Genomic DNA, 144,179 nt, shown 5'->3' on the forward strand with positions numbered 1-144,179 from the left:
ATTGGAATCTGGATTAATTCTCACATCTAACTAACAATGACCAATTCTCATGTAAGTAGTTTCCTCCCACCTTCCTTCCCCACCTCACCCTCTTCTCTATTGCCTGAATTAGTCATGCAGTCAGACTGATTTCTTGCCACCACAAGTAGGCAAAGTCTTTTAGCTGTAAAAAAGAGCAATTGAAATGACGGGGGCTGATTATGTTTTGGGGTTTTTTTCCCTACAGTTTACCTAGGCATATAAATATTTTAAGAATGCAGATGTATGGTAGGATTATTTTCAAGGTCATAGAAAGCAAAAGAAATCATGCAAGAAAATAAATACATAATAGGGATTACTCACATTAATTTGGACAGGTCTAGGAAGTCATCAAACCTCACTATTCCCCACTGATAAATATTTTGTAGTATACTTCATACTCATCTGTCATAGTAAAGTCAAAATATTATATCTATGAGCCACAATCATTTCTTAGTTACAACTTGTTTAACCTGGTATTAGTCAGAATTTGAGAACAATTACTTGCTGCAAATGTCCCTTAAATTTATATGAAACTAATATTTTCTCTTCTGTTTAGAGAATAAACATAAATCCTTCAAAGAGACACACATGGTAGACTGTCAGAAAAAGAAAATCACAGCATATATACAGCCTTTGCTCACATGATGAAAGCAAACTGGAAAAGCAAGTGCATAAATTAAAGCTCCTGTTCATATCAATCTCTATGCCTGGTATATAGCTCCCACCGCACAATACACATATATGCAGCTGTATTCTCTGTCTCTTTAACACCACTTTTCCCACAAAAGTAGGTTAGCACCTCCCAGTGGGTCTTCTGGGGTTGACCAAAACAGAGTGACATTTTCTACAATTGGCCGTATCCAAAGTCACATTGTTCTATTCTGTCCACAACTGGAAGTTGAGCATTTGGAAGACATCTTGCCATTAGGGCATAAACCCAGCTCAAATTTTGACAATGAAAGTGCTCACATATGAGTCAGGTTCTCAGAGCAGGGACACTCCCAAACCCTGCACTTTTGCTTGTTCTGAAAATAGGTTAACGAAATCTCTTAACAACTACCCAGTTACGTATTGCCTTTTTGTAATCGTGTGCAGATGTTCACTAGCTTGTTATTATTTATATTATCAGAGTGATTGGAAGTCCCAGGCAACACAAAGGGTCTCTCATAATAGACTACAAACTAACATGCATTATGAGTCAAAACCCCTGCTCTGAAAGACCTAAATTAGGATTTAAATGTTCTGATTCCTGAATGGAGAACATCACAAAACAAGGTTGTTGATGAAACTTTCACCCCAAAAGTCCACCTAGTCTCCAGTGGAGGGGAAAAAAATATGTGCTAAACCACTTACTAATCACCCTCTGAACTGCTCCAGTGAAGACTGGTATTTAAGGCAGACGAAAACGAGTGACACTTTACTTCAAATCATGACACTGCAATTTTTCCACTTTACCAGTTGATAAATAGCAAGTTCAGCTGTCCTCACATCAAGAGTGGGTGAAAGGAGAGGGAAGGCAACCTCATTAGCCATCTTGTTTTCTACTCCTTTCCTCATGAATTGAGGGTCAAAAGAGAATAGAATAACAAGTAATGGGAGGGAAGGTTCCTGTAGACTCACAGTGGTTAGAGACAATATTTTGAACCCAGATTTTTAGAGTGACATCTCAGCTTTGTAACAGAGCATCCTCCTAGAGCACATGGCATCCTTATAAATCAGTTCATGGCAATCTAAGTTATGCTCTGTTTAGAATGATAAATAATATCATAGAATCATAGAATCTTTGGGGTGGAAGGGACCTTTAAAGGTCATCTAGTCCAAACCCCTTGCAATGAGCAGGGACATCTTCAACTACATCAGGTTGCTCAGAGCCTCATCCAACCTGACCTTGAATGTTTCCAGGGATGGGGCATCTACCACCTCTCTAGGCAACCTGTGCCAGTGGTTCACCACCCTCATTGTGAAAAAAGGGGGAAGTGATGTGCATTATTTCAAACTACTGAGTATACTTGTATTGATTTTTGCTGGATAAAGTTAATTTTCTTCACATTAGCTTGCATAGGCCTATGTTTTGGTTTTGTGATTAAAACAGTGTTGATAACACAGGGGTGTTTTTGTTATTGCTGAGCAGTGCTTGCATAGCATCTGCTTCTCACGCTGCCCTGCCAGCGAGCAGGTTGGGAGTACACAAGAAGTTGGGAAGCAACACAGCCAGGACAGCTGACCCCAACTCACCAAAGGGGTATCCCAGACCATATGATATCATGTTCAGCAGTTAAAGCTGGAGGAAGAAGGAAAAAGAGGGAATATTTGGAGTTATGCCATTTGTCTTCCCAAGTAATCATTTCACATGATGGAGCCCTATTTTCCTGGAGATGACTGAACACCTTCCTGACGATGGGAAGTAATCAATAGATACTTGATTTTGCTTTGCTTGTGTGCACAGTTTTTGCTTTACGTGTTAAACTGCTTTTATCTCAACCACGAGTTTTCTCACTTTTACCATTCCAATTCTCTTCCTCATCCCACTGTGGGGGGAGTGAGTGAGCAGCTGTGTGGGGCTGAGCTGCCTACCAGTGTAAACCACAAAATACTTAACTACACTCTTGAGCTCAATTTTATATTGCCTTTTCCTCAGAAAACTATAAAAAAAACCCAGACAAACTAAACAAGCGCAGTAGGGGAAAACCTGATGGGGTCAAGAAAGCACTGTGTCTGAGGAAAGAATATCACAGTGGTTACAACAGTTTAAGAGATTTTTTTTTCTAAATGTTGAAAAAATTTTAATAATTTTTTTCTTCAGCAAGGTGAAGTGCAAAGTCCTACACCTGGGGAGGAACAACCCCAGGCACCAGTATATGCTGGGAGCCACCGGTGGAAAGCAGCTTGGCAGAAAATGACCCTGGTGTCCTGGCAGATACGAAGTTGAACACGAGCCAGCAATATGCCCTTGCTGCAAGGAAGGTCAATGTTATCCTGGGCTGCACTAGGCAAAGTACTGCCAGCAGGTCAAGGGCGGTGATCCTTCACTTCTACCCAGCACTGGTGAGGCCACACCTGGAGTACTGTGCCCAGTTCTGGGCTCCTCAGTACAACAGAGACATCGACATACTGGAGAGAGTCCAGCAAAGGGTCATGAAGATGATGAAGGGTCTGGAGCATCTCTCCTATGAGGAGAGGCTGAAAGAGATGTGACTGTTCAGCCTGCAGAAAAGAAGGCTCGGGATGATCTTATTCATGTGTATAAAGACCTCAAGGGAGGATTTAAAGAGGATGGAGCCTGAGCATCAGGAAACATGTTTTTTTACCGTGAGTGTAACCGAGCACTGGCATGGGTTTCCCAGGGAGGTTGTGAAGCCCCTGTCCTCAGAGATATTCAAAACCCAACTGGACACAGTCCTGGGCAGCCTGCTCTAGATGGCTCTGCTTAAGCAGGGAGTTGGACCAGAAAACCTCCAGAGGTCCCTTCCAACCTCATCCATTCTGTGCTTCTGTGAAAATAAGCAACTATACCAATATTTACAAGTGCATGCACATCTGTAACGTTTTTCATCTTTTCTTATTTCATATTTTATGAAGTAATTGTAAAGAATTAAATGGAGAAGAGACTTATTACACCACAATATACGACCAGCCTGTCATTTAGATACTTGACAACTGTTTCATTTTTGTTGACCATAAGTCAGAAGCACAAAAAGACCAAGATTCTCCATACTTAACTGTATTTCCCTGGGTAACTAAGTAAATTAGTTGTCTGGACTCCTGCTACAGGCAGTTCAGTTCATTCCACTCATTGTTAACTGTGGTTAAATGGGCACTTTTATGCAACAGAAACCTGATCTGCTACCAAAAGGGATGTTTCTACATCCGCTATGTTCCTGCATCCCTCCATGGAGACAGGCAGTCTGCTGGACCCTGACTCTGCTCATTCCAGCCGCTAAAAGACACAAGAAGGAGCAATGGGACGAATGGGGCATGAGGGGACACCTCCTTCAGCAGCAGCCCAGAGGTATCTTAGCTTAAAGTAAGCCTCTGACCATGACCTCGCTCTACTTCTTTCCATTGTCTGTAAAGGAATTTTTAAAAAATAACTCAGATGAGGCTATCTGCTAGAGAGAAATTAATCTCTTCTTCTGTAATTAAAGGCATTTCATATTAAATCTGATCAACTCAGCTGTGCCCCAGCCAGTGGCAAAACCCTACAATCTTCAGTGGTTCAAAATCAAGCCTTGTGTATCTGCATGCAATTCCCAGTGATGAAAATATATGCACAAAAGAAAGGTAGAATTTTATTTTTGTTACTCTGATCAGACACCTTCAGGTCAATTTTTGGTATTTTAAATTTACCAAGAATATGAATCAAAACACGTTACTGGGATCTACGCAGGGCTATATCCAAATAAAAGTGAATGTGAATGATAAATCTTCAGAAAGTACCTGCCTAAAAGCTCCACTTAAGCACAGAAAAATGCATTCATGCATGGCATGATAATAACAAAGAATGTGCTAATTATCAGGAATTATACTAAACATAAACATGCTGTCTTTGTGATAATAATGTGATTCACAAAAACTCTCCCAGAAGGAATGAAATCAAATTCCCTTCATTTTTAATACGGTAGTTTTTCATCTGTTCATTAATCTAATTGCTTCATTGTTTACAATTACATTTACATTAAAGATTTGCATATTTAACTCATTGGACATCTGTCTGTTGCTTTCAGTCTAGCTTGTCTGACATAATCGTATAAATGTTCCCATATGTCAATGACTTCATTCTAATAAACAGAAAAGGGATGAGGGTGCCAATGAATATTGCTAAGCTTCTTCCATAACTGAATCACCGTGGCACAAAAAATCAAATACTATAAAAAAGATTACTAGGAATCAGTCATGAGAAACAGCTGCTTAGTTCCCCAGACCAGATTAAAGCAACATAGCTAATGTTGGAACCTCTGGGGCTATGACTCAAAGGAGAAACAGGCTGTTTGTGAACATTCAGGCTACTTCTCAGTCTTTGCTTTCAGTGTTACACAGCAATACCCTGCCGTCCTACGGCTCCAAGCAATGACCTATTGACTGTTGTATATCCAGAAATCCTAGAGAAGTGCCAGCTGCACATGAGCAAATCTATTAGACATACACAGTCAGTCTAATGCAGAGGACACAGGAAACTATTAAGCATCACCAGGTTTCTAAAACTTTCCAGCTGAAGTTCATTCTTGTTCAAAGAGCGGGAAAAAAGTGAGCTTAAAACAATCCTACCAGAATTGTTAACATCACAGAATCACAGATCTGCCAGAAATATAAACATCTGCAGTCACGTATGTAAAGAAAGCTGCAGAAGCTATGCAATACTTTTTTGAATACTGAAATCACTGATTCATTACAATATTTGGCAATGTTCTCAAACTCTGTAAGTTGCTATGGACTTTGGTATCACCAGCTTACTCTAGCTTTTCTTTTTGAATGTTGATTTTGTAACAAACATGGCCATCAGAAACAGAGGCTAGACATGGGATCCATCTCACCTAACTTTAGACCTCTATACAGAAACATTATCATTATGGTTAAAAATATGCCATGGTCTTTGATGAACACACCAAGACGAGATGAATCACTTGGACCCTTTTAGGATTGATTGTTTCATACCATTGAGCAGAGAGTTATCTCATTGTCTTTCAGCTACTCAAAAATTTACAAATCTGAACTGAAGAGTAGGGCTCCCTCAACAGTCATTGAGGAAAGACAGGAATCTCCAGAAGGTGATCTCATCCTTATATGGACAACTAAGAAAGGAACAACGGCAGGCCATGGAATAAAGTCACATAATTTCTTAGCTGCATCATACCTCCTGAGAACATAGCAGCCTAGTGTGGGAACGTCATTTCATTATTATATATGAAGTCAGATCAAAAATCAAAGTATCCCACTACTTATATCAAAGGTGAGTAGGTTTGTCTCTTAAGGGTTTTCCTCTAAGCATAAAGAGGAGATAAATATAAATACACAGTTAATTTACATAAGCAATGAAAGAAAAGAAGCAGCAAGTTTTACTAGGTTGAGAAGAGTGGTTTCTTCTTTGAGACTTTTTTTTAACTATATTGGACCATAATCCATATACAACACTGTCAAGCAATCCATGGTAATAAAGTTCAAAAAGCGTTAACTCCACTGAAATGGATGTCCTGCATTTCAGTCCTATGGGTGCTATCAGATTCCTCCTCTAAAACTTCTCAGTTCTAGAAATGTATACTGAGCAGAAGCATCAACGCATCACAGCTTCCACAGGTAGGCCCAGGAGGCTCAGTACTTGTTCTTCCCTTCACACAAGAATCTGAGGCTGATCAGAGAGTCTCTGAGATGCCAAAGGGTCAAAAAATGGAAATAATATTCAAATGTATGTCTCTTGCTTAACTGATACAGGTTCATCCACAGTCCATATGTCTCTGTTCCTGGAGAAAATAACAGATGGATGGAAACAAGCTGCCTTGAATATAACTAGGAAAAAGATGTCTGACAGTGACACAAAAAAATAATTACTTCCTTATAGTACCTTGTGGCCACACCAGTCTCAGCCTCAGTCATGAACTCTAGTTTCCTATAAGCAAGGCAGCAGAAAACTGAGGACTCATACAGATTCTTCACTACTACACAACCTACAGAGCAACAAGGAATGTCTTTTGCTTCTGTGGCTCATCAAAGGAATTCAGTTACGTACAAGAAATCTGTGACACCTTGATTCATTCTGCAAACGCTGCCTTTGTGTTATGCTGCTTTGAGTCATTGAACCTCCAGTCGTGTGTGGCTACTGTATGAACAGCCCATTCAAGTTGCTAGAGTCAGCTTAATTAATGACAAAAGGAAGCACTGATACACTACCTTCATAGAGACAGCTTCCCTACCTCTCTGTTTGCTTCTGCCTCAAAGCCAAAGTAGAAACATTAAAGGCACTTAGAGTGCTAGGACCTGATAGACTGAGATGATTTAGCAGCTACCTAGATAACCTGCAGAAAAACTGCAAACAGAAGAATGCCTGCAGTTTGACTGCAGGACAGATTCTCAGTAATAGTTTGCCACATATTAATACAAACCCCAATTTTCAAATGCTTTGCTAGGAATACAAAGCCATTTAATTTGCAAAATCTTTCCCCAAAATGAAAAAAGAAGAGAGACTAGAACTGAGGTGCTGAAGTGGAAAGGCTGGAAGTGAAAGGAGGAGGGAATGACGCATTGTTCTGTAAGGCTGGTAACATTTCCCTCACAACAGGAATCCAAGCACACTTCCACCAATAGAAAATTAGGCCCCAGTTTTAAACCTATTTAATCTTTATTAATTATTAGCCTTTGTACTATTATTCTAGCAATGTAAACGTATGCTGAGTCATCTGCATGAGCATAAAAATAGCTGTCCTTATAAGTTTATACGGCTGGTTTCCTTTCTCCATTTAATTTAGCTGAGTTATGCCAGCAGACCATTTTAGACGTGTGACTGTGAAGAAGGTGGAAGCGAAGGAAAACCACCAAAAGAAAAAGTTTTCGGAGCACAATCTGTATTTGTTATATGAAGTTCTTCACCTCAACACCTCCTTGTTTGCCATCCAGGTTTTCAGCTGGCAGATTTGTTGCAGGTAGTCTTGGAGATACAGGGGTTGGAGAGTTATGAGTACAGACCTAACAGCTCAATTTGTTCCATGTAAATGAGTGTAGTCAGCAGGGGGATCTCCTCTGTCTAAATGACAACCTGCAGATTGACTTCCATGGTCACTTACTTCCAGCTGCTACAACAACATGTGCCTTGTCAATGGCAAGAAGACTAGTTTACACTTTTACCTTCATTTTTAAATGAATGGTTTGTTTCATTCAAAAAAGACTTTCCCATGATCATCCTGTTTTTCCCAGTTTTTCACATCAAGTTTCTTCATCATACATAGAAATACAGAAAAGTATGGCCTGCAGCCAAAATAATTTCCCACTCAAACATGAAAACACTAAAACATGAAAAGTCAGTGAGAAAGACATACAGTGACTCAGCAGGAAACATGTAAGACACAGATGAATCTGAGTCAGAGACGCGGAGAGTTTATTGACAGTATTGGCTGCTACTCATCTCTATGAAGAGATACGTCAAATGGCGGGTTCTGAAACATCCTGCTCTCAAACTAGAAATCTAAAATGAAGAACAACGTTTCATTCATAAGGCAATCTGCATAGATTTGAAAAGTGCAATGTTAGTTAAAGCAGGGATTAACACATAAAATACTCCAAAAGTGAGGACAGTGTGGAAACCTAAGAATGCAAGAATTGCCCTTCCAGCTACAAAAACAGGTTCATTTGATTCCAGCAGCGGCCACTAGCACCTGATTTATGGGAAAGAGCAAGGAGATGTAAGTATAGAGGGATCTTCTTTTAATAATATTTCCCCACAGTCATCAGTCCAGGGACATGCTGAGACAGAGTTTGTATCCACTTATGTAGACCATTATTTCTAAGAGTTACAGACTATCTTTCATCCATTTGACTAATAAGAAATGCCCATTTTTGCTTTTTTGTATGATGAGAAATTGTGCAAAGTCATTCTCTTACTCAACCTCTCTACAAAAGGTATTCAGAAAGCATGAAAATTAATGACTGGAAATGTCTTTTCCTCTTTTCACCACTCAATACAAATAAGTTAGTAAAGTTCAAAAGTTTCCCACCACATACGGACATATTTTCTCTTTCTTCCTTTTTTTTTTTTGCCATGTTATCATTTTTCCAATGAAGAGGTTCTAAAATGTACAGAGGAGGAAAGGGGAAAAAAAAAGAAAAAAAACAACCAAAGAAAATAGCACAAATCTTAAACATTATTCTATTTCATTCTAAGACAAAAAGGAACAAAGGAAAAAGTAACGCTGAAAAAAGAACCCTAAACCATTTAATCCACCTCTTGCTGGGTTTGCAAGATAATTCCAGTTGGAAACCTTAGTTAGACTATATTCCAACCTATGTGGTTTTATCATTTATCTGTCCAAAGTATATCTACTATATCTGCTATGCAAGCCACAAGCTATTCACACTGTGCTATTGGGGGGAGTGGGGGGGTGCGGGGTGGGCCCAGGAAAGGAAAATCTATCAACATCAAATTTGACACATAATGTGGGAATGACTTAATCTGTTTTTTACTGAAACCTCTCCCATTCTTTCATGCAATTTTGAGCTTTCCATTTAAGTGCTTGGCTAACTTTCTCCACGTTTACAGAGGTTGCTCTTTTTCTTAAAGTGGGACTGATGGGAAAATGCAGGGGTTTTTCTAAAATAACAACTGGAAATATGAGACAATTATTCCTTACTGGGTACATTTTCAACTGCTTTTTCTTTGTATAACAACTCTGAAACCACAAAATTAGAGGCAAAGCTTACTGGTCAACTCAATTTAATTATGTATTTTATGTGGCATCAATCAGTTGCTGTAATCATATTTCTTTTACCTTGTATTTCACTGCAGTCATTTCAGTACCACTCAGCTGTAAAAATAAAATACCTTAAGCTAATAAAAAAGCTTCTCTCTATGCAACATTTTTGTTACACAGGACTGGCTATGTCAGGACTAGGCTGACAACTTATGTGAGTAACAACGTGTGACACTGATCCAAAGTAGCCGAAGGAAAAATTATCATGAGGACCCTCAAACAGGGAAAGAAATATTAATGTCAGCTAAACAACTTTGTCTTATACAAACCCCCAAACAGGGAAAGAAATATTAATGTTAGCTAAAAAACTTCGTTTTTATGTTACAATCACATGGGCAACTTTTACTGACTAATAATTAATGCTGATAAAATTAATAGAGTACCAAATTAACGAAAGTGTGAGGAAATCTGGAAATAAACCATGTAATATTGACCAAACAATACAGTAAGTCACACTTTTCAAAAACTTCTGTGGAAAAACAACTGTGTGAAAAAGTGCCCTGGTTACACAAGAGAAAACTGGCGCCTGTGTGATGCTGGTTTACCGACATCTTGGAAACCAGACGTTCCTCAGCCAGAACTGCCATGTTGCAGGAGCAACACTTTGAGATAAAACCCACAGTCAGTGTGGCAGTGAAGGTGACCTCAGCTACAACACGATTTCTGATTACCAGATCACGTAACCACTCCTTTTCTATCAAATCCTTCATCATCACTCCACACACAGACCACCAACGTGCCAATGACCAACTGTTTAATGTCTTGTTTGCACTGTGTTCACTCTCATGCATTATTCATTGCAGGCTATTTAACACTGCTCTGAAGACAAAACCGCGTGTTTCTGGGTAATTTTTCATGGTTATTTATGGTAACTTAAATTATATCTGTTTCCTGAGTGTATAGAGCATTACGTGACGCTTCAAAGGCTAGCGCCCATTGACTTCCATCCAGCTGTGAGTCCTTAGCCCTTCTACAAATGTAACCATAAGATTTCAGCAATTTATTGGTCACCAGAAGATTACTTTTCCAGTGACATAGCACAGCCATGACAGAAACACAGGATTCTCCAGGGCTGCAGTCATACAGATAACTAATAAATCTTTCTTCTTGCAAATACTTACTAAGAGAAACCTTCCCCTATTTCAGTAACAATCTGTAGGTCCTGAGGGTTCCTGCAGATAAACCTAACTTATGTCCAAAGTAGGTGTATTGCATTAATGTTGCAAGGTTTTAGCACCAGGGGGGCTGCAGGGGTGGCTTCTGTGAGAAGATGCCAGAAGCTTCCACCATGTCTGACAGAGCCAGTTCCAGCCAGCTCCAAGATGGATGCACCACTAGCCAAAGATGAGCCAACAAACAAAGTCGGTAGCACCCCTGTGATAACACATTTAAGAAAGGGTAAGAAATGCTGCACAGCAGCATCTGGGAAAGAGAAGTGAGAAAATATGAGAAACAACTCTGCAGACACCAGTGAAGAAGGAAGGGGAGAAGGTGCTCCAGGTGCTGAAGCAGAGATTTGCTGTAGCCAGCGGTGAAGATCATGGTGATGCTGGTTGTTCCCCTGCAGCCCATAAAGGTCCATGGTGGAGCAGATCTCCACCTGCAGCCTGGGGAGGACCCCACACCAAAGCAGGTAGATGTGCCCTGAAGGAAGCTGCAGCTCAGAGAGAGCCCACACCAGTGCAGGCTCCTGACAGGAGCATGTGGAGAGGAGCCCCATGGCAGAGCACATTTTCTGGTGGGACTTGTGACCCCATGGGGGACCCACACTGGAGCATTCATTCCTGAAGGACTGTACCCTGTGGAAACAACCTATGCTGAAGCAGTTCTTGAAGAACTGCAGCCAGTGGGAAGGACCCACGTTGGAGAAGGTCATGAAGAACTGGAACATGGGTGGGACCTCACACTGGAGCAGGGGAAGAGTGTGAGGAGGAAGGAGTGATAGAGACAATGTGTGGTGAACTGAAGACAAACCCCATTTCCTGTCGCCCTGTGCTGCTCAGGGGAAGGCAGTAGAGAAGTCAGGAGTGAAGTTGAACCCAGGGAGAAGGAAGGGTCGGGGGGAAGGTGTTTGTATGTTTGTTCTTATTTCTCATTATCCTACTCTGTTTAACTGGCAATAGATTAAATTAATTTCCCCAAGCTGAGTCTGTTTTGCCCATGATGGTAACTAGTAAGTGATTGTCCTGTCCTTAAAACCTATGAGCTTTTCATCATATTTTCTCTCTCTGTCCTGTTGAAAGAGAGGGAGTGATAGAGTGGCTCGGTGGGTGCCTCCCAGCCAGCCAAGGTCAACCCACCACAGTAGGACAGGAAAGCATTGGAAGAGTAGGGGTATACAGCATGTGAAGTCCTACAGCTAGTGAATAAACCTTTATTTCTTGTGTCTTAGCCACAACAGCAGTGTCTCTTCAGTCTTCTTGTTGGTCCTGTCAGGACTCTTCCTACAACACCTTGGACTGTGAGTGATGAAGCATTGAGACATTATTTGAGTGTTATCTGGTACGGGTCAATCAGTACTGAACAAAATCTCCAGCAAAACATTAAAACATAACCTGAATCTAAAGGTGTCTCTTATTTATAAAAAACCACAAACCTAGGCCCCACATACACTGATCACTCTTTGTAAGTCTCCGAAGCCCAGGAAGGCAATTCTAATACCTGGAAAAACTCCAACTGAGGCATTTCTGTTTGTTCTTTATACTGCATTCTCACTCATTTATTGTCATGAAATGCTATATACTTTTTCATACATTATGTAGTAAATGCTGCATTTGAAAGAGGTAGCTGTCTGAAGTGATATAAAACTTAGTTATTGTAGAAGGCATTCGTTTCAGACAGAAAGAGCAAAAGGCAATGCCAGAGACATCTCCAGCCTACAGCTGGACCGACTTCAAAAACTGATTTTTTTGTCTAGCAATTCAGAATATTCATTGCTGAGGAGAAGAGTGAGGTTTTATAATTAAGCCTGTTCAGAGAATCTGCAGAACTGGATAGTTGCCATCTACATCAGAAAAATGCTGGAGTTCCTTAGAAGACGTTATGAAGTCAGAAGAAAGGACATGTAATGTTTATAACCCACATCATTAGATCTAAGTTGCATTGGTGGTAAAACCCTTAATTAAAGCAAATAACGATGACACTAATTCAGAAGGATCCGAAAATTGCAATTAAGAATCACTTCACAAATCACTCACAGGAAGAGCTGGAAGCCATTGTGCAGCAGGAAAACTATGATATAGTTGCCATCATAGAAATATGGTAGGATGACTCAGTACTCTCAGTAAGTTTGTAGATGACACCAAATTGTGCAGGACTGTTGACCTGCTTGAGGGCAGAAAGGCTCTAGAGAGGGAACTGGACAGGGTCAGTTGATGGGCCAAGGCCAACTGTATGAGATGCAACAAGGCCAAGTGCCAGGTCCTGCACTTGGGTCACAACAACCCCATGCAATGCTACAGGCTTGGGGAGGAGTGGCTGGAGACCTGCCCAGCAGAAAAGGACCTGGGGGTGTTGGTCAACAGCCAACTGAACATGAGCCAGCTTTGTGCCCAGATGGCCAAGAAGGCCAACAGCATCCCGGCCTGTATCAGCAATAGTGTGGCCAGCAGGAGTAGGGAAGTGATGGTGCCCCTGTACTCGGCACTGGTGAGGTCGCACCTCGAATACTGTGTTCAGTTTTGGGCCCTCTCTACAAGAAGGACATTGAATTGCTGAACTGTGTCCAAAGAAGAGCAACAAAGCTGGTGAAGGGTCTAGAGCACAAGTCTTATGAGGAGTAGCTGAGGAAACAGGATGATTTAGTCTGGAGAAAAGTAGGCTGAGGGGAGACCTTATCACTCTCTACAACTACCTGAAAAGAGGCTGTAGTGAGGTGGGTGCCAGTCTATTCTCCCAAGTAAGAAGCGATAGGACAAGAGGAAATGGCCTCAAGTTGCACCACAGGAGGTTTAGTTTGGATATTAGGAAAATTTTCTTCACAAAAAGGGTTGTCAAGCATTGGAACAGGCTGCCCAGGGAAATGGTAGAGTCACCATCCCTGGAGATATTTAAAAGACGTGTAGATGTGGCTCTTAGGGACATGGTTTAGTGGTGGACATGGCAGCGTTAGGTTAACAGTTGAACTCAATGATCTTAAAGGTTTTTTCCAACCTAAATGATTCCATGATTCTATGAAATAACTCACATACAGCACAGACTTATACTTGAAAAATGTTATAGTACTCGTAATATATTTTGTAAAGAACGTTGTCCTGGTTTCAGCCAGGGTAGAGACAAACATACAGTTATATAATCTCTGATTCAATTTTCTAATTAAAAACTTTTTCAGTATGTTTAACTGTCTGAGTAGTATCATGGACTCAAAACAGGACTATTTACATGACATAAAGTTTAAAACACCCATGCAGGACCAGTGCCCAAACACTTTGGGCATGACACAAAAATCTGAGGTAGATTGACAAAGATTAGCAGGATGATGAAGGACAAAGGATGGAATCAGTTTCAGATTTTGGAGATGACATTCTGATCTTCCCTTACCAGGTCTAGGGTAGGATTCAATGGCTTAAAGAGAGTTTTCCAGTGTCATGGACAATCCAAAACATCTGCACAGAGCTAGCAGCTATGTCACAGGACTTGCAGGAAAAATATAAAGCAGCAGCTGAAGTCCAGGAATGTACCCCTACCATCAAAAAGGACATTAAACCCATATGCTTAGGAAACTAAATCTTCCTCCAGCCTATATAATCAATTGACCTTACAAAGTGATCCAGTTTATCTTAAAAGGGACACCTACAGATCATCAGCTGAATGATCTTCTAAAACTGTTTGGCTGAATTCAGTCAATCGAACCCCACCCTGTTCCCTCTATTGATGTCCCTTTATCAGCATCTAAGGCACCTCGCGTGAATGTGGAAAATTCTGTTGAGACACAGAAGCTTAGGTGTCTATAGCCTCAACATGATTCCCATCTTGGGTTCTTGAAGATACAAATACTTGAATGACATATGCAAATATGTATAAGAATTTAAAATAGAAAGAACATATCCTGCCTGGAGCTCCATACAGATTACAAATGTACAGAAACATAGGAATAGACAGGATGGCCTCAGGCATTAAGTCCACTTTTCCACAGCTGTAGATGACAAGTCCTAAGTAAGAAATGTCCATTCCTTGCTGTTACATACACCAGAAACCATGACACATTTCCTATTTTCCATACCAAATGTGACACTATTAACACAAAAGACCAGAAGCACCAAAAAATAGCCCTTGACATATCAAAGGCTTAGACAATAATTAAAATTATCATCAGGTTGAGAATATACAAACATGTATGATCTGCAAAGTCAAAAATTATGTTATTCCCCAGGCAGCAGTTTGTCCTGGACATAGTAACTACCATATACAGAAAAATGAAACAGAGACAAAACAAAAGAGAACTGAATTTGTGGAGGGACTCAGGTAGGTGAAAGGTGCACAATGATTTTTTAGGGCCACAGGCCTTGGGCTGGCCAGCCTCTTCAGTTAGCCTACCTGGTTATGCAGTCTTCCAGGACTGAGGTAGACTCCACAAGAAAAAGTCCTTAGAATCTCAAGGAGTAGGTGTGAGTATTGATAAGACATTTATTTTAGCACCTAAACAGAAATTACAAACCAACTTTTCATGACCACAATGGAACAAATTGGCTTTGTTCATGTAAGAAAGGGACAAATACTCCTGATTTCAGTATCAGTTCAAGGTTTTGGATTTATTTGTCATTTACAGCATACTGTATAACAATAGTGATACGTGAAAGAAAGAAAATAAAAACCAAACCAAAATGAAAGGGAAGCAAATTCCCATAGGAAAGATTTTTTGATTCTCTGTACAAAAGGAAGATGCAGTGACTCTATTCCATCTGGAAAGCAACAAAAAGAAAATGGCTTTGAGTCAATGTTCTTCTTAACAGACACTTGAGGCTCATAAAGCTGAAAAGCAGAGGCTGCCAATAGCTGGAAAAAAACATATATTCTCAAACAAAATTATGACCTGATATATAAGACAAAGTTACATCATAAAGATACTTGGCCTCCTCACCAGGTGATTTTTTCCATGCTATGTCAGTTTAGCAATATTTAATATGACTTCTTTTCAGAACTACTTCTTCATAAAAATAGTATTATTTATACTGAAGAGCATTTTAAATTGACTTAAACAAGAGGCATATTGAAAATTTTAAAATTTTGAGGCATGCAAAAAAAGTATAATGTAATGACATTCTTTCTGGGCTTGAGAAAAAACATGAAGGGCCTTGCTTTCAGCTAATTCATTGGTCAGTTATCAATTTTACTACAGTTGAAATTAGTATTAAATAACTTAATCCAGATTTCCCTTAAGTGTCTGAGTCTCACTTTAGATGAGTCCCAATTGCCATTTTAGGTGTCTTAATTGAAAGTGTAGCCCAGCAAAATCACCATTTAGTAGCTGTTCAATCTGGAGGGACAGATTTTCTGACAGAAACTGTGCAGCTGGCCAAGTTTCTGATACCAGAGCTGACCTGATGCCTAGAATACTGCATCTTGGAATTCTCAGAAGAACTGTAGTCCTGACAGCTCTGAGGGGGTCAGCACCTATTTCACGCATAAACCAGACTAGGTGTTCCTCCAGTCCCAGGCCTGTTACTTTAGGAGATCAATTCCTGACACATGTTCAGAGCATATGCGGTGGATCAATCTCTCTGTAAAGGAGAATGAAGTGTCCCTCTTTCAATCATTAGTGGTTGCACAATGGTTAGTGCAATTACCAAAGATGCGGACGATGGGCATTTAAGTCCCCTCCTTGCTTGAGTGGATTAAAGATACTGTTCCTGCTTTCCAGGGGAATCCCTTCCCCACAGCTTTAGGATGTTCAGAATAATGTGTGTTCATAGCATAAAACAATGTCAGAGTGTAGGAAATTTGAGATAGTTTTGATAGCTCCATTCAAACTGGGACATTTTTCATGGATAAGAAAATGTTCTTCAAACCAGACAGGAGAAAGGAACATGGAAGAAAGTGCGAAAAAACTTCAGAGAAAGAACTGATAAACTGTGGATCTAATCTCTGATATTCTTTCGAGAGAAAGGACTGACATCTCTTCAGTTTTGTTACAAGGGCTCTACCTTTAAAGGAATTTCCGCGCAGTGACTCTGCTGCAGAGAAAGGTGGGAAAAGTTACAATTAACAACATTGCTATTTTCAACAGTTTCAACAATGTAGCATATATGATTTCCCAATCAGCATGTTGGCATTCTTGAAACATCCATAGGTACTTAGCTCTGCCTAACTGGGACACTACAGTATGTTTCCACTAGTACAATGAACATGCCAAAGCACTTGCTCTGGCTCTCCAGCAAGTTGGCATAGCATGGGTGCATCCAGGCTAGCAAACTCACCACCTTACAAAACAGATGCCAGTCAGGTAGCAGACACCTGGGCTCAGAATATACCTCTCTGAGCTTTGAAGTTACCCACACACCTCTATAGCAACTCATATAGGCCACACATAGCCTCATCTGCCCAACATGGTGGGTAACGTCAGACTCACAGATGCTCTCACATGGGCAGTTATGGGCACACTGTGTCTTAACATGCTGCCTCTGAATGTTCATATTCCCCAAGCTCCTACCACTTTTGTTATTTATATCCATATCAGACAGCCTTCCATGCTTTCTCAGGCTTGCCTTCTTGGTTGAGGCCAACAAAACTGTTAGTCAGCAGAGGCTCCACAATGCACAAATCTGGTTCTGAGGCTCTGCAGTGCACCAAAGAAAAGTGCTACTGAGGCCTAGACCTCCCTGCCAAGGTCGATGACAGCAACAAGGAGGGTCCTAGTCTGCTACACACTACCTCTTAAGAGAAGGGAGGTCTAAGGCCTGAAAGACCCATTGGCAAGACTACATTGTGCTACAAGTGGAATTACCAGCAATGGATGAAGAATTTCCCCACACGGAGGGCCACCTTTGAAACTCTTTGTGGAGAACTGTCCCTGGATATCCAGCCTGAGACCATCACAACCCATCAGCCTATCCCAATGGAGAGAAAGATTGTCATTCTTCCCTCTTTAGAGCCTCATTACCCCAGCTCTTGCCAAATACTGGGTAACCAAATTAGTTTCAGAAAGCTTCCGACATGCAGGAAGGTGTATGAGATTGATAAAACAATCAGCTACATCATCTACACATGCTACTTTGTAGCAGCAATGCTTGCTATTTACTCTGGCATTTATTTTGGCATAAGTAGTGGGACAAAGATGCATGGAACAAGTAATTCTTAAATTGGATGTCCTGAAAGACAGTATCACGGGAAAAATGAAATGTGACAGTCAAAAGGCTTAAAACAACTGAGGTTTCAGAATGGCAATTTGGTCATACTGAGACACAGGGCAGGCCAGCCAGGCCTGGCAAAAACCAAAAGAGATGATCCTGGACTGCCAACGTGTTATAGCAAAAGTTGAATAAAGTCTATGATATTAAATAATCCGTTGGTCTGTGACACTCTTAGATCACCTCACTGTCTACTTACATCATCTTCCTTCCCTACTGGAACTGCAAATGGTCTTCCAGAGACAATGTTGTACCATGCAGCTGTTTCTCTTTTGTGGGAACTTGTTGTGAACAAGCTCCATGTACAGGATATCAAACTATATACTTAATCTGGTAGAAGTCAAGCAATGAAAAATTTACAGGTCATTTTAAAGCGTTCCTCACAAACACGTTGCAGATAACAGGCATCTGCCTTTTTGTGTCACAATACATATTACTCTTCATGTTGACAGCGATAGATAAGTTCATTCTGCAGCATCTTATAATTCTGTGAAGAATTTGGAAGTGTCCACCTTCCTTTTCCCAACTTCAATTCACTAAAACACGGTGAAAACAGAAGGCTGACAAATCCCAACACACAGTCAAAAGGATTTCCTTTGCTACAGAGTAATTGCCAAATGTGCAAACCCATTAAATTACCTTCTCCTACAAAGATTGTTATCAGAGCTGCTCAGGAACATAACGACAACTTCCATTGTTCGGCTTTAATCAAGTTCTGTAAAGATGAGCTTTATAAAAGAATAATTAAGCCAAATATAGAAAGAATCTTAGTTGTTCTGGATAAATATACAACTGCATATGTGAAATTTTAAATTATTTTTAACTTTGACTTTTTTAAAATCTTAGGGAAGGAGGGAGATTTCACCTTATGAAAAATATTAAAAACAAACACTAGCAGACCTGTCAAACATCTCACACTCAGTTTAACGCTCAATCTTCTGGCTCCCTTCAGTTTGTGTTTTTGCAGCTTCACTACACTAGAGCCCCACATGTCAGATGTCACGTATCACCCTGATCTGGGATTTGTTGACTACTGGTTGGGCAAAATGGCTACTGGGCTGATAGAATGGCCGCAAAGCCAGGAGCACGATCCCACTGTGTGGTCCAGCAAAGCCAGGAGCACGATCCCACTGCGTGGCCCCTGGAGCAGCCACTCTACACTACCAGCCCTTCCCTGCGGCACCCCCAGCACACACACCATGGAGCACACCTACTCCAAATGCAGGCCTGCATCCCTTTTGTGATGCTACATGCACAGCAAGGATCTGGTGCTGTTGTCACTCACCCCCACTTGCAGGCACATATCCATCGTACAGGCAGACATCACTCTGACAAATTAATCCTCGGCATCTGAAGTCTGGTCACTTGAGAGAGATGTTTTAGATATTTTAGACACTGATCTCATAGCAAACAATGCCAAAGGAATGAGTGTCACTGCTAGTCTCAGGATGAACACCGATTTCTCATCTGTCCGGGTTTCCTTTTCTTGTCACCAGCTGGAGCTAGCTACCTAATGCTTACAGTCAATACCGCAAGGAAAAAAAAGTCTCTCTTCTTGCACCAGAAGCAATACGAAGCTCCCCTGTCTGCCTTCCCTTGGCTTTGATATATACTGATGTTTCCTCACAGTTATATGGGCAGAGTAATTAACCATTTGTATAGATTTGCCATGAGCCTTGCGGCTCCCTTTTACTTTATTTTACAATAATTTCTACAAAAATGACACTGTTAAAGAGCAGAATAAAATAATGTTAATAAAGTATCAATCATGTTCTATGTTCTATTCATTCATAACTAGAGAAATAAGTTCTTATAACCAGCAAGTAAAGAGCAAAAGTCCTGGGCTGGGTGCCAAGCTATGAAATTTTATGTCAAAGACCTTGCTTATCCTTTGGATTACGATTACTGTTGTAACCCATTCCTTCAAAATGCAGCTGGGAAGGTTACATCACTGGAATTAACCCTCGTTCTACAGAACTAAGAAATGTCCATTATGCCTGTCTCTGACCTTCTTTAAGTAGACACTTAAATAACCAGTATATAAAATCCAATCACAAAGCTGGAAATAAAGCCTCAACAGCAATTAAATGGAAATTTAGAGATCTATCGAACAAAAAACATATTAGTTATTTTTTTTATCAATGCTAAATCAAGCTATATAATCTTATAATAACCATGGATCTACCAAATGGGCCTACTTCACCAGTATTAAATACAATGGATTGTTTAATATTAACTGAATAATATATATAACATCTTTTAAATCTCTAAAATATAGAAACCTGTGACAAAATTTTCACTTCTAGCAACATCTTAAGAGATTTCTTCCTTCAACCATCTACCTTAGCAGTACAGCCCTGACCTCTAGTGGGCTGAGAGAAAAAAGTCATTGCAGGCAGGATAACATGCTGATTTGGTTTCATAAATTTCATTTAAAGCTGGAAAAAGTAGAAGTTCCAGCAAAGCCATACAATCAGCCAAGGACTAGCTATTTTATCAAACAAATGAAAATTCTTTACAGGCCAACAGCAGCACTGTGTTTGTCTTATGCCAACATCCATCTGATTGATGAAGTGTTTATGACACTCAGCAGATGAATGCTCATTCCCATTGGGAGCTCTGTATTTAGTAAACCCCATTATTAGTCTCTCAGCTATCTGCATAGTTTGGTTGACGTGTCTTTTTTTGGTGAACTTACCTTTGCCCAAGACATATCTATCATTTGATTCAGAAAAACAAATAAGTCAGGTTAGGTATAAGTACACTGCAATTTTTTTATAATGTAAAAATACCTGATTGCTGTGAAGACTTATGAACCCCTGTTACATTCAGTGGAAGTGTAACACTTCCATGATACACTCCAGACTTCAAAGATTAAGGATCTTAGGTTTCCTGTTATTTTTGTCCCACAGTGAAAATTAAATCCAGAGTTCTGAAAAGATGGATGCAATGATTTTCCAATGAAATATGGGAGGCTTCCATATGAAGACCAGAAAATATGCACGACACAACATTAAATTTAGCTGTCTTGATCCAGAAGGCCAAAGAAAGACACAAAGTGATGGGAATGAGGGCTGTCTCTTGCAAACTCCTGACACAGGGTAAATGATATATGGACAGTCTTAACAGGATAGCCACATCTGCTATGCTCCTCCCTATGTATCCTACAATCTCCAGCACAGAAGTGCTAATGAAAGCACTCATACAGTTGATTCTCTTAGTCACATTATGTACCTACATTAAACAATGTTGTTCTGATTTACCATGAACTAAGCAAAAGGGAATCAGACCAAACTTGACAGACAGAACATAACAAGGGCATCATTACTGGAATAAAAAATAATAAAAAAATAAAATGAAGGTACCTTTTCCAAAGACACACAAATGTGCTGTACTCTCACATCCTCTGTATGTGTTCAAAATGCAACTATGCAGATATGTTTTCCAGACTCTGAGCAAAGCAAGAGAAGACCAACAAATCTGTTGCTTATGAAGTCTGGAAAAGTCAGCCAAAGCAGCTCATCCAAAAATTAATTATGTAGCAATGGTACATTTCTTTGCTTATTTATTACAGAAGCAGGTGAATAAAAGATGCATTTTTTAATCTTTGGAGGAGAAGAAAACATCCTTTTTCTATCATTATTATAGATTCATTAACTCAATATCCACATTAACTGTTCATAATAGAAGTACGATATGTATTTTGCCAGATGAATAATAATTTGACAAAACTTTCTAGGGATTCCCAAGGCTGTCCTAACTTTTGTTATGTTGTGATTCTTGTATTCAGACATCATTGCCTTATTTAGAGGGTCTTGTTTTATTGTTCCAGTATGGAACATGGAAAATTCACTGTTTAGTAAAGCCAAGTTGACTGCTATGATCTGTTATGTTGTACTGCTATGATCTGTTATGTTGTACCAACTGGTACTGGACAAATTCTTTCCTCTGAAATATTCCAGAAGTGGTTTAAAGGTCCTCCCTTTATATGCTAGCACGCTACAGTCCATCACATAAGCTTGGCACCATAGACTCATACCTAAGTTTTTGGCTGTATCTATATTGCCCTAAGTTCTCCTCGAAGTGCCCTCAGTGCCAGACTCCTTCAACTACATGTTCCCTGGCTTTTGGAAAGAGAATGACAGCTATCTCAACTCCACATGCAAGCAAATGCAACCAGTGCATGACCTAGCATCATGCCAGAATCTTGCAAAACATCAATTATGAAAAGCATGCTTTGGCATTCTCTAGAATGCCATAGAACTGTTTCTATGTAAGCACTGGGCAGGAAAAAGACCATCCCAGAGTGGACTTTCTATATAGGTATAACCTGGACTGCATAGCCTCATCTGGCCCTAGCTAACCCTGACTGCCTGCCTCCAGATCATCAGGGAGCTGATCTACTCTGACCATTCTCCATCTCCCCAGTTCTCCCTTCCTTCTCCCTCCCTTTCTCAAAGAAACAGAATAACTGCATCCAAAAATCACTCCTAGCAACCTCAGCCTCTGACTTACTCTTGGTGGCCCACGATATTTCAGATTTATCATCAGTCTGCTATTAAATCTTCTTGATTTATTTGCTATCATGAGGAAGATGTCAGCTCCTAAATTCAATCTCCAATCTCCACATTTCTGTGTACAGAAATCCCAGCAAGTCTTTACCCATTCCATTTCCTATTGACCAGTTTGTTCTGTGCCCAGTAAGAGCTCTCAAGTTTGAGCAAGGGCTAAGCAATGAAAAAGGGATGGTAACTAGCCATTCTGGGCCAGGCTGCCCATTCTGTTCCTCCTTTGTGTCTGTGAGATGCTGGTAGGAGTGAGACAGTCTTTTATGTAGGACCATGAAGTAAAGTGTTAGAGGTGCAAATAAGTTCAGGGTAGAGCAAGATGGAGATGTTGAAGAAGTTGAAATGGTCTATGAAATAGAGGTTGTCTCCAGGTATCCCACACATCTGCGGTGTGAATGCCCTGTTACTGAGAGAGTGATCAAACATTGGAATGGGCTGCCCAGGGAGGTGCTGGAGTCACCATCACTGGAAGTGTTCAAAAAACGTGTAGACGTGGCACCTCAGGACATGGTTTAGTGGGCATGGTGGCATTGGGTTGATGGTTGGACTTGATGATCTTAAAGGTCTTTTCCAACCTTAATGATTCTGTGATTCTGTGATTCATTCTCCTTAGGCTTCATAATGTCCTGCAGTGTAGAAAAGGTAGTCCAGCTTTAGGTTGCCTCACTGTAACTGCCATCAAAAGAGAAAATTCGAAATAACACATGTGATTGGAACTGAGTAGTTTCAACTTCTTATATTTTTCTGATAGAAATCATAAATAATTTGCAATGATAAATCAATTTCTTTAGCTGTCAAACCAGAAACCCAACAAAGATACCTAAATCACTGAGTGTAAATCAGCATGTTTTTAAGGTGTCTCTGGCTGAGCATCCCAAAACTGAGGCACTAGACCTCTTGCAGAAAGACTCAGTTTGAGGTGGAGACACCTAATTTTAGGTGTCTACATGTGTTAATGCTCCCATAATCAGAGGAACTCATCAGTGCAGCCAAGAAGTCCAAGAGAGTGACTTGGTTGACCAGCCACAGGCTGACTAGAGACAGGGGTGTAGTACCATTTTAGACTCCATTAGGTAACCTCTCCAGCTGAAGAATACAAATTCTGTGTCATATTTGCCAGTCCTGAAAAAGTGATACCCCAGGGGCATCACAAAAGGAACAAGATACTCATCTTCAAGTAACTGAAGCTTACCCAAGGTACCTGCTTTAGAATGAGGTGAGTTGATTTCTAGGCTTTACTGAGTATAACAAATACCTGTGCACCTAGCCCTCTTATAGTTACTTTATGTGTCTTAATTATGTACTGAAACCTACCCCAAGTCACTTCAAAACATTTACTCCACAGTATTTCATGTTTTCTTGACCTCTACTGCCTGAAAATAAATGAAGGGGTTTCTCTGTAACTCTCTGTGTGTGCTTTCATGAAGCAAAAACAAATGTTCAGACAACAAATTGAACATGTATTGAATAAGAATGTTCATCTCTATTCGTCAACTGTAAAATTTTATTTAAACAGTCAAATTCGAAATATCTGCCTACAAAAGAATGGATGGTTGTACTTGACAAGGCGTGTCTGATCTTGCCGACCATATCCTGGGCTCCATCAAAAGAAACATGGACAGCAGGTCGAAGGAGGTGATTCTGCCCCTCTACTCCACTCTGGGGAGACCCCACCTGGAGTCCTGCATCCAGCTCTGGAGCCCTCAGCACAGGAAAGACATGGACCTGTTGGAGCAGGTCCAGAGGAGGGCCACAAAAATGATCCGAGGGATGGAACACCTCTCCTGTGAGGAGAGGCTGAGAGCGTTGGGGTTGTTCAGCCTGGAGAAGAGAAGGCTCTGGAGAGACCTTATTGTAGCCTTCCAGTACTTCAAGGGGGCTTATAAGAAAGATGAGGACAGACTTTTTGGCAGGGCCTGTTGTGACAGGACAAGGGCTAATGGTTTTAAACTAAAAGAGGGTAGATTTCGACTAGATCTAAGGAAGAAATTTTTCCCAATGGGACTGGTGAAACCCTGGCACAGGTTTTCCAGAGAGGTGGTAGATGCCCCATCCCTGGAAACATTCAAGGTCGGGGCGGACAGGGCTCTGAGTAACGTGATCTAGCTGAAGATGTCCCTGCTCATTGCAGGGCATTGAACTAGATGATGTTTAAAGGTCCCTTCCAATCCAAGCTATTCTATGATTCTATGACCTTAAAAATAAATAGAAGATGTGGGTCTTCAGCATGTCTGCAAGTCATTTAAGTCCTAAACATGGATGTACACACCCAGGATAGGAGATGTTAGCCACAGGGATTTATAATTGCCCACACAGAAAGTCAATGACATAACTGAGTTAAAATTCAGGAGTTCATGGCTCTTTGCCCTAAGTTTCATTCACATGCCCACAGTCAGTCTGACTTGAACAAAGAGCTTTCTACTCATAGCATACTGTCATTTCTTTTTTCATCTGTTCTCAAATGAGAAGGACTATACTTGAATCACTGTCTCAGCCTAAGCATATAAATCTGACTCAGATTCATATGCCTGCATGCCATTCAATTTTGAAACAGCATAGGAAAATAAAAAACAGCTTTGCAATTTTTTATTGGGACAAGTGTATCACTATGGCTACAGAGCTCTAGTACTCTGTTCCCATGAATGCATCAAAACACAGTAATCAAACAGATCTGCTTGTAGACAGGTAGGTATTATGAATGAAGATTTGTTATTGTTAAAGAATAATCCAATTTACATAGATTAACAATGCGACTGACTTTTCACCTACACAGAAATGTTTAAAACTTAGAAACACAGTTCCATTACACCACTTTGATCTGCTGTTTCTGGCTTGTATTTTTATTGTTCTACACAGTCAGCAAAGTGAAATATATATATTAAAATTTGGTTCCTGTCTAAGAAGTTTTGAAAATTAATTTTTTAGATCTAATAGTAGGTAACACAGATTCAGAGTTAGTTTTTAGCTGATCTTACTGTAGACAACTGAGATCACTGTTCATTGTAACCTATGTGTTTTATAAGCCACAACATCAAGAGGCATAGCAGGCTTCATAGCAGCTGCTGTTAATCCTTTATGCAAAATCCATTGCATAAAGACCTGAAGAGTCCAACCTCCTGTTCAAAGTAAGATCAGCTATGGGGGCAGACCAGGCTGCTTAGGGTTTTGTCCAGTGAGGACAACAGGTAGCCAAGAAAAGAAACTGAGAGAGCTTTGGCTCTGTCCCAAGAAGGTACCTGAGGTTGCATGTGCAGTAAAGTATCTTTCTAAGTGAATGGATTGGTTTTCCCTCAGCCTCAGAAAGGAGCAAAAGAGACATTGCAAATACTTCTATCATTGTTCATCCTCCAATAGAGCCTTGCAGCAGTATAATTATTCCCTGTTCCTTCCATGGGGCTGAGTATAGGATCAGATGATTTCAAAGCTTAATTCAGTGAAGAAACAATGCTGATAGAATTAAGAAGTATTTTCAAGTATTGTTCTGTTGGTATTACAGAACAAAACAAATTTTGCTAAGCCAAGGCAGAAAAGCCATACCATACTACAACTGAGAGGGATGAAGAAGGGATGAACCTTATGGGGAAGTCAGTTTCAATATGAGAGCTCAAATGCAGTGATCAACAAACCTGGATTATCTTTCCGGATTCAGCTAAACTCAAGTGGAGATCCGTGTAAGTGATGGATCTCCACTGCAGAGCCCTTAGTGTAATAAAGCAAATTGGCCCATAGAAGCATGGGGTATACAAAGCCTAATCTGTTCATCTCATCTGTTACACCAGACAATGTTCTTGACTCAAACAGAAGAAAATCACGTTCCTTACTGAGATCTAAAAGGGGGATGCTGCTATCAGAAAAGGAGCTTGGGAGACTAAGTTATGGACAGACAACAACTCTTGTTAGGTTAGATGACTAGAGCCTGAGAGCAACTGACAAGATCATAGAAGTTGCATTTGTTGGGGCCCATCTACAGAGGACTTCAGTGAACTCAAGGCTTAATTTAAAGACTGCATTAGTACGGACTTTTAAGAGTAAATAAGAATCAAAAGAAAGGAATAAATAGCCTGTTTCCATAGGGAACCAGTAAGGCTCCACAGGAATCTGTGATCGACCTATGCTGTTCAACACATTCAGAAACCATCTGGGTAAGTGGGTAAACAGCAAGGTGGCAAAATTCTATAATATCAAATTGTTCAGAGTAGTAAAGGTCAATTCACATCCGAAAGTGGCTAAGCAGTAAAATGGTAGGTGAAATTCAACATAAATAAAGGTCAGTTTAAACCCAAACTCACAGAGTCTGAGTCTGAAGGAGAAATCTACCCTGGCTTTTCAGAAGTTGAAGGTGCCAAAGATGGAAAGTCTAGAATGCCTGCTTTTTAAATTCATGCATTGCCCTGCATTTATCTGACTGATTTGAACTTATGCCTAAGAGGACAGTAGTATAGAAAATGGTGCGATCTTGCAGATGCGATGATAGTACAGAAAAGTTAATGCTAAAAGGACTTGCAGAAAAGGAAATGTAGAATGCCTGTTTTCCCCAAGGATTTCCCTTTATAGTGCAAAAACAGTAGAGGAAAATTAGAGGCAAACCTGGGCGCACAATAGACATGCATTGGAAATGACCCAGCTTGAAATACTATATTTGGGCTGTTCTCCGTTAACAGGTTCCTGAGAAAAGGAATACAAAAACTCCTATATGAGAAAATAGAGAGCTCTGTGAAAGCGCAGAAGGGATGGGGGGAAATGGTTTTAATTTATTGTTGGCATTCCTTGTTCTGAAGGAGAAAGCACACTCGTCGTTTGGTAGCAAGAACTTCAAATGAAATTTAGTCAGTAAACTGCAAGATGACTCACAGCATAATTTCTTGGACAGCATCTGTCTTCAAATGCTCTGCATGTGTAGGAGGAATGCTAATGAAGGAGTTTTAAAAGACTGCTTTTTAAATGACACATGCTGCACAAAGAAGAACATGAGAAGATGAACAAATTGAAAAATAGATGGAACAAACTGTAAGGCAGTATAGATGGACTACCAACACTGAGGACTGATTTTCCAGTTTTTTCACTGGAAAAGTCAGCAGGTTCCCAGATCAGTTCCGTACCTCCAGCTTTGTTGGAAGACCTGAGTTCAAAATCTTCAGGCTTTTCCATATGGATTGTAGAGTGCACAGAAATAACACAAAGGCAACTGGATTAAGTTAAGATCAAGAAAATACGTCTTGCTATAGGAAATCTAAGCCTAAGATTTCCAAAAGTATGAGTAACTGGGGAGTGCAGGCTTCGTCACGAAACCCACTGGAGACATTCAAGTGGGAGAAGACTATATAAGAGTCCGTATTTTAAAGTACCTCAGCCTGATGGTCAGAATTCCTCAGAATGGACGAGGGTAGTGAGGATGTTCACCTAGCACAATGAATGGCTAAATTACCAGGAAAGCATGTCCAGTGCTCCAAATTGAATCACTGAACTCAGAAAAAAAATCTCTAAATGTAAAGCCTCCTATTCTAGGCAAGTAAAACAAATGCTAGAAAAGTATTGCAGGATTTGTATCTCCATCACCAATCTTTCCTATCCCAAAACCACCATCACAAATCCTATAGTTTTTCCAGGAAGATAAGAACATGGATAGAACCTCCCAAGGGATACTTGCTACATATTTTTAATAGAATTATGAAGAAATTAACAGTTTTTATTTACACAGATGCTTTATAACTCTAGCTTTAATGATCTCAGATGTATTATTGTCATATACATGATTTTTAGCTAGTTAGCTCCAGTGACAAAGTATCTGTGGTGAAAAGACTAATTTTCAATAAAATACATATGACTATGATGCCAAGTCAAGCAGAAGAAGGTAGAATGACCATAACAGAACAGAAAATGGCAAGTGTTCAAAGCACCGTAATTACAATACTCTGTATCATTGTGTAAAAGTTGGCCATTTGTTCATCATTTATTCCATCTGCATACAATAAGGAATACATATTAGCTTGTTTCTGGTAAGGGCACAAAGAGGGCATAAAGAAACAATACGTTTAGAGAATATGTAAACAATCTTTGATCCTAAGAAATCTAGTTCCTCTTTAGAGAAGAAAGCATATTTCCAAATCCAACACTGAGTTGCCGTTGTAAACCAAATTTCACACTGAAGTGATAGCAATGTGCCGTTTCTCACCCACCACAGTGTTATGTCAGGCAAGGTGAAGTCCATGCACAAATAGGTAGATTGTGGCCAGATGTTCCAGCCTAGACATAGAACTTGGAGGCAGCACTGTAGGATGGTTGTAGGCCCGCCAGAGGCCAAGCATCACACAGGCTGCTGCCCAGATCTGAGAAGACATCTCTGCCTTGAATACAAGGTATTTTGGAGAGTCTTCAGACAGATGATGACTACGCATTATACCACTCCTGAGAGGTTAGATTTCCTCATTCCAGCCTGAACAGAAATGGGGAAAAAAGGCACTTAAAATGTGAGCCCTGGTGGCACAGGCTAAGAATATTGCTAAAGTGTCAATCTTTCATTTTCTGTAGCCAGAATGTGAATAGTTGAGAGTAAAACAACAATCTTTTGCACATAATGATAATATTTTTATGATAATGGACAGGAAAAAACTGGCATTGGTTTGTCCTGGTTTCAGCTAGGGTAGGGTTAATTTTCTGCATAGAAGCTAGTATGAGGCTATGTTTTGGATTTGGGATGAGAAAATGTTGACAAGGTGCTGATGTTTTGGGTTGTTGTGAGGCAGTCAAGGAACATCTGGCTTTTCGTGCTGGCCGGCCAGCGAGAAGGCTGGGGGTGCACAGGAAGCTGGGAGGGGACACAGCCAGGACAGCTGACCCAGGCTGGCCAAAGAGATATTCCATACCATATGACATCTTGCTCAGTATATAAAGCTGGGACGAAGGAGAAGGAAAGGGGGGATGTTCAGAGTGATGGCATCTGTCTTCCCAAGTAACTGTTATGCATGATGGAGCCCTGCTTTCCTGGAGATGGCTGAACACCTGCCTGTTCATGGGAAGTGGTGAATCAGTTCCTTGGTTTGCTTTGCTTGTGTGCACGGCTTTTCCTTTACCTATTAAACTGTCTTTATCTCAACCCACAAGTTTTCTCACTTTTACCATTCTGCTTCTCTGTGAAGCGGCTGTGTGGTGCTTAGTTTTTGGCTGGGGTTAAACCATGGTGAGCTATATTAACTAAGCCTTGGGATAGGAGGTCTTACGAAATGTGTAGCTCTCCTGCAGCTACGTGGGTTGCCTTTTCTCCACTGTGAATCCCTATGGGATTTCATGGCATTTGGTATGTTGGCGCCAAGCTGCTCTCAAAGGCAGCACCACACAAGCCAACCGAAGGCCTGCTCAGATGGGCATTGAGCAGTGACAGAATGTGCAGTCAACTCAGGGTTGGCATCATGGTCACCAACATAGTCAGTGGCAACAAGAACATGTTATCTTATTCTTAGGAGGAGCGGTTGAGGAAACTGGGATTGTTTAGTCTGGAGAAGAGGCGGCTGAGGGGAGACCTTATCGCTCTCTACAGCTACCTGAAAGGAGTTTGTGGTGAGGTGGGTGGTGGTCTGTTCTCCCAAGTAACCAGCAATAGAACGAGAGGAAATGGCCTCAAGTTGTGCCAGGGGAGGTTTAGATTGGATATTAGGACAAATTTCTTTACCAAAAGAGTGGTCAAACATTGGAATAGGCTGCCCAGAGAAGTGGTGGAGTCAACATCACTGGAAGTGTTCAAAAAACATGTAGACGTGGCACTTCAAGACACGGTTTAGTGGGCATGGTGGTGTTGGGTTGACAGTTGGACTTGATGATCTTAAAGGTCTTTTCCAACCTCAATGATTCTATGATTCTACGCTAGTGTGTAGGTCCCTCAAAGGGGATGATGATGCTGCTGGGCAGAAGGAGGTTGCCTGCCTATCCCAAGTGAATTGTAACAGAGTTCAGAAACACAGGAACTTTCTGCAGATTGCTGCTCTGGTGGTGAGTCAACATTCCAAACATTGCTCTAGGCATCAGATTAAGCTCAGATGAAATGAGATTTAATTTATGCCTGTATTTTGCCATGTTCAACTGTAACTAATTATATTAAAATAGAGAAAGTTACAGACTTAAGCAGAAATAAAAAAAATATAATTAATCCTCTCAAAACAAAGCCTAGGTAACAATTTAGCACCCTCACATTCCCAGTGTTCTTCAGTTCACAGAAAAAAGTGACCAAAAACGGCTTTCACAATGATGATTATGTACTGATAACTTTTATAGTTACTGGATAATGTGAAGCAGATGGCATACAGCACAGAACAATAGAAAAATTTAGGTTGAAAGGTAGTCCAAAAGCCTGCTCAAAGGTGGACTTGCTTCAAAGTTGGATCAAATGCAGCTGCAGAACTGCTGTGTCATGCATTTATTAGGTGCCTGGACAAGTTCAGGAAGAACTGCCATCTGCTTCTGGACCAGGATGGGATCCTGGTCCTCTCTTCTGTGGTGTTCAGGAACAATGTGGGCTCCTGACAAACCATTAAAGTAGCTTTTCACATGCTGAAATTAGGTGCCCATCATATTTATCCCCACATCTGAAGAGCACTGATCCCATCAGAGGTTTTTATTTTATGTTCTGAGAACCTCTGAGAAACTCTAGGCATCATCAGCAATTATGACTTCCAACATTTTGGCTATGCTCTGAGAGGAGACACAGAAGGGGTAAGAAGGATCCAGTGCTGAAACCAAAACAGCATTGGCAATAACAAGATAGAGTATGTAGTTGGTCCTACAGGAAGCACTCCAGCATCATTCTTTGCCCAGAGCTCCCTGGGGCTCCCCGTGTCTAAATTTCAATTCATCCCTTGTTAGGACGTCAGCACTGCAAGGTTAACAAAGGCATTGAAGGGTAGTGCTAGGTATGCTCTTTCATATAGGACTGGCTGCTGAATCAGGGGGTAGCACACTTGCTCATCGCTATGAACAGATAAATTGTGACTCAGACAGAAGTGCTCAAAAGACCTGGGAATCACAAGCAACGAGTCAGGTAAGTGCTGTGCCCAGGAATAGTATGTGCAATGTATAGTGTAGATGCACCTGAGAGAGCTTGGAAATACTTATGGACTCAGAGTATGGATACTGGTGTTCCAACCAGGAACCCTCCTGCCAGGATGCCCATAGAAGTGACATAACACAGCACTGTAGGTATCTCATGTGAACCGGGTAGTAGCCACATCCTTTGACTCTCCTGCCTGTGCTGAGGGATGATGAATTTAAAATATTTTTTCCCCAATTCTTATGATTTTAGGAATAGAGATCCTACTTTAAACTTTTTACAGAAGAATTTTTACAGAATTTTTTACAGATTTTACGGAAAATAGAATATTCCAGAAAAACAAACCAACTCCCCAAAACAGGCAGTTATTTTTTCACTTTACAAACAGCTGGCTTTTAATGCAATTTTAAAATTAGCGTTTATCACTTCAAACTAACGGTTGTTTGCATAATGATCTGATTAATAATCTAGCAGCTCTAGCAAGTCACCCAGAAGCAGCTGCTAAAACACTGACAATAATCTATTACAGAGAAGAGAGGCTTAAATATTCCCGGTATGATTCTTTAGAATAACACCTGTATACCACAAGAGGGAATTATGACGATACAGAGCATTATGACTGAGTAAAATTTACGTTCAGGCACTGAGCTTATACTAAGCAAAGCTTCCCCAGTCATGCGTCCACCATACCTTTACCAAGTAATCCTTCTCTACCTATTGCTGCCACACCACCCACCACCCAACCTTTCCTCCCTGCCCTCAGAGACACCAGCTTCGACAACGCGCTGGTGCCCGGGAGTCACACACCCAAAAATCTTCAAATATTCTTACGGCATCCCTGAGACACAAGGAAACCTAGCCAGATCCTCACAACGCCATTCAGCCTTTGGCCTGCAGAGGTAGCCAGGCACTTCACTACCGCTAAGCCCTGCGGCCTTCCCGGCCTTTGATCACGCCCCTCCCGCCGCCCCGCCCCTCAGCGCCCAACCGCTACTCCCGGCGCGAGCGGGACCGGCGAGCCGCCTGCGAAGGGGTGGGGCTTAGGAGCCTGCCCTCCCGTCTCTATGGTGACGCCGAGAGCCGCTTCCCGCCCCCACCTTAACCCACCTCGTCGCCATGGCGACTGCCCCGCCCCTTCCGGCAGCGATCGGAAGCGGCGGGGCGGAAGCGGCCGGGGGCGCCGCGGTGGGCCGAGGCGGGCGCGGATGAGCGGGCGGTGGGGGCCGCTCTGCGGGGGGCAGGGCCCCGCGGGAGGCCGGCAGGTAACGGCGCTCGGCGTCACGGGACTCCCCTGCCCGCGCCAGGGGGGAGGCGGTTGGTCTGGGTGGCGGCGTCCTCCTGCGCCCTGGCGGGCCGGGTGGGCCGCGGGATCTGGGGACCTGGCCTGCGCCCTTCGGCTCGGCCGCTGCGCGGCCTTGCGGCTTGGCCCGGCCCGGCCCTTTCCGGCTGGCTGCTGCGGTCGGTGGCTCCGTCCGGTCACTCTGCGCCCTTGCAGGTAGGCCTGTGTCTGCGGAGACGGCGGCAGCCTGCTCGGGCGCGGAGGTGCGGTTGGTCCGGCTGCCCGCCTGGCGGTGCTCGGCGGGGCGGTTTACAGCGGGGCCTGGGCGGATCGGGCTGCCCGTCCCTCGCGGGGCTTGCACCTGCGCCTCGCTAGCAGTCGGCTGGGTGCTCTCTCGGCCTCCCTCTCCTAGGACCTGGTTTCAGCGTGAGCCGGGGCGGGGAGGCTCGGAAAGCCGTTGGCCTGTAGGATGTCACGGATGGACGCCCCCCAGGGCCGTCCTGTGCAGGCTCCTTCTCGCCCACCACCTTGTCACCTGCCAGAAACCAGCAGGTTTCAGTCTTGCAGGGAGCTCTGAGTCATTGTCTGTGGTTTTTTTCTTTCATTGAAATTGGTTCCACGCTGAAACAGCTGAGTAAGGTTTAGGGAGGTGTAAGGTAGCAGGCACTTGTCATCTGAAATCTAGGAAAGTGTTTGCCAAAGTCATGGCTGATGTGGAAGGTAGCTGCAACGGGAGTATTTCCATAAATTAAAGTTATTTGTGGTGGAATTTCTGAAGTGAGCATTTCAAGTATAGTGAGGCACTGTAGCGTTCAAATGTGAAAGCAAAGTTTACTTGAATTTTCTGATCTCCTTACTGGGAATAATAATAAAGGCGGGACTTAAAGATTGGGGGTTTGCAGATAGGTTTTTTTTCCATACAACTATCTATCTGAATTTGAAAATGAAAAGGCATAAGGACATAGCAGCTGAGGGCAAGGACATCTAAGGAACAAGCTAGTGCTGTGCAAATGTTATTCACTTTGTAATTGACAGCCTACTGTGAGTCAGTATTAAACTAACATCTCAAAATAGTGCTAGAAGGCACTGCTGGTGGAATTGTTGTCTATGGAATAATACCTTCATAAAAGCAAAACAAAAAACCTAATAGGGTATGCGAAATGTTCTGGTTGCTTGTCATTAAATATTCTCGCCTTCTGTGCATCTGCGGATGTGATGTCTGGGGTGTTTAGGGACATGGCTGCAATAGAGAAGAGTACTTGGCTATATAATTTCAATTATATGCTTATTGTTACTTTACTATTTAATATAACTAATGTTAAATGATTGTTCAAGGTAGTAGTAGTCATTAGAATTGGAGCCTCTGCACTTACACTACATGGAACTTTTTTGTTTCTACTTTTAGAGGAAAGGATACTATGCAAATGAAAAAATAAGTACAGTTAACCACTGGAAATGTTGTATTTAAATACAGTGCTTATTTAGTTTCTTAGCGATGTTTTTTCTCCTTGATTTTTTTTTTCCAGTACCCCAAGTGTGACCATAAAATATGATTCTTTGCCTGCTGCACCAAACTTCTTAAGTACTTCTTTTGCCATTTGATCACCTGGCTTCAACTACAATGGTAAGTTATGATTCAGATAATATATTTTCAGATCGTTTCACTCTAGCCTGCTAGCTGTCTGGCTCATGAGGACAATCCCATTAATGTTTCTCATTTTCTTTTAAAAAAATTATTTTGCTTGTTATTCCTGAGTTCTGATATTTCTTTTTTCATGGATGTCTTCCTTCATAGCTTGAAAATAGCTTAGTCACTGTCTGGTGCAGCATAGGAGTTATCACAGAAAGCTAGTGATGTGTTTTCGGTCATGACTGGTATTAGACAGTTGAGTACAAAGTATAAATCCTGCCTCCACATAGTTTTCTTCTAGTCACAGGGGACAATATTGGCATGGATTTTTACCTGTTGTCAAGCAGCCAGTCAGTGAACTGAATGGCTAAAATCATGCAATTATCCACTAGACCTATACAGAAAGCATAAGTATTTGGCATATTCATGTAAACACTTTAAAATTTTAATGTTCTGCAGTGTCAGATGCTAATGAGTAATAGCACATGAAGTGCTTTTTTTTTCTTTTAAGAATAGGTAATATAAGAACATAAGAATAGAAATTTTGTAGCGACACTGCAAGTGAATGATAAAAAAACCAAGTATCTTTGCTGTATATTTCTTTGTTGTTATTGTAGTATGCTTTTCTCCCCTGAATTCTATTCTAATGTATGAAATAACTGGTACTGCCATGGATTGGACATGGCTTGTATGCCTTCTGTTCCTTGAGATTTGAGTAAAGGTATTTGCTTTCATGTACAGCTGATAGGGATGAGTTAAACTGAAGAAACAACACAAATATATATATGGGAAGGAGTACGGATTACAAGTGATTCTAAGCTTTATTGAAGAGTGGAAGTGGTGGAACTGGAAGTGATTCTCCAAAACACTCTCTCTGGTTTTTTTAATAGTATAGTCTAGATTTTCTACTTGTCATCTGCAATTGTTTTGGTTAATATTTATTATTACTTTCATTAGGTGTCATTTTTATTCCTACTTCTAATTCTAATTGCCTTTCATTGTTCTAAGTCTTCATAATTTTGTCAAAAACCTTGCAAGTGTAGACGCTTGGTAGTGGGTTTGATTCCTGTTGATGCTAGTAATAGAGTTTTTGTAGTGTTTTTATGTATGAGAATGTTTAAACAGTTAATGTACTTTCTAAATAAGCCTTCGTAATTCTTGCAGCAACAAGCTTTAGAACTGGCATTGGATCGTGCAGAGGTAAGGAGTAGCTATGTTATTTGTTTGCCCATAATATATTTGTCTCAGAGTTAAATAATTTGTGGTTTTGTATTTCTTCTGGAAAGCAGTGGAGGAGCACGTTGTGTAAATATATGTGTGTGTATACACCCCTAGTCCCAGTCTTGGTCAACAGTTTATGACTAAGGCTAAGTAAGGGAAGTAAAGGAATGCCTTCCCATTGAGTCACAAGATTCATAGTGGACCCCCTTGCTTTCTAAACTCCTTCTCAGAGAGGAGTCTGGGTGCAGCTGAATCCACTCCTAGTCCCAGATGTGGTCAACAGTTTATGATTAAAGGAATAGGGTGTCAGGGATTCTGGTGTAGTGCTTGGTGTAACTTTAAAATAGCATTTTTAATTAATTCACTAACACTATTGAGATAAATCACAATATCAAATTATATAAAACTTAATAACATAATTAACCTAAAACTTACTAAGATTAATGATATTGGGATAAATCACAGTATTAAATCATAGCAACATAATAAGATCAGACACTTAAAGAGATATAAAGAGATAAATATGTACAAAGGTGCCTTTTTAAATTCCCTCCTTGAATTCAGTCGAATACTCACATTGAATGCTTTGCATCGCTCAGTGGATGATCAGCCAAGCCTCTGAGTTGATCATGAACTTGAGAGTTCATGGGCTCTGATTGGTGTCCCACTCAGAGGGAGATGCTGGTTGCAGTGCACTGCACTCTAAGAGAGCTCAAAGGGTCTCACTTGGGACCACTATTTATAGGACTGGGAGATGATTGACTTTAGGCATCAGTAAATTTCCATCAGTGCCACAAATCATTTGTTGGTAATTGCTAGTATTCTCAAAATCCCAGTGATGCTAGTACTGGTCCACCCGAATCACGGCTAGATAAGATATTCTCCAGGGCTATCTGGGGATGGTGAATTACTCCCATCTACGCAAGAGTGCTTGGTACAGTCAGGGGGCCCTTAACCACCAAACTCTCTGCTCCAAGGCTAAGCCTTGTTGAGGAAGGTGAGGGGGTGGGGAGGACGGGATGGGACATGCACCACCACACTGATACAGTGATTACCTTGAACCCTGTTATGTAAAATACATGTTTCTGTGGAAGAACCTATCTTTGCTGAAATTCTGAACTAAGCTATTAAGCAAAATACTCCAGACAAACAACAGAGATTTGGAAAAACCTTGTTAGAGTATAAGCTACATTCAATGTAAGATGGTATCTTTATTCTTTTTTTTTAACTCAAATACTTAATGTACATGAATTGTATTTATAATACACAGCTCTACAGAGAAAACTCATGTAAATGCAAGAAACAAGGGGAAAATTAAACTTCCTGAAGTTGTTGAGTAGTACTTGATTTGTAAATATTGTCAAGCCAGTATGCATGAATTTGATTGTATCTTAGCATGTGAACTTCAGTATGTTACCATGTTCATATATGTTAACTACTATATTAGTTAACTAAGTACAGTAATGTTAACTACTACAGTAGTGCTATTTACTACTTTAATTACAAAACATTAATGTCAAATCAAGACTTTGCTTGCAACTTATGCCATGAAATGCTGTGTTTCACAGCTAAATTGGGATGTGTCCTGGTTGATGACTGTAACATACACCAAATAATGTTTAGTATATTTTTGAAACAGTCATGTACCGTAACTGTTATTTAATTTCTGTATCTATAGAACACTGTCTGGTAATGATCTAAAGTTGCATGATAGCCAGAATTACAGTTCTTTGTAATATATATGTTATTTTTTGGTTTACTTTTCTAGTATATCATTGAAAGTGCTCGTCAGAGACCTCCCAAAAGAAAATATTTATCCAGTGGAAGGTAGTAAGAGTTTCACTATTTAGCTTTTAAGTAGCATTTCTTTGATTTAACTTTGGTTACATTTTAAGCTTTTTTAATTTCAGAAAATCTGTATTTCAAAAACTCTATGATTTATATATAGAAGAATGTGAAAAAGAGCCTGAGATAAAGGTAAGTGGAAATTGCTGAGAAGCTTTTCATTGCTGTCTGAACAGGCAAGTTCAGAAAATATTTTTTTTTCTTTCACTTAATACCTTTGTTGAAAAAAGAATAAATTCTGGTTACTGTAGGAGTTAACTAACTAACTAGTTACTAGCTAACACTACAGGAGAAATTATTATTATTATTACTTTTGTGGACTAAACTGTGTAATTTAATCACATCTTGTTAGTTCAATTTGAAATAAAAACAAGATGATGGGAGGGCCAATGCCTACCTTAAATCTGTTTTTAAGGGTAATAAGGTAGAATGCTGGCAGAGGATTGTAAAGATTGTGCTCTTGAGATGATTTTCTATGTATGAAAAGAGAGAATTTGAAAAGAATAGTCTTGAATGCTGAAATTTATCTAACAAGTTTATTAGATAACAGTACTATTAAAATAGCTGAGTGATGTAATATGAATACTAAGGCCTAGACTGGCTTGAGTGACCTGTTCATTCTGACTTAATCCTGAGTCACTGAAGTCAGTTGTGGTCAAGTTCAGGGCCAGTGTCAATGCCACGTGCATTGTTGTCAGTATCACTGTTTCAAAAACAATTGCTTAGCCATGGGGAAATACACGGAGAATTTCTTAGAATCTGTGTTGTCATAAATTCAGACAAAAATGAATTTAATGAAGATGATCTGTTTATTTTATGGTTTTTGACTAACTTTTCAGTCATAAAGGTAAGTGGGGAAAATTGATTTAAGATGCTACAGTGAGGGACAAGAAAAACGGTCATGAGAAAGATAAAAATCATAATTTTGTGTACCACCAGTCTGCCGTTGGAGGTGTGGATATTAAAATTAGCATTTTGCTCATAGCCAAGGATGGAGGAGTAACAAACATAGCATAAAATTACTACTTCAGTCTTGTTAGGCAGATGTCCTCCATATTCTTTATTCAGAGGTAGTCATCAGAAGTCACTGGAAGCAAAAGAAAGCACCTGTTCTTTCTCTGTGCTGCTTCCCAGCCATCTCACAGTCACTGTGGTGTGTATTCAGGAGGGAGGAGTGCTGCTTTTCTGTGGATGAAGTCAGAGAGGGTTAGGAGTTTTAGCTGATGTAGCAGAGCAGTATAACTGGCCTGGTTGCTTGCTATCTGAACTCTTGCAATATACTGCAGTGAATGCTTAAGAAATGTAATACAGCTCAGGCCACTCCTTGATCTTTAAAATATTTCCATACAAGACGTGAGCTAATGCTTAATATCAGCCCTGAGCTAGTATCTCTAATAGCCAGCTCAAAGGAGAAAGCTGATTTTTGTAGTCATAAAAAAGTTTCATGCTTAGTGAAATGTAACTTTACCTGCTTATTGAAATGTTTGTACTTAAAATGCTAATTTACTCCAATGTCTTGGAGAGGCTTTATATTTTAAAATGTACGTAGAATATGTCTTAAGAATTTCAGGTCATTTGAATGCAGTTCTTAGGCCTGTGTGATTGTCCTCTCCTCTTTCCTTTACCTGTCTTCACCCTTCAACATCCTAACTGCCAAAAAAATGAAATAAGCAAAAAAAACCCAAGCCATAAGTAGCCCAGTATTATTGAACAAAACCTAACAATTAAAAAATAAAACTAATGTCATTTACTGAATAAATTTAAATTAGAGAGTGATGTGATTAATTCAATTTAATTACATTTACAATTGAATTACCATTATGTATTTTACTTATGAGGTGTTTAAGGAGTAGAGGCCTTCCATAAAATAAGTCTCATGGCTATTTCTTGCATGCCTACACAAAATTTTGGGGGAAAAAGATGAACATTTTATTTAGAATTCTATGAATACTTACTAGTCAGTATAAATTATTCAGTGCCTGTATTTTGGGTGGAATAAGGCCCTTAACTGAATGATCCTTTTTCTTCAGCTCATGAAAATACTGAAGCTGAATTAGAAATGTTAACAGTAGTATTAGTAACAACTTTTAGAAGCAGTATTGATTCTGTCCCAGTGATGGAGGAATAGAATTGGGTTTTGTTTTTTTTTATTGCCTCCTTTTATTTTTAAATATAACTTTGGTATAAATAATTAATTTCTTCTTAACTTCTCTTACATAACCGGATGATGCTTTTTTAAAACAACTCTTACAGAATTCTTATATTCCATTTCTGTCCTCCTAATGCTGTTGCATAACTAAATGTGAAAGTATTAATCTGTCCAACACCGGGGAAAAATATACAAAAACCTTTCCATCAAAAGATGACAATACATCAATTCATTAGAGAAAAGATGTCAGTGTAGTTGAGTGTTGACTTTGCTCACTCTCTCTAATGGCATTTTCTATACCTCAGGCTGCTTCATACTGTGTCTAAGTGAAAGCCCAATAGCTGTATCCCATACTCAGTGATGTGTCTTAAAATTGAAGCAGAGCACGTGCAGTCTCCTTTTTTGGGGTAGATGTTGGGGGAGGTTAATAGGAGTTTTAACTGAAGAAGGATTTGCATAACAGGCTGCATCTTCAGAGTCCAACGAATGGCTCCATCCAGACCTGGTATTCAGCTGTGAAATCTAGCCTTCAACCAGAAGTTGTAATAAAATTATGTGAGGTTTAGAATCCATTGTTTTAAGTTCTAAGGGGGCTTTTAAAGTGTTTAAATTTGTAGGATGTGTATGGGGTCTTTGAAACATGCTAATTAATGTTTAAAATCTGTTATATGTAGAAAAGATCGTTCTTACAATTAAATAAGGGAATAAGTCTCTGCAGTTGCTGGATCAGATTTCAGCAAATACAGACAAGGCAATGCAATTAAGAAAGCTTCCAAATGCTGTAATTCAATATTTTAATCCTGGAAAGAAATATCTGCTTCTGTTGGGAATATTTGAAAGTAGTAAATATTTTGCTGCTGTTGTTGTCAAACAATGTATAGTGTATAAATGATGCTCATAGAAATGATACAAATAATACCATTCACTGTAGATTTACAACATTCTAGCATAGAGTCATTCTTATTAACTGTGTTGTCTGTGGACTTCTAATTCAAGGGTATTTTTAATTTAAATGAGTATTTGTTTTTTTTTAATCTTTGTGTATAAGTATGTATAATATATAATGTATATATTCTGCTGAATACAGTCCAATTAACTTTGACGGGGCCTGTTTAGATGTATATACTTCAACATCAATCTATATAGTACTCGTATTGTAGCAACTGTTTTTATTTCTACTAATTACTTGATAGTATTATGTTCATGAGCAATGTTTACTTTTAAAGCAGAAGCTGAGGCGAAATGTGAATTTACTTGAGAAGCTGGTTATGCAGGAGACATTGTCATGTCTGGTAGTGAACCTCTATCCAGGAAATGAGGGTTATTCACTTATGCTCAGGGGAAAAAATGGTTCAGGTAATATTTTTGTTCTTTAATTTTTAAAAATACTCAAAATGCTCCATAAATAGTTAGAATGTGCTGTTCTTACATTTAACTGTTTCACTTCTAACATAATCCCTTGTGGAAAAAAAAACAACAAACAACTGTACTTGAACTAAAAATCTACATAAAGCAGTGAGGTGCTCAGAAACGGTCTCTCTACAGTCCAGCATAACTCAGCAGATATGAGTCTTTTTGACAACCTTACATTCTCTTAGATGCCCTTAGTTTCCTTAGTTTCTCTCACTTCAGGTTCCTTCTGTCAAATTGTTTCTTTCACTGCTTCCTGAATCTAGGTCTGACTAAAGGCATCTGTGTTCCAGTTTGGTTGCATCTTCATGCCACTGTTACTGTGATGTGCAATAAGGGCATACAGTAATCAGCTGGGAGCAAAAATTTTGTCCCATTGATCTGTTAAGGCATGTTGCCTTTTTGCAAGAGCAAAATCAAGCTCTGGGAATAGAAATGGATGTAAAAATTAATACTATGCAAAAAAATTGCTGGTTTCCGCTGGCCCTGCTTTTTCCTGTGGCAAGCTTGGTTTTAGATTTCATGTTGTTAAAGTTTGAACTTGAAAGGCAAAGGAAAAGCAATATTTTTTGTTTAAATTCAGATTCTGAGACCATTCGGCTGCCTTATGAGGAAGGAGAGCTGCTTGAATATTTGGATGCAGAGGAACTACCACCTATTTTGGTTGATCTTTTAGAAAAATCTCAGGTTTGAAAGTTTTGTTTTCAAAGAGAACTTATGTTTTGTACACAGGTAGACCTTGATATTTTTGAATGCTTCACATAGATGATTCCAACCACAAGATGTAAAACACTTGTGTGTTTGGAACTGTAATATTTAATGCTCCAAATAAATGTTTTATTGATATATGGGAAAAAAAATATTGGGGAAAAAGGGATAGAAGAGAGATTGGTGTGGTTAAGGCTGACAAACAACTTCAACTCTGTGCTCTAGCAAAATGTCCTTTGCTCTTTGTCATTATGAAATATTTAGCATGGGAATTTCTTAAAACTACATTGCTGGCATATGGAAACACTACATTTGAAGCTTGTATTTTAGGTATCTCTGTGTATGTAGTAAAGACCACTGGCCTGACAAAATTAGTGATTAGTTTTAGTCACAGTATCACTGAATTCTATATCTTGTATAACAAACTTCTTTTTGGAGGCGGGGGCTGAGACAGATTGGTAAATATTTGTTTATTTACAAGTTGTTTTTTTTTTCTTTCAACTAGGTTAATATTTTTCATTGTGGATGTGTCATAGCAGAAATACGTGACTATAGGCAGTCTGGTAACATGAAATCTCCAACGTACCAAAGCAAGCACATTCTTTTGCGTCCTACAATGCAGGTAAGAAGTGTTTTAAGTTGTTCCCAGTGTTATGGCAGTTCCTAGACTGGACGTGAACTATTACTGATCATATGTTAAGAAATCTTATTATTTAGTTGAAAGCTCATTACCATTGTGTCTTCTTCCCCAGACTTTAATTTGTGATGTGCATTCTATAACAAGTGACAACCACAAATGGACACAGGTGGGTTAGCAGTTATTTTAAAACTTTACAGTGATGTGCTAAATACACAATAAAATAAAATAAAATTTATTTAAATTATTTATTTGTTTAATAAAATCTCATAAACAAAACTGATTATATTGTTTTTATTAATTCAAAGTGTCAGTGATGTGCATAGTGGTGCATGGTACACGCTCCAGAGTGCTGCCCAATTAATTTGTTACTCGCATCTTCCCACAAGATGGCATAGAAAACAATAGGATTTGCTAAAAGTTTTGTAGAATCAGTCTTTAATTTTTGTTAATGCAGAATGACAGAATTACTCTGTTTACCTTACTTCATTCATCTTCAATATACAGCCCCAGAACAGCAATTGCGGTCTAATGACACAGTTGTTCCTCTAGCGTCATTTTGCTATTGGTGCTGTTACAGCAGAGAGCATCCTAAGTAACTATGGTTGTACAGTTATAGTTAGTTAAATGACGAATAGCATGGTGTACTCAGTGTGCTCGTTTGTATTTCAGAGCCACAATCATGCTGAAATCCATTTCAAATTGTAGTTTAAAGTCCCATGTAGATCATCTTTATGGCACTGATTGCCAGTCAATCAATATAAATTGCTGACAGAAAATGGATTTCATTGCCACTAGTACTGTTTTTAAAACAAACAAAGAAAACACACACACAAAAAAACCCCAAATCATAACATGCCCCCTGCTTGTCAGAAGGGCGTTTTTTTCCCTATTGGAAACTTCACCCAAAGCTCTGTAATTCATAATAATGGTTAATGATACTTAACTGTTGAATATTTTCTTTTCTTGACTCTCCACATGCATTTTTTTCTGTTTTCTTTAAGATAATATGCACATATGCATAGGTTTATATCAACTTAATTAGTGTAAAAGTCTTCATATTTTTACATTTATTAATAGCTGTGTATATTACAGGAGGACAAGCTCCTACTTGAGAGCCAACTTATTTTGGCTACAGCAGAGCCTTTGTGTCTTGATCCTTCAATAGCAGTGACCTGTACTACAAACAGACTCCTGTACAACAAGCAGAAGATGAATACTCGCCCTATGAAACGGTAGTTTTCAGTGTGAAGTGTGTTGAGACTTCGAAATTTTATGAAGTGTTTCAAAGAAAAATATAAGTAATGCTTTATGTGAAAATGTTGCTTCTCATGCAATATCTACTTAAATATTTGGAATATGAGGAACAGTCAAGAAATTATATCTTATTTTTAAGTGCTCAATATTGTACTATATTACAATTAGCAGTAAATACTCTAATATGTTTATTTTTATATATCAAAAGAATATGTATACATATTATTTTCTTAGCATAATACGTTATATTTCAGTTTTGATTCGGTTGTTTTTTGCATAATTCAGAGATAAGCTGCAATGTAAAATAGATAAATGGATATGTTGCATGTTGGTCTCTGATTTGTTAAAAGCTATGTACAAGTTTAACCTGAATGAGGAAATCAAGAGAATTATTTATGTGCTTGACTCAGGCTAAACAGAAACGTAGGCATATTAGAATCTTAGAAAGCTTAAAAGTAGTGTGGAATGCACTATAGAAAAAATGTTGAAATTGTTTCACTTTTATGCATGGTTGTGCACTTTTTTCCACATTTGTTCTTCTTGGAGTGTTGCATTCACTCTGTAGAAAGAAGTACTAATGGTCAGTCAGAATTACTGAAATATTTAAAACTAGTTTTGCGTTGAAATACTATGCTAATGTACAACCAGTGGTGCTGTCTAAAAAAGTATAAATAGTAAAACTGATCAAGCTGTCCTTAAAATTAGAGCTTGGTGGTCAACAAATATTCCACTAGAAAACTAGGCAAAGGTGTTAAATGAATGTCCAGAACAGCATTAATGTACCAATGGGTTTGGCATGAGACAAAGAATGGAGGGTAGTTACTGTGTTTATAGCTACATGAACAGCACACATATCTTTTGACAGAACTGAAACCTATAATACGCAAATATTTTCAGCTTGGCAACTTCTCTGTTGCTTATTTTGACAATGTATTTCAACTATGCATTTCAAAAATAACTCCATTCTTAGTGCTGAAACACGTGAACAGAATACTAATATTTTTTTAAAATATGAAATAGTTTGAGTTATACAGTGTAATCCTGAATAGCAATTTTAATATTTCAAAACCTGTCTTTTAATCTGTGTAAGTAGCATTTCCCTGTTTTGTACACAGACAGTGGGGAGTTTCATCATGATGGTTTTACAAAGGTTATCTGTCATTTTACCGTAGGTGCTTCAAAAGGTACTCAAGGTCGTCTCTGAACAGACAGCAGGAAGTAGCTCACTATTCAACTCCACCTCAGCTCAGACTACTTGACTACTTACAGAAAAGAAAGGAGAGGAAAGGAGCCCAGCAGTATGACCTCAAAATTTCTAAAGCTGGAAATGTAAGTGTTCTGAGACATAGGTGGGTATGCTTCTAACTATTTATTTAAAACATTTAATACTGCCTTTTCATCTTCCAGTGCGTAGATATGTGGAAACAGAACCCTTGCTACTTGACTGCACCTTCTGAAGTGGATGTAAGTCCAGTTGTTGCCATTAGCAATTATTAGCAATTGTGTTGAACATTGTATGAAGAAGTGACTAAAGAGTATCCAGTGTCAAAGAATGACCTTTAAAAAATGGGAGTGACTTTAACATTTAAAATTATTTTTCTGTACTGTAAGGTATAAACACAAGCTAAACCACATTGGAATACATTGCAATTATAACGTGATAGTTTGGTTGAAATAAACAGTGCAAACAGACCTTTAGTACTGTTCAGCTATAGATTCAATGAGCACATGTCTATTTGAAGTTGTCTGATGATATAAAAAATAGAAAAAGAAATTAAGTAAGGAAATTATTTAAAAATTAGGCACTTAGCTTGGTAGAAATTCCTCTTTTGACATATTATGATATTATAGGACACAAAATTTTCAATAGTCTACTTTATGTAGAGAATTCTAGTTGGGAATTCTTCTGATCGCTCTTGGTGCATTCTTCTCTCAGGGACATTCACATTTTCAGTTTCTGGCACTGCCAAAACACATACAACTAGCATACAGAAGGGACTCGGTAGATTAGACAAGATGGTAGGTTTAGACTTAATAGGGCTGGCAAGAGTGTGCATTTCACATGAATGATGATGTAAGTCTGTACAAACCGTCTCTGCCTTTGCACTTAACAGTGTTGTACTTGATGTAATCAGAGTCTTCAGGAGTTACTGGTATTGTGAAATTTCTTAACCATTTTCCATTGCAGGCAGTGATTTCAGTCTGTAGTCTTAGGCAGTGTTTCATACTTTCGTTAAGTTTAATGTAGCAAATATAGTGTAACAGAATAAATGTAAAGTTCTGAAGGTTCTCCACTTTTTCTGAATGCATAAGACAAAGGGTGACGCTGTACAAAGTATCAAGCTATCCTTGTCTGTTTCTTGCACTGACTTTTTAAGACTATCATGTTAGCCACTGTTAAAAATAAGCTGTGCTAGATTGACTTTAACTCTGGCCCAGTATGACTATTATTCTTTCTTTTCTGATATTTCCATTTCCTTTAAGGTGGAAAAATATGCCAAAGTGGAGAAGTCTATCAAGCCTGATGACTCGCAGCCAACTGTCTGGCCAGCACATGTGAGTAGTTTTAGACCTTTGGCCAAACTTCTCTGTCTCCTAGCTAAAATGCCTCTTATGTCAACAAAATCTAAGTAATGTGCAAATAGTCTTGCCTCCTTCAATTTAATTCATCTTCCATGTGTTAGACACAGAAGGATTACCACAGGTACTTCTAGTTTCATGCAGTGCAGCATGCATGTGAGCATGCTTGTAATTCCCTCAGGTTTTCCAGAAATACAAGGGAAAGCAACTTTAATCTCCCAAGTAACATGGTGTTGCTGTATAGTAAAGAAAGCATAATAATTTACAGGGAGCAGTACTCTGCTCAACAAATTGCTTTCTTCACTCACATACTCAAAGACTATGGAAAAGAGCTTCTGTTAAAATTTTTAAATTTAGAAAGAGATTAAGTAATATTAGATACATCTTACAAAAAATTCTTTCTGCAATGTCTAAGTTGAACCTTAAATTTTTGGCACAAATTACATGATTTGATAAGAAGCAGTCATTTAATATAGCTAGCCATAAATCAATTAATTAATTATTTGTAATTTCAGAGGCAAGATATTACCTCCATTAACAGCATCTATCATGATGTCTTCGTAGTTTCATATTAGCAAAAAGAAATACTTTGCCACAGAACTTACTTTTCATCTCCAACATTTTACTAAGAACATTTTCTAGCCTTGTTGTAATTCATATAAAACGTTTCTATATATGTTTACCCAGTCTGCCTTTCCATATCCACAAGATTGTTTACTGTTTGCAATATTTTTGTATTTTTAAGAGATGATAAACTCTTTTTCCTCTCATTCTTTCAGATAACTTCTTCTCAAATCACTTTCATTTTAGATAATGCACCCCTTCTTATAGAGTGTTTTACTGTATTGTGTAGAACTGGCATATTTTACTAGCTATTTCTGTTATTACTTGTTTAAGGCCTATTTGGTTATTTTCTTCTGTCTTTTTTAGGAGATAAAAGATGATTATGTGTTTGAATGTGAAGTTGGTAATCAGCTTCAAAAAACAAAACTGACCATTTTTCAGTCTCTTGGCAATCCCTTGTACTATGGTAAAATTCAGACACTGAAAGGGGATGAGGAAAATGACAACCTAGGGACTCCATCCCAGTAAGTTACATGTTCTTTTAAATTGTGCTGTGATCTGATAGATGAAGGAAGACAAACATTACTTAATATTTTCAGTCATAAAAACACTCCAGAGCTAGAAATCTGGTCTGAGTTTTGTTTGAAAAACATTTTTAATAAAAAAAAAAACCCCAAAGCAAAATATATTTAAGCAATCATCGTATCTTAAATGTATCTTTATGTTAAATGGTCTCTTACATTAAAAATAGCGGGGGGGGGACACGGACGAAAAAAACCACACAAAAAACCCACAACAAAACAAACCCCAAAAAATCAACCCAAAAACTAAGAAAAAGTTCAAATTGTGAAGACACATTGTTAGCGCTCTTTTTCAGTGTTACTCATGAGTCTGATTGTCAAAATTTGCCTGATGCTGTGCAGCCATAAGACTTGACTATATTGTGTTCACCCTTGTGTAGAGAAATTTAGGCTAAATAGATGATGGAGAAAAACACGAGCTCCTAAGAAGCTTTGTCATTTTGAATTGATTTGAATCTGCTGCTGTTGACTGCAGTTCTACAAAGATTCTCTATTCTTTGCTCTCTTTGTTGTGTGTACTAGGTTCTTTGTATGGAGGAACCTGTGCAGCAGAGTAGACCTATAAATTTCAGTAAGGCAAGGAGCAGTGAGCCTGAGCAAACTTTAGTTCTGTTAATGAAAGCTATTTTTATTGTCTAGTATATAATTCCTATCTGTTACTGTTTATTAAAATATTCAAATCTTCTTAATACTCAGAATGTTTTATCTCTAGACTGAGCTATTTACTGTTTGTTTCCATACTGTTGTGGTTTAACCCCAGCCAGCAACGAAGCACCACGCAGCTGCTTGCTCACTCCCCCCCGGTGGGCTGGGGGAGAAAATCAGAAGGGTAAAAGTGAGAAACTAGTGGGTTGAGATAAAGATAGTTTAATAGATAAGGCAAAAGCTGTGCACGCAAGCAAAGCGAAATAAAGAATTCATTCAGCATTTCCCATCAGCTACTGTGAAGAAAATTAACTCTACCCCAGCCAAAACCAGCACACATATTTAGTACTGGTCTTCCTAGAACAGCAGTACTGGCTTACAGTTGTGTAATAAGGCTGGGAATTAAAAGGTTTTAGAGGGGTTAGATGCCTGGCACCTTTTGGAGATCGCTGCCCTAGGCCATTATTTTTGAGACATTGCCAGTTAAAGTTCATAAAAATTTAGATACTTCCTCATTAGAAAACTGTGTCATATGAAGTGAAAGATGCAGAAGACTTTTTTGTTGTTCTGCTGTAAAATAAAGCAGTACCTTTTTTTTTTTTGAGCTAGAGAAACAGATAAAAGGTCTGTAGTGTTTCCAAAAAAAAAAAAATCACTGAAAAATCGCTGAAGTAATAAGTTTGCAAGCCATGAGCATTACACTGAAGAGAAACGCTTGTTTAGGAGTTCTGGAAAATCACGAAGAATCAGAATTTGCATTAGTGAAATCAAATAATGGAAACCAAATATTTGTTAAAATATTACAGGTAGGGCTGTTTTTGACATCCCCACAGAACACTTATGTTTGTGTTTCAGTGTGAGCGTATTGATATGTTGATTTATTCATAACTTTGGCCTTGCTACTTTTCACAGTAGCAATTCTGTTGCAGTTTTTCATTTCTATTTTTTGGAATGTACAAAATACAAAACTTCCATATTCTGCCTCTTGCTTTGTTAATTTATCCTTAAAGGAGACCATATAAGGCAATCTGTGTGTATTGTATATATAGTTCTGAAGCCAAGTTTGCATTTCAAGTACTAAATAATACGTAGTCCATTAAATGGATATGGTAACTCCTGTATTTTCAACAGGTCTGAAAAAAGAGCAGCATTGACATTCTTTCGAAGTTTTGTGGTTATAAAAACATGTTCTTTTATTTCAAGTCATGACTGTAAATGTATTATACATTTTACATTTCAGGTTCCTTATTGGTTCGAAGACTGATGCTGAAAGGTAAATTAATATAGTATGTACAATATTATATTTTAGTTGTAGAATGGTTAGGAGTAGCAGTTCTGGGATAACTGAGACAGCAAAATAAGAATTTCTTCAGTATGCATCACATTAGAGATACCTGTGTTTCTCTGTGCATATGAGCACAGAACTTTTTAAAAAGCAGTCTCTCTCAAAGCCAGTTGCATTTTTGTGCCTTCATAGGAGACCTTGAGGTGATGTACATGCCATAGCTCCTCCCTCCTGCCCCCCACCATGTGCATGGCAGGGAGAGGAGTCCTTGATTTTGTGAAAAATAAATAATAATGTTCTTTGTTTTAATAGAGAATTTTGATCAAGAAACTCTTTGCTTATATTCTCTCCTGCCTCCTTTGAGCTGATAGAGACTTTTACTGTTTGTGCTGTAAGCTGAATTGGGGGATTGGCTGGCTGAAAGCTAAAACAGTAATACAGGGGTCTAGTTTTAACTAGGATTGATTTCCTAATCATGTTTGCCACTGGGTTGCACAAATCCTTCTATCAGAATAAGCTGTTAAGTTTCAGGGACCAGGACAAGAAGAAATAGCTGAGGAGGAAAGAGGGCAGGACCACCTTTTTGAGTACAGAGCATTTATTACTCTGATTCCACTGTAATTGTAAGGCAGTCTAAAACCTAACTGATGGAATAAGTACACTGCACCCTTTCCTCTGGGATCCTTGCTTATGTCTGCGTTAGTCATATAGCAGCGTATTGAATCAGAGCTATACCAAAGTAAAGTGTATTTCATCATATTTAGGTGTAAGCTAATGGAAATATTCCATCAATTTTTCACTGAGGTTCAATCTGCCAGAGTATAAGCAACAACAGGTCTTCAACTTGATTTTTCAGGTTTGCAAGGTCACTTTGTACACTCTCCTCATGTTTGTGAAGCAGTACTCCCTCAAACTGAGTTCTCTTAGATCAGTAGAGATGTAGCATTTGATTTGGTAGAACAGTAATTTAAACTGGTTTGCCTGGTGCTGTTGACGATTTAAATTCCGGGATACATCACTTCTCATTAGTCTCATAGAATGAGACCGGGCTGTCCTGATTCTCAGAGTGATCACTTTTGCTGTGATAATGGGTTCTTGGATGTACATTCAGTACAGACCTCTTAGTTCATCCCTTGATTTCAGAGTCCTCATCTGACATAGACCTCAAGTTAAAGGAGAGTTGACTGTTCCACAAGGAGCATAAGCAGAGGACACAGCTTTATAAAATATTCTGGGCCCCTGTGAAGGGAGTGGGGTCTCCATTGACTGACATCCCAAAGAACTGCAATTGCTTTTGGGAAGGGAACTGTTCTGTCTACTATTTTGCATATTCTCCCAAAACAGTGTTTCTTAAACTTGTTTCTTAAACTGTATTTTGCATTAGGAGGGGAAAAAAAAAGTGATTAAGAGAAAAGTTAAAACTGAATAAATCTAAGAAAAGAGCCCAGGAACATAAAGTAGAAAGATACATAAAACACATTTATATCTCTATATATGTGCATCCCTATTTTATATAGAAATATATGTATTTATGTATAAAATATAATATATGGCTATGTAGCATACACAGTTATGTGTTTACATACTTGTATCTAATTTAGAAGTTCAAAGCTGTTAATCCTTTTATGTCCTCGTTTTTTTCAGAGTGGTGAATCAGTATCAGGAGTTAGTACAAAATGAAGCTAAGTGTCCTGTGAAAATGTTTCATAATTCAGGTGGATCAGTCAATCTTAGTCATCTTTCTCCAGGGAAGGAAATGGAAGTGAGTTTATCAAGCCCTATATTTCTTTTATTTCCACTTGATTATTGAATTATTGGAATAATTTTTGCTATCCACGTTTAAAATAACCTAATAATTTTATTCTGAATTAATTTTTAAATGCTTTATTGGCATAATCATTCAGAGTAAGTATATGTGAAAAGTTAGAGGAAAGCACTTTTGTTTTTACTGTTCAAATGTTGTGTCTTTTAGTCATTTCTCTCTCTCTTCCCCCCCCCCCTTTTTTTTTTTATTTTGACATGCATAGTTAGCTGTAAGTTTTTCTTGTAACACTTTGCCCTGTTCAGGTAAACCTTTCACAGAGCAGTATAGTAAGATATAGCTATGCATTTTATTTTATAGGTCAGTAAACACAGAAGCAGACGTAGTAGCTGAACTTTCCTTTTACCTTTAGAAATTATTAAAATTATTTTCTCCTTACTTTGAAGAGGAAAACTTTCAAAAAGAAAACCAAAACAACAAAAAAAAAAACCCACCACCAAAAACTTTAAAGCTCATATGTTTGCATGCACACATCCAATAGAAGTTCCTGCATTCCCAAATTCTCATGCCTGTTGGCATTGCCTTGTGGGTTGTTTTATTTTTTTGTGACTACACCCCCAGTGAGTTTGCAGATGACATGAAGCTGAGTGGTGCAGTTGACATGCCTGAGGGACAGGATGCCATCCAGAGGGATATGGACAAGCTTGAGGAATGGGCCCATGTGAACATCATGAGGCTCAACAAGGCCAAGTGCAGGGTCCTGCACCTGGGTTGGGGCAACCCCCAGTATCAGTACAGGCTGGGGGATGAAGGGTTTGAGAGCAGCCCTGCCAAGAAGGACTTGGGGGTACTGGTAGGTGAAAAGCTGGACATGAGCCAGCAAGGTGTGCTTGCAGCCCAGAAGGCCACACATCCTGGGCTGCATCCAAAGAAGCGTGGCCAGCAGGTCGAGGGAGGTGATTCTGCCCCTCTACTTCTCTCTGGTGAGACTCCACCTGGAGTCCTACGTCCAGCTCTGTAGCCCTCAGCACAGGAAGGACATGGACCTGCTGGAGCGGGTCCAAAGGAGGGCCACCAAAATGATCTGAGGGATGGCAAAACTCTTCTATAAAGAAAGGCTGAGAGAGCTGGAGTTGTTCAGCCTGGAGAAGAGAAGGCTCTGGGGAGACCTTACTGCAGCCTTCCAGTACTTCAAGGGGGCTTAGAAGAAAGATGGGGACAGACTTCTTAGCAGGGCCTGTTGCAATAGGACGAGGGGTAATGGTTTTAAACTAGAAGAGGGCAGATTTAAACTAGATAGAAGGAAGACTTTTTTCACACTGAGGGTGGTGAACCACTGGCACAGGTCACCCAGAGAGGTGGTAGATGCCCCATCCCTGGAAACATTCCATGTCAGGTCGAACGGGGCTCTGAGCAACCTGATATAGTTGAAGATGTCCCTGCTCATTGCAGGGGGGTTGGACTAGCTGATCTTTAAAGCTCCCTTCCAACCCAAAGGTTCTATGATTCTTCTGTCTTGGTCAGATTCAGTACTCTAGTGGTGAGCTGTGTTCAGGCTCCAACTAGTAAATGAATTTTGTATACCTTGGGCTATTTCGTTTGCTACATCTTTCCCCTAAATACCCGCTTTTAAAGAGCGATAACGTTGCTCTGAAAGAGGTAGTTCTTGGGGTCAGCTAGAACAGCATGCAGAGGTGAGCAGTTGCCAGAAGGAACATGAATGTTTCTTTGTGTTTGTATACACATACAGACACCTGTGTGCATACATATGTATGTGTGTGTATATATATAAATAACATTAGACTAACTTAGGGTGGGAGAGTACTTCTGGAAGTTGTCTTTTCTGACTGTCCAAGTCCCCACTGAAAACTGGACCAAAGTTACTCAGGTTACTGTATTTAATGATCTAGTCTTTTGAATGAGGCTAGCCTTTATTTTCAGAATGAAGAAAGCAGATTTTAGTAGTAGAAGAGAAAGGTACACCTCAGAATTTTTCCTCAAGTTTCGTTTTTATAAGGAAGCAATTAGAAACATGTAGAGGGAGTGTCTGTTACTGAGAATCAGTGGAAGCTAAGCTCTCCAAAAAAGCTGGATTCTACACAATGCTGAATGGTCTAATTTGTTAGCCCATGCACATCTAACTTGGGCTCCAGCATTGAAATATGTCTTTCAGTATACTGAGAGCCTCATTTTCTAGTTTCAGCAGTTTGTGGACTGTATATTTAGACGTTACTTTAATTTATGGGATACCTGCTTTATAGGTAAGAATACATAGACTAGAACTGTAAATGGGTTTCACTGTCGAGTCTTTTGATGGTAGAATTATGGATTTAGGGTCTGTTGTGAGTGACTGAGAATTGCAGACTTGATCAGCTGAAGTTAATTTATGTTCAAACAACCTGATAAGTAGCTTATAAGAACAAGCAAAAAGGGAGCACCTTTCCTCTAAAAAGAGTAGTGAAGTTCTCATCCCACTGAAGCCAGTGGGAAAATGTGTATTGATTTCTGCACATTCAGGATTTTCCTGAATGTATTTAAATTCCTGCTCCCAGAATCAGGGAATCTGATCCTGTTCTCTAAATCCATATTGGTTGGAAATGGCAGATATATACCGATGATGAAAGAATGAGATCATGTAATCTTTCAAGTAAGACCAAATTGTCCTTCTATTTAAAGTGCATTTGTCACACTTGCAATTTGTGAAAATTACTAAGGATTTCAGAATTGCGGAGAAAAGTGAAACTCCTTAATTTTTTTTTTTCCTCAGTTTAAATTTTACTACAGCTTTCAAGCTGCTTCTTGGTGGTAAGCATTTTATCTAAAGAGCGTGGGTCATAGTTTATGTTTTCAGATTTTTATTTATTTGTTTTAAAATGTTTGAAGGTAATTTTGTCATGGCTTTGAGAAGTCTAATACAAATTCATTGAATTGTCTTTTCTGTCAAACATGTGGAAGCTCACTTTATTGCTGTGGTAGTGTTAATTTCTCTTTCCTCCTAGCAGCCAGAAAGTATATCAGGCTCTGTTCAGTCTTCAGTGTTGGGGAAAGGTGTAAAACACCGACCTCCTCCCATCAAATTACCTTCAAGTTCAGGAAGTAGCTCTTCAGGTAACTATTTATTAACTTGGGCATCTCCTTTATATATGTTCTGCCTATTGTAAAATGACATGATAACCCTTTAGTAAGATTTAATTAAATAAAAAAAAATCAGTATCTTATCTGTGAAAAGAGCATTATTTTGTTGATTTCTGATTATATTGTTCACAAAATTGTTTCCTAACAAATACTTGAGTTAACATGTTCTTCACAGACTAATAACGTATTTTAATTATGCTTTTTCAGGTAATATTTTTAGTCCACAACAGTCAAGTGGCCATCTAAAATCCCCAACTCCTCCTCCTTCTTCTAAGCCTCCCGGTCTTTCTCGGAAACAATCTATGGATCTTAATCAAGTTAGCATGCTCTCTCCAGCTGCCATGTCTCCTGCAAGCTCTTCACAAAGTGAGTCACGACCTAAATTCTCCATTAAATCTTAGGCTTTTGCATAAATGCTTCCTGAGATAAACTCTTTAACCTGTGGAATGATGAAACTTAAGTGTACAGTGTACCCTAAATTGTATAAGTTGTGCAGCTTTAGGCAGGTCTCTTGTTCACTGTATGTATTTTATGTTTATTGTAACTGTGTTCGTTTTTTCTGTATATATGTATGCACCCTCTGTGTATACGTTTTAATACATTTTATGCAATTAGTATGATCTCCTCATTTATGAAAGGCTGGTAGATAATGTGATGAGATAAAATTCCAAAGTGTAGATTTTTTTTCCTCCAGTGTAAAAACAGTATGTTAGATCAGTTTGCCTTTACATAATTTAAGCATCTGGTTTTCTAAATGTTATAGGAGCTGGTGCAGTTGTATCTCTATGTATGTATATAATCTGATCAGTCCCAAGGTGGTGATACAATAAACGATAAGATGATTTTTTAAAACACTCCTACACTGTTTTACAAATCATTCCTGATTGCAAGTGTGGTGGTGATGCTGATGATGATAGCACCGTATTCTCAGGTGTTAAAATGTAAATTTCAACAATAAGTGACATCCTAGTTTAAGTATTTTTCATTAACGTTGACAGGATCATTGTAATCATAGCTATAGATCATAAACATTTTTTAAAATATGTATGCGTCTTGAGACATTTCGTGAATAGATTTGTACAAAGATAATCATAGCTACAATTTTTCATTTTTTTATGATTAATTGTATACTGCACATTCCAGTATCCTGCACAGTATTATAATATGCTTTTTGCATTAAATAATTTAAAATCTGGATAGCTCAAAAGGTGTAACTTTTCTGCCTTCTTGTTTTGCACAAAGAAAAAAAAGAAAACTTCTGACATATTTACTTTGTTTTTATGTTAGTGCTATGAATTGTTGTCCTGATTTTGGCTGCACACAGTTGTTACTGTAAGGCTCTGGTCACAATTCACATTTATTTCCTTTCTTTCTGCAGGACATGAAAGCTAAAAAAAACCCAAACAAACAAAGAGAAAACAAAAAAAACCCACCTCAAGCTTTTGGGGGTTTTTGTTTTGTTTTTCTTTTGATAAACTGTGCTTACTGCATCCACAACAAATAAAGCTATACATGCTACATTTAAGCAGAAGGAAATACACAGCAACTTTTAAAGATGCAGTACTATCCTCTGGTTCTTAAATAACTAAAAATTATTTTTATTTGATCAAAATTTAGCAAATGGGAGTTTAGCTATGTGGCGAAAATTAGATCAACCCCGTGATTATTGAAATAGTATATGTTCTTTGTTGAATCTGTTTGTTTTCCATGATATGTTTTTAATACGATGCTATTGTGCAGGCAGTGCATATAGACTATATACCTAACATTTTAGGACAAAAACATTAATTAGGTTAAAATGGTCACTAAGAACTTTTTTTTATTTTGATTTAAGTATTTCTGAACAGAGTCATGACTTAATGTACGATAAATTATGGAAGGACTTAATGGAGGATACAAATCAGTGTATGGCCTAAGGAATTAAGCATGGAGAACAAGTTTTCTGTGTGATTATACTGCATCCTTAACAACGAGTGCGTGCTGCAACACTCGTGTTGTGTAGAAATTAACACTTGCAGTCTAAAAAATGGAACAAACTGTCAGTGCTAAATAAGATTCCATTAACCTTATTATACAAAAAGGACTGGCCTTTTATAACAAACTAGCACTTTTTATTTTTCTCAATGAGCAGGGTCTGGAACTCCTAAACCATCTACTCCTACTCCAACCAACACCCCTTCATCGACCCCACACCCTCCTGATGCTCAGAGCTCAACTCCTATTACCCCTTCTGCCACCCCTACTCCCCAAGATTCAGGCTTCACCCCTCAGCCCACTTTGTTAACCCCGTTTGCTCAGCAGCAAATGTCTCTGAGCCAGGCACTGCCTGTAATGACCATTCCTCTTTCCACCATGGTAACATCCATTACTACAGGAACAACCTCCACCCAGGTCATGGCAAACCCTGCAGGACTTAACTTCATCAATGTAGTGGGCTCTGTGTGGTAAGTTCTTTGTTATGATGGTTTCTTAATTTGCCCTGGGTGGGTTGGTTGGTGAGGAGGGTGGGACTAGTACATGACTGTCTAGCATCCATTAGGATAGGTATTTTTCAAGATCTGCAATTCAAGAAGATCATTCACTTTGTAATTATAAAGTGAAGAGCCACTAGGAACTATTTGTATTTCTCAAATATAAGGCAGCTACTATCACAATGTTGAAAAGGTCTCCCAAGAAAATTGTGCTTTTGGCTTTTTGGATGCATATAGTTGTTGAATTTCATAAGGCTTAATCTCAATGTAAGTGGTTTCTGAGATTTTGCTCTTTAAGTTTGAAAACTTTTTTTATTAATCAGAGAGGAGGTGGACTATCATGTGCAGACCACTCTAAATAAAAAATGGAAAGAGATTTCAAAGAGAGGTGCTTATGAATGACAGGTTGTATGTAAAATACAAGAAAACAGCAAATCTGTTTTCTAACAATTTCATCAAACATTGAGGTTAAACATTCTTTGATCTTTAAAACTCTTTTTGTGGTTTAAAAAATAATAAATCCTGCTGTCAAGAATAGATTGTATGGTATAACATGAACTGCTTTTTAGACTAAATTCTGTGATCAATATAAGATGGTCAGGGTAAGACACGTCATGTGCTTCAGTGCAGGTATCAGACACTTGAATTACTCATCCAAGGTGTTCAGCAGTTAATCACTGTTGATTAATTAGAGATTTTTTTTTTTATATGGTGCAAAAGGAAAACACAAACTTGTTCCTTAACTTCTTATTATGATAGTAGACTATTTTGAAGACTGTTGATATTTCAGTATTTCTAGAATAAAAGAACCACTAGTTATTTATTTTCCGTAGATTATACCAACAAAGAAAAATTGTGTATGCTGAGAATATGGATTTACATATTGGTTATAGCCTTCACATGATGATTCTTCTAAGCTGCCTTGATGCTTTTATCCACAATCCCATTTACAGCAATCAATTTATTTAATTGTCATGAGACAGATGGCAAAAATTTAGTTACTCCGATTTGCTTGTTGCAAACGTTGGGTTTGATGTGTTGTCTTTCCTCTTCTACAGTGGAGCACAGACACTGATGAGTGGTTCAAACCCTATGTTGGGGTGCAACACTGGTGCCATAGCCCCTGCAGGTATAAATCTGAGTGGCATTTTACCATCAGGAGGTCTGGTACCAAGTGCACTGCCCGCTGCAATGCAGTCTGCCTCTCAAGCAGGTTAGTGTGAATAAGTTGAATAGCCATCCTTCAGTTAGGGACAGTGTGAAAACATATTGTAAGAACAGTGGACAAAAGTGGCCGTTCTGTGAATAGGTTGTGTATTTGATGGCTGGAGCTCGGGAACAATATACATATTTTTGCATTCAAAGTGTAGGCTATGTTTGTGATTGTTTGGAATGGATTTTGAGGAGCTAGACTGGGGAAACATACTCTAAACCTGGATTGTTTGGTATGCTCAGTAGGAAGTTTGAGATCAACTCCAAATTCAAATGCAATGTTGATAACAATGACTGTCAGAAAAAAGGCATGACAACTTAGAAAGAGGCCTCGCTTTTTAAATATGCGGGGCGTTTTATTCTATCACTAGTAGTGCTTTATTCTAGTGGGACAATTAATTAGTTCCTTATTGCCTTCAAGTATGACTATATAAATCTGTATGCCTGGATATTCATTAAAGTAGCATTTAAATTCTTAGTTTAATTTTTCATAAAAAATGATAAAGTCAAAAAAACTCTAATATATGATTATGGAATCAGAAGTAGAGAAGAGACTTCAAGATATCCATCCCTTACACTGAGGCAGAGTCAAATCTGCCTAAACCATGCTGAACCAATGCTTATCTAAACTGCTTTTAAATACCTTCACTGAAGAAGATTCCAGTCACCCTTGGTAGCTGTTTGGAGTAGTTGATTATCCGTATAAAATATTTCCTTCTAATTATAATGCTTCTCCTTAACTGTGAATTAATATTTTTTTTCTCCTATTCCTTGCAGACATGAAAAATAGTTGTTCACCCTTTCTTTTTACCTTCTAAGTATCAAACATGCTGTCATGTCCCACATTTGTCTTCTCTTTCTGATAGGTCGTATTTTTCAAACCTTTCATAATCCTGTCACTCTCTTCTAGACTGTCCAATTTGCTTACATCCTTCTTAAAATGTGATAACCAAAACTGGACACAAGCCTGAGCTTGGCTGATTTACCACTGTGGAGCACAGCAGAATAAATGCATCTCATCTCTTTCACAACATTCCTGTTAACATTTCCCCAAAGGAGGTCTGCCTATTTTTTATTTGTATTTTTCGCAACAGCATTACGTTAACGTAAGAATGGCTTTACTGGTTTAGGCCAAAAATCCATCCAGTTTATATTCTGTCTCTGACAGTCACCATTAGACGATACTTAGGAAGAGAGTTTAAGACAAGGCAAAAGTGTGAAGTGAGACATTCTTTGTATACAACTGTACCTCTTCTGGCAATCTACAGCTTTGAGACTTTCTCAGCTGAAGACTATCCACGTGGATTTTTGTGTTTAATATCTCGTGCTAGACTTCTAGTCCATGGATTTATCTAATTGGTTTTTGAAACCAATTACATTTTTGGCATCTGCGGCATCTTGTGACAGTGAGTTTTATAAATGTAAACTGTGTGAAGAGGTTCTCTTGTGTGTTCTGTAGTTTGTGATATGGTTGATTTGGTATGTTTGTGACTTGCTGTAACTTCTCACGTCCTTTCTTGCTGTATAGACACAAAGCTAGTTACTCACAATTTTGTACTTGTTCATTTGTCTTTTTTTTAATTCGATGTTACTGATTTTTGGACACTTTCTTCAATTCACTAGGATCACTTTTAATTCGAATTCTGTCCTTTCAAGCACACTCAACCTTTATCAGTTTGGTGTCACAGATTTTTACATGCTACGCTGTCGCTCACATAACAGATGGGAGTAGTGAGCTGAAGTAGGTCCGTGGCAGACCTTTGGGGGATTCTGTTTGACAGACGCTGTTTTACTGGAACGTTTGTATCCGGTCTATACCTAACTCACAGCTTACTGCATATACATCTTTTTTTAGCATAACTTTGAAGAGTGCCATGTGGAGTAATGCCAAAAGCTCTACAACTCAGATACATCCTGCCAGAAGCCCTCTGCGGGGGTGGGCAGTTGCTAAGATTTTGGGTGGCATTGTTTTTTGTTAATGACTGAGAAACTGAGAGCCTGTTACTTCACTAAGCACTTGGATACTTCTGGATTTACTGTACAAACAGTAGAATTTTTAAAGCCAGAAGAAGAATCACTGAAGAATAACTGCTGTGATATTCTCCACATTCACCTTTGTGTAAATGCATTATTTAAACCATAACCAGGTTATAGTTTACAGGGTACAATGTTAAGTAGCGATACAGTTCTCTTTCCGTTTAGTCAGCTCTCTTTAACTTTGAATTGGGGTAACTATGGACTTACCAACATTATGGAAAATACAGTATTGTATTAAGTATAAAATTTAAAATTGCCAGTTTCCCAACTTCCAAATGTATAGAAATGATCCCAGTGGAAAGGTGTATTAACTGCAGTACACATATATAATTACGTAAAAACTTCCTACTAATAAAAAGATGTTTTCTTTAACAGGCAGCCCCTTTGGTTTGAAAAATGCATCAAATCTTCGACCCTTAAATCTTCTACAGGTAATTGATATGCTTGGACACAATAATAATGATAATTTCTTACTTTTCTTTAGTGACATGTTTAGTGCTGCTTACTGCATTGCCCCCCACAGATCTCTGACGCCCATTGATCAGACACACCATTTACTGCAAATTTTAATTCTTTATTTAAAATACTTAGAACAAAGGAAAAAGCTACATCCATAAAGGTGCCAGGTGGAAATTGTATTCCTACCTCAGAACAAAGCAGCTATTTCTCAGTAACAATCTAAAAATGCTGACATTTGAATTAAAGAGATTAATCCTAAAAGAAAATCTTCTATTTTCAGGATTTGCCTAAGCTTTCATTGCAACTCATTCTTTAAACTGAAGTTACGATTATTTTTAGAAGTACAAAACAATACAGTAGAATCACTCAGGGGTTACATATATAAGGCGTAAAAGCTGAGCTGAACATGCACGGGTAGGTGCAGTAATAACTTTAAAGAGCTGCTGGTGATGGAAATCGAAGTTCATGTAAGATAGGGAGGTTAGAAGGTCTGTAAATGTTTTCTTTCCGCTAAGAATACATACAAATACAAACATGAGCAAAAGTTGCTTATTATGTCAGAGCTCCATTTAAAAGCAGAACAGGGAGTGTTTGTGGAAAGGGGTGGAGTTGCTGGATCTTGAAGTCAGCTGCACGTTACAGGTGCAGCAGTGCATCTTCAATGCTCCACAGATTTGCACCATGCTTCAAAACATTAATACCAGTAGAAAATCAGCTGTAGCTTTGCTACTTCCTCCTCGCACTCCTGTACACACTCCAGAAACATGGAAAAGGGTAGGCACAGGAGGCAGTTATGCCAGAGCAGAGCTCCTCTATAAAATTTAATGCTTGTATTTGTGTGATTCCATGTTGAAGCACATCCTTTCAAGCTACGTCTGCCACTTGTATAACCCAAGAATAATTTGGTTGAAATCAGTGCAGTTAAAGCTGGGGTAAGGGAGAGGAATCAAGACTGTTTCACTTTTGACTTTTTTTTGCATCAGACCTTGCAGCTTGTTGATTGGAAGCATCTACTAAAAGTCAGTGGAATATTCCAAAAGAGAAAATAATATACAGTGCTTTCAAAGACTAGCCTTTGCATTTCCAGTATCAGTACATCCTCTACTACTTTAATTGGAATAATAAAAATGTATTTTCCTGTGGAAATATCTCGCTATAATTTAGTGCAGGTTTGTTTTCTGAGCATAAGGCTTTTTCACAAAAAACAGCAATTGTAAACTGATTCATTTTAAATGATTTGAAAAACAAAAACGAAAAACCCACCAAAAAAATACCTCCAAGGAGTACATAATTATCAATGTCATGTTCATCCTAGGACAGTGGAGAACTCAGCTGTTTGATTGAATTATCCCTTTTATTTTTAATCTTCAACAGCTTCCAGGTGGTTCACTTATTTTTAACCCACTCCAGCAGCAGCAGCAGCTGTCACAGTTTTCTCCACAGCAACAATCTCAGCAGCCTACAACCTGTAGTCCTCACCAACAGGGAGAACAGGTGTGTGCTAACAGCCCTCAGTCTGGGGTGCATGGATGAAACAGTTTCTCCTATTCTCCCCATCTCCACAAGTAAATGAGCCTTTACACAACAGATCTGAAGCAAAGGGGAGGTAAAACCTTCTCAAATTGCAGAGACTGCAGTGGCGTTGTTGTCATGGCTGGAGCTGGGTTATATTCCTTTATTTATATCCTGAATAAAACAGCAATCACAAAACAACTGGCAAGTAAGTGTCGTCTTACTCTAGCACGAAGAGAGCCAGCCCACTTAAGAGTGGTGTAAAATCAGCTTAGTGTTGTCCTGTTTATCATAACCAGCAGATACATCAGACGAGCAGAGAAGAAACACAGGATTACTAGCGTAACTAAAACTTCTTACTTACACTGCTGTGAGTTGGCTTATGATTCTCACTGCTGTCATTCAACATAATTGTTCTCTTTGCACCAGAGAAAATATCAGTTGGCTTGAAAGCTGTAATCTTAAGACACTTGCACTACTGCTGCCTGCAATTAAAGTCCTTCATCAGTGAAGAAGTCTAAAGGCTTGCTATCTGTCCTCAAAATGACAAATTTTGAGTGTTGGTTGTACCTGTGCCTAAAAATCTGTACCAGGCACTAATGCAGCAATTTGGGAAAACTAGCTGCTCTGCTTTTGCGTTATCTTTCGTCTTCCCAAACATGCAAGATCTCTTTACCAAATAGTCTCTACTGGATACTCAAGTTTGTCATAGTAATTTTGCTTGTGCTACTCTAGGCTGTTCATAAAGAAGATTCCCCTTTAAAACGTTTTTACGGTGTATAGTCTCCTGTGTCACAGGCCTTGTTCTGGAATGTGTGACAGTTCAATGGGAGACTTTCAGATTTATTCTCAGAATCCAAATGTCAGTTACTAGTTGAATTACTTGGAGGGGGGGGGTTGGAAATCACGCAAGCTCATACTACTGGGTTTTATTTTGTAGACATTGAACTTTAAGGGCATTTATAAAAACAGCTGATGGTAAGTCTAGTCCTTCTTGTGGCAGAAGATTCTTCCAGAGGAAGCAGAATCTCTCTGCATTGGCCAACTTGCCCAAAGGAACTTCTCTCTTACCACGCATTATAAAGTACGACTAGGGTCATTAGCTAAATTGAGCTATAATGAATAGTAGATTCCTTAGCTTTCAATAAGGACAAGAATGTATGTGTTCACAGTGCTTTCTGGGAACAACCTAAGCCCAAAAAGACCAACAGTTTTCTGTGCTGCCAACAGAATATATACATTCTCATCTTATACTTAGGTTTTTTTCCCAAATGTTGATTTATGACTTTGTAAGTCTTTCTTGGTTGTCTTCATCGCGATGATGACATCTTCTTAACGTACAATCTTTTGGTCAAGTTTACCTAGATCTTAGTGGCATTATTTCATATGTTTTTGCAAAAGAAGCATTGCAACTCCTTTATATGCACCAGCTCAAAAGTGTTTTGGTTTGTTTTTTTTATTTTATTTTATTATGACTGATAAGCCATGCAGTTTGCTTGAATTGCAAATACAATACTTTATTTCCCCACTTTATGCATCAATTTGTCATTTAAGTTCTAGAAAAGGTCGTAATTCAGTACCGGTTGACTTCAGTCATCCAACTCCACTAATTCCATTTCGGTCATAACTGTAGGAACTACTCTGTTCTGAAAATAAAATTTTAAAAGCAGGGTTTGTATTTTTTATGAAGTCAAGGAGTGCGTGACACAATATGAAGGTGCGAATGTCAGCTTCAGACTTTTCACATTTTGATTGATTAGGACCTTTGCACATGGATGGCTTCAGGTGTCACCTGAAGACCTTGGGGTTAGGAGGGGGGACAAGAAATGTTGTTAAGGTTACCACCATAAATTGTGGAAGCTGCTGACTGCAGAGAAGCTGACAGCTACATGGGACTTCTGCTGGGTAACAGGCATAATACCATTTCTTCCAAAACAGCTGTTTTGGGACATTCGACATCTGTTCGTTCTACTTTAATCGTGACTGCATCATAGCCTGTATCTACACGCACTGGAAGATGTATAATTAAATGTTTTTAAATGGCACTTCAAAAGTTTGCCTTCACACTGGCTTTATTTACTTATTCGTTGATACGAAGGTTTGGTAATAAGGATCAAGCTTTTCATTTTTGCTAGGGGTCTGACCAAGGTCCATCCACTCAAGATCAGGCATTATCTGCCCAACAAGCTGCTGTAATTAACCTGACTGGAGTAGGGAATTTTATGCAACCTCAAGCCACAGGTATGTGCTTGCTGAGCCTCCCTGTAGTTAAGTGTGTATGTTGATAAATCCACACTGAAATGAAGTTTGGTCTTAAAGAAGTCTTATGTTAGATCAGAACAATTTACTGTTTATTATCAGCACCTGAATTATACAAGAAATACTGGACTTTCCAAGCATGCACTTTTCTGCTTTTGTTTGGCAGTTAAGTGTAGTAAATTGATAATATCACAGGAAAATAAGTTACACTTGATACAAAAAGAAAATACAGGGAACTTCCATGCCAGACTTCATTGAGGAATGTTTCTTTAACTGTGTGCTTAACATCCACTACAAGAAACCTTTGTGTCTCCACAAGCACTTCATAATCTAATTATGTTCTAACTAACAGAGTACATATATTATGTGTACTTTATGCTGCGGTGTTTTCAATTTGACTCTGAAATTAATTCTATTGATCCCCTTTTCTGTTACACTCTATTCCTCTGTCTCCCTTCCCTGACCCTCAGAAACTCGACCTGACCTCTTTGACCTGCCTGCTTTCCCCTTCTCCTTTCTTAGTGTTGTCTCAGCTTGGCTCTGCCGTGAACAGACCTGGGCAAAGCCTTCCTCAGCAGAGACTCCAACTCTCTTCTGCCTTACAACAGCAACAACAACAAGCCTTGCAGCAGCAGCAGCAACAGATACAAGTAATCCAGCAACTTCACTCTGACTGTGCTTAAAAAATAAAAAATTAAAAATACAATTCTCAGCTCCAAAAACAAAAATCTTGCCCCTTTGCCATTCTCCTTTTTTAAACTGATGTCTTTATGGTCTTGCAAATGGAAAAAAAAAACAAAACCAAACATGAATTTTGGCAAACTGTATTATGGAACATTTGAAATCTGTGGTTCTCTCAGCTTGGAGCACTGAATTTATTTTTATTCATTTAAGCATTTAAGCCATCCACCTTCCTGATTTGCTAACATTCAAGGAGTGCTTGTGGCACATATCTAAGTATGCTCTGCCAGGTGCCCATAGATTTCAAACTAGCATGAATGTAAGCACCTGTAAGTTCAAATGTAGCACTGCTACAGTCAGTACATGGAAGCAACAGCTCTGGCAAAGCATTCCTTTTGCATTCTGTCATTCAGATGCTTTATAAAGATATTTTAATGTTTTTGGCTCACAATCTCCTCTGTGTAATACCTATAGAAAATACATACAATGCATACAGAGAAGGTATTCTGTTAAAAATGTACTATGTAACCCAAACATTCGCTGAAGTTGCTGAGTTACTGCAGTTACTGCAATGGAGAGAAAGGGCAAAGAACAAAGCTGTCCAAGTGCATGTGTAAAATGTCAGATATGCCGTCAGCAGGCTTCTGTGCCACTGGTGCTGCTTGACTGTACTCAATCCATGTACATGGTGTATTCCTTTTGTCAACCTGGTGCTTCCTCTTTTCATTCTCCCCCATCACCACCTTCCTCTCACTCTTCCCAATGTGAGGCATAGCTTTATCGCCAACACTAACAAGCTTTTTCTCCCCCTTCTTCACGGCAGCAGTTGCGATTCTTGCAGCACCAAATGGCTATGGCGGCAGCAGCAGCACAAGCAGCTCACCTGCATCATCAACAGCATTCAGGCAGCCACTCAAAAAGTAAAAGGAAAAGAGGCACACCAGCCCCTCCAAAATCCTGAGGCTTGCTTCCCCCCCTACCCCCACTGCTACATAAATTGATTCAGAGGGGATATTTTTTTTTTCAGATTAGAAAGGAGAAAGCTTAAAATCAAATCAGTGTTTTATATTACTGATGGGAAAATGAACTTTGGATGTTACACTGAAATAAAGGAGCTGTTTTTTGGAAACCAACCTTACAGAACTTATAGATGAAATCTCTAAAGCAGAGAGGGTCTGGTTTCCTTAAGTCACTTAATTTTTTAACAGAATGTTTTATCTTGTATTTTTTACCACTCAGCAGCATTGTACATAGAGGGTGAAAAAAACATTTTGGAAAAAACGAACTTTGTAAATGTAGTATTGGTATTTGTTTATTTAGTATAAAAGGTTTGTGAACGCTGTAACAAATACAATTTTTACAAATCAATTTCTGAAAAGTTCTGTCCTTTTGTTCACTTGGGCTTTATACTTTTTATTACTTTGTCTATCAGCTTCTTTACTTCTTTGTGTCTTGTAATTGCTCTGGTGATACAGTCCTGAAGCTTGGCTCCTGTAAGAGGACTTCCACCTAAAAATTAAAGGGAACAACTTGATTTTCTATTTATACTTCAGCTATGTACCTCTACACGTGTTTTCCAAATGAAAGTATGAAGTCATACCACGATTCTTATGACCAACACCTTTCACCTGGGAAGCATACAGCTTCCCCAGCTCTAGCCTCAGGCAAAGAAAAGAGAAACAAGAGATGTAACAGGAGATGTGCTCAAAACCTGCCCTTTGCTGTATGCAGGTCAAGCTGTGACTTCTTTTTGAACTTCAGTCACACCACCACCTTTTTGAAAATTAATTTCAAGAGCAAGTCATTTAATAAGTACTCAAGCAGACAGTCTGTTACCATAAAGCATCCATGTTTTACAAAGAAAAGCAGGTACATAACATCTAGGTAAAGAAAAGATTATAATCTCCATAGGTTCCCATGTAATAAGCCTAGAAGTACCTGGTTTATGGACAGAACAGAGCCTGCCTTCTTCATCAGTTACAACAGTTACTGTTCCAGTCGCTAAGTCTTCTTCTTCAGCAGTTGGATCAACAATGAGTAATGTGCTTGCAAAAGAAAAACATATGCAGATGTGTTAGTACACCATACTCCATTAACATTATTGCAAAATACACACAATTTACTAGTTTTTACTGTAGTCTTACAAAGTAGTTGTAGGTGTAAGCAGTGCTCAAGCTTATCTGCTTTCTTACCAAAACGCACCAATTAAAAAAAAAAAAGTGGGAGATTTCACATATCCAAGTGGAATCCAAGTTAAAATACTAGCTGTTGAAAATATAGGTTTATGCCTAAATTTCATAGGTTTGTGGCACCTACGTACTGCAGGAAAATGCCATTAATCTGCCATTTGCAGTATGCAGTCACTTATTTTGTAGTCACACAAAGACAACAGCGTTGTTTTTAGGTGTAGGCTGCACTAATCTCTACCAGACCTTAAGGCAAAACTCATTGCCAATGGCAAATTCACCAAAGTAGTTCTCAGTTTCTTGCCAGAGAACTCTTAACAGCACTCAGAATAGTTCAAAAATGGATTTACTGGGTTCCTTAAGGCAGACAAAGTAAGCTGTCACACATCACATGGTGCACATCATTAAAAATATTAAAAATTGTTATTTTGAACTATTTTATAAGTTAAAAATAGAGCAAACCACTGGGGGGAGGGAGGAGAATCTAAACTATAAGCCAACTTTGCACAGTAAGAAAAACTGGAACTTAAAAAAAGCCCAACAACCACCATTCGGCCTTAGTTTCTTTTAAAAATAATAATAATAAAAAAATCACTACCATTACAAACATTTGGCTGAAGCGCAGGTATGATGACTGGAAAGACTTCAGCTGCAGTTTTCAGGAAGCCTCAGTTTTAGTAAACTAAAATTTAGTATTGATGTAATCAAACTCAATTTAGCAGCCCGAGTACACCGATGCTAAATGATGTTTATGACAAGTTTGGGGCGGAAAGTCAGTAGCAAGGCTGTAGGAGCCGATTACACAAAATAGATGGAAGGTTAACAGAATTTTTCAATTTTAACTCCTATGCAATGCATAATTAAAGGTTTTCTGGGTAATGTAAAACTTCACCAATAGTTTCAGATTGCCATTTAATAGCAATAGGGTAATGAAAACCTAAATCCTTAGCTACGCTACTCAAAAATACTGCTTTATTAACTCTACCCACGTGCACAGTGCAGCATCAACCCCCTCCATGACACTGGGAACCAGCACCCATGGAGAGTGCAATGCATCGGACTTAAGGTTTATGCACAGGTTGACTCCGCAGGGGCCAGCTGCAGAGCTGCACAGTGCTCTGCGCCGCCATGTTCCTCGCCCGTGGCCACACTAACCAGCAACCCAGAAGTTTTATTTATTCAAGGAGGGCTTTTACACAGAAGAAAAATGTTTCTGGAAGCCAGGGTATGTAAAGCATATTGTTTAGAGGGCTGTGTCAACAGCTGTAGAAAAACTAATAAACCAGCATTAAAAACAAACCCAAACCACACAACACAGGCACATGCCTCCATAATAGTTAGTTTTAGGAGCTAAAGGGACACTTAAGCAACTTGTTTGATGCAACAGACAGTTTCAGTGAAGGGAACAAAACCCAACAGACTGTCAACTGAAACCTTAAGCAACTTGTTTGATGCAACAGACAGTTTCAGTGAAGGGAACAAAACCCAACAGACTGTCAACTGAAACCTTTCCTCCAAAGGCAACTTTTTTGTCCATTGGTATGTATGTGTGATTTGTGTGCAAATGATCTCTTACTGACAACTGTCTGCCTAAGACGCCAAACTCTCTCACTTTTAGTCTACAGCAAACTTCAGACCCACAAGAACTGGTATTAAAGCAATTAACAGAAGCACTCTAAAGCACTGATAACTTTCTGCTTGGATTCATTGATAATCATTTGGTCAACATTTGAGTTTAGTGCTCCCCCACCCCATCTCATATTTGAATGAGAAGGGCCCACTAGTCATTTCTGCAAATACAGATTAATGAGCCATAAAACCCTGACATCTCTAAATATACCCAAATCTTAAACCAGATTCAGAGTACAGCAAGCATCATCATATTTGTCATTTCCTACTTTTCAAATTGATATGACCATAAATAACTGCACTTCTTATAAACGGCAGTGGAACACATACTTAATATACTTGGACTAACGAAGAGCCAGTAAACAATTTCAGGTGAGGAGTCAAGTTATCAGATGATGTGATTATTTTGAACTTTCATAATCAGATTCTTTACCTACATGAACAATGACTTGAGAGTCACACTTGATCTTGGGTAATTATGTTTTCAGTTATCCAGAGGTTCTGTTGTTCTAACCGGACCATCACTTCTTACTTCCTCTGTTGGCTAAATACTTGCTATAAACCGTTCAAAAACTACCACCTTTTATATCACTTATTTACATAGGCTTCTAAAACATTAATTGCATTGGTAACATTCTTTCATCTCAAAGACACTGCAAAAACATAAAGCAATACCTATTCCCGTACTTTTAAGTGTATCTTTTAGGCTGGAACCAGTTCTGCTTTAAGTCACAGGAGTAAGTTGGACAGACTTTGTCTGCACGCTCATTTGTACCACAGAACTACAGGTCACGTCAACAAGAGAGGCTTCGGATTTAAGAGCAAGAGGAACACCCCTGTCTGAGACTGCGTACTCTCTGCCAGCAGAAGTGCAGAAACATCACTGGTAATATCCTCTGTTTTTCACCACTTCTTTTAAATACACTGTTGTTTTCATAAGCGCAAAACAGTTACGAACTTACTCATCAAATATAGCAAATGATGTGGCAACCGGATGCTTTCTGATAATCAAAGGATTCTTCTGTTTTAAATTAACTTCTGATAAACCAGTTTCTTCATTTATAGTAACTGAAGGCAATTGTACTGAAGAGATGAAAAAAAAAAAAATGACAATGGTGTAATATTAAACACTGCTGGTTTTAGTAGGCCTAAAGACGTCCAAGACTACTGAAATATTTAAGCTGTTCTTTTAAGCCACTGAAAATCGATCAGAATAGAGTTCTGGCTGTATTACTGGTGTTCCGTACAAAAAAAATTATTGAATTCAAGGAAAGTATTTAGCTTACACCTACCCGTTTAAGGAATTATTTATTTTTTCTCCTCAAGGTAACATTCTTCCTTACACAGAGGCATTTCCTGCTTCCAAAATGCCATACAATTACAATAGAGTTATATTTAACAAAAAGTACTTTTTCCCCCAAAAGCCAACTGGACATATAAAAACCAGGAATACAGTCTCATCTCATGAATTCTATGTATCTGTAGAAACAGTGCAATCTGAAGTTCAGATAACTCTTGCTCTGACAACTCATCCAGTGTTGGAGACAAGGAAATCAAGAGCAAAGTAGCTCCAGGAATTCAAAGGCAAGCAATTCAGTTAGAAAAGGAGGCCTTGCTGTAAGCTTCCCTTTATACTGCCTCCTACGTGCATTTATAACCCACATACCTATGAATAATCAATTCATATGCTGCATGCATGAAAACAGTTTTTTCAAGCTATAATGCATTAAGCTAGGAATATCCTGTTGTGACAAATAAGCAAAGCCCCCCCAACTTACTCTGCCTACATAAAATACATTAACAAGGTAAGACCCTGATTTAGATGTTAAAGTTGTTTATAACTACTGCTGAAAGATTCGGATCTCTGACACAGGGGAACACATGGCAAATACCTATTAGTCTTTCAAGAGAGCAATAATGCACATACAAAAAGGTCCTGCTCCCCAGGTGGTACACATAATGGCGTCCATATCATTGTTTCCACTTCGTGTCTTAGTAATTTAGCATTCAAATGACAGGAAAAAAACACTTTTAAGGAACTGTGAACCAGTTACCTCGTCATCATGATTTAAAACTAACATATTTCTCCAACCAATGCTAATCAGTGTGTTTCTTGCTCTAGGGAAGACTTACCATTTTTTAACGCTGCTAACAATGCAAAGGCACTGGCATCCAAAATGTTTCCATCATAGTCCAGACATATGATATCACAGTATAACACCCAAGCAAGCTATCAAAAAAGGTTTGCACATGTGAGATATTACAGCAGCTAAACAAATGGTGCAATATCTAAGAAAATGCTGGCCACGTGAATAAAGACACTTATTTCTATCATACGATTTTAATACTTCAACTGTAAACCAAGCTATGAAGACTAAAAAGCAAAACCAACAATAAAACAACCTATAGCCCAAAATACCTTCTTCAATGTCTCAACACTGTGATCTTGCTAGTATGTCCCTCTTCATCTTGAGATACAACTTACCTTGCCATTTGCAATACACAGATCTTCTTTTGCTAGTATCTGTGAACTAAAATAAAATGTGACAGTAAAACCAGGAAATAGAAAACTGTCTTCCAGAGTTGTTCATGTCTTAAATGCATTAAGATGATTCTTACTTTTCAATCACATCTGCAATGAACTGGCTTGCTGCTTGAGCCTCTTCACCAGGTGGTCCAGAGCGAAACCTCGTTGAACAGAGGGATGGCAGTTCTACATTTGGAACTAGGTAGAAAGAGTCATTAGTCATAAACTAAAGAAAGCAAGCAATGAGATATAAAAAATAGAAATAAGACAATACACACTCTTAATATCATGTTATGTACTTTAAATGAAAGGCAAGACCAAGAATTTTTCAATCAAGCCTTCCTACTTCTCCCCTCAAAAATAAAGTTATGCATGAGTTTGAATTAAAGAACTTGTAGTACTTGGTACTCAGAAAATATATATTCCGTGGAGAAGCACATATTTCTAACTACCATTTTCTGCTTGCAATCCTGCCATTAATATCATAAAGCCACACAAACTCTTCTTTAAGTGTTAAGCATTCTTAAGTATCAAGAAACAACAGCATTTTCATCCCACTGCCTGACTTTACTGGTATGCTGTCTGCTTTTCATCAACCTTTAAAACCTGATGCTTTAGACTTGAAGCAAAAACATGCATAAACATTTGTGAAAAAAAATCCTTAGCATAATCAAGTTCACTGAAAACAACATACTTTGGAGATGCCTTATAAAAAGCGGATTTAGTCTAAGCTCTCATTTCTATGGAATTATTTTATTTCAAAAGAAACTCCAAACAGTAGTGAGGATGTACCCCTAGGACTTCTACAGTTCTCCGAGAAATAAACAGGGTTTATTTCACTGTTTTTAAGAGTTACATTTTTTGCCTACTGCAACTTCAAGACAAAAGTTAATGTGCTTTGCATAACCTTGCATGCCCCAATCTTTTATAGACAACTACCTTCCCCCTCTTAACATACATCATTTCCCTCTGCTGCAGGTTTGTTTTCAGCCTGGCCTGGAATCAGCAATAACAAGGTAGCTTTGCATGGAAAAGTCATAAGCAAAGCAGGGGGAATTCTGAAATTTCTGAAGTACCTCTTCCTATATGTCAATTTGGAAACTGATTTTAAGGAAACTAATAAAATTTTACCCAAATTCATTCTTTTAAGAAGTCTTCACAACACACTCAATTTGTCCCATCATTGCAGCCTGATGCGATACAAGATCTGCATAAGAACCATACTGAAAAACTTACCAATATATCCCTTGTTAGCAGAATCTACTGTGGGTGCAGCAAGCTCCTGGAGAAAAAAAGACAAAAATGAAGAGCTGAATTTTGTACAAAAAGATTTTCTAGCTATTCCGTACATGAATGGTCATTTTCTTGCCAGTTATCATTACAATGAGATTTAGAAGAGCCATTTTTAATCAGTCCCTGTCTGTACTTTTTCTTATGGGAAAACTCAGTACAGGGACATGCAGTGATCTGTCTCACAGTTCACTGGCAGGCCAGCAGTGAAGTTGAGGCTACAAGGCACTTAATAGTCCAGCCAACTAATTACCAATGCACGTTGATCAATATTTAGCAACTCTTCAATTATATAGCTTTTTATCTAGAAATAACAAAGACTTTATTTTTGTATTTTTCTTTCCCCATACACAATACACACCACAAAAATACAGGTTCTTGGACTGTACAGGTAGGAACAAACAATTAAATTATATATTAACCTCCACGTCTGAAAGTACCTCATGTGAAAGACTGTAATTGTTTCTCACTGGCATGTTACTATAACTCTGCATGAGATTCATTCTCAACACAAATGCACAAGTTCAGCTAACAGGTAAGCTAAAATAAAAACCAACCATACCGCTTTAACTCCACAAATCACCGTAGTATTTCCTAACTTCACAAGGGCTGAACCATCTGCAGTTGTAATTGAACCTGAAAAGAGAAAGTGCTGTTCAACAATATCTATTTTTCCATTCCAAGGGCCTTAATTAACACCCACCTTCACAAAGTGTTTACTTTCCATCATTTTATACTAAACACAGGCTAAGCAAAGTCTCGATGACTCCAGGGTGGGAACAGAATCTAGCTATTATAAACAGTCAATCACACAGAATCGTTGAGGCTGGAAGGGACTGCTGGAGGTCATCTGGTCAACCCCCCCTGCCCAAGGAGGGCCAACTGGAACCGGCTGCCCATGACTGTATCCAGAGGGCTTTTGAATATCTCCAAAGAGGGAGACTCCACAATTTCTCTGGACAACCTATTCCAGCGCTTGGTCACCCTCATTGTAAAAAAGTGTTTCCTCCTGTTCACAGCAACCTCCAGTGTTTCAGTTTGTGCCCAGTGCCTCTGGTTCTGTCACGGGGCACTACTGAAAAGAATCTGGCTCTGTCTTCTTTACACCCTCCCTTTATATACATTGATAAGATCCCCCCTCAACCTTCTCTAGGCTGAACAGTCCCAGCTCTTAGCCTTTCCTCACAGGAGAGATGCTCCAGTCCCTTCACCATCTTTATCACCCTTTGTTGGACTCTCTCCAGTATGTCCACGTCTCTTATACTCCAGAGCTCAGCACTGGACACAGTACTCCAGATGTGGCCTCACCAGTGTTGAATAAAGGAGAAGGATCACCTCCCTCGACTTGCTGGCAATACTTTGATTAACAAAGCCCAAGATAACGACCTTCTTTGCAGCAAGGGCACACTGCTGGCTCCTCGTGTTCAACCTTGTGTCCACCAGGACGCCCTGGTCCTTTTCTGCCAAGCTGCTTTCCTGCTGGGTGTCTCACAGCATATATTGGTGCCCTGGGGTTGTTCCTCCCCTGGTGCAGGAACCTGTGCTTCTCTTTTGAAGAAAAGAGACTATTCTCTGTTGAACTTGATGAGGTTCCTGTCAGACCATTTCTCCAGCCTGTTGAGGTCCCTCTGGATAGCAGTACAAGCCTCTGGTGTATCAGCAACTCCTCCCAGTTTAGTGTCATCTCCAAACTTGCCAATGGTACATTTTGCCCCATCATCCAGACCATGAGCGAAAAGCTACGGATGTCATCTATCTGGACTTCTGTAAGGCCTCTGACACGGTTCCCTACAACATCCTTCCCTCGAGATTGGAGGCTTAGGGATTTGATGGGTGTACGAGGAATTGGTTGGATGGTTGCATCCAAAGGGTCAATGGCTCAGTGTCCAGATGGAGATCGGTGACAAGTGATGTCCCTCAGGGGTCCGTATTGGGACCAGTACTGTTTAATATCCTTGGTGACACAGACAGTGGGATCAAGTGCACCCTCAGCAAGTTTGCAGATGACACCAAGCTGAGTGGTGCAGTTGACATGCCTGAGGGATGGGATGCCGTCCAGAGGGACATGGACAAGCTCGAGGAATGGGCCCATGTCAACCTCATGAAGTTCAACAAGGCAAAGTGCAGGGTCCTGAACCTGGGTCAGGGCAAGTCCTGGTATCAATACAGGCTGAGTGATGAAGGGATCAAGAACAGCCCTGCCAAGAAGGACTTGGGGGTACTGGGGGATGAAAACTTGGGACAGGAGCTGGCACTCGCAGTCCAGAAGGCCAACCATATCCTGGGCTGCATCCAAAGAAGCGTGGCCAGCAGGTCGAGGGAGGTGATTCTGCCCCTCTACACCTCTCTGGTGAGACCCCACCTGGAGTCCTGCGTCCAGCTCTGGAGCCCTTGGCACAGGAAAGACATGGACCTGTTGGAGCAGATCGAGAGGAGGGCCACGAAAACAATCTGAGGGATGAAGCACGTCTTCTATGACAGGCTGAGAGAGTTGGGGTTGTTCAGCCTAGAGAAGAAGAGGCTCCAGGGAGACCTTATTGTGGCCTTACAGTATTTAAAAGGGGCTTATAAGAATGATGGGGACAGACTTTTTGGCAGGGCCTGTTGTGACAGGACAAGGGCTAATGTTTTTAAACTAAAGGAGGGTAGATTTAGACTAGCTAGAAGGATGAGGGTGGTAAAACACTGGCACAGGTTGCCCAGAGAGGTGGGAGATGCCCCATCCCTGGAAACATTCCAGGTCAGGTTGGACGGGGCTCTGAGCATCGTGATCTAGTTGAAGATGTCCCTGCTCACTGCAGGAGGGTTGGACTAGATGACCTTTAAAGGTCTCTTCCAACCCAAACTAGTCCATGATTCTATGTTGAACGAGACTGGACCCAATATTGATCTCTGGTGTACTTTTTTAAACCAGAAATCATAGATGGTTACTGTAAGCCCACCTTCTGGCTGACTTACAGCAAGACCTAATGGAAAGCAGAGTCGTACAACAAAAGAGACATGCAGTGTCAAGTTTCAGCAATAATCAGCAACTATTCCATGGTGGTATGCTAACCTGGTAACTTGTATTTTACTTTTAGAAATTACGAGCTGTAAGAAAAGCAGGTAAGGTGCTGCTGCTCACTGCATAAGAGTTACCTTGCCTCTGCTTGAAACAGTTGCTCATCAAGCTTAGAAAAAAGCAGAAGCCAGGAGTCACTGCCTCTTTCAAGATGCCAAGGCATCAATTTTGCACTGGTCAGTATATGCCTAGCCACTGCCTTCAGCATCTATAACATACACTGCTGATTATAGAAAGACGCAAGCTTCCACAACCATCTAAACTGTGCTGTGCACACCAGCCCAGGAGCAGGACTGAGTAACCATGCTCAAATATATTATTGTACCATGCAGTCTCTTTAATGCTTGTTGAAACGATAAATAAAAATCTTTCTTCTTTCTTGTTTCAAAATGCAAGCACCAAGAAAACTGATTAGCAATTCATTAGGGTCACTATTATAATCTGAGATTAATAATACCTCCCCCACTATTATTATTCCAAATAAACACTTGCCTATGTTAACAGTGGTTGCCCGGAATTCACCTAACTCCCTTCCATCAGGTCGACAGTTCTCTTTCTAAGGAAAAATGACACAGTTCAAATTAAAAAACATATTTTATTAAACAACACACCAATATTTATGCTATATGAGTTCATATAAAATAGTATTCTCTGCTTTTTAGCAGAAATATACAGTTACAAAAATGCTAGGAAAAACTCAATCATATTCTAGCTAGTTTTTCATCTACTGACAGGTAGTTTGTGGTTGCAGACCCACAAAAAACTATTTTTTTTAATTTATTATAATTTATTTAGAAAATAAATATAACAATAGATTGATTATGTCAAAGGTAAGTACTACAGGCTAGATTCAGAATATCTTCCAAGAATGAATACTGACTGATACCTTCAAATGAGAGTTTTTACCTGTCTGCATTATTAAGATTTTGTACACAATTCCTCTCCCCCATCCCCACCTAGTGGAGCTCTTAAAATTAATGTTAGAGTGAACTAAAGGAAAAAAACGAACAAAACAACAAACACACACCTGCCCCAAAAATAACCCATGTCCAAATACTGTCAGTCAGAAGCTATACAATACCTGAACCTTAAGTTAGAAATTGCACCAATTCACCATCATGTTAGATCTGGATTATTATTCATCCCAATTTCAAGCTTCTCAAAAGCAAAGACTTTTGGTTTAATTACAGGAACCAAAACTGACTGCAATAATACTAGACCCATTTCTAAGTCGATACTACCTTAGTAATGGACAGACTAATTCAATATACCAAAAAGTCAGTGGTTTTACTTCACAGTTACGGTGAGTATGGTGAGCAGCAATATTCTCAATTATTTATCTCTAGTAGCATCTAAAAGCTTGGTCTGACATAATTTTGTAGTAGACACAAATCTGCATCACCATCTTGGTCAAATTTGACTTGCATTCCTTCTGAGGCCAATAGAAGCATTTACCCATCAAGCCGAACAGGGACACAACCTGCTGCAGCATCAATGCCACAGACAGATGGAAAAACATGTTCTGGAGAGCATGGCCATTCTTCCCTTGCTCAGTGAGCTTTTTGGTTTTCCTTTATAGTTTCAGGTTTCCCTACAGCCAAACTAGAAAAGCAGAAGCAAGCAAGAAAAAAATTGACAAGCAATTTATACATGCATATCATGTTTTACTCACCAAAAATCTCCTGTAATATTCCAATGGTTCCACTGTTCTAAAACAAATAGAAAGAGAAGTTCACATGCAGTTCCCAAGTAGGTAAGAGATAGCAAAAAAGATAAGCAAGCACTAGCCTACAACAATAAAAAATTTGAGCATCAAGATGACTGGCAAAGCTGCTTAGCAATATGGTTACAGAAAGATGAAGAAACTAAACTGATCTAAGAAAAAGATGTGTTCCTACATTCAATTCCAAAATGCTTCTTCCTTACAAGGAACCTGCCTGCACATACACCTAACCCAAACTACTAGGCTTCACCTCAATAATCTTGTCTATTACTTTTAATTCAAAAGGAGTGTTTATTGAGACAAGGGTTTAGAATATTTTTGAAGAAATGCAGAAAGGGTAATTTTATTACAGTGTCCGAATTATTTGTTAGTTCAAGGACTGCATTCAGATGTACAACATGGTTTAAAATAATTTTACAGTCTTGAAATGCTAGTTTTTCTTCAAATCTTTAAGAAAATATAAGATTAAGAAACATGCTTCAGGCAGTGCTTCCATTGAGAAATAATTAATGCTTATTATTAATTATATACTACTAACAGGGTTTGTGTATTAGTATTTTAAGCACAGAATATTAAAGTAAAAAATACCCATAAAAGTGTCACTACTATTTGAAAAAAGCCTTCTCAGTTTTGTTAAAATAAGCACCTCGGCAGGAGGGGGAAAGGATAATTGGAAAAGGCAAGTTTTCCAAAGCACGAATTAAGCCCTGTTGTTTCCCCAAATGTTGGTCCTGTACTACTGTTTTTTAACCCCTATGCATGGCCTGTTCTCTTCCAATTCATGTAAGAGCACTTGCTAAACCTTGATTCACACATTTAAGCCGTAAATCTGGAAGAAGCAAGGACACTGGAACAGGTTGCCCAGAGAAGTTGTGGATGCCCCATCATTAGAAGTGTTCAAGGTGCAGCTAAATGGGGCTTTGAGCCACCTAGTTCTGCCTGTACCTCTTCCCTTTGACACAGAAGGCTGCCCTCCTCCACTTCTAACGCCCCAGGAACCATGGGACAGTCGAGGCTGGCAGGGCCTCTGGAGGGTGTTGTGTCCAACCCCTTACCCAAATCAGGTCCACACAGAGCTGATAGATCACTCAGGGCCTTGTCCAGGTGCACTGATTGTCCCCAAAGATGGAGATACCACAGACTCCCTGGTTGACCACCCTTCACTATGACTCCCTGCCCCAGTATCTACTCAGAATCATGTTTCAACCTGCATCTACAGTCTACCTCTTGCCTTCTTCACACCACATCCTATTAGGTAGCTCAAGGCGTTACTGATCTCTGCGCTTAGCCATGCCTTTTTAAAGCTGAACAAATCCAGCTCGCTCAGCCCCTCCTAGGGCACCTCGGGGCTCCAGTCCCCTCAGCACCCTGGCAACTCCCCACCGGTCTTGCCTTCACCTGCCCACACCCCTCCTGTACCGGCATGCCCCAAAGCGGAGCCGGCACCGCAGGTGCCCAGCGCCACAGCCGTGAGGCGTCCTGCGCTGGAGTGTCCGGCGGGAAGCTCCACGGGAAGCTCCAAACACCCACCCGCGATCCAGCCCCGCCGGGGCGCTTCTGCGGCCGGTAACGTGGGGTTACCTCAGCCGGCGCCGGCGCCTACCGCAAACCGGCCGGCTGCCAGATCTGCTGTGCAGATCACACAGCATCGTAAAGAAAATTATAATAGTTAAAGGCAACACACCGGAGCCCTCCCCGCCGTAGGCGCACGCTACTGAGGACGGCGCAGGGCCGCGGTGGTAACGGGGTAAAGGCCCCAACGGCCCCCAGGGCGGCGCTGCCTCGGTCCTCGGGAGCAGCCAGAGAGGCGCCCACCACCGGGGACGAGAAGCGGGCGAGGACACCCCAACGCCGCGCAAGCGGGGAACAACGGCTGCCAGGCCCGTCACTTACTTGAAAGCCGTCGCCATGGCGGCGCTGCGGCCGTTCCGGATGTGCCGCCTCCTCGTGACCCGGCCGGCCGGAAGCCTCGGCGGCCTGGCGGCCGCGCTGGCGAGCCCCCGTCGCTGGGGGGCGCCAGCGGCTTCCAGCGCCACTCGCCGGGCGGTGCGGCCCCTCTTGGTGGCGCGCGGTGAGGCGCTCGCTTCCGCGTCGCTGTCGCTGCACGATAGGGCGCCGCCCCGCGTCGCTGCCCCCCGCCGGCTGCGGGCTATGGCGCTGCCGCCTGCTCTGCCCGAAGCCGCGGCGGTGCTGGTGGCCCTGGCCGTCCTCCTCCTTGTCCTGGTGAGAGCCGCGCCGCGGTCACCGGGGACCCGGGGGTCTCCAGGGCGTCTGCAGGGCGGGGGCGGTACGTGGGGCCGCCCTGTCCCCGCCGCCGCTGAATGGAGCAGGGGCGCTGGGCGCCCCCGGGCCTGCCGAGGGGGCTTGGCGGCCTGCAGCGGGCCCTGGCACCCGCGGAGGCGGCAGGGCTGGCCCGGGCTGGCTGGCAGCGCGGGTAGCACCTGGCTGCGTATCTGGAGTAGCTGTCAGGCCCGTGGTTGTACGCGGCTTTATGCAGGGAATGCGTTTTCACAAGACGTGGGGTGAAAAGCTTTGCACAGGAGGTAAAAATGGAGCATTTCATCGTTTTGGTGCGTGCTGTAAAATATCCTGGTAACACGCTTTACGGTAATTACTTGGGAGTCCTGTATGACTGAAATACTGCGCAAGTTCCACACCTGGAAAGCGAAATTCTGCTGCCCGTCAACAGTACCACGTATAGTGTTCTCAAGCAAAAGTACTCGAAAAAGCAAGTTCTACAAATTTATTTTAGCCTTGCATAAATATGGCCAGAGCCAGCCTCAGTTTTGCAAGCACATATGGCTGACTGGGCATGAGTAGTGCCATTGACTTCAGTGGCTCTGCGCAGGGTCAGAGGCAGTGCCAGCTTGGGTGGTAGTGATTACTTGGGGAAGAGGCAGTGGGACTTGGACCACAACTTTGGAGGCTTCTGCGTGCTTTGCAATTGAAAACAACGACAAGCCAATGATGCTGACAGTGGTCAGAGTCGGTGAAATGGAGTAATCAAATGGCATGAGAACGTTTTGGTCCTGTGTGATTTGGTCAGTGGGTGAAGTGCTGCACCGCTGACCCACCTCATTGCTGAAAAATACTTGGTTGCCCCTTGTAACACGTTCCACAGCTAGGTAAACCTTTAATAGAATGCTCAAACATTTTTCTCATTTCTTTTTTCCTCACAGATTTGTACAATTGCTCATGTAACTGCCATAAAAATGCCAACCCTTCACCGACATGAAGAAGAGAAATTCTTTGTAAATGCTGAAGGCAGGGAAGAATCTGTACCAAGTATACATGATCCCCCCACAAGGGAACTCTCTGTTGTTGTGCCTTCATACAATGAGGAGGACCGGTGTAAGATTTTTCATATTTTGAGAAAAAATAGAAAATTTATCTTTTGTTACTGTAATAATGCAGAGGTCAGTTTATGTTAGCAGTACATTCTGGCAGGCCAGATTATGTATCTGATTTTGGACACAGTTTCCAGAAAACATTCCAAGTACATTGAATTTCAAAATTAAGACACCGTGTAACTTGGTTTCTGCTGCTAAAAATAACATGGGGCACTTGTAAGAACCCTCTTTATTTTAATGAAGTCCAGCAGAATGGCTGCTCATTGCTCCTGTAAATGCTGTAAGGCAAAAAGTAGAAAAAGACTTTTAAAATTTATTCAAGAGCTTCCCACTTTGTAAGCAACAGCAGCAGCTTCAGACAAGCAGAAAAAGGATGATCTCATTTGTTTCTGTTTGACTTTTGATGTGACCATATGTATAAGTACCTGCTACTAAAAAGTGAAGGCTTTCAGATGCGATAGAAATCGTCAAGCTCTAAAGCTGTACTTGGGATTGATGTGGTAGCACACGTTGTCATTCCTTTTCTTGATGAGTGAAAAGACTGAGCTGTTTGAGATTCCAGTAAGAGAGATACTGACACGTAAAGTATATAGGGACACAAGGTAGGCCTGGCCCTTTCTCAAGTCCAGTGCATTCCTCAGACCTGGTTCTCATATACCATATTTCAAAATGGAAAGTTAGTTCTTTAAAGGAAATGTTTTTATCCTGTCTTACATGAATGATTTTTTTCATTGTTCTTTTTGCATTCAGAAAGGACAGGACTTTGTTGACAGGACAGTTGCAGGTGCTAAGCTTGTTTATTGAAGTTAGTGTTGTATGAATGAGACAATTTAGTCAGCTTTGCTTTGTGGTTGTTTTCAGCTTGCTTGTGCAGGTGTTTTTTGGTGCTTTTGGTGCTTTGCCTGTTATAATCTACTAACATGACCTCTACCTTTTCTGTAGTACCTCTTATGATGGATGAAGCTTTGGATTATCTAGAAAAAAGACAGGTATTTTCATTTTGCATTCAGAATTCATTATCTTTGTATTGTGTATAATAAGTCAGTGATCTATTCACTTTGTTGTTTTGGTATGCATTAAAGCAGTATTACTTAGCCACTTAGAAGTAACTCTTCTGTCTTTTGTCAGTTATTTTTAGATTGAATGCCGGAAGGTATTTTTAAATTAAGTAAAAATTTAATTTACTACTATATGATGAAAAATCTTCGTATGCGTGATATCTCTGCAAGAGAGAGATTAAGGATTAACCATACATTTAGCTTTCTAAACTAAATCCTGGTTTGTTCCAACAAGTTTTTTAAGCATCTGTTCTTAGGATTTGTTCTCTGGGTAAGAAGCCCATTGTGAAAGTTTATGGGTTTTGTTTTGTTTGGGTTTTCTTAACAGTGATGTTGTTCTGGGCTTTCATCTTTTACAACTAAATTGATTTTTCAGCTCTAGATGGTAGCTGAGGGAAACTATGACAAGCCAATGTAATGGAACAGGCATCAAATATGGCAAAATTTTTTAATTATTGCCATGTGAACAAATTCACTACATCATATTGGTACCTGTTGGCAAACATGAACGAGTTAAAAACTGCTAGAGTAAAGACTGCTGATGTTTGAAAGACCTACTGCCTACTTAAGAAATTGGATGAAATACATTATTTCTGTTTATTTTCAAGAAACAAGATCCTTCCTTCACTTATGAAGTAATAGTGGTTGATGATGGTAGCAAAGATCAAACCACAAAGGTAAGAAAAAGAGGTGTCTTACCAAGTCATCAGAAGTATGGGTTTTTGTACTGCATTTGTGAATATTTTGCTTTTACATTTTGGTACTTGAAGTAGTTGACAATTAAAATTAATGTTTCTGAATGCTTTCTCTCCTTGTCCTATATGCATTGTGGATGTCACATACACACATGCATACACATACGATTTTTTTGCAAATAGTAGTACTCTTAACTGGTGGCTTTTTTTCCTTCAGCTGAGATTCTAAAAATTCTGATCTTCAACAAATTTTTTATGAAATATTTTTTATGTGCATGGTGATGTGAATATGAACTTGAGGAAGCTAGAAAGCCTTGTAAAATAGCTGATTCATACTGTGATTGACAGAACAACTGACAGGTTGTATAGCTCTTTCCCATACCCTTTATGGCATGTTCATTTAAAAATCCCAGTGCCAGTAGTAGTACTTTCAAAATAGTTCTGCATTCTTCTGCTTCAATTTTGATGTATGTCACTGGAAAGGAAGGCTCACCACCTTGGAGGTTTTTTAAAGCTGCTTGGAAGATGTTAGAATTAGCTACTAAAATAACTGCTGCTTTTTCATTTACTTCCCTTAAGCTCATCCATTAAGGATTGCTCGTATATGTTTTTTGACTGCTTTGCATTCCTTCTAGCGTCATTTCTAGCTGACCACACTATGGCCATGGGCCTTTGGACTTACAAGGCCTTGAGACAACCTTTAGAAAAAATTGGAGGAGAAAGCTTATGCTTTCTCTTCCCCACAACATGGAACAAAATGTGCACATCCCTGCAGTGGTAATGGTATTTTAGATCACTGTGAATTTTTGTTTAAAACTACAGGTAGCAGCAAGACAAGTAAGAAGTAGATAGCAACAGTAGAAGATTATTTTTCTTTGATTAACTATTGTTGGTATAAAAGTTCTGTAACAGTATGATATAAATTACCTTAGTATTGAGTTTTTTGGACTTGGGTGAATGGGGTGTAGAATTGCTTGGGGGAATATCCTGTTCTTATTGAACATGACTAGCTTCTTCAGTCTTCTTGTGTTGACTGTGAACTCATTTTTATTTTCCCAGACTCCAGCAAACACTGGCAATGTATTTGTGCCGACTGAAGTGCTTATAGCTCTATGCTATTAATTTTTTTTTTAAAAGGGTGAGCAAATGTAAACTTCTACCTTGATTCCTATTTTTGTTTTATGCTGGTTTTTTGTGTGTCTATCAGGTTGCAATGAAGTACTGCAAGAAATACGGAAGTGACAAAGTGCGAGTGCTTTCTTTGGTAAAAAATCGAGGGAAAGGAGGAGCAGTCAGGATGGTAATTGATACTTTCATCTCCTTCTCTGTCTGAACTACCTGTGCCCAAGTATGCAGAAGATAGAGCTGTGCTGATTGACATTTTGGATTCAATACCTTAAGAAAATTATTACCAGAAAACTGAGTACAGGTTTAAAATAAATAAATAAATATTTTAAATAAAGACATTTAGGCCAAAACTTTCCAAAATAAGCTCATTTTAGATCTTGGAAACAGTATTTTCTTGCCAAGAGGATCAATAACAAATAATTTTTTTTATATGAGAATTCAAAAGGAAAAAAAAAGTTAGACTTGAGTTTCATGTTCCTGTTAGTTCCACTTAGAAATATGCTTGCATTTTAAAAAAACAACCAAAAGGGGAAAAAAACCAAAACAAAACAACTTTACAGATTAAAGTAAAGCTTTTGTAGACAAAATACAGCTAAATTTGCAAACATTGCTTTCCAGGTCATAGTTGTGGTTTTAAAAATGGCTTGTGAGCAAACACTGTCATCCAGCAGTCTGTGTTTACTGAAGCACACTGCTATCACCCACACTTCATAGTAGAACCAGCACAATTTATGCTTTCACATATTAATTTACAGATAAATATTACCATAAAATCATCATGTTCTAAAAATAAAATAGCTGTTGCACATTTAGAAGGAATGTTTTTTTTTTCCCTAAGATGAATGGCACCTTTTATGTAAAAGAGTGGTATCATTTATGGGTTATGACTGTCTGTATCTGTATTTTAAGCTCTATCTTTAATATGTCAATTTAATTTTTGTATGATACATGAATAACTATAGCAAATGGAGAAAACACTAAATTAGAAAGTGTGGAGGGATGTAATTTTTAAGTTACTCAAAGAGAAGGAGAATGATTTTATGTGTGATATAGTTTTGCATTGCAGAGTATAGAGTGGGTGTCTATACTACTACTTCCTTTTCAGGTTTTTCCAAAGTCACACATACGTGATTATGACAGTATGTTTGGCAAACCTGCTGCTACTTGTTTTCCTGTCTGGACCCCTTCAAAAATTGTCAAATACCTCTCACCAATATGGCAAAACAAGCTGTAACACCTGGTGCATCACAAATGTTTTGCAGCAATACTGTGACTTAAGACTTAAATTTTTCAAAACTAATTCAAGATTATCTCTTGAATTCTCATGAAACAGTGTTAGGAAAAAAATAGCACTGCATCCTCCTTTCCATAGCTCAGATGACAAAGAAAAGCTATCCAGTGCAGTGGCAGCTGCTAGTGACTGCTTCTTTGTGCTCCCCTGTATAGCTGACTATAGCAACTTGCTGTCTCTCACTATTTTGTTTTGTAAAGCTTTTAGTTTGCAAGCTTCTCTGGAGAGGGATTGTTAACCTTTCATATTCATGCATTGTCTGTCACTGTAGGGCACTACTCAGTGTGTGAAGTCTCTGGATGTTACTACAATATAAATAGAGAAATTGTTGTTAGCTGCAGAACGTTAAGACTCACCTGTTGTGTTGGATCTTTGAGATACCACTGTTCTAGTTACTACATTAGGTTTTTGCAGTGTCTTGCAGCTAGCTTATGACAAATACTGATTTCAAAGGTGTTGACTTTTATTGACTATTTTGATTGCAGGGTGTCTTTAGTTCTCGGGGCAAAAAAATTCTTATGGCTGATGCAGATGGAGCTACAAAATTTGCAGATATTGAAAAAGTAGAAGAAGGTCTAAAAAATCTTCAGCCATGTCCTGTGAGTATAAATTCCCAAATTTTTAGTTTAATATACATGCATACATATTGATTTTTATAATTCTCTTCAACTTCAGTTCTTTGAGATCCAGTTGAAGATCTAGGTGTAAGTCTGAAAACCTAGGTGTAAGCTTAGAAGCTGCAAGAATGGGCTGTCAGGAGGTAGCTTTGAGAGTTCTTACCTCCTTTGCGTTCACTGTGCCTATTTCAATGCAGTACATAATGTTCTATTTACCATTCCTCCTTTGAAGTTATTCTACTCTGAATAAATACCATGTGTTGTCTACTCAGTTAAAAAACAATTTTTCCTTTGTTAACTGCTTTGTACTTTCTTTTTATGTGATGTCATCCTGTATACTTTTAAGGATGCATCTTAATTTCACCCTATTTTATAGAGGTTCTCTTTTCTCAGAGCTGTTAGTTTAATGACAGTATTTGCCAGAACTTTTATTGTAAATACAGATTCAAAAACCTGTGGAACAAGAGCTCCTCCCTGGATAGTCATTCTCTTTTGGGTGCTTGACTTGAAAGAACGGAGGTTTATTTTCTGCTTAAATGCAGAACAGTGAGGTACTTAGAGCTAGTTTCCCAAAGTACCGGAAGCAATGTGCAGCCTTCCAGCGGGAGCTGCAAGGGATGCGCCCATGAGAAGGGTCACAGTCTGCGAGTGCAGGGCCACAAGTGCGGGAGCCACCGGGCGGTGGTGTTTCCCTGACCCTCGCTGCTACCGAGGTGGCAGCAGCTATCTCTCAAATATAGCAGATTTGAGAGACCTTGTGTGAGAAGTAGTAGCATGAGAATAATTTTAAATCTTCTGTTTTGATCACCACTTTCAATTTAATTTGAGATTAAAACAGCAAACAGGAAGAGCTGGAAGCCACTGTGCAGCGGGACAGCTATGACTTAGTCACCATCACAGAAGCATGCTGGGATGACTCACATGACTGGAGTGCTGCAATAGGTGGCTATAAGCTCTTCAGAAGAGATAGACAAGGAAGGAGAGGCGATGGGGTGGCTCTGTATGTTAGGGAGTGTTTTGATTGTGTCAAACCCAACGATTGTGATGACAAAGTCGAATGCTTATGGGTAAGGGTGAAGGGGAAAGCAAAGAAGGCAGATATCCTGCAGGGTGTCCTGAGCACCCAACCAGGATGAAGAGGCAGATGAAGCATTCTACAAGTGACTGGCAGAAGTCTCGCAATCGCTAGCCCTTGTTCTTGTAGGGGACTTCAACTTACCAGACATCTGCTGGAAGTATAACACAGCAGAGAGGAAACAGTCTAGGAGATTCCTGGAGTGTGTGGAAGATAACTTCCTGACACAGCTGGTAAGTGAGCCCACCAGGGGAGGTGCCACGCTTGACCTGCTGTTTACAAACAGAGAAGGACTGGTGGGAGATGTGGTGGTTGGAGGCTGTCTTGGGCTTAGTGACCGTGACATGATAGAATTCTCAATTCTGAGTGAAGTAAGGAGAGGGGTCAGCAAAACCACTACCATGGACTTCCGGAGGGCAGACTTCAGCCTGTTCAGGTCACTGGTTGAGAGAGTCCCTTGGGAGACCATCCTGAAGGGCAAAAGGGTCCAGGAAAGCTGGACATTCTTCAGGAGGAAATCTTAAAGGCACAGGAGCAGACAGTTCCCATGTGCCGTAAAAAGAGCTGGCGGGGAAGACAACCGGCCTGGCTGAACAGGAAGCTTTTGCTGGGGCTCAGGGAAAAAAGTTTATCCCCTTTGGAAGAAGGGGCAGGCAACTCAAAAAGAGTGCAAGGATCTCGTTAGGTCATGCAGAGAGAAAATTAGAAAGGCAAAAGCTCAGCTAGAACTGAGTTTGGCCATGGTCGTAAGGGACAACAAAAAAATGTTTTTACAAATATATTAACAACAAAAAGAGAGCCAAGGAGAATCTCCATCCCTTACCGGATGGGGGGGGAACATTGTCACCAAGGATGAGGACAAGGCTGAGGTACTTAATGCCTTCTTTGCCCCAGTCTTTAATAGCCAGAACAAGTATCCCCAGGGTATTCAGCCCCCTGAGCTGGAAGACAGATAGAGAGCAGAATAAACTCCCCATAATCCAGGAGGAAGCAGTTAAAGTCCTGCTAAGCCACCTGGATACCCACAAGTCTATGGGGCCTGATGGGATCCACCCGAGACCACTGAGGAAGCTGGCGGAGGAGTTTGCCAAGCCACTCTCCATCATTTATCAGCAGCCGTGGTTAACAGAGGAGGTCCCAGACAACTGAAGGCTTGCCAGTGCGATGCCCGTCTCCAAGAAGGGCCAGAAAGAGGATCCCGGGAACTACAGACCTGTCAGCCTGACCTTGGGGAAGATTATGGAGATGTTCATCTTGAGGGCAGTCACAGGGCATGTTCAGGACAACCAAGGGACCAGGCCCAGCTAGCATGGGTTCATGAAAGTCCCTGACCAACTTGACCAACCCGATCTCCTTCTGTGACCACATGACCCACCTAGTGGATGAGGGAAAGGCTGTGGATGTTGTCTACCTGGACATTAGTAAAGACTTTGACAGCATCTCCCACAGCATTCTTATGGAGAAACTGGCGGCTTGTGGCTTGGACGGGTGTACTCTTCGCCGGGTAAAGAACTGGCTGAACAGTTGAGCCCAGGGAGTTGTGGTGAATGGACTTAAACCCAGCTGGTGGCTGGCCACAAGCAGTGTTCCCCAGGGCTTGGGGAACAGGGTTTTGGGGCCGGTCTTGTTTAATATCTTTATTGATGATATGGATGAGGGGATCGAGTGCTCCCTCAGTAAGTTTGCAGATGACACCAAGCTGGGTGGGAGTGTTGATCTGCTGGAGGGTAGGAGGGCTCTGCAGAGGGATCTGGACAGGCTGGATTGATGGGCAGAGGTCAACTGTATGAGGTTTAATACGGCCAAGTGCCAGGTCCTGCACTTGGATCACAACAACCTCATGCAACGCTACAGGCTTGGGGAGGAGTGGCTGGAGAGCCTGCCCAGCAGAAAAGGACCTGGGGGTGCTGGTTGACAGCTGGCTGAATAGAGCCGGCAGCGTGCCCAGGTGGCCTAGGCGGCCAACAGCATCCTGGCCTGTATCAGGAATAGTGTGGCCAGCAGGAGTAGGGAAGTGATTGTACCCCTGTACTCAGCACTAGTGAGGCTGCACCTGGAATACTGTGTTCAGTTTTGGGCCCCTCCCTACAAGAAGGATGCTGAGGTGCTGGAGCATGTCCAGAGAAGGGCAGTGAAGCTGGTGAGGTGTCTGGAGCACAAGTCTTCTGAGGAGCAGCTGAGGGAACTGGGGTTGTTCCGTCTGGAGAAGAGGAGGCTGAAGGGAGACCTTATGGCTCTCTACAACTACCTGAAAGGGGGTTGTGGTGAGGTAGCTGTTGGTCTTTTCTCCCAAGTAACTAGCGACAGAACGAGAGGAAATGGCTTCAAGTTGCCCCAGGGACGCTTTAGACTGGATATTAGGAACGATTTCTTTTCTGAGTGGTCAAGCATTGGAACAGGCTGCCCAGAGAGGTGTTAGAGTCGCCATCACTGGAAGTGTTCAAAAAACATGCAGATGTGGCACTTAGGGACATGGTTTAGTGGGCATGGTGGCGTTGGCTTGATGGTTGGACTTGATGATCTTAAAGGTCTTTTCCAACCTTAATGATTCTGTGATTATAGTTTTGGCTGGCACCATGGCATTTTGTTTGTTGGATGGTATATTAGTGAAACTACTTTATTCTGTTATCCTTTCCACAGTGCAATGTTTAGGAAAAACGTACATTATATCATTAAGTGCCTAGGAACGCTGAATGCGTGTCTGTGCTCTCTAACAGATTTACTGTACACATACCTCAGAGGAACAATGGAAGCTAAACCAGACCTGAATAAATTACAGTAATTTGTATGCACCATATGCAAAATGTAGTAAACTTTAGATGATCTATTAATTATAGAAAAGGCTGATTTTTAAGCTCAGACTCTATCAGTCAAAAGAGTGCAGCTATAGGAAGCAGAAAAATATACTGCTTTAAAGTTTTTATTTTACAGTTCTCAACAGATCCCACTAATCCAGAAAATGTTAGTTTTAAGTAATAACTCTTTAATTTGTATTCCTATGCAGAACCAGATGGCTATTTCCTGTGGTTCTAGAGCTCATCTTGAGAAGGAATCAATAGCAAAGGTTTGTTCCCTTTTCTGCTGTGTACTAATACTTAAATACTTCTATTACTTGATTCTGCTCCACAGATTTTACAATTAAATAATAAATATTTGTAAAAGAATGGAAGCTAAAAAAAAGGAAGACCTTGTAGCTTAAGTGTAGTATATGCTCCACCATACAAAGCCCCCTGTACTGGGGCTGGAGTGGAAGGCAACTGATGCATTCATCTTTATTGATTCTCTTCCAGAGCAAGAGCTTGATCTGCAGATCTGGAGTCCTCTTTAAAATGAATTAGGGATAATTAGTGGCAAACTCTTAGAAGAGTATCTCAATTCATGAGAAAGTGCTGTGATTTTTCTGTGTTATTCCTAGTAAAATTTTTGAGTTTTGAATACACAGACAGTACTGTTCTGTGTGTGGCTCTTGTGGGATAAACAGTGATGCATAGGCACACAGTCTTATCTTGCATCTGGTTTTCTGACGTCTTGGCAGACAGTAGTTGACAAAGCACAGGCATGGAACTTGTATTGCAACAGACGCATTGCTGGACTAATTTTTTCAGCATCGCTGGATGTGCTCATCATGTTGAATGTTCTCAAGAGTAAGCTTTGTTTATACTGAGGTTTAATACTTGAAATGATTCTAAAATATATATACAACTACTAAAATAGTTACAGAAGTCCAAAAGAAGTTACAGTGGTAATGTTCAGCCCTTGGTAGATCTTTAATTTTTTCTTCTGGTTTATCAGGTAGTATTGGAGCAGTTCACTGGAAAGAGTTCTTGTAAATACTGCTGCATGCATGTTAGCATCCTCACACAGAAAAAAAAACAAATCCAAACGCTTCATCATTATCAGAAATTAGGACAGATCTTTGGAATGGTACTTGCATGCTTGTAGCACAGAATATGCCATTTGCAGTTATTTGTTAGCTGTGCAGCCGGTGTATCCTGGAAAAGTTGCTACTGCATGGAGACCATGTAGCTGATAAATTTGAGCCCAGAAAAAATGCTTCATTGCGTGGTCAGGTGCTGAATATAAATAAACTTTCTTCAGTGCCTTCATATTTTTTTTCATCTTTGAAGGCCTTACTACATGAGAGAGAGGCATTAGAACAGGACTTCGTGTCTTAATGCAAAGTACAATATTTAGGATAAGTGTGTCCATCCTTTGCTTTCTGTTTCTCCCCATATTTCTGACTTTCTGATAAGGGATTCGCCAAGTGGTTAGGTAGCACTGCTTTGTTTGAAATCTGTAGCCCATTTCATCACCCAGCTGTCCCTAGACTGGGAAGGAAGGACTGCCTTTACCACATTGGAAAGAGGCTGTTGTGTAATGCAATAGATATTTTAAAAATTACAGAACAATCTTTGAGAAGTTGGGATTTCTCTCTGGGCTTCGTGGCATCTGAAACAGTAGAATGAAGCTGTGAGAAGCAGCTGTATGGGATTTTTTAAGACCAGAATTTCACCTTTAAGTTCAGTCTCAAGACGTCGAGAATTCTGTTCTGCCTCCAGAATTGTTAATGTACTTTAATGAATTCCTAGTATGACATGCATAAATAGTCCTGGGAGTGATAACCATAGCCCAGGAACTACTCTTTGTGAAGTAAGTGCAGTTTCACTGGCTGACAGTCATGCAGCCTCTTAGAGTTTCCCTTCTGGGACTAGTAGCCTTGTGTTCTTGGTCACAAAGTGGTTCACCTTCACCAAAAGAGCCAAAGAATCCACACCAGATTCACCATTAACCTAGGGCTAGAGCACTTTTCTGAAAGGCACAAGCTATGGATTTGAATTTCCTTAAGCCAAAGGCTATTACATAATAGGCTGAGCATCTTTCCATTTTTCAAATAAGGATGAAATTATTAGGTTTAAAGGCATCTCTTATCACCCAGAGATGCTTACCAAGGTAAATTGTTGGTTCCTAAAGATTTTGCATGGTATTTGGCTTGCAGGCTTAGATACAATCACCTAAATTGAGCTTAAGACCAGCAGTGAGTTCAGAAGGATTTGTGTTGTGTCTGTTTGTGGATCAGAGTTCTAGTTGTTCAGGAGCTGCCTTGAATAAAAGACTAGGCGACACCTCTGCAAACCCTGAGTCCAGCTCTGGACTCAATGGACAAACTAACGAATATGATTATTATATCAAGAACAAAAGTGTAACCAAAGAGTAGTCTGGGGGAATGTTTACCAGGAACATAAAATACATTTGTGAAAGCAAAAGAACAAAAGAGGTGTCTGTGTAACATTGCTGGAAATATGAAATATTATCTCGCACAGCAGCTGTTACTTTAGTCCGGTTTTCACCTGGTCCATCATAAACTGCAAAAAAGTGCATTCTCTAATTGCATTCCCGTAAGTGCCTTAACATGGTGTGTGCAAGCTCCAGAGATCATGTAGTCTTGAATGAAAGAAGTGGGTGGCAAACAACAAGAGATGCTCCCATTTGGGCTTTTTTATAATATAAAACTTTTTTTTACATTTCTGTGTCAGAGTAGCAGCTGGAACCTGTTTAGTTTATGATGGGTGTTCTTAAGAATGGCAGTCTTTATGCAGTCCTGCTGGCTTATTCTCCTTTGTTTGTCCTGGCAACTTTTGAATATGTTGGACCTGTTCAACCAATTTTTAGGAGAACAAGAGGACTAGACAGAGGGAAAAAATAGTTTGTAAGTGTCCAGTGGTATAGGGCATGTAGCATGCCATCCGCCTCGTCCTTCACTCTTCTTTTCTTGGGGGATTTCAGAGAGAAGTATGCAGAAGATACTATGGCTTTCCCACTCATTAACCGAAATCCAGGTGCAGGTTCCTGCTCTACTTAATAAGGCACTATCCAGAATGAAAAGCTACTCTGAATTAGGGAAAGCAGAAAAAGGAACTTGGACTTATCATATCCTAAGCCAGCATCCTAAGCATGCGCTTGACTGGCAAGTCTTTTCAGCTGTAATTTTGTTTCACTGTAACAATTGAAAAGTTCTGGTTTTATTCCAGTGCAAAACAAAAACAGTTTACAAACTTTGAAAGCTATCATGAAACAGGATTATTGTCTTGTAAGCTTGGTCTGTTCAAACACTTCACTCATCATTTAAATGAACCCATCTAACTTCCTGCCTTTTGTCCACAGCGCTCTTACTTTCGAACTCTTCTTATGTATGGGTTCCACTTCCTTGTGTGGTTTCTCTGTGTCAAAGAGATCAGGGACACTCAGTGCGGATTTAAACTTCTAACCAGAGAAGCTGCCTTGCGGACTTTCTCAACTCTTCATATAGAACGCTGGTAAATTCTTTTTTTTTGTTTTGGTTTGGGTTTTTTTCCCCTAATTGAACATGGTTTTGCAAAAGTAGTTTCAGTATTGCAGCCACTATGAACCATGTGATGGCTCTGTTTAAATCCTAGCTGCTCAGTTTAACCAACTGTAGTATCCCTTGCATGGAAATTTGGATTTCTTGTTATGCTAAAATACCCTGGTAATTGCAAGGAATTCTATTTTATTATTAAGATATACTTTAGGAAATAGTTGAGTGTTTAATTTTATTCTTCTCTTGATAGGGAGAAGGGGAACAGATGGACTTACTAAGTTGTGATTTTAAAATAGCATCCAATGTAAACTGCAAGAAGGAATTTAAGGCTACATTGCTGAGATTTTGGGTGGCAATAATTGACTCCTTGACTCCTTGCAAGTCCATTTTACTTTGGCATGTGGTTTAGAAAGAGTTCTGTAATACTCAGAAGTAGGACATTTTAGTTTTGCCTTGTCAGAGCAACTGGTAATTGATTAGGAGTGAGGAGCAAGTAAAAAGAAAATCCCAAGAACTCTTCTCTCTTCATCTCTGAAACAAATCCCAAACAATTTTCAGCTGTGTTGTAATCCACTGCCTATTTCTGAGAGTCCTCTCTTCTTTTACAGATATGAGCCATGCAAGCAGAATAAAAAATTGAGGGAAGCTCTTATTATGATAAGGAAAGTTAAGAGTTATTAATCCTATCCAAAACTTTTATCAGTCTATTTTTATTCATTACAACCTCACAATTCAGTGCTGCTTAACCAAAACATTTTACCTAAAATCCATATCTGGTAAGATGTTTGTAATTGCTGAAGGCTCGAAGTGAAGGGAAATGCCTGCTCTTTGCTTATTTCATTGCTGGAATATTTCATGAGAGGATTACTGATAGATCTCATTAATTTAAGACAGTAAAAAATGATGCATAGTTTTTTAATTACTTTAGAGCTCTTTTTCATTATAATTTAGCTAGATCAGTTCCCTTATGAGAGCGATACAGTCGTGACTACTGTTAGGGGACCGAAACACTGTTTCCGCACAAATACAATAATTTATGTAAATTTCCACACCACAACTGTTGCTAAAAAGAATGGCTTAATTAAGTATAATCAAATCTTTTCAAACTACTGTCTTCATCCAAGAAAACCTCTCATGGGCTACTGCTCACTAACAGGGAACAGAATTACTGAACAGTGTTCCCATACAAAAATGTGTGTAATCCCACAGTCCAATTCCAGTACATCTAGTTTTATGTTGAGCTTTGGCAGTGATAGTTGAGCTATATTGCTCCTCAAATGGGACTGCGAAGGTAGTATTTGAGTGCACAAATCTGGTGTGGAATGTAGAGCTTCTGTTGAATTGAATCTGGAATTGTGAGCAGTCAGCGTTTGGAATATCACTTTCCTAACTGAGTGGCTCGCTTATTGCCTGAAAGAAAACTGTAGCTGAGGCAGAAGTATGATTTGTGCTGCTACCTCCAAAACCAAACTTGATCTATAAAGTTCTGTAAATTTCATGTACAGGAATTTTCTAAATACACAGTTAAACATGTATGCGTAGCCCAGAAATGCACATCTCTGAAGAAGAAATGCTGAAAGAAATGAATGAGCATCATCAGTTTAATCTGTAAAAATGCAATCTTCAATCTTGTTCTGTTGCAAACAGCAGATTTTGAATCTAATTTTATGTTTTGGGCAGACATATTATGTAAAGTGTTCACCTTAACAAACTTTTTTCTGCCACTCAGATTCTCTAGCAACAAAGGAATGAAAGAGTAAAAATAATTGTGCTATACATTATTACTTGTACTCCATTATCCAGGAATAGAGGCAGTGGAAAAGGGATATTGCTTACTTATTTTATAGTGATTATGTTGCTGGTGTGGAAGACACCAGATCTTCAAGTCTCAGTGTGCTAATTCATTGTACTTTTATGTACTGCTATAAAATTAGCCTTGTATTCTTGCTCGTTTATTTACAGTAATCCATCAACTAACCCCCTAAGTATTTTTCTATTTATCTGAAATTTACTGGTTAGTGATGAAGAATGTTTGTTTTGTTAGTCAAATTATTTCAATAAACAGCTCTTCAGATACTTCCAAGTCACAAATTTGCGTAAAACAACAATAGGGTTTTCTTACTTGGTTTAGTTTTCTGCCAAAACAGGCAATATATTGTCTGCTTTTATCCTCATCTGTCCTTCAGCAGTCTCAGTGCTTTCTTGCCTTCATTGTCGCACTTACTGGCTAATTTCAACCAAATCTGACAACAGTAGAGATTTTAGGATCGAAAACTTTGGCAAGTTTTGTGGAAACTGAAACCCTAGTAGAGGAGAGAAACTCAGATGATTGCCACTGCTGAAGAAAAAAAACTACAGTATGGACTCAAAAGTTACTTACCAGCTAGCCATTCAGCATGTGTATGGAAGATAACAGTGCACAAAACAGAATATTGTCCCTTTCGCAGTTGATATCTGTAAGATAAGGAAATAAACTGGGTGATGGGAAGATATAAGCATGTGGGGAAAGTGGGTATATTAAAGGAAGCGGTAGTCATAAGCGAAATGTCTCTGTTTTACAGACAGTTGGGGTAATTACAGTAGGAAATTGTATAGGGTCATCAAAAGTTCCTCCCATAGAACCATATATTGGATTCCTTCATATGTAATAATCTGAAATAGCCCAATAATGGAAACAACTTCTTTTAAACAAAACTGGCCCATGCTGTCTTTCTGTTGCATAGCATGTGTGTAACAAGGAAAATAAAAACTGGTTAGATGTTGTGCCATGGAGGTTCTGACATGTCATGAGTATGAAGATGTAAGAGGATGAAATAGTAGTCAGTATTGTATTTCTGCTGACTTCGAACAATGGGGAGTTCCTAACTACGTCACAGAACAACTAATTCATACTGAGACCATCAGCAGGGGGTTGCAGAGAAACCACGATCTTGATATGGGACAAGAGGCTCTGAAATCTGGGTTTATTACTGCCTCTGCATCACTGATTGGGGCCACTTGACATCTGAAGAAACTATTTGATCCTTTCTAAGTCTTAAAATCCCATTAGTGAAGTGCAACTGTGTTAGGTATTGAAAGAAGTATTCAGTTCAGTGTGGTCAGTGCTCAGATATTCTGGTAATAATGGAGAAGAGTGCTGGGGAATATTCAACAAACAAGCAGCATTTAGTAGGGTAACATCTGTCTGAGAGCGAGCACCCTAGTCATTGAGTTTGTCGAGGGCTGTCACACCAGAGCGTGTGGTGAGCTGTTGAAGAGAATTGAACACAATTCGGTTTCTGTGGAAGCCTCATCTGTCCTGTCTGCTCAAGTTTTGTCAGGCTCAGATTTTTTGAGGTACTACAGAGTAAAGTGAATTCTTAGGTGGGGACGTAATAAATATTTACACTAATACATGATATTTACCCATGATGTTAATATAAAATGACTATAAAATGTATTCTCTAATATTAAATTCCTTCCCTGAACAGTTAAGCTTATTGTTCAGTTAGAGTATAAAAACATACACACAAAGGACAGGACTTGCTTCATCGCATCTAGAGTGCATCTACTTGTCATCTGGTCTCCTTTAGACAATAGAATAAGGGACAATTTTGGGGTATAATTCATTTCATCATAATATAGATCTCTAGAATATGCCAGACGAAGTGCAGCTGACAAATGCCTGTCTCCTGCCCTTAACTATAAAGGCACTGTAGACAATTTGTACAGAAGGAGCTATCTGTGCTATAGATGACTGAAGTTCAGCAGGCTAAATTCAACTCACAGTATAGTAATATGTAGGAAAAGATATGTGTCAGGTTGCTGGTGCCTCAACTGCATCAAAAGGTTGAACTGTTCAGTAAATCCTGAAAGTAGTGGATTAGGGGAAAGACTACCAAACCAATTTTGTATCAAAGGCAGCTCACGTTCTGGGCTGTATAGGCAGCACCAGTTGTTTCTGTAGGCAAAGCGCCCCAAGAATCCTTCCCTTCAGGTAAAGGAAGCCAATAGTGCCTTTGCAGACAAGAGAGCACTAGGGGTGAATTAGCACTGGGCAGTAGGAGACTGCCCTGAAGTACAGGATATTGTCAATACTGCTCCAAAAGACAGAACAGTATGTATTCAAGAAATAACACAGGTTCTATATCTGTGTCTCTCACAGGCTGATAACATACCTCACTCAAAGAGAAGGTGCACAGAAAGAGCACAGTCTCTTGGAAGCTGAACATCTTACACTCTGGTAATAGATACGTCAATGGAAACAACATAGCTAACCTGCTGCTAGGTCGGACAAGCTGAAAGATTTCTGTTTCTGTACTTAAACAGCTACCAGAGACAGCAAAAATAATTACATACCGTGTTCTCAGTGTTTTGTCAGCACCACCTATAAAATGGAGCCTTGTGTTTCCATATTCACCTTTCATAGGAAAAAGAGGAGGGGAACATCAAGATCTTCTTTTAAATGGTGTTATGTGCATCCTTGACAGTTGCAATAATAGCTTAATCACAAGGAAATAACCATCTACATTAACTAATTGCTTAGACCTTCACTTTTTTCTGCTTTCATCATGCTCTTTCTATTCCAGTTGACATTGAATTGAATATTGCCTCTTTAATGTTAAAAAATACTATAAAACTGAGAGCACGTTTTTTTTCTTGCTGTGCTGAATTTGATTTATAGGTGCTTATATTTAGGAAGTCTTAAAAGCAAACTGAAATATGCAAGGAAAAAATACTGTTTTATCGTTATGGTGATAAGGATCATGTAGCACTTGTTAGAGACACCAACATATTTCCTAGAATATTTTGTTAATCTAACCCTAAAGTTTAGAAAGTGTTTGAAAATTAATAGTTACTGGAAACTGTTTCTATATTTGATACTAAGAAATCATGCTTGCATCCTAAAGTAGCTTTTTTTTGTGAGTGTTCTCATTGACTTTTTTGTTTAACTGTCCTTTGGAGAGCTGGCTGTGTATATATGAATACAAACCAAACATTCTTGAAATTTACTTTCTAAATAGCAAAGTTTTGACATTAGTTTGAAATGAGAGCAACCTTTTGAACAGAGAGCATATGCTTTGCATTTTAGGTTCTGAATCTGATTACACCACTAATCTATTTTTCAGAAATGGATGGAGCACATTTTTTAAATTAAAACTTAAAAGAAAATTAAAAGGGATATTTTAAAAACATAATAGAGACAGTTGGAGTTACTCACTTTCAGACTCCGAAAGAAGCTCTGGTTCTGCATGTACAGTCTTGACCTGAGAAATATAACTATTTATGTTAAATTTTAATGCACAGCAGGAACACTGGAAAATTAAGTGGTCTCACCGGCAGAATTTTTCTATCCTAAATTTGGTCATTGATTTTTTCGGACTACAAAAAAAATCATAAATCTTCTTCCAGCCAGAAAATGTCTTTCCCTGCTTAGGAGAAATAGATGCGGCAGCAGTTACTGTCCTACCTGGAATATTCATAAAATGCGGGGAAATTCAAAACATAGTTCAGGCTTGATTGAGATACTTTTGTAAAGTGGCAATTTATGATGATACTACACAAGTCAGCAGATCACTAATTAGATCAAATTGTTGCTATGACTTTTGTCTCTAAAAGTTGCCATGTGCACCAAACCTTGTCCACCAAAGCTATTCAGTTTCACATTTAAAACTCAAAAGCTCAATACAAAAAAATAATGTTTGTTTCTCCAGCTTGTACTGGAGAATCTAGTACTGTAATCTCTAAATGTGAGTATCTATATCAAAATTACAGAAAAATAAGCATTCATATTGCTACAAGGATTTTTTTCCACTCCTTCAGCATTGTAGACCAACATGAGCAGTGGAATGAATTGTTTTTTCCTGGTTTTGTGCATGACAAGTAGAGTTGGTTATGAATGTCTAATCAACACAAAATTATTTTGCTGTCACAACTATGTCTGTTTTGTCTTGTAAAAACTCCTGCTCCTGGCAGGAGTTTCAAAAGCCCCAATACAGCTAGAGCAGTACTGGCAGTCTAACCCTCTTGACATCCTATTTCATTCTTAGACTTCTTTGGCCATTGAAAGTTTTCTCTGCCCATTAAGAATTTGCTGTAACAACATATCGTGGATGTAGAAAAGTCCTAAATTCCAATTAAATCAGTATAACTGAAGGCCTAATTTTGATATTTGAAATACTTAATATTGGACCAGCAAAAAAAGAGTCCTAGTGCAATTTTAAAATAACAAATAATTTTGAAGGATAGATGTCTTATAAGCTGAAGTGTTTTAAGGGTTCAGTTTAATGTTCAACTGAATTTTAGCCAGCATCATCTTAAGTTGTAACTTAACCAAAAGTACTCCGTAGCATAACACAGCCATGTGGAGGAGTTTTTCTCTTTCTGCATTTTACACTTCATGTTTGTGTTAATTAACACATAATGGAGCCACTATTAGAAATAGATGGGGAAATTGTTCGCGCCATATATTTTTGGGTGTCTAACTTTGGGTGCTTAGATTGGAGCCTGAATTCATTGAGGCTGGAGCCAAACTTAGGTATTCTGAGCTGCATGCCCCCTCCCCAGAGGGGAGGACTTTCGCTCTCTGCAGCAGGATTCAGTGAAGTACATGGTGTGAGTAATTCCCTGCTATTTCTAACATTGGTTCTGTTAGATGTTAACTAGGCACAAATGGCTTCATGTCAAAACACATGTATTGCACTCACCAACTCATCCACTGGTGTTGCTTTGATCTCCTCTAGGGTAGGCTCCAGCTAACATACCCACGCTTAAATCCTTACTATGGGAACTTCTGTATAGTTCTTCTGTACCATCTGGATCTGGTGGTATGCAGTATGGGGGTAATGCGATCAGTGTATTGAATACACTGTGATCTATATTCCCCGATTAACTATTCTAGTATGTGTATGAGGTATGCTGAAAAGTGGTAGGGAACAGGGCCACAGAAAAGGTATCTTAGAAGTATACAACAGAACTCATTCTCCTTTCACCTTTGAATAGCTTTTTATTTTAATTTCAGGATATGTTCACTGTTACACAAATGGCAACCACATGTAACAATATTAGTGTTCAACCTGATTAATTCCTGTGCTTTTAATCTTTTACTTTGAGCGCTTTAGTTCACCAAGCTATTTAATGTTGTTGTACTGTGATGTATATGCTGACATTCCAGTAATCAGTTGTCCATAGGAATTGTTGCAAATAACTATTAGTTCACTAAGCTAGTACTTTATGTAGTAATATTTTTAGAGCAGCTCATATAGTATAATTCATCAGACGATTATTCTGTGTCTCTTAAGATTTTTAGTCAGTTAAGTAGTATTACCAAATTAGATTTAGTCTTAATACACATGACTCATAAACATGCAAAGGTGAATACATGGGGGTTTTGGCTTACAAATGTAAAATGTCAGCAAAAAATTAAATAGTACAACTTCAGTAGAAGAGACCATGACATAATTAATAAAATAATATTCAAACCTCATTTAAAGAAAACAGTGAAATGGCAAGGCTGCTTGGAGCAGATTCAGTTCACTGAGGTGAAAAAGAACCCAAACATTTATTCCTGTAACTTTTTTTGTGACAATTAAAAGGCCTGTGTCCTACTTAAAATCCGATTTACAAAGTGGTTCTAAATTCTCTAGACGCAATAACTGTAGTCTCTGTACATAACCTTTGTTTATGCTGCCCTTGCATGTTTTAGTGCTGTCCAGAGTGATATCAACAGCTCTCCTGTAACGTACACGTACAGTGCGAGTTCAGGTTCATGCATGTTTGGTAATGATTTCACCAGCAAGCCAGCGTGCTGTGGTCTGCACTTCAATGGGAACCTACACATATGTGTCATACCTAAGTGCACATTTCAAAGCGGACTTCTGTTGTTGCATTCATTAACAGTTTTGCAGAAGGGTACTGCACTGCTTAAAAGGAGAGGGTGGCTTGAAGTAGAAGGAAATAACATCTGAAGTTGACTAGCAACCTGCTGAAATACGTCTTTTTGCCTGCTCTGGATCACCTGTCTGTCCATTTCTGCCCTTTCTGTAGTGTTGAATGGGATTACCAATGACTTGAATTCAAGCAAACATTGAAGCATGAACGAATAATGTTATTTTTTTATTGCATACATTTTCTTCAGTGGCAAAAGATTTTATTTTTCATTTCAAAAGAAAATTTTCTTGGACTTAGCAATGAGGATTTAAGGAGATTCTAAACTTATGAAGTTATCGAGAGAAGGTGTGGACTAGTGTTGAATTGTGCTTGACTGCCTCGCAGCTGCATTTTCAAGACGTATGTAAGCTGGCTTGGAACATCTGTTCCATTGACTTCAAACTGGAAACCTTACCAACAGCTTGGCTAAAACATTTCCTTAAGTTAGTTTCTTAACCTTCAAGGTCTAGTTCCCTGGAAAAAAAACACTGTATTTGAACATGTGTTGAATCTAGTACAAATCAGATGTGGATGGCCATTGACAGGTTTTTTTCAATACGGACTAGTATTTTTTAAAAGCCTTTTATTGGGAGGGTGCTGTTTAGCTTAAATTCCAATTACTAGAACTCATTTAAGGAACAAAAACTGGCATTTGAAGACTACAAAGAGGGAGGAAAAAAAAGGACCCAGGAATCAATAAATCTAAGAAATTTAACCAAAATCACTAGAATCTTCATAATTGTGATTTGCATTCACCCTTGTCAATAGTAGCTGCTGGTAGTTTCATATGCTAGTTTCTACATGAGCATTACAAGCTGTAGTTGCCAGAACACTTTTCTAATACCAAAAGTTTCTGTGTCTCAGATCCAGAAGGCCCACCTGAGCATGCAGTTGCAAGAATGAAACACACAAACAATTCTCTATGCAGAGAACTGAGAGGATTAAAGTGTATTTTGGACAAAACTGACAGGGAGGGGCAGCTGACTTAAGAGTAGGATCACTTCCCCAATTTAGTTTGCTGCACAACCTGCAAACAGTTGTGCCAGCAAAAAAGACAGGTCTGTCAAGAGGGCTTTTCTGTTGTACATTGCGTGGTCACCAGGTAAAGTACAACTGTTGTTCAGTTTCTGTTACGGACAGTAACATAAATCATTTCTCACTTCAATGCTGCTGCCTTTATTCTTGACTTACAAAGTGCAAGGAGAAGCCATCAGATCAGCGTAAAGCCACAGCAGGTAGCTGTCCCCTTTGATGAAACTACGAGGGATGTAGATTGACACTGCGTGTTTGACTGGTTGGTCTTCAAAATTGTTTAAATGATGATTGTGGCAGAATGAAAAGTTAGCAGTGGTCTCAACATGGCAGGACCTATAACCTTCCAAAACAGAACGCAGTGAAGTATTGTTGTCTGTATATTGGCTATGTTCTGAGCTGTTCAGTCGGGGAAATTAATTTCCCTTTCATGTGCATCTGACCTGTAGAGCACTGATATCAACTTCATAACTGAACACCAACCTCCTTAAATAAGGCTAAGGATTTAATTAACAGTGCCACCATCTTTCTTCTGAAAATAAGTGTGACTGTATTTGCTACTTCTGTTGTTCTTCAGGGCGTTTGATGTGGAACTTCTTTATATAGCTCAGCACTTGAGAATACCTATAGCAGAAGTTGCTGTCAACTGGACTGAAATTGAAGGTAAGGAAATTGTTTATATTCTTGTAAGATTCCTTACATGTCAATCCAGAATAAAATACCTGAGGGTCTTCACATATTTTACACAGTTTTGATAACACACAGCTTGCTTTCCATACAAATTTTGAATTTCATGTCCTTGCCAGCCTTCTGCCATGGCATGGTACAAGAAGAGTAGGTGAAGGGGTAGCAAAGGAGAGAAACTCTGCAGTCCCACTGGAGGCAAAAGCAGGTAGTTACACTGCTAGGACAAAGCACTGCTTTGGCCCACCCCCTTGCTGTAATGTGTTAATAAAAACATTGCAATTGTAAAACACTCTGCAGGAATTCTGACCATCATTGTTTATTGATTCAACTCCATTTCACTGTGTCTCGCCTTCCAAAATTCTCAGCCCACCTATTAGGGCCTCCTCTAGGGCACCCTCTCTTCTTTATGATGGGATGTTCTTTCTGACCTGTAGGGAGGTCTCTCTTACTAGAAAGTATAGCTCCATACATAGTTCTTCATAGCAAAGCCAGCTTAAGAGGTACTGCTTGCTTCTGCTTACTTCCTCCCTCCCATCAAACGCAGTTCCTTCTTTTTTTCCCTTTCATGGTTTTTTTGTTTTTTTTAACCTGAATCTCTTCTTCTTAACCCCTGAACAACAGAAAGTATAATGAACTGCAGTGATGAAGGGTGCAAGCAGAGAACATCCTAAGCCAACTTTACTAGAAAATAAATGTTTTCTTTCCATGCAGTTCCACATGTATATTGCACCTAACACAAATGTTAGCAGAGATGGAAGGGGGCTTGGTTTCATAGTGGGGGTTTCTTACCTTGCCTGAAGATTGGCATGGTCATATTATTGCTGTAAGACAATGTGGTGGTCCTCTTCTCCAAGGTCTCTAAGAAGTCATTTGCTTAGTTATTGGTATTCAGGTTCCTGTTTACTTGAACAAAATCTTGTCACAGAGAAGACTATGCGTCTTGTGACATACATGGAATTACTGTGCTGCTTGCAAACTAGAATCTCCCACCTATGGTATAATGTAATTACTGTAAAGCAATAACTTTTGTAATATGCATTTTTATTAACGTTAACGTCTAGGTTGTGGGGCTGAATGTGCTGAGAATGCAGCGGTTCATGACTACTTAAATGCGTGTCTTGCCAATGCTCATTTTTTCTAACAACATCCCTCTGATTTTCTTCTTCATTAATCACAGGTTCTAAGTTAGTTCCCTTTTGGAGCTGGCTGCAGATGGGCAGGGATCTTCTTTTTATACGACTGCGATATATGACTGGTGCCTGGCAGCTTGAAACAAGAAAATGTAATTAGGGTATTTACATTTTCCAAATATATTATTATACTTAATAGAACATGAGAACAGTTTCAATCAAGTGAAGTGGTGATGAAAGCTGAGGTAATTCTTCATTGCTCCTGTTGTATGTTTCATTTTTGCAGCATGTATGTGTTTTATAAGATTGTCAGCAGGAAATTTGTACAATATTTTGAAAAGAGAAAGCGTTTACAAAAAGATTTCTTATCTGGTGTCGTGGTTTAGCCCCGGCCGGCAACTAAGCACCACACAGCCGCTCGCTCACTCCCCCTCCCCCAGTGGGACGGGGGAGAGAATTGGAAAAAAACTCGTGGGTTGAGATAAAAACAGTTTAATAGGACAGAAAGAGAGGGAAAAAAAAAAAACCAACAATGATAATACCAACAAAGGAATGTACAAGAACGAGTGATGCCCAATACAGCAATTGCTCACCACCAGGCGATTGACAGCCCGTCCCCAAGCAGCAATTTCCACCCCCCCGGCCAACTCCAGTTTATGTACTGGGCATGACGTCGTATGGTAGGGAATATCTCTTTGGCCAGCCTGGGTGAGCTGTCCCGGCTGTGTCCCCTCCCAGCTTCCTGTGCACCCCCAGCCTTCTTGCTAGCAGACCAGCACGAGAAGCTGGACTGTCCTTGACTACTTAGCAACAACCCAAAACATCAGCACGTTATCAACAGTTTCTCATCCCAAATCCAATACACAGTCTCACACTAGCTTCTGTGAAGAAAACCAGCTCTATCCTGGCTGAAACCAGGACATCTGGTAATCAGGTTTTTATTTTATTAAATAGTAGCTTTAACATGTCTTATAAATTCACTCAAATATATCTGCTTTTGTCTCATCATACATTTGGAATTTCCTTACACATTAAAAAGAGGAACTCCATTCAACATTATGCAATATCATGCTGTGAATGACCATAGCCATTTGTTTCTGTAGTATCTGGAAATATATGGCCATATTGCAACTTGGAATTATCAATCATGGTTCATGCTGATGCATGTTTAGATTCAATGTTATGGGAAACATTAACGAGTTTTATTGAGTTATAACAGTAATGTTCGTAAGGCTTTTCTAAGAGCTTTCAGTAGTCTCTTGACATTCCAAATGTTTTTGTCTCAAGCTGCAATAGCTTGTCTGAGATGAAACTGCAGATCATCTCCAGACTGTAAAAGGTCTAAGAGAAAGCACATTTCATGTTAAAATGTTGTCTTTTATAAATATGTTTTGTTCATATGAATTAATACTGCATGCTCAAGGCTAGGAGTCCTTGGCATCTACATATCTGCAGTGAAAAGGGTATTAAAAGCTAATTCAGAGCATACAAAAATGAGACCCAGTGTACACTGGGGGCCTGTGCATTAGCAATGCCGATTTGAAGTTCTCATCCTTCAAATGAGATCAGAGAGGGAGGTCTTGAGTCTTTCTTAGTAATGTCATACTCTGTTGCAGTACACAAGTTTCAATAGTGCTTTCAAAACAGTTGTGGATTGCCAACAAACTAAGCCAGTCTTTCTTTTGGAAACGTGTACAAATTTGAACAGATTTAAAGAATGAACAGTATATGGTTGTACTTCAGCATATGATTTCACTGGTGATTTTTCTTATTCCTTCTGCAATACTGACTTGAGTTTTGCTCCTTTTAGGGTTACCTCAGCTTTCTATAAATTGAAGTGTTGGAATAAATTCTCAAAAAGTATCTTCAGTTTGATGTTTCAGGATTTATTCTCTTGCCTAATCCATATACATCTCTGTCACTTCTGCAGAATCACATGACTCCTCACTGTCCTTGCTAGAATAAAATACCAGCTTCTCAGTTTCTGTAAAGTGAATTTCCCTGATCAAACCTGGACAATGATAGCTCTGCCTATAATTAATTAAAGTTGACAACCACTTCTCAAAAGCAGATTCCTAAAATTTTCCTCATGTCTTACCTTAAAATTGATCTTATTTGAATTTTTTACCAAAATAGTTCACCTTTTTCAAATTATGATGCTTAGGTCATGCATTATTTTATGCACTATAAGTAAACATCTGGTGAGATCTTCTTTAAAAAAAATCTGCTTTTGAATTGGATGCCAAAGTTTGGAAGGGGGGTGCACTAAATTTAGGATTATTTATTTTAAAAATAATTTTCTACAAAGTTTTTTTCAAAACTTTACAGATAAACTCTCCAGTAACTCTGTCCTTATTAAGCCGTCTCCTTTAGCAACTGTGTATATGTCAGTCCAACAAAATACTTGATATCTTCCACCTCAGAGATGCAGAAGTAAGGCTAGATTTACCATCTTTGAGCTTTGTAGGGTTGGATGCTAGAACTTGTTGGCTTTCAGTGGATTTGAGCCATGGATAAAGGTCACTACACATCTTCATAGTCCAGAGTCTGCTCTCTGTCTCTGAGATTGATAGACATGGCACTGGTCACATCTGTATGCTTACGTCTCCCTTCTCAGCTGCCTTTCAAAGCTAGCGTGCTATATCTGAACTCTCTCCACTGTGCCCAAAAATATTTTGAGAGCAGGGATAGGCAGCTGTGGGACACCTGGCACAGTGTAGTTTACTTGTATAGGTGTAGCCTGACACATTCCATTGCAGTGGGGATAAAAGCTGAGCTGAGATGAAAAAAAAACAAAAGGAGTAAACTGGGACAGAAGAAGAACAGGAAGAAATAGAAAAGAGACTTGATCTGGGGCTGAGACTGAAAGCCAGAGGGTGAAGTGGAAGTTGGAAAGTATTGAGACTGCATGAGGAATGGGGGTGGAACAGCAATGGACTCTGCAAAGACACTGGAACAAGGCAATGGGGAAGGAGGCAGATCAGTTAAGGATGGAAAAAAGGAAATGTTGCTAATGAGGCAAGGGGAAGCTGAAGGGGCTCAGTAAGCCAAAGATCTCCACAAGAATAGGGTTAGGACAGAAATTGTCTAAAACGAGTTAGGTCTAAGGATATAGTGATATTCAGAGTCTGGTCTGGAACCCAGGGCCCCTTTTTCAGTGTTTCTCGGTCATTATTTAACCTCTGCAAAATCCTTTGGCAAATCATAGCTCATCTTCTTTCTGTGCTGGTCCATAAAGAGAGTAACTGGCTACCAGTATTAGTTATTCTTCCAGCCCTGGTCACTGAAACCTGCAGTAGATCTACAGGCTCCAATTCTGAACTGCATGAAGGAGGAATGGAATCTTTCACAAGGATGTGGAAGATTATGTAGACCAAATTTTAATGAAGGCTCACTTTTCAGAGTTAGAAAACCAGGTATGAGGAACACAGGAAACAAAAGTATCCTTTCTGACTTGTTCCTACATTGTGTAGTTGTGCTATGAGAGGAGATACTTGCTTATGTGAGGACTACTTTTGCTAAAAGACATATTTTTAGTGCATGGGACTGATTCAGGAATCAGTGAGTTGTATGGCAAAGGCAACTTGATTGATTGGCCTTCTGTTTAGAAATACAAGTTTGGATAGAGTATAAAAGAGACAAAAGATTAAAGAAAGGCAATATATTGTTCTTAATCAGATAAAATAAGACAGGCATATGGTTTTTCTCCTCTTGCCCAAACGGTCAGCACATTCAAAGAGGGTGTTGGAGGTACAGATTCAGTTCCTCTACTGCTTAAGCCCACATCCAAGCGCACATCTTAAGAAAAGGTGAAAGAGTTCCCAAACTGTTCTGCAAATCAACTTCAAAGAGGTATTTGGACAGTTCAGTGATACAGATATGACACTATACTATCTCTCAGCAGATCAGAGTTAAAAAAAATTAGTTCCAAGTCTGCCATAGTGTGTTCTGGGGCTGAAGCATTATCAGTTGCTTTTCTGAGAACTGTTTTTCTTTAGGTGGAATGATCTCAGGTCTGGAACAGTTACCTGTACTTCTTGAACCAACCACTTCAAGCTTTCTCTGAAGCAGAGGCAGCAAAGGAGACTTACTTTAGCTGAGAAGGATGGTTGACTTTGCCTTCTGTCACTCATGTAGTGATCAGAAGTCTTCTGCGTAGCATACTCAACTCCTCGTATTTGCAGATCATGAAATACAAGACACATAGGCTGTCACAGGAGACCAGAACTCCACCAGGCACATGCTCTAACAGAAGGTTAGACTCATGCTTGGTTTTAGGTTTTTGCTCACAGTCAATTATCAGCACTCCTCTAAATGTGTGTTAGACAGGTACATTGTAAACATTGCACTCATGAAGCAAAGGTGCACCTGCTTTGTGGATCCCAAAAAGGAGCAAGTAAAAGATTAGCAAGAAGCGGCTTTCACTGTCAAAACTCAAGTGCGTAAGAGCCTGTCCCTAGTGAAATTTAGTACACCTGAGAAACCTCAAAAGATTTTAAAGTCCATGGCTTTTACATGTCTTAAGGTCAGGCCACAGCACAGAGAAGATTTTGAATGCTGACAAATTTCAGTTTTGGGTCAGAAGTCTTAAGTCCACTTGTGTCTTGAGCCCTATATTAATATGTAGGTCAACATTAACTTAATCCAAATATTTACTGACTGCAGAGAAAAGAAAGCACAATGACAAGCATGCACTGAAAACTATTAAGCAAGTGTGAAGGATAATCATATTTTGAAAAGCAGCTATGCAATGGCTATGAATTATTTAAATAAGAGATGACCATATGGCAGAAACCCCAGATTACAGTCGTAATTACATAAGCAGCAGTCTCTGATAACAAAACGTTTTACACTAACCTAAGAGTTCTATAGGAATGTTAGAGGCAGAGCAATGGAAAACATAGCTCATTTAGAATTGCCAGAAATCGGATCCTTTAAAAGTTAAGAACACATCTAATTATAAATCTGTAGCTGTCAGAGATCAGAGATGCCTTGTCTTTGTATGAAATATATATCCTAACAGTCATTCACATCCTGATCTTCCCCAAGCTTTTACCTTAAAAGGAAGAGTTAGCTGTTCTTGTTAAATCCATAAAGTTGTAGATACTTACTAGTTAGTTTAGTTTGTTTCCAAGTTTGTTTATTTTATTACCATTATTTTTCAATGGGAAGTTTGGAATCGTGTATCTTGATTTTCCCATGAAGATCACATCAGGTGACAGAGGGTTTTGGCCCAGATCCAATATGTGACTTCAGAAGTTAAGCATCACATTCCCAGGTGCCTACACTTAAGGTTATTGGAATCCAGAATCCTGAATGAGGCACCTTTTACCTGACTGAAATACTACATGTCCCAGGCCAACCTGCTGGCTTTAGTCAGTGTGTTCAGCATACAGGGAGAGCTGTCTCCTCATTGCACAGCCCAGAGCCCTTTTCTTAGTGTAGGAAGGAGTAGAAACTTTTCAGAAAACAGGTCTAAGCTTTGCCTTAGCAGAGCAGGAGCCTGCTTACTCATCCACCGATTCAGTTCTGTGTCTAAGAAATGGGAGACCAAGAGTAGATTTCCACATGGAGGGAGATCAAACCTGCATGTCCCATGGGGTGTTCTCTAACTGCTTTCTATTTAAGCTGTTCCACTGTGCACTGACGTGCATAAAGCCCAATAGTGAAAAATAACTCTGCCTCATTTATCATGCCACTTCCCTGAGGGTGAGGAAGACCTGGGTTCCAGCCCTTCTCTTTGGGATATTTACTGTCTGTTTACTGTGTATTTACTATACTCAGGATATCAGGAGATAGGTTTCTTGAGAGTGCTACTCTCTTCTGTGTTCCTTCAAGCCTAAAGTATCTCAATTGTTGCACAGCAATCCCAGAATCAGTGGAAGACTCTCCTAGGTACCACTTCAGAAGCAGCTGTGCTGGTTTAAGTGCACAAAGCCATGAAGAGGAGCGTTCCTGCTCCCTCTACACTTGTTCTGGGGCTGCTTTGAGTCTCCCTCAAGCCAGTTCAGCTCACTAGAATGGCAAGGTGCCATGTTCCACTTGTTTGGGTTTTTTTCCTTTCTTCTGAAATAGTTTTCTGCTATTTCAGTGATTTAAAATGACTCACTGAGTGGTCCAGCAGGCACAGGGTGCAGCAGCAAAAGGATGACTTCCCCTTTTTACAGCTGTTAACTCACCACAAGCTTAAAGAATGACTTGTCACCTGGAGGCTAGGACACTTTTCTAAGGTAGGAAATGTGAATTTTAGTTCCTCCTTTTTTAAGCCTGGACAAGACCTGAGGTCATGTTGTTCTCTCAAAATGAGACCTTTAATTACAGAGCTCCAGCAAGAAGGTCCTGGTTCCATCTCTTGATGTATTCCAGAGCCCCCACTTGATTTTATGGAGTACCACAACACGGAATGGGAGACTAAGGTGGAACATTTCCTGGCCATTCCTACTGGGAGGAAGGATGATTGATTCACATTTGATGCAGTCCTACTTAACTACAGAGACTGTGTAGAGAACCAAGTTGCTCTGAGTGTAAGTAGACTGCTTCCCTGATCACAAAACCTGTCATTCAAACCAGTGCTCTGCCTAACTTGTCCTCACTCTTCATAGACTTGCAGAGAGGTCTCCTCATTTGCATTTCAGTGGAATCTTAACCTTCACTATTTCCTCCTACATTTGCTGGTGTGACTCCTGCAGATACAAGTCGTCTTCTAGATTACTCACTGTCACACGTGGCCCAGCCTTCCAAAGACACATAAAAACAAAGTAATTTCACAGACTTTGAAAAAGAAATAAAAACAAGCTAAATTTGCATGGCAATTCTGCAACATTTTTACGAACATCAGTGCCTGCATAGCTAGTGCTTTCATAAATTTAATTTTAAATTAAAAAAAATTATTTTGATACCTCTGCATAAAATCTTACTTTTCTGCACCACTTTACTAACACTTCATAGGACACTTTTTCAATATCCTATTTAATATCAAAGAGTTCTCTCTGAAAAAAAAAGTTACTGAAAAATGTTCAGAATTTTACACTAGTTTTCTTCACTGTTAACCAGTTTTTTATCACAACCCAAAGCAATAGCAATGCAAAATCCCCTGACACTCACTTAGCTTTTATCCTTACAAGCCATTTTTTACTCATGTTTCAAATACAGATTGGAAAAGACAGTAAAATTTCTCTCTTTACTCTCAGATATGTCCTGCTGATGCGCAGTTTGTTTTCTGACAACTCTAGCAGTTAACTCAATATCCCTAACTGCTTTTAGTGACACTGCAGCATTATCACAAAGCAGGGTAACTCTTAAATGAGTAATAACACAGCTCTAATCAGTGTTAATCTACATAAAATACTCCAAGATCACTACTATTGAAGGGTAAGCAGCCAAACATATAAAACAGCTCTAGTTCATTCTGCAGAATTGTGTCCAGTAATACATCCATTAACAGTTCTCAAAGCTTCTGTGCAGATCCTTCCACCACTGCCAATGCAAAGGAGTCCAAGTTAGTTTTTCACCATGGAAAATGAAATTGTATTAAAACATATAAGCACAGCAACATCTCCAAGCCATTAAATAGTCCCAGCCAGTATTTAACTTGAATCCTCTGCTAACATTTAAGGCTCTGGAGACCTATCCATAATTATTTATGTACCTATTGTCCAAGTGTTCCTTGGGTTCACAGTCATAATGCTGACTGCAAACTAAAAATAGTCCAAATGAAGAGACAGGCAAAGACAGAAGGCTGCAATGAAGTTTCTGTATCTCAGTGTTTATTACTTAAAAAAACATCTAACCTTATTTATGATCCGTGTATGTTTTCTTAGGGATGCAGTGGCATGTCTGTTATAGCTCAGGGGGCATGAATTAAAGTAGTGTTCCAGTGTTGTTGAAGGCTGCACCCTGCCAGCTGAACCGTAAGTTATCTACCTCTTTGGGACAGGGATTCAGAGGTTAAGAATTGGATGCTACTATGTCGTGCCTATTGCGTTAGCCAACAGCACATAAGGGAGTCTCGAGCGCACTAGCCCAAGGGGTCATCTAGGCTCAGGGGAGAAGCTACAGACAAACCTTTGTTTCTTTACTGGGAAAAGAGATGGTATTTTTATATGACTGAGCTTAAGTAATAGTTGTGAGATCATAGCTGAAAGGAGTATGCTAGAATATGATTTCATTTAATAGATCCATCAGAAAAGAAAGAGCTAACAAGCCTCCGTTTTCCTGGATATTTTTTAATCCATTTTTCTTTATACTGTTCATAGCTCTGTTCAACTGCCCTAGCTTCATAATTAGATAATTCCCTAATGTAAAAAAAAAAAAAAAACCCAACAAACTTTTCAGTCTTGCTTGCTTGGCACAGTCTTCCAAGAACCAGTACACTTCTGCAGGTAACTGTGAATCAGTCTGTAAGTTGTCCATCTATCTGCCAGATTCTTATACTACACACATACACACACACAGCCTTAGTATGTGCTAACGTGCAAAGGGTAGATCTTTTTTTGCTAAAGCAATGTGCTGCATGTCTCCCTTTCTGCAGAAGGAGATGAACTCATGCTGGATGTGGAATCCACTGGTAATAGCATTCCATACCTGACAAATGTAGGATACCCATTTTAAAAGAAGTAAGTTAAACTGTCTAGCCCATTTCAGACCAGCAGTCTGCTCAGCAGTAGCTCTTCAATGCACTGTAAATGCATGACTACAGTTATTAGAAATAATCTGACTTACTTGAGGCAAACGGCAGCAAGCAAGCTGCAGCAGCACAGGGTGTGGGTCAGCTGGGCGTGTTGGCCAACTGCAAAGTAAGGACTATTACAGCAGTTCAGCAGGCCCAGGGGAAATGCTTCCAACTTCCCTTGAGGAAAGCCACACTAGCAGGGAATACTCTTCAGACTTCCTGCAGCTTCCAGGTATTGCATTAAGGCCTCCTAATTCTCACACCTTTTCTAAGGACACGATCTACCATCAGTGAGCAGTATTCAGTCATAAGCTCTCTAACAGGCTGTGGACGGTTATCCTTTGTCTACATTTACTCCACCACACTTCCCAGCACTCCCATGCAAGCAGCAAATTATATAAATAACTTACTCATACTCAGTCTCTTTCTGCATGTACCCCTAGTATTCAAGGAACAGCTGCAGACCAGACAAACATCCTCCCAAAATGGCTTAGCCACAGGTGATCCTTCTTACCTACATAACCTTAACTCCCTCTCAGGTACGTGCCTTTGCATCAGTCAGGCTCTACCTTTCTTGGTTCTTCTTGATCTGTCAAGATCACTGTCCTTCTTTGAACTTTCAGCAGTTTGTTGTTTTAGCAGAGTGAACTTCAATATCTAGACTGAATCCAAGCCTTTGTCACTGGCATGTTCTATACAATATTCTTTAAGAATGAGGTGACATTAACTCTGGAATTCCCATCTGTTTTTTGCCATGTTCTAATGTTTCATCTGGGGTTATTCTGAAGCTGTATAAAGATCCCATTACAAAACAAAGGGAAATATTGAGTGTCAGCTTTTGGACTGGAGATCAGAAGAGCGGTTTGAACCACAGGATGATGAAGAACCGTTGAGTTCTGCAAACAGTTTTGGCAAATTCTCTTTGCACGGTCTCTGGAAAGCAGCCTTCCACATGTGGGACAAATCTTTATCTTCCTATCTTTGTAGAGTAGAGAAAGGTTTAGCTAATTATGTCAAGGACAGGCTTCATCCTGTAGCCACATTACAACCTCAGTTGCACAGGCTGTCATAAACTACCCCGCTGCATACTCTCAGTCATCTGCTGTCAAACCAGGAACTAGGTCAAAACCACAAGGAATTTCTAACTCTTTTTGGCTGACTAGGCCTGATGCCATTTAAGGGCTCAGCAACAGAACTGCTGATAACTTTTGTATCTTGTTGCCAAAAAAACAAAAAACCAAAACCATATCCATGGCCATCTTCCAGTCTTTAAGCCAAGTCATAAGTTTTGGAAATGGTGTCAGCTCAACTGTCAACCGTGTCAGCTCTTTGGTAGTTTTACAAGTCTGGCTAGATTCTACCTGGTAGAAGGTTTCGTGATAATGAGAGCTTAAGTACAGATGAGGTTAGAACAACCTTTACTGGTTTTTAATCAAACAATAAAATTCTGGTATCACAAAAATGTTTTCTGATGTTATGTCCCATTTTACTATTCTTGACAATTTATTTTCCCAATAAAATGTTTCATAAGAACAGGAACAGAAGAAAAATAACCAGTTTTCTGGTTTCTTTTTTCTTTTTTCTATTTCTTTTAAATAAAGAATGATTGACTGCATAAGACTATATTAGATTTAAGCAACTTCTGTGTGCACTATTCATATTTTCATGCATTGCCTCAACTTCTGTGATACCGCTGAAATTCTTACACCCACACCCATATCTGGATATGGTGCAAGTGATCCCATGGAAAAAAAAAATCTGGACCTTTTCAGTTCACTTATCAAATGAATTAACTATTGGGAAAGACTGTTTACCAAAACAAATAAATACAGCTAGACAACTTGAAAGAGACATTCATCTTGGTAAACAAGGAATAAGGAATGCTATGAGTTGTCAGACCCCACAGAAATACTGCAGAGTGGAGATGTTACTCCCCATTTTGTCTACAGATGTGAAGTTTGTCTTTCACATATGTGCCACTGCCTTCCTAAGCCTGGTGCTAACCAAGGAAGAGCTAACTTCATATCCCAGATGTTGCCTTCTCCAAGACAAGAGAAGAGGATCATGATAAAAGCCCAAATACAGGGTCACTGTTCAGGTACCCTAGAAATTAATTATACCTGAACATTCATTCAAAGGAGAGAGAATGTGGTCGCATCTTACCCTGAGAAAACTGAAGGAAGGAAAATCCAGTGCAGGGCCCACTCCATTCCCTGAAAACATGGATGCTGTGCTTCTGATACAGAAACAGTTTCGGAGAAGGTGGTGAGGGAGGGTTGACCTTGCTGCATCTGCATTCACCCTCCCCCATCATGAAGGAATTTCATGAGTGGCTTGAACAGACCTGCAGGTTTGAAGGAATCTAATTTTACATGTACTGATTTCTCTGGGTTGTAAAGTAATGAAGCGTTCTGTCTATTCCTGGCTACTTCTGATTTACTAAAGATTATACAGTACATCAGTCTATCCCTCATCTGGAAGATGGGCATGATAATTTATTTACCCTCAAAAAACCCCTACTGAATTTTCCATTGGTAGGGCAAAAGATTTTAATATGTTAGAATAAAAGATCCTCACTGTGAATAAAACACTGACAAGGGGTTATGAAGTGATTTTGTTGATTTTCTAGGACCACAACTACCCTGCCTGCAGGCTGCATGAAAAATCCTGGGGTTTTAGCTCCTTTCCTCCTAAGATGTTCTCTATTAATGTACGGATAAGGCATGCAACTGTGTAGGTGTGCAGTCAACACCAAGCAATTACATTCCCCACTTTAAAGAAGTTTTATTATGCACCGTGATTACTTTGGGGAGAATACCATCTTTGCTACTAAGTGCAAATCTAATGCATAATATAGTTGCACAAGTTTAAGCAATGTGCAAGAGCTTTCATTTTTCCATCAAGCAAGATGTTTGGGAAAAACATTTGCAGAGTGGTCATTCATAAAGCCACTACTGCACTCAGTCAGAAATTTAAGAATTCGGTAAAGTCAGCAGGCATGTAGACTGCTGTTCTCAGCTGTGCCTAGATAATAATTTACAAGGACCCTAAAAGTTTATTAAGAAACTCATGTTCCTAGCTCTGCAAAAGGTTAATTCTTTCCATGTTTCTGCTGCAGACTTGTCAACATTTTGTCCCTAATTTAATCTGCATTTATATTCACTCACAGTTGAATCCCATATAGTCCTTCCAGATAGGACTGTGTCCTATATAGATTAATTCTTCATTCTTGAAGAAGAGGAAAAATCAAAGTGAGCAATGCACCTAAGATGGCTGTTGCCTTTGTAGACAGTAAGACACCAAAGAACTTCAAAATAAATTGGCTTACATTTCCCAGGGCTTTGTTTAACACAGCAAAAAAGGTTATAGGAAACATTCACTGGATGTAAAGTCAGTGGCAAACATTACCTTTCATATCTGAGAGATAATGTAATTAAAAAAAAAAAGATGTATTTGTCATTTTGCTAAGATGCAAGCCTGACATCAAAATGTTATGTGGCAACACACCATTTCTGTTTGATAAGCACCACTAAGTTAGAGGGAACAGACCTTCATGTAGAAGAGTTTGCAGCATAGAAGTTTCACAAAGAGACTCGACAAATGCCAGAACAGAGCCACAACATGGTAGTGCTACCAGTATTTTGTTTTCCATTGTGAGGCATTACACATGCACACAGTATTTCAAATATAGATGTCATTTAGTAGATTGATTACATTAGTGCAAGACTTCTCAAGTTTTATGATGCCATGGCTTTCTCAACAGCAGGGAACAGTCAGTCTTACAGATCTACTACATTTTTGCCAGAAAATAAAAGGCTAATGACTTGAAATATGAATGCCACAGTAAGGCATATGATTAATAGCCACTGAGTAATAAAATCATTGCTGACAAAATATGTCCAATGAAAAGTTTAAATCTTTTCCAATGAAAAGTTTAAACATCCCCTTGGGAAAGGAGTCCTCAGTCTTGTTTCCAGTACTGCAGAGGCGTTTTATTTTAAGACATTGCTTAGGCAAGTGTTGTGAAGCTGTTCCCAGCACATGGACAAGAACTGAGACTTCCCATTTTCAGATGCATTCCTCTGTAAAAAAGGAGGCTGTGTACCTCTCCACTTAGTCTGTGTCCTCAAGAGTCTTGCACTCTTTGCTGAACAGCAGCCCAATTTCAGTGACCTCATGCTAGACCTTTCCCTAGCTCAGTGGCTATTTCAGAAAGGGGGTACCACAGATTAAGGAGGACCCAGAGCCCCCCTGCTCCATTTTGCTGTAACCATTATGTTGCTGTGGTAACATAGTCCCTACTTCCTACCTTCCTCAGAAGATGGTTTGGTATTCACTCTCCTACAAAGAGGTGCAAGTCCCTTGTGACAGCCTGAGTCAAGTGCCTCTTGAAGCACACATTTCAAGTGTGTTTTCTAGCAGCTGACTGCAAATAGTTTTGCTCCCACACATAAAAACAAAACCAGAAATTGCCATACAAAGGCATATGGAGCCCCCACACCATCAAGATACAGCCATGTCACTAAGGTTCCCCTACTGCTGTAAGGTGTGGTCTTGATTTTCTTGTCTGTCATCCTCATCTCTTCCTTCATGTCACTAGTGCACAACCATGCCTATTTCTGTATGTTGTCCAGCTGAATGTTAACACATCTGGAGCATGCTTCATTTTCAGCTGGACCTTTTACAAATCAAACTCACCACAGAGAGACCCAGTTAGAAATGCCTGTACAAGGGAAGGGACAAGAAGGCACAGCCAGGGAAGGTGGGATGGTCCAAACTGACAAGAGCCCTGCCTTCATCACCTGAAGACCAGCATGGGGCTGCTCACACACTGCTGTGACCAAGCACCTATTCTTATGCTCGACAACTTTCAACTGAGGGGCTCAGGCAGGGAGGGTGAACTATTATAACTGCCATCAAAGCTTTACCAGAAGGGGATTACACAGCCATGTTGTGGAAATGAGATCCGTTCCCCAACTCTTCATTAAGGAATAATTAATTGGGAAACCATTGTTTTGTAGCATAAGACTAAAAGCAACAAGAATGATCAGTTACTTCTAGAGAAAACTAGATTGGGAGTAGAGAAAACTAGATTGGGAGTACCATGGGAAAAGAAAACAAGCTGAGCAAGGAAATTTTTCCAAAATATGCTCAGTCTATGGTCTCATTTCTTCATCCCCTGAAGAATCACTGTGCGGTAGTTGTTTATAGTAGTCAGTCATAAGTCTTGTCTTCACAAGATACACAGTACAATACCCAGAAGGCACCAGCCTTCTGGAAGTACCAAATAACAATAAAGAAACCTGAAGGGAGAAGTTGCTTCAGCCAAGGGGAATACGGGCCATGTGACAGACTCCAGCTCATGGAGTGCCTGCTCCCGCCAGAAGACTCCTCACACTGTCCATCACATAGTGAGCCAGAACACAGACACCTAAGCCAAAGCAAAGATCTGCCTGACATCTAGAGATGGAGCGTATCACCACCACACCCTGGCCCCTACCCTCACTCTTTTCATGTTCTTAGCATCCTTGACCTGGTGCCACTCCAGTCTGGGCCCAGCTAACTGGGCTATAAAGGGGAAAGTAGCATCCGACTTTCCTTCTACGGCTTTTGATCATTCTTCTTCCTCACATGAGTTGGCCTCCTGGACCTGATACAAGAGGGTACAACAAGCACTAAGTGCCTGCCCCTCATCTTCCCTATGCATCTATCTTCCCAACAAAGCCACACAAGGCTGCACCCACCCCACAACCTGTTAGTCGCAGTGCAGGCAGCCCAGACAAGAATTACTGCTGGCTCCTCAGTGCTTTCAGTGGACCTCTGCAATGACTGTAACTCTCATTACTGGACCAAAACCCACAGCTGCTGACACTGCTCTTCCCACATCGGGATCTCTGAGTCCTTATTTCCCTAAACTGCAACCGAATACCAGCAGCAGCACAGCAGGCCCTTGCCCCATTCACATCACCTTGCCACCCCTCTAGGCAGCCCTCCATTTCTCAGGATCTCCCCACAAAACCTTCAAAAACCAAGTAATCCACAAAACACTTACCCCGAGGAAGCCTTTAAAATCTGCCAGCTAGGACATAAGCTCCTGTGCCTATTCCTTAACACCTGCCGCCTAGTTTTCCTACACAGTTGGGCTGCTGGTGGTCTAGATCATTAAAGGACCTAGATGCCCTATTGCAGGCACATGTCGATACAAGCTACCGTACAAACTGAATTAGACATACAGCGCTTAGTACAGCAAAGGGTAACGGAGTTGTGGCACTGCTGCAGTATATATGAAATATACTGCATCTTTGCCTGGGACCTGGTATTTTACAGAGTGTTGTGATTTGTTATCCACACCAAGGCAGAGATGCCCAGGCCACATCGTATTTTCTCTCTCATAAGAGCTTAAGAACTCTGGCTTCCCTAAATGTAAATAGAGAGTTTGAGGAAATACAAGCCTTTGATGTGTGTGGGGAGATATAATGCATTTAGGCAGAATATTTTAATTATGTGAATTACAACAGGGCAGCCTGCTCTTTTTCTTTTTTGCATGCTGAGTCATTTCCACTTGGACTCTGCAAACATGGACCCATGCACTGAGTGTTTAAGTATTTGGAATAAACCATTAATGCTGTGCTCTAGCTTTGGCAAGCCTTAAGCAGAAAAAAAGAAATCACTCCTTTTCTTCATTTCCCTGCACTTGTTAGTGCCTCCTTTGGAAGAGACTGGAGCTAGCTGAACGTCACACTTTGAGATACACAGTGCCAAGGGCCAGTATGCTGAAACTATCTCACCCAGTTCCCAGGGACTGTCTTCTGAAATGTCTCTGAGGCTTTCAGTTGCCATCCAGTCTCATTTGTGTACAAAATATGGAGAGATGAGTCAGAGTAATTTCTTGCCCTTTATGAAGAAAACCTGATACCTTGTGCATAGTTGTGGTATTTCTATACACAGTTTACATGCTTGCCACCAACCTTGTTTTATTTTTCTTTTGAGTCTTTTGATTTTTTTCATACAGTAATTGTTCTGCTGAAGTCTGTAGCTAAATGAGATGTTTATTCAGCATCTGTGCCTTCTAAATATTTACTAATGAAGATCTTTTTAAAAACTTTTTCCCTCAGCCTGTTCACTAGGCAGCATAACTTTTTCCATTTCTTTGATCCGGAAGCCCCCCTTATTTTTAATTTTTCTTCCCTTGGCAGCTGAAGGAAAATGTGGCAATATATACCATATATACCAAGCCCTTCCCCACCCCTCCAGTTAACAGAGATACTGGTTGTAGATCAAAGAATTCATCAGAACAAACTGCTTCCTATGCAATAAGCCCTCTGTCTCTGGAATAAGCAAGTTTATCTTCATTGTGCATTCCGATAAGATGTTATTATAGTAGTGACTTTAATTACATTTCTCGTTATTACGTTAGTGTGCAGTAACATAGGGTTTCACTGAATTTAAATGTGTTAGTTTGTAAAATATGGTGCCTTTAAGTCTTGGATGGAGGGAAGTAAAACTTCGGAAGCCACAAAACAACAAAAAAAAATGTTCATTTTACACTCAGTTGAGCAGATGTCCCTGTGGAAGGAATGAGGAAATTATTCTGGAATATGGACTGGAAGGTGGAAAAAGATGAAGAGACATCATAAAAAGGCAACAGTATATTCATCCATGTACATCCCTGTAATGCAAATGTGGTAAGATTCTAGAAAATAAGTAGCTGCTTTATGACTTAAGGAATAAATACTCTTTTGTCCGAAGTGATATACCTAGAGGTATATTTTAGTGGCACATCTTTAAATGTTGATCTGTTTTCTTCCATAGGAAAACAGCATCTTCTCCCCTTATTTCTTTCATTTTTATGGTAAGAGTAGAAGCTGTAAGACTAATGCGCTGTCTCAAAGTATTTCATCTTAGGCATTGAGTCTGTTAAAAAATGTTTATAGGTATAAAATATTCTTTAAGATTTTACATTTTGGATGTCTAACAAATAATTACTGATTGAATTGATACTCAGTAAAACAGATTTTCATGTAACTCATCTTCTCTGATAACTTGATTAAATGGGAGGCCTGGTATTTGGTGCCAGGTGATTCCCAGGGGAGTGAATTTATCACATGCTTAGTCTTGCAATCCTTACTCAATAACTGCTTGATCTATAACTTATTGAAAATGGTGGTAGTTCCCATGAACTGCAGTCAACTTTAAATCAGGGCATAAATTACCAAATGTGTCTCCCTTTGAAAGACACAGACCTCCAAACAGACCATTGCTACTGGTCCTACGGAGTAGTAATAACTTCATGGTCTCCAAGACAACTGCTGTTAGCGTATATGTAAGGAGTGGATTGGAGCGCAACGGTTTTCTTCTTGAAACCCCCAGGCAAAATATTCAGTCGGTCCCCAACTTGTTTTAAAGCAAACACATGGTAAAATGATGCATTGCTTGACCCCTATTGCTTGAAGCAACTATAAGTTTATGAGGCTCTTTTTACTTCTGCCAGATAGTGAAAATACAGATAAATCTGATCCATATAAATCAAGTTTTTAATTAAAATACAGTTAGTTTTCTAATACAAATGGCATTTTCCCTTCTACTCACTGTATCCTGCTTTAATGCCAACACTGAACAAATAAGCTATGCTTATCAGTACAATGTTCTTGTCTGTCAAATATCACTGAGGGTTTTTTTCTTCTCATTATATTTTGAGTTTTAAATAGTCTAATTTATAAAGATGTCTTCCCCCACCCCTGGGAAGGCATATATACTGTCTTTGTTTAAACCATAGGAGTGTTTTAAAATAAAACATTATTAAGAAGATGTTTGCCATCAACATTAATTGTGAACATCTTTTCATGTTTTCATCTGGAGAGGGAAGTCTGAGGACACCATTTAGTGAAGAGAGTTTCAAATGACATTCCAAGATGGGCTTTCTCAGAAAGTGAAACACATCTTTACAGTCTCTGTTTTGAGACATTTGTTAATAAGGTAGTAAGTCCAAGAAAAAAGGGAAAAAACCCACAAAAATGTTAACTGGCCTGTTGTTGTGACCATTGCTTTCCCCTTTCTACAGCAAGAATATGAAGGAACCACATAAGTGTGTGAGGATCCAAACAAACATACCTTCTAAATAAACACAACACACAAGGGCTTTTTAGGGATCACTGCTGCACCATGGCTGGTTTATGAAGATAAAACATGGTGAGAACCATTAAGAACATCACAGGTGACTAAGGTAATTTCATATGCCCATCCCTTAACATATAAAGACAAAAGTATTTTGTTTCTATTTTGCACCAAACTTCTGTAGATGGAACTGTTTAAGCTGAGTTTCAGATTGAAGAAGGCCCACAAGAACTGAAAATAGCACGTTAAGATGACACCACTTTTAATACTTCCAAATAGGGAGATCTTCTTCATATCTCGTCTTCATTGATAACATGGTCAACTGAAAAACGTCTCCACGGACTCGCTTTTAAATGTACTTTCAGGAAGGGTCAGGAAGGATATCCTGTCAGGTCAATAATTTCTTGTGAAAAGTTCTGCTCACTAAGGATGGCTTCCCTAGCCCCAAAAATTCAGCATCTAACATGAAAGGAATATGTGTTAGACTCAATCTTGAGTAGTAGAGAAATATATCACTAAATTGAAGAGATTGCTTAATTGCAAGGTATCGTGACTTGATTGCATTTGTGATGTGTGACCAAAAGATAGTTCAGACAGCTACACATGTTCTTGGTAATTTCAAAAAACCCAAAGCAGTCTGCCAAAGCTGAAAACAGTTAAAAGTTAAATCAGCTGAAAAGAAAGAAAATAAATAGAAAAGGGAATAATAATTAGGAACTGCTTAAAACATTCTAGGAGATGCTTTAAAAACCACAGTCCAACTGAGAACGGAGGCTGTTCTGGTTAACAGAGAAGAGACGAACTCAGAAGGGGTATGAATGCAGATATATTCTATAAAACAGCAGAGACAAAAAAGAAATAGATATTTTGGGGAAAAAAAAAAACAGAAACAAAAGGAGGAGAAATCCATAGCTAGCAGAACTAACAGTAAGAGAGGAGTTAAGCATCCCAGAAATTAAAGTAATTCAAACAATGATTTGTATCACTACCAGGTGGAAATGAGAGAACTGTGAATAATAAAGCAAAGGCAGATACTTCAAAAAGTATCTGGGAAAAAAAGTGAAATGATACATTACTTATACTGCAAGGTAATAACATATCTTCTAATTTAACAATAACTGACAACTATGTTAAAAAGCAAATCCTAACTTAAGACATTTTTAATCATCACATCCTGACAGCTTGCTCTCAAGAATTTTAAACGTGAGCGTCAAGGAGCTCTCTGGCCCTTGCTTATTGTTTCAATAGATTTTGGAAGGCTGGGAACATTAAAGTGGAAGACAGCTAATATTATGCCAGCATTTGTAAAGAGAATCAAATGGAATGGGCTGTATAATTAGAGATCTTTCAATTAAAAGCAATATCGGGTAAACCAGTGGAACAGTTTACACAGGTTATAGTCACTAAAGAATTAAGGGGGAACAATGTAAGCACCACCAGTCAACAAAAATACCTGGTGAAATTAAAACTGCATTAAAAGTTTAGCTGGTAAAGGAAACGGGTTTGATATTACAGACTTTTTAGAGGTATTCAGTTTCATGCTATCTGACATTTTAATTAGGAAATTAATGTAAGTTGTATTGGATTTGTATTATTTTAAATTGATTAAAAACTGTCTAGTTCCTAGGTCTGAAAATGTCACCATAAATGGGGAAAATTTTATCAACCTGATGCGTTTTTAATGAGGGCTCAAAGAGATAATTTCTTGACCTTGCAGTATTTAACTATGTTTTTAACAGTGATGCAGAATAAACCATGAAGTTTTTACAGAGAATTTTGCCAATGACAGAAATTTATGGCATTGGTAAAAAGGGGAGAGAAAAAATCAAGGGGATGATGTAGTTAGACTGTAAAGGGTAGGTGAGGGCCTCAAGGTCACTCCATCCCTCCCCATTTCCAAGGAAGGACCAAATGTTCTGACAGATTTTTGCCTAATCTACTCTTCAGGGGGAGAAATTCCCCCCCATCCATAGGGAAGTTATTCCAGTACTTGCTTGTAAGCCTGGTACAAGAAAACAGTGCATGTTTCTGCATGTTGAAAAATAAGGTGACGTGCAGCAGTGAAGAATGTTTGCAGGCAGAGGTATGAGAAGATGGGGAGCCTAATCTGGAATCTAAAGAGATCTTGGGCATCATCCCAGCAAGAGTCAAAATTATTAAAATGATAATATGATCATTACAGCTTGAAATACAGACATCATAAACAAGGCTAACAAAGCTGTGTATGTCCCCTGATGTCTGGTAGAGCTGGAAAACCCTGGGCCTCAATTCGGCTGGGCCTCAATTCTTGATGTCCACAATTCAAAATGATGTTGAGAATTTGGAAAGGGCTCAAAGGACACCCCAGCAACTCTTTAAGATAATTTTATCATGTGATACTTGAGGGCCATTCTCAAGTGTATGAAGGAAAAGGTGGCATAAGCACAGGCTGTAAAGGATCAGACATGTAGTAATAATGAGCTTTTAGCCTCATGTGTAAAGATACAAGATCAAATTCCTAGAAGCTGAAGCTAGAAAAATTCAGAGCAGAGAAAGTTTTTTTCTGTACAGCAAGGATAAGCCTAACCACGGAACAACTTAGCAAGGCTTGTAATGGATTTTCCATCACTACAGGTTTCCAAATCTGTTTTTCCAGAAGATTTGCTCTAGCTCAACCTACTGTCTAGCTATTGGCTTTGATACCAAAGTTCAGAGAAATCCTGGGACCTCTGGGTATGTGTGAAGTCAGAGGACAGTGGTTCATTCTTATTGTTTATGAATCTTTACATAGTTTCTTTTCCATACTGTTTCTTTTCATCCAAGCAAATCCTCAACAAGAAGAAGCATTCTATGATGGAGTGACCACATCAGTGGACAAGGGAAGAGCTACGGATGTCATCTATCTGGATGTCTGTAAGGGCTTTGACATGGTTCCCCACAACATCCTTCAACTCTACATTGGAGAGATATGGATTTGATGGGTGGGCTGTTGGATGGATGAGGAACTGGTTGAACGGTCACATCCAGAGGGTAGTGGTCCATGGCTCAATGACCAGGTGCAGATCAGTGACAAGCAGTATCCCTCAGGTGTCCGTACTGGGACCAGTACTCTTTAATGTCTTCATCAATGACATAGTGGGATTGAGTGCACCCTCAGCAAGTTTGCAGATGACAGCAAGCTGAGTGGTGCAGTTGACAAGCCTGAGGGATGGGATGCCATCCAGAGGCACCTGGACAAGCTCAAGGAATAGGCCTGTGTGAACCTCATGGGGTTCAACAAAGCCAAGTGCAGGGTCCTGCAGCTGGGTTGGGGCAACCCCTGGTATCAATACAGGGTGGGGGATGAAGGGATTGAGAGCAGCCCTGCCAAGAAGGACTTGGGGGTACTGGTGGATGAAAAGCTGGACAGGAGCTGGTAATGTGTGCTCACAGCACAAAAGGTCAACCGTATCCTGGGCTGCATCCAAAGAAGCGTGGCCAGGAGTTCGAGGGAGGTGATTCTGCCCCTCTGCTCTGGTGAGACCCCACGTGGAGTCCTGTGTTTAGCTCTGGAGCCCTCAGCACAGGAAAGAATGGAGCTGTTGGAGCGAGTCCAGACGAGGGCCACAAAAATGGTCCGAGGGATGGAACACCTCTCCTATCAGGACAGGCTGAGAGTGTTGGGGTTGTTCAGCCTGCAGAAGAGAAGGCTCCGGGGAGATCTTATTGCACCCTTCCAGTACTTAACGGGGGCCTGTAAGAATGATGGGGGGACACATTTTAGCAGGGCCTGTTGCAATAGGACAAGGGGTAATGGTTTTAAAGTAAAAGAAGGTAGATTTAGACTAGATGTAAGGACGAATTTTTCCCAGTGAGAGTGCTGAACCACTGGCACAGGTTGCCCAGAGAGGTGGTAGATGCCCCATCCCTGGAAACATTCAAGGTCAGGCTGGATGGGTCTCTGAGGAACCTGATCTAGTTGAAGATGTCCCTGCTTATTGCAGGGGGGTTAGACTAGATGACCTTTAAAGGTCCCTTCTAACCCACGGATTATATGATTCTATGAAAAAAACTGTTCAGACTAGTAAAATAGAGAGTGGACTCAGATGAAATGGCTGACAGTTTATCAGACTCTTCGCAATGTTAGGTGTGAAGTCCAGAAGGTGAAGTGAAGACAGGGGATTTCAGCGGTTCCTGAACTAATGCCAGCTGAGACTGAGGCACATAAATATTTCATCCAGGTCAAGAAAACAGCAAGGAAGTGATTTCTTATTACACATTTCAGCCAGTGCTGGCTAAAAAAAATGGAAACAGAATCCTTCCAGAGTTTATCTTCTAAGGTTTACTAAGCCATCAACAGTCTTATGTAAAAGGAACAAATGCAAAAGTAAGTTGTTTCTGTCCTCTTCCTCCACATGGTCTCATAGTTTTGAGGAGAAAGCAATGGACTCTGTCAACAGGAAGATCTTGTACTTCAAACTAACCTCAGCTAGTCTGTGGTCAATTCGCATCTCCTGGAATGAAAAGACATCCCAACAGTCATGTTCTGAGCATCTCAGAGTCTTATTATCTGCAGCAGAGAACAAACTCAGCACAAATAACAAGATGCATAGCTGGATCTCAATGCATTAAAAACTTTGATGGATTAAAGTCAGGTCTTTGTATGTGGATCAAACAAAAGGAAAAAAACAAGGGAGTCTATGGAGTTTTGGTATAATAAGATGATGACAAATGTCACTGGAATTACTTAAGATTTATGTTCTTGTAGCTCAGAGCAGAATTTGCCCGCAAAATCTTTAATCACAAATAATATGACTTCATTCTTGTGCAGCTGCTTCAACAGGTACTTACGTACGCACAATAACAAAAATCTTTAGCTCAATTACAGTGCTAGGTATAAAATTATCCTTTCCAATTCTCAAAACTGTAGTAACTTGGCCAGTTCAAATGTTTTCCTGAGCTTTTTTTTGGTTGGTAACTGGAAGTTACCAAGAATGTTTTAAGGTCACTTCTCTGTATCACAGTGTGCTCATTCACTTCTTGACAACTCTTTCCACTCTGGATGAAAAGTGCCATGAAGCTAAATGATAAATTTTAGTTCTTACTGGTCAACTGACCCCAAAGGGATAGAATCCATATTCTGGTGGCAGTACATGAAGGCACTCAGCCTGCTCACCTCTCTGTCTCCCAGTATTTCTGAGCTGTAGCTTCACAGTCTTCTCAGGTGCTCCTTTGTTACACATCCACTCTACTGCTGATTCCCTCTTTTTCCTTCTCTCCCTTCAGGCATGTATCTCCAAACCTGCTTGCCTACCTCCTTCTTCTGCCTCTCTGAATTTATAGTTTCACTTTTAGAGTCTGAAGCAAAGAGTAGTGAGATGAGCAATTCTAATGCCTTTGCTATGAGGGAACAGAGAACCCAGCTGCCCAGCACAGTCTCTGCAATGCCGCATTCACCAACATGTTGCACAAGGTTGCAGCTGCTTTTTCCACCTGTTTTTCTTCTGAGAACCAGCATCTTAAGACACAAACATGCAGAAAATTGATGTGAGTAGCATGAAGCATGTTTGTATGGAGCAAGTGTTTTATCCTGCTTGTGCTGGAAAAGCTGTGTGACAGAAGGCTCCCTGATGGTTCAAGTGTTTATTGCTAAACCTGATACAGATGTGTCCAAACTGTTCAGACCTTAGTTAGGATACTGAGTTATGCAAACTGCCTGTGAATAAGCAGCAGCTTAAACTGAGCAAGATCCAAGCTTCTAGACAGCAAAAGCAACATCAAACTTGGACAAACCTGAGAGTGAGGGGTTGGGGCTGGCCCAGTTCTATCCTGGGAAGGGGAGCAAAAGGTGTGGAGCTAGGCATCCTGGCAGGGCTAGGGCTCGTTGTTCATGCAGCCACTGAGGGAGTGGGATGGTGATTGCTGCTGCTTGAATAGTCAGCTTCTCCTTGTCGGCAACGCTGCCCTGCACGTCTGACTCCACTCTGTGATACAGGAACAGTCTTTTGCTTTCCGGGGCTCTGGCACGGGCAAAGCGGGCAGCAGAACCACAGCTTATGTTGCTGTTCCTGAGAATCTGCTGCTAGAAGCAAGTGCCTGCTGCGTCTTTGCCTAGAGAAAGCCCATGAGGAAAATGTAGCTCACACAGTAAATCCATGATACCGGGGCTAGAAGTATTCTGGTGTCTGCGCCAGAACACTTGGAGCCATTTGAGGTATCTCCACCACGCAGCATACGACACTGCTGTTGTAACAGCTATTTCTTGTTCAGTGGTGGACAGTGCCAGTACTTCACTGGAGCCCTGGAGCAGTACATACAGAGTCAATGTATTTACTGCTCTTAGGAACTTGCAGTTCCCTCCAAGTGGAAAACTCATGTTATTCTATGTGTTTTACACAGTTTCAGTGACGAAAGAAATTAGAACCCGTCTCTCCCTTTTACAGCTACGTCCAGTCTTTACTATTTTCCACATATCCTTTTACTGATGATTTTCTTTACAGAGCTATCCAGCATAAAAAAGACACAATACGGGCCAAAAAAAGGAGAACACTCTCAGATCAGGTTTTGGTTTATGAGTAATGAAGGTTGGTCCGTTTTTTACGGGATGGGATTTGAGAAGGAATGTTACACCGTGTGTAGGCTAAGGGAGGGCGTTTGCACTTACAAGAGGCAGGATGGGAAATGAGGCATTTGAGAGGGATAATAGCAAATGAGAAATGGAATTAGCACAGCCCAGGCGGTGCGGAGGAGTGACAGGTGATGAGTCACGCCGGCAGGAGGGGGGGAGAGTGGAGCCTTACACCGAGGACCCAGGCTTTGGAAGCCACGCGGACGAGGATTCGGACTCAGGGATGGGTCTGTGTGCATAGAGAGGGGAAAGGAGAGGGGGGATGTATGAGCCCTGCTCCTGAGAAGATACATAGTTCAATTACAGGTAACACCAGCATATATTCAGCTGTTGTAATAAAATAGCTACACGCACATGCCACGTGATCTGAAATACAACTGTATGCCAAAAAAAATATGTTCCCCACTGTATAATCTGTAGTATATCAAACTCTAGTAATATATATACCCATGTGATCCCTTTTAGCTAGATTTTTTCAAAATGGGCACCACACAAGGAATGCAATTCAGTCATTTCTCAAATAGTTCATGCCTATTTAACTTGAAGCTACCATCAAGGATTTAGGAACTGACTGACAAATCTAGGCAGCGGCTCTGCCGCTATTCCCCACTGTTTGGGATCACGCCAGTAGCAGAACTGGTATTTAATTCACCCTGCCAATGAAGATGGGCTGGAGCTAGCACGGCAGGCTGTGCACCAGAGCAGCGAGAGTATAGACCCACCTTGTCCCACCACCTCTTTGCTGGCAGCAGCGACTGTGAGCAGAGGCATGAGAAACCAGAGGTTTCAACACCTGAAAGAGATGCAGTGAGATACCCAGCAGAACTTGGGTATGAAAGCCCTCAGATTCATGATCAGGAGCTCAGTAAGTTACACACCACACTCCAGCCGAGACACCCTAACTGTCCGCCTGTATAGCATTTGCAGTGTGATGTCTTAAGTGCGTAAGTTAAAAATAAACAGCATTGTGGATATGAAATCTCAAGTCATGCTGAGATTGGCATTGGCAATCTCATTGGCAATATAAATTGGCACTTTATAAATGTTTACAGTGATTTATAAATAACAGCAACTCTTCTGCCACTCATCTGTCTAGAAATCTCCTGTAGGAGAAGCGAGACAGCAGTGGGAAAGCTGCTGGTGTTTTAAGACATTTTGGGCCAAAGTGGGAAACAGAGGTATTCAGGGCATTTACATTCTATCTCCCTGTTCCCCCACAACCCTCACACACACATGCCTCGATAAATTTGTGCTGTGGAGCTGTAATTCCATTGTGGCTTTCTGATGTCTACTCAAACAACATTAGCTTTTCTGTCATGTTTTACAATGTAAAAGATTTTGGCGAAAATGTCAGCGGGATGGTATCTTTAATCATATTTATTGATTGACCTCAAAAGGCTCAGTGCAATTTAACTGGAACCCCTCAATGTGACCAGGGGCAGGTTCAGCCGATACCTATTCCTAGCACTGCCCAGAGCCCCAGTTTCACGAGTACCTTTTATTTCCAGTGTCCTTGAAGCCACTTGACTTCCCTCATATTTCTTTTTCAGCCTCTCCTTATTACAGCTAATACAATGTGCTACGTAGTTAGAAATGGTTACTCGTAAGTAATATGAGGGCTTAATAGGTAATATCTAGAGCAGAAAATAGATCTGTTCACCAGTAACAGCTGCAGTTTGCTGTTCTCTGACCAGTTCCACAAACCGATGGGAACATTCAAAACTTCTGTGCAGGTATTACTAATCCAACTACAATTTTTTTTTTTTTTTTTTTTTTTTTTTTTTTGCGTTGAAGTTAAAAGCTAAATGGAGGTCCCATGAGCCCAGCTCACAAAATCACCAGGAAGATTTTCAGGACAGCGAATTCAAGACACTGGCTCTGTGGTCAGTGGAAGCCCAGCAGCTGGCGGCCGTGGCCCCAAACACTGGTGTGAATACTGGGCGAAGGGGATTTCTGTAGGACACCCCACCTGGTGACAGCTCCGGTGCGGGGTCCAGGCGGAGAGGCCAAGGTTATACCTGGGGAGAGCTGGTGGCCTCTGCGCAGCCCGGCGTAGGAAGGCGCAGCCTCGCCCCCGAATCCCTCTGCTGTTGTCCCTCCCCCTCCACCCGAGCGGGGCATCTTCCCAGTCTCTCACCATAGCCGGAGTTTGTCCCCCATGTCCAAAAGGCAGGTCAGCATCACCCAGGCTGGTGCAGTACTGAAGTGAAGCTGCCCCGCGCCCCCTTGACCGCTGTGGCCATCCTCGGGGGCTTGTGTGAGGGGCCATGGGCGAACGGCTGGCTGTGGGGCACCGGGCTGAGACTCTGTTCCGGGGGGTCCCGGTGGCCACATGCGAAAGCCTCGCCGACCCCAGACGGCCCCAGTCCCTGCCTCTGCCGCCAGCCCCGCCTTGGGCCCTGGGCCGCGGCGGGCCGGGCAGGGATGGGGGCGCCCCCTCAGCGGGGATCCGCGGGTCGGGGAAATGGCGGCGCCTGAGGCGGCTGCCCTCCCGCGGGACGCCAGGCGGGGGGGGAGTGCGAGCATGTGTGTGTGTGTGTGAGACGGGGGTGTGTGAAGGGTGGGTTCTGTGGGAGTGGGTGTGTGTGCCTGTGCCGTGGGGTGAACTCTGAGAAGGGGGTGACCGTGTCCGTGTGTTCTGAAGGGGTGAACTCAACGTCTGCGGTGGGGGTGAGCTCGGGGGGGGGGGGGGGAAGGTGCAGCGTGTGGTGGGGGCGCACGCCGCGCGCGGGAGCTGTGAGTGCACGGCGTGGGGGGGGGGGGGTTGCGTGCGTGTGCGAGCGCGGGGCGGCGCGGCGGGGGGGGCGCAGGGGCGGGCCAGCGGCAGCGGCGCTGCTGGCCGCGCTCCAGCCCGGCGCACTAATACAGGCTGGCGGCTCCCGCCTGACTGACGCCGGCCGGGGCTGCTGCTGCCGCTGCCGCTGCCGTCGCCGCCGCCGCCGCCGCCGCTGCCGCTGCGCCCTGGCCCCGCCGCCGCCGCGCAGCTGCAGCCCCGCTCCCGCCCGCGGCGCGACGAGACCCCCAGCCCGCTCCCGGTGGCAGGTAAGAGCCGGGGCTCCTGGGAAGGGCGAGCGGGGAGGAACGGGGCGGGGGGGGGGGACGGGGGACAGTCCCGTTGCCGCCCCAAACTTTCCGCCGGGATCGCGCCGCATCCTTCCCCGTGCCGGGTCCCGGGGCGGCGGCGGGCCGCAGCATCCCGCCGTGCGCCCGGCGGGGCCGCCGGGCCGGTGTCCCCGCCGCGCTGGGGCGGTGTGCGGGCGGGGGCCGGGGCAGCAGCGCGCTGAGACAGACCGACGCCGGGACGGCAAGCGGCGGGAGGAGCGCGGGGAAAGGACGTTTTTATGGATGGCTAAAGGCTGACAAGTCTTCCCGCCGCTCGGGTTTCTTTCCTTCTCGTTTAAGTAGGAAGGGGGGGAAAAAAAAAGCAAACCAGCAAACGCATGACGCGTTTGGAAATACTTTTCCTTTCAGAGGTTATTTTCTGTTGGAGAAATCCCGCTCCTGGACGCGCTCCCGAGCAAAACGGAGCAGAATTGCTGGGATTTGGGTTTGTATTCCAGCTGCAAACGGGGACTTTTTTTTTTTTTTTTTGTCTCCGAAGTTAAAACGTTACTTGTTAGCAAGTAAGCAACATTTCCAAAAACAATAGCTCTCGATATGGGCAATTAAGAATTATTGTAATTTATCTCCATGCCCAGGCAACTGTAAATGAAGGGAATTCAAAGCTTGCCTCATTTATAACAATTAGGATATTCTGCAGTAACTTTGTGTTTTCCTACTTTGATTTTATAGGTAAATTTATTTGATGCTAGCCAGGTCTGCTTTAAAAGAGGCATTAGTGGGAATAAAAATAAATGACACATGCATGGACGCACACGCACGCACACACGTGCACTGTTAATTACTTGTGTTTTATAAATTGGTGAAAAAAAATTTCAGCCCAGAACAGTCAACTTTTCAGTTGAATGAGCTCTCTCTTGGCAGAAGTGGGAAATGATGTGCAGGGCTCGGGAATGCATTCGAGTTTGCGGTGGTTTGGGAAGGATGCTGCAGATAACGCAAGTTTCAGTACTTCATATCTCCAGTGCATGGAAATGTGCATCTTTATACAGGCGTGTGTTTGTGCGGTAGGAGTAACCTTCTCATCTTCAGGAGTATAAGCTGAAGAAAGCGCTGCAGAATTCTTCCTCTCAGCAATGGTAGGACAAATGTCATCACTCAAACAAACCTCATCCGTTCTAATCCAGCCAGACAACTCCCTTCTTTCAGATTTGATAAGTACCAGTGTCTGGCTGGTTCATGCTTACTTCCTGTTAGATTTTAAAGCAGAGGCTGGGGATGCTTGTGGTGTGTTTGTTGGTTGTTTTGGTTTTTGTTTTTTTTTTTAATATTGAGTTAATTTAATATAGTAGCTAAAATAAACGTGTCCAAAAATATATTTAAAGTGAGTTGTATCAAGAAGGATATCTTGTATTATATTTACTCAGTTTGGCAGTAGTTCCCATTCTCATCTGTCCTTTGTGGTGGAGTTAAAAATATCTTCACTTCGTTAACTTGCACATAAGCTGATAAACAATAATTAATTCTGCAAAAATGACTGGAATAAGAGTCAAGTGTGTTTTATCATGAATGCTTTTGATAATCAGGATTTGTAAATTGGTACGAGATGGAGGTAAAAGCTTTTATTTAGGTGCAGCAACTGAAACGAATATGCACAAAGCTGTCAACTGCACAACTTTGTGAAGAAGTTGAGTATTAATTTTTTATTAACACACTTGCCCAAGGCTAAGAGGCACGCACACATGTGCCAAATATCTGCAGAAGGTGGGGACGTGTGTAGAGGAAGTAGGTAGCGCCTCGGGTTTTGGAAGCTGCTCTCGCGGAAACTGGTAGTAGTGCCCCGTGTTGTCTTCAGCGGGTACAAGACGAGGCCTAACTCACTTAACAGGAGTATACAAGTGTCAGTATAATGTATCACATAACATCTGGACAGTTAATCCTCCTTTCTCTCCTTTTATTTCTTTACAGACCTTCTGCATATCGCATTTGAATCCTTAGCTATCTGCTGTTATCAGCCAGGGAGATAGTGTGTCATGTAATCCTCTCTCCTGGATGCTGAAGTGCTGTAATTTGGATGGCCAGGCTAATCTGTCTCTATAAAGTTTTATTTTTCCATTGTTAAATTCAAAGGACAATGACTGCTAATTACAAGTAACCTCTAACCAAAACACTAACAAGAGTTTATCACTGGTGCTGATAGTGGCTAACAGTAATTCCAGCATCAGCAGAACTAGGCACCCCATTTCAAAGAAACTTAACAGAATAAGGGGAACCAGAAGAGAAAAAACGCATCGGGTTTGGGTAATTTGTCTGCTGCGAAAAAAATATAGTGAAAGTGTATAGACATTCCATTTGCTGCGCAATATACCACTTACAAATAATAATTCCAGGGATGGGAAAGAAAGAAAGAAAAAAACCCCATCATAAATATTTTGACTGAAAACAGCACAGCAAAAACATACATAGAAAAGGTTGTTCTGGTAGACTGCCTGGTTTCCTGCTGCAGGCAGGTATAAAGAATCATTAGTGTTATTGTACATTAACAGCAAAAGATAGTAATAACAATGACAATTTGAGAGAATCATTGCTGTCCTATTACTGTCTTTGAGAACATTTGTTGTAAGGAAGCATTAGACTCTGAATACAGTATAATAAAATTAATTTTTCAAAAATATCCCAAATTATTTCCCATCTTATATTTTGTCCATAATGTTTGAAAGGTTAATACTGTGGGAATTTTACAGATGAAGAGGTGAATTAAAGAGTCTGGGGCCCTGTGTATTTATTATAGCAGCTGAAAACCTTGCTGTGCTGTTGCAGATGAGTGGATCTAATAGGTTGCGGGATCAGAGCCCAGGCTGAGATCCTGACTAATACACATATGCATTTAAGTCGAAGCCGGTGAAACATTATCTGTCCAAGTTTTGTGCAGATACCTGTGATTTTTAGTCAGATCATTCTACAGGACCACTTGCAGGTTTCTGCAAGAACTGTTGCAACATCTTAGAAAGATGTAAGGTTGAGCAGTTTGCTTTGAGTTTCAGCTCCTCTGGACAAGGGCACAGCAAGGACATGGTGGAGGTGGACACGGAGTGGAGTTGATTTCCCAGTTTATGCAGTCGCCCCTACACAAAAACACAAAACAAAACAGAAGAACAAAGTATGATAATCAATCTCTGTTTTTCTGAGACGGCATTAAGATTGAGGTGTGTTTTTGACTGGGAGGAGAAATGCGTTATCTTTCCTACATTCTTCTTTCCAGAACTTGTTTCCTTCCCACTCTTTTTCCTTGTCAGTAGCATCACCATCCTCCCCTCTGCCAAACTTAGCATCATCTTTGCCTCTTCTGTTTCCTCACAGGTGTTGGTACTCCCAGGTATCTCTTGACACTTTTTCTTCATGTTACTTCTTACGTTCCTCCTTCCTTTTGTTTGCAGCTGCCAAAGCATTAGTCCACACTGTGGCAACCTTCCAGCTTGATACTGCAACCTCCCGTTTCCCAACCAGCTCTTTTCTCCCACCTACGTTCTGCTCCCAGTCAGCATGACCCCTGCCAAAATCCTGCGTCTTTTGCTTTTCTTTCTGAAATGTCTCCATGCAGACTCCTGTTCTGGAGTCTCTCTATACGCCTGGTCTTTGTTTAGGCTTTGAAAATGTTCCCCACTTCCAGAGTTCCCTAGAACTGTTGGCCTCAAACTTGCCGTCCACTGAAAGAGAGAAATGAGGAGGAAAGAAAATTAACAGACCCTTGGGTCATTACAGTTTGTTCTGCTTCAGGCTTCCTTTCGCCCTCATTACCTGGCTACAATAGGAGCCAGATTGACCATTGCTTGATAACGGTTATTCTGTGTTTGTTTGGTCTGGTGGTGTACTCGGTCACGCAGCCGTGCTCTGAAGAAGAGCAGGCAGGGAGCTGGCAGCGGTGGTACCCTTTCCAGAAAGTGGTGTCTGCTAATAGCAAAGCTCTGTGTAATGAAGAATCCTTTATAACCCAAATAACCCTGCTGCTGAGGTCAATACATTTCAACAATACTTAATCTTTTTTTTTTTTTTCTTTTTGGTGTGTTTTCTTGCTGTGCTTTCCCTTAACAAAAAATCCCCTTTTTCCCCGAAGCATTCCTGTGCAGTGTTCCTCATCAGGAGAGTTCATAGTGCTTTACAAAGCTGTCCCCATGAGGGTACCTGTATGACAGATGTAGAAATCAAGGCACCTGAGGGAAAACCATTTACCCAGAAGCCTGTGGCAGGACACGATCCCACACGCTGCCCAGTAGGCACAGAACTGACCGGAGGCACAGGCAGTTCACGTGGCTTTTCAAGACTCCCTTATGGTTACTTGCTGGCCTGGGCTATCCAAACCCACTTGTCTCTGTCAAATTACTCTGGCCCAGCTGCCAACGTGCAGTTTCTTACCCTGCAGCACATATGAGGTAGCTAATTTATCTCTCTCTCATCAACGGATCTTAAATTACTTCATGCAGGGCATGAGGCCTCCACAGGGACATCTAGAGTAGGGAAACCAAAATTCATTCCTGTGTGAGGCAGCAGCCTGTGGCTCCCATGCCTGCCCTGCTGCGTGTCCTACAGGACCGATGCTAGGACCAAGGCTTCTTGGTGGTAACCTGCCTGGGACTCTTGGGCTGGAGGGGCTGCATGGGGTAGAGCTGAGTGCTAGGAGGGGAGAGGAGGGGGAGAAACAGCCCTGGAGAGATGGGGTCTTCCTTGGACTCCTGAGGTAGACTCTGTCTTTCAGAAGAGAGAAATGTTTCTTTTAAAGACTTAGGGCCCTATTTCTGCCTTTTCCTCAGTGTTTTCTGAAGCTGGTTGTTAGCATGGCATGCCATCTTATATGCTAAAGAGAATCCATCCCTCGTTTTACACTCCCAGGCTCAAATGTAGGCATATGAAGCCTGTTTAATCTCATAAGCAAGTGTTCTGGTTTACAGAGAAGCTGAGCACCCACATCTTCAGCTGAAGTCACTGGGAATGGCCAGCCGTCTCCTCCTTTCCCCCCACAGGAGGGAACTAGATAGACAAGTTCTTGCTTCTTTTGTTCTTAGTCCTGTTGTTGTGAAATAACTTCCATAGAAAGTCCAAGCATATCCAGATATTTTTCATGGAAAATGCCTCACTGTTGCTTGGGAGCCTTGCCCCCTTGTCCAAGGCAATTCCTGCCACTGAATCAGATTTTTACATGGATAAAACACACTAATATTAGTGCTCACCTGTCCTCCACACTGTTATTTTTTGCAGTTCTCCAAGACGTAGGCCCTGTGGATGCTCCACCCTTCCTCCCCCCTGCAGGGTTTCACAAGCCACTGAGGGCTCAATTAGCACAGATTACTGCGGATGTTCATGCAGGAGAACCTATATGTCAATCTTATTGCATTAGCAATTTCCCACAGTGATGGCACAATGAAAGCCTTTTAGGAAGAACAGATTTGAATGTGATATGGCTTGAACACAATGAAATGCTAATGTGATTCCATGGAAAACTGCTAACATGATGTATATGGAAAGCCTTTTGTGTGTGAAACGTATCCCCCCCATATGCACTTGGCCATGCTGTCTCACCTGAGAGGAAGGAGAGGTGGCCGGCAGTACTGCTGCTCCTGCTCAAGGCCTGGTATCAGTCAGAGAGGAAGCACTTCTGGAAGTTCTTCCTTTTGAGTATTTTATTGACTATCTATGTGATCTATTGGCATGTATTTCACTTGCCAAGCTGTGTGGTGCTAAATCTTCTGCAAAAGATGTCTGCTGTGTTAACACCATCACTGAGTAAGTAACCCTTCAGGCAGACCTCCCAGATGTCTATCTCAGGGACCTTGGGCGTTAGGCAGGGAGCCTCCATGCCAGGCTACAGCTGGGAGCGTGTCTGGGGGTGCCCTGTCAACATGGGGTGCTTAGAGGCAACAAACTCCCCAGCTAACTCCTGGTGTCCCAGGTTATCTCTGACTTTGTGGCGTTGGGTACCTGGCACAACTAGGCAGCAGATCTCAAAAGCGTGAGTTGCAGTCCTTGCATGGGGACAACCAGGTGCCAGAGTTTCCATCTCCAGGATCAAATCTGCCAGCAGGAGCCAGCCTTCCGTCAGGAGGATACAACACCTGTGTATTCCCCCAGGAAATGAAGGTATTTGGCACCGTGCTGGACCTCACCCAGCTGGTCCTCAGATCTCCTGTTAGGTCGATGGGATGTGCTACTATACAACATGAGGAGAACATTTGCTTTGTCCTTTTCCCTTGTATGCACTGTAAAGGTACAACCAGAGCTCCAGAAGTGCATTCCTTTCTAACAACTTAAGACACTAAACTCTCAGGATAGGTTCCCGTCAGACTTGAGCACCACATCCTTGGTGAAGTAATTGTTCTTTAGATGTATCCTTATTCACAACATTCTTAACATTTAACTCTAAGCAAATCCTTTTCCTAAAATGGGTATTTGGGAACGGCTCCAAGAATGCCAGTGATTGATAACGAGGATTACAGGATCCGATTAGTGTGAATATAAACTTAAGGCCAGCAATGAAGCTGAAATTCTTTTCTAGTCCTCTTCTTCCTTTGTGAAGTGTTTGTTTGGGAGGCACTTGGCTGCATGCTTTGTATTAGAGACGAGTCAGCGTTTATTTTAAAAGCAGGAATTCTATTTTTTGCGTATTTCCAACCGTTCCATTTTTAGAAACACCGATGGGCTTTGCTGCAGTTTCTCTGGGAATGGTGGGTATGTGAGGAATGCAGGACCGACTGTCTATAAAATGGGGATAACCAGAGCCATGAGAAGACATTTTGGCTCCCCAGGGCAGATTGATGCACCTCCCCATCATATCCCACTGCCTCCTGCCTTCTCCCATAAATATGTTCTCAGAGCTCCCCCATGGCACGTGTGCTCCTCTGGCTCTGCGGGAGGAAGGCAGCTGAGAGAGGGGCTCTTCCTCAGAGCTCCGGTCTGAGCCTGAGCGAGGCAGCCACAGGAAGGGATAAGGCAGAGCCTGGGTGAATGGGTCTTCCTCCTGCCTGCGGGAGCAGGGCGTGAGGCAGAGAAGAGGATGTGTCCCAGTGGGATTGCATCTCAGAAACTTTGGTGTGACCCAGCCAGGGAACACAGTGCGGTTCACTCCTTACAAACATCACAGCCGCTGGTTTCCTTTAAAAATTAATACCAAGGAAGGAAGTGCAGTCAAAGAGAGATCATAGCGATAAATTAGTCCAGTTTCATATTTTTGCACAGTGGTAATTTTGTGGGGTGCCTTCAAATATTGTGGGAGATTTTCAAAGGCAAAAATCAGTGAGAATGTCTAGCCCGCTGGTTTGGGTTTACCCCGGGCAGCCCGATGCAGGTAGCCCAGGGGCCAAAGCCAGTGTAGCCATGTTAGCCTAGTGCTGCACCTGAAGAGCTGGGCTCTTTTGCTTCGTCATAGTAGGGGACATAGGATTGGAAGCGCTCATCTCAAGGGGTTTTCAAGTCCCTTCTTCGTGCCCAAGGCCAGTGCAGTTATTCCTGAAGAAATCTGTGTAATCTCCACTCAGAGACCTCCAGCAGTGGTAACTATCCCCAACGCATAGCTTCTCCCTGTTTCTTCAAGTGGACATGAAAGACAGATTGCCCCTATCCTTCTTGCACAGCCTTTTGCACATTGGCTTACTGTTACCATAGAATCATAGAATAGTTTGGGTTGGAAGGGACCTTTAAAGGTCATCTAGTCCAACCCCCCTGCAGTGAACAGGGACATCTTCAGCTAGATGAGGTTGCTCAGAGCCCTGTCCAACATGACCTTGAATGTTTCCAGGTCCATGCCCATCTCTTCTCCCCATCTTAAGTCACAATAACAAAACTATGTTGAAGCTTGTTGATGTGCTCACCCAGAGCGGTCCCACTGCAGGAATTGGTACATTCCTTCCCAGCCAGGAATCATGGGTATACTAAAAGTGAGCTGGGTACTTAATTTTCTTTTGTGATGGAATTTACGCCTCTTAAACCCATCTGCAAGTGTTCATCCTTTGGAAATTTATGTAGCTGTGTTAAGGTGTGCAGCTTATATATTTGAATCTTTACTTCTTTATATCAAATGAGAATGTGTTATTCCTGTCAAGAGAAGCTGAATGATACTGAGTGGATGAGGTAATATTTGAGTGATTCCATAAACTCAGAGAAATTATTTGGATGTTGTAGATTTTTAGGTGCTGGCATCAAATTTTTCCTTATTTTATCCAGGAGGCAGTGGGTTCAGTGAAGACTCCACAGTGTGGATGTTGTGGCCAGAAAGGCACGAAGCACTATGAGATTTGCTGTTTGATATTGATGGCTTCAGATAAAGTTCAGTGTGGAAGGACTTTCAGAACAAACTTGAAAAAATTTGAGAAAATTAGTTTCAGAAGTTTGCATTATTCATTTAAGCTTATAGGAATAAACAATTAGATGTTGCCAGGGCTGTGTGAAACATGGATAAATGTGAGTCTCAGGTACTTTACTTCCTATCATTGCAGCTGTTTTCAGTTGGAGCAGTCCAGGGTCAAACCAGGAAGAAATTTAGTTTCTTAATTAAAAAAAAAGAACAACCTTCTTTACATCCCATTTAATTAAAACCCTGGGTGTCAGGTTCTGTGGTTGTGGAAGAACTCAGTAACATTGTAATGAATAATTCATTCATATTTTGTTGGGTGCAAAAGACAGTGGTTTCATATAGGTTCGTAAGAGCACCCTTGTCTGACTGGTCCCAAGCACAACAAGAAGCCTTGGAGGGATCCCAAATGATGTTGTGGGTGCCACAAGTGGAACATGAGTCTTTTCAAGTGGTTTACATGTGTCAAGAGTAACATGTGGCCACTGTTCCCAAGCCATGGGCTGGTTGCTGGAGTGGCAGCAATGGTGGCTGTGCAGCTCAGGCACTTCCACGCCGTTCTTCCAGAGCGAATGCATGTGTGAAACCTTTCCCCAGCTCTGATCTGCTGTGCCTGCAAAACCTTGCGCTGATGCCAGGATTGGTGCTTCAGGCTTAGGGTGCGGGAGTAGGTCCAGGGCAAGGTTGCTGAGGTTCCTTGCTCGTTTGAGGCCCAGGTATTTGTCAGCATACTTTTATTTATTTAGGTAGTTCCTGTAAAAGCCCTTTACCCTGCTAAGGTGTGGAAGGTCCCCATCGCGAGTGGCAGTGATGATGTGACCCGGGAGGTTCTTTGCCAGCCCTGGGTGCACGCTGGCTGCTGCCAGCTGGGCGCGTTTGAAACCAAATCAAGACTCGATTACACTGAGAAAACACGTATGCTTCTCTCTTGCGTGGGAGGTGGAAGTAACTGAATCAGTGCTAGGTAAAAATAACTAACCAAGTGCAAGTTCGCAGCATTCCTCGTCACGTTGTTTGACCGAAATAATTTCCTCCCTTCCAATTCTGTTGTGATTTAGTCACCGAGCGGCAGACTTCCAGCTATAATTGTCTCACTACTCCATTTTCCAGCCGTGTGCATCTCCAGGAACTGCACAGCTTATGTCTAGACGACCCTCTGAGAAATCTCCCTCTGTGGCCTTACTTAGCTGTTGCAGTGACACCGAGACTGATGATGTCAGCCATTTTTGAGACTGATAGCCATGCCTCTCCTGGCTCAGCTAGCCGAGGCAGGCGCTCCGAGTGGAGGCAGACCAGATGCGTACACCCGTCTGCATACACACGCACTTACACACACATGCACAGATACCCTTTTGAGGGAGGTTAGGCACTGTGCTTTAACACAGTTATGTTTTAAGCCTGTTTTCACTAGCATCTGTGTGTTTTTTCCTTTTTGACTTCTGCATAAGGCTTAGAGTGAAATGTAAAGAGGACTGGTACAATTCCCCTGCTACACCCTTGGGAACTGAATTAGCCAGGAACTTCATCAGTGTGTTGGCCTGCGCAGACACTCTGCTGAGGAGTGACGTGAATCTTCCCCAACACAGTGGATCCTTTTTACATTAAGCAAAATCTAAATTTCCCAAAATCTTTCCACAGTGGAGGAGTCAGCATGCTGCCCTGTGAAACACAGAGGAGGGCACCTTTAATTTCCACGACCTCTGGAACCCCTCTTACTGACTTCAGCAGGACCTGGCTCAGGTCAGGAATCAGCAAACCCATGATGATGGTGTTAGTCATCTGTTTTCTCTGCTCTTGGTGTGTCCGGCTCTTTAGTAGCACAGTGGAAGTCACTGTAGCGGAGTTCCTGGAGGAACACATTTCTCCTCCTAACTTGAGGACCTACAGGCTAATTCTCCACGGGCAGGTGAAAAATGGGCTTAGAAGTAGGAGAAAGTATCCCAGTCCCCTTAACTCTGTGTCCATGTTGCTGGGTCTTAGCCTGTCAATCTTTCAGACTTGAGGTGAGACTCATCTGACCCAGCATTAGCTGTATGTGGTCCTTGGTTTTGTTGACCTTTTTCTAGGTATTTACTTTTGGATCGAATGGTTCATGCCATGTGCTTGCATGTTCTTATCAAGTACATATTTAGGAACTTGAGGGTCACTAGGTCAGATATGCGTGTCAACAAGTTGTTTATGCAGCCGAGTAAATTCTACTGAAAGGCTCTTTCCATACTAATAAATGAAACATGCCTGATACTCTTCTTAGCCTTGAGACCAACTGGAATGGAGAGGCTTGCTTCCATGCAACAGCTGTCTCACCCTTCAAAACATGGTGGCTTTATGCAAACTTCTTATTAGGATTGACCCCTAGTCCCTGCTAACTGCTGAACCATGCATAAGCGTTATTTGGGAGAGTGCTACTGGCACAGACCAAAGCCGTTCCAGATACTGTGATAATAATTTGTGCTATAGATAATCAAGTTCCCATGCTTGGAAAAGTTCTCCAGCACTAGTGTAGCCATAGCTAAGGTAGGCACCCTATATTTAGGGAGAATGGAGCAAGTGAACTGGGCTGAAGCATTTCCAGTCCCACATTCTCCTGCTCCTGCAGACCACAGAAAGGTGGCTCCATGCTCACATGCTGTATGTGTCCATCTCTCCCCTAAAGCAAGCCTCAGATCTTAGGCTAAACTTGGCAATGGAATAAAGATTTACAGCATGGAAGATTGACCATGTTTGGTCTTGACCAGTCACTTACCTGACAGATAGACAAAGCCTTTCTTGTATTCCCAGAGGAGGGAATTGTGTTAGGGATGTACTCTGAATGATGCCTGACTCATACTGATGGTAGTACATCATACTGATAGTATGAGGAAGATAGAGGCAACCAGACCAGGCCTTCCATCATGGTATGGCCCAGGGCTTGATACGTGTGGTGGATCAAAACTATATGGTTTTGGGTGGTGGATCAAAACGTGGTTATGGATCAAAACTGTAACACTTCCCTCCCCGCATGCCGCTCTCAAGTGATGAGCATTGAGAAACATGGTGGATCATCAGTACAGAAAATACATCAAACGTGGTTTTGAAACGTTTCAATGCTGGAAGTTTCCAGTTGGGTAGGCAAGTTGCCTGTTACAAAAGGCATACAGTTTAAGCAGCTACTGTCCTGAAAGACTGTTAAAATTAAATTGTGAATTGACATCTCTATCATTACTGGAGCAGAGTGTCTACCTAGGTATTTCAAAATGGAGTATCTAAGCCTAGCAACACATGGCTTAGGCTGCTGATTAATATGCAGTATTATGTAATTTAATAACATTAAACTAGGATGTTCTGATAATAATATTATTTGAAAGCTGTTTAGTTTATTTAATACCATGTCAGTTGAATTAATGGAAAAGAAGATTTCAGAAGAAACTGGGGGGAATGCCATAGGAAATTGTGCAATGTACTTATCTGAGACTACATCACATGGTCTGCAAAGCTCGGCTTTTGCTTTTATACACACAGTCTTGGCGACTCTCCCGCTAGCAACAATAGCGCTCAGACTCATACTGATGTCACTGTTGAGTTATTTAATTTGACTGAACGAGATTAATGTGTTTATTTTAAACCTTGGTCAAAATGGAAAAGAAAATCTCAAGACAATACTTTTATGTGAACATGTATGTTTTCATATCTGATGATTGTAATGTTGCATTAACTTATCAGGGGCAGTTGTTTACACACACTAACGCCTGGGAGACCCCCTCAGATAAGAAGTGTGAGCCATTTTCCCTCTCAGCCTGGAGCAAAGACTTCTACACCACTACTGGTGCTGTGGGCTTTCATCCCAGGCTCTCCTTGCTTCCTGCTGCTGCTTTCAGGGCTGATATACAGAGGTCCCAGCATTGTTTCATTTTCTCACGTGAGGATGGGGTTGGTGCTGCCAAGCAATGACAGCAGTGTTGGGGAGGATTCTCCCCAGATTCTCACCAGGGCAGTGAGGGACAGACACCTCCACTGCCCAGGCTGACTAGGTGGGGCTGGTGCTGGGCTCTGTCGGCTGAGCCTGCTCCCATAAAGACTGGAGACTGCCAGCCTAAATTTTATCCACGTTATGTTTTACAAGCAGCTTGAGGGTTTTTCCCTGTGATAGATCATTCTGAACTTACTTCATTCTCACATGTACCCTCTAAGTGTTTGGAACAGACTTCGGTTTTGACTAGGAGTTGTTAGTAACTATCCAGTTAAATGCTCCAGGTTGTTGGATTTTTACTAATACAAAGCTGGAAAAAATCTGGAACCTGAGGTTTCTCTTTGCATGGTGGGACAAGCTTTTCCATGGAATCGATCATTGATTGCTGAATGGTGAGAGTGAGGGGATTTCTGCCATGGTCTGTCAAGTGACTCTCTTGACAGTTGAAGACAACTGGACATAGACATAGGTTAATAATGTAGAAATTCCATAAGGCAGAGCTCAATGCTGTGGTGAGTGCCTGAAGCAAGGTGTGCCTGCTCTTCCTTTCAGTTTTGTAGTCCCTCTGTTCATGTTTCCCTGCAGCCTCCTGTCTGCTGGTGCTCGAAATATGAATCTCCTGGGGGAATAGCAGCTGCTGCTGGGGCTTGTGACATGCCAAAGAGTCACTTTTATGCTTTCTCTTCTGTGGGGTCAAGTGCTTCCATCTCCCTAGCTCTGTGGAAGGCTTTTGGGAATTTGAGCCCTCATCATTGCTGTTTTTGTGGAAGAAGGGAAAAAGTGCCTTACGTACACATGTATCTGCATTTCTCAGGGTGCTGGGTGTCTTAAAGGGTAACAGAGTGGGGCAGAGGAATGGGCATGAGAACAAAACAGAAGGGCTAGGAGGAAAACAGCTCTAGGCGGTCATTAGTCCTCAGCAGACATTGCATGTTGCCTCAGTGGCTCTGATGCCCTGGGCCATGTGTGCTTACCCTGCAGCATGCTCCAGGGCTGTG

At 40.5% G+C, this 144,179-nt stretch overlaps 3 protein-coding genes across 3 annotated transcripts; 2 read left to right on the top strand and 1 right to left on the bottom strand.

Moving 5' to 3' along the window:
- Positions 1 to 33,938: 33,938 nt before the first annotated feature.
- On the top strand, positions 33,939 to 65,703 carry SUPT20H (SPT20 homolog, SAGA complex component; the record flags this gene model as incomplete). The annotated part of the gene is made up of 24 exons (XM_082014700.1): positions 33,939 to 33,957; positions 34,286 to 34,326; positions 35,497 to 35,532; positions 37,322 to 37,380; positions 37,464 to 37,530; positions 40,774 to 40,903; positions 41,541 to 41,644; positions 42,171 to 42,287; positions 42,418 to 42,471; positions 43,398 to 43,537; positions 44,732 to 44,888; positions 44,967 to 45,023; positions 46,044 to 46,115; positions 47,070 to 47,227; positions 49,170 to 49,202; positions 50,859 to 50,976; positions 53,976 to 54,084; positions 54,319 to 54,477; positions 56,243 to 56,555; positions 57,641 to 57,799; positions 60,211 to 60,262; positions 63,938 to 64,043; positions 64,584 to 64,711; positions 65,566 to 65,703. The coding sequence occupies 24 exons, from the start codon at positions 33,939 to 33,941 to the stop codon at positions 65,701 to 65,703; spliced, it is 2,526 nt and encodes an 841-aa protein (XP_081870826.1).
- A 432-nt stretch (positions 65,704 to 66,135) lies between these two features.
- On the bottom strand, positions 66,136 to 79,068 carry EXOSC8 (exosome component 8; the record flags this gene model as incomplete). Its single annotated transcript, XM_082014711.1, has 11 exons — positions 66,136 to 66,251; positions 66,681 to 66,787; positions 69,520 to 69,640; positions 70,691 to 70,787; positions 71,043 to 71,088; positions 71,177 to 71,282; positions 72,321 to 72,366; positions 72,937 to 73,010; positions 75,928 to 75,991; positions 77,108 to 77,144; positions 79,052 to 79,068. 11 exons carry the CDS (start codon positions 79,066 to 79,068, stop codon positions 66,136 to 66,138), a joined length of 831 nt encoding a protein of 276 aa, XP_081870837.1.
- A 241-nt stretch (positions 79,069 to 79,309) lies between these two features.
- On the top strand, positions 79,310 to 104,300 carry ALG5 (ALG5 dolichyl-phosphate beta-glucosyltransferase; the record flags this gene model as incomplete). The annotated part of the gene is made up of 10 exons (XM_082013901.1): positions 79,310 to 79,381; positions 80,338 to 80,509; positions 81,451 to 81,497; positions 82,175 to 82,243; positions 83,469 to 83,561; positions 85,166 to 85,279; positions 89,377 to 89,436; positions 92,535 to 92,686; positions 102,227 to 102,312; positions 103,514 to 104,300. 10 exons carry the CDS (start codon positions 79,310 to 79,312, stop codon positions 103,624 to 103,626), a joined length of 978 nt encoding a protein of 325 aa, XP_081870027.1. The 3' UTR covers positions 103,627 to 104,300.
- Positions 104,301 to 144,179: the final 39,879 nt, after the last annotated feature.

Source organism: Phaethon aethereus (genome assembly GCF_964289735.1).
Source record: "Phaethon aethereus genome assembly, chromosome: 1".
Lineage (NCBI taxonomy): Eukaryota > Metazoa > Chordata > Aves > Phaethontiformes > Phaethontidae > Phaethon > Phaethon aethereus.